This window comes from Lissotriton vulgaris, chromosome 5 (assembly GCF_964263255.1).
Source record: "Lissotriton vulgaris chromosome 5, aLisVul1.2, whole genome shotgun sequence".
Taxonomy (NCBI): Eukaryota; Metazoa; Chordata; class Amphibia; order Caudata; family Salamandridae; genus Lissotriton; species Lissotriton vulgaris.
The window spans coordinates 226764738-226908916 of NC_141693.1; positions in this window are offsets into that span (position 1 = coordinate 226764738).

A 144179-nucleotide genomic window follows, 5' to 3' on the forward strand; every position below is an offset into this window, starting at 1 on the left:
CAAGTTTCGCGCCTGTGTTGGTCATAAGGATCCAAGGCGCTTCATCAGGACAAAAAACATAAAAACATATAATGGATGAACTACCCCACAGTTTGAGCAGTGCCTGTTTGTGCTACCTATTGTGTGTCAGTTGTGTTGTTCCAGGTCTGATCTGTGGGGAGAAAGAAAGCATAATAGTCGAAATGTTAAAGGCACTTTAAGAGCGGTTGTTGTTCTAACAGTGAAATCCAATGGTTGAAAGACTTTCCTATAGTACTCCAATCATGCGTACTATTAAATCCAGTGGAAGTATAAAAACAAAATTATGCACAAGTGAATTAAAACATGATTAGCAGTAAGACTCAGAATGATGGTCATTGTATGGAATCCACGGGAGTGAGTAGGCATAGTGCAGTCCATAGAAGACACTGATGCTGTGGTCTGGAGCTTTCAATCTAAATGTATCTCGTTGGAAAGGCATCAGAGAAATCTAAAGCAATATATCAATGCTGATTCAGGTATTACCATCTGTATAGTTTTTGTAGAGTCTAGCTGAGTGGGATATATCATATACAAGCTTCAGACATGAGCTCCAAAAAATGTTTCCAGATGGTATATGTTACTCGTATTTAGTATAAAATCCTGGTTGTTTAGATATCCATGGTCAACGCCATATCATATCTTACCCCATGTGGGGATTCTCGATGGAATGATGTAACGGTATTGTTGTTGCATGAGGCATACATTGTAATCGTACAGTGCAACGTTGCAGTGTGGGCAAACATGGACATATATACATGAACATACAAACACAAACTAGTGTCCCCTCAATATATGCATGATAATAACTGTGGAGGCTGTTGGTGAATGATATAGCTATGTACAACCTTCATCAAAGGAATGTTTTGCCATCTGTACTCACCTTGTGACTAATTCTGAGTGCATCTAGTCTTGTTAAAAACAGTTATAGGGATGCTTTTAGCCTTTATGCAAAACTTTTGTATGTAATAAACTGGGGAAATGTTGTTTAAATATATCTCTAGGTTCTTACCTGTGATTAAATGATATAGCTATGTCAAGTTATCACCATGGTTGTGTGCCCAAACACACAGTGTTCACAAACAATATCAGCTATTAATCATAGTGCAAAAAGGATGGTACCAAAAAGGCGTTCGGAGTATTGAGCTTAACTAAAGTTCGGCGGACTCCGGCATTATCGGGTGACGCAGAGGTGCGGAGTGATACACGTGCTACCTGAAAGTAGTCATATTGTTTACAAAACGTCAGTGATTATGTCTGACAGAGGAGCAAGTTAGTCGTAGTAGAGGCTTACTTGATCTGTACTCACGGTTTCGGTTTGCGGCCAGATCGACAACATCTACCCTCCTCCGAGTCCCCAGTAGAATTAATACAGCGGGAGATGTGGTTAGTTTTAGACTCATTCCGACCATGGAGAGACTAGAGAACTGACCTGTCAAATTGACAGTACAGCGCATGTCTAGCGGCCATCTTAGAGTGGAAGGGGTTGTTTGCGGTGATGTGTACCGTGAAGAAGACAAAGAGAAAAAGAGAGAAAGAACATCCTTATCATAAAGACTGCTGCGAAATTCTCATGGGCCCCTTAGCAAATCGGCTAAGAGCATACTGACATAACTTATACAAATGTTAAAATCCTGGAGTCAATTCATCCTTATCCCTGCTAAAATAAACAGAGAAAGGATCTAAACATAGTTTGATGTATTGTAGTAGAGGCTTAATGAGTTGGTACAACTAGTACAAGAGTTGGCACAGAAAGTCTTTCAGCCGGGTTTCCCCTATATATAGGTCATGGCTATGATGAACTATAGGTCCTATAAAGGGAATTTATTGGGCATGGTCGATCCCAGGTGGTGGAAGGGTGGGACTGTTACAGATCTATGAGTGTTATTGAATATATGTACCAAACTGAGTAGTGAGGTGGCTAATACTGTACCCCAGAGCGTCATGAGGGAGCAGATGACATTGAGTGAGTGTGTTTGTATCTCAGTCCAGGGGAATTCTACATTGAGCCCATTTGTATTGGTCTGGAGGAGGAACACCTACCGTTCTTCACGTCTGGGCTCCAGGACGGATCCGACTCCAACACAGTCCACCTGGGATCGGCTGTGGAGTGATTAGCCTCTTTAAAGTAGTTGCCCATTTTTGTAGATTTTCTGCCACATCTGATGGTACTCCTATGTTCCCCCATTCTTATCTTGACTGGTCTTGTGGTCATGCCAACATAGTACAAAGTGCATGGACAAGTGATCAGATAGATGCAGTTTTTTGTGTTGCAATGTTGCCTGTGTGTCCATCTACAGCTGCCCAGCTGTAGGACATTTGAGTGGCTGGTGCAGTTACATGCAGTATAACTCCCACTTGGACGATGTCCTGTGACTGATGGGAGGTTCCAGAGGGTGCCATGAATGTTCTGTTTTTTTGGCAAAGATAAAGCAGGAATCTGCAAGATTGCAAAGGGTAGCAATTAGGAACTTTGATAAACTTTTCCTGCTAAATATAAGGTTTGAACACCCCAGAATAAATTGCCAACACACCTTCATACGTTAAACTTGAGAGTTCTGTGCCTTTCCACGCACGCTCTGCCTGTCTCAGTGTGCCTTTATAATGCAGGTGTTTTGCAGGGCTGAACTAGCCATAGGACTCCATTATAACTACAAACCAACATTCACAGAGCTGAAGTCCCTTTTGAGCCACCTTACACAAGTCTCAGATGTTTTTTTCTATAAATTCCAAAGGATGACTTCATAATGTCATTGGTAGAAATGTGGTTGTCTATGACTCTGGTTGATTTCGCAATTTAAAAAAAGAGAAACTAGATGGATGGATGTAACAGGAAAAACTACAGCTTTGAAACTCTTTGACCTTGCAAATGTGGGGTGAGTCTCTTAAGGTATTTTAAAGGTCACGGTGTGCAAGAGGCCTGAGGAACAGGAAGGGCTACATATTGAACAAAGAAGTGAGGTTGCCAAGATAGCAGTGGAGAGAGTGATATTGCAATTGCTGACAAAGCATGTGTACCTGTAGGTGCAAAGGGACATTAGTGGCCATCAGATTTAGGACACACCCCATTTCAACATGGCTGGCTTAAAACATCTGTCCAATCTGAAGACCAGTAGAAAGCATGTTTCAATAGTTTGGTTTTCAGGAGTTTGCAGACGTGTGTAGTTTGATTCTAAGCTCAGATTTGAGCCGACGACATTCCTCATTCAGTCGAAATACTGCAATCATATTAGATGTATAAATGAGCATGCGCCGAACATTGGGGCATAATATCAAGGGATTTATCTCTGCTTTTTTGGCTTTAAAAGCCAAGAAAGCGGAGATAACATTATCTCCCTACAAGCAACTGGGTGTTAACACGCAAATTTGCATGTTAGCACCCTTTTTCTCTACGCTTCCCCTTGCATCTCTAATGAGATGCAAAGGGGGCGTTCCAGAGAATAATAATAGGAGAAATGTTGTTAAGCGACATTTCTCCTATTATCAGGGATATTGCTAACCCTGTTAGTGATAAAAAAAGCAGCGCTAACCGCGGGTAGCGCTGCTGTTTTTACACCTGGTATTTTCCTGACTTAGCCATGATATCCAATGGAAGGTGGATATCATGGCTAAGTTTGTGAGCCCCTATCATCAAGCTAACGCCAAACTTCGAGAGATTATCATTGGTTTTCCAGCGATAATCTCTCATTTGGCAGTTAGCGCGAGGATTTTTATCACTTCTGAGATAAGCGTTGCCAATAGCACGCTATCTCAGTGATTAAAATCCACGCTACCCGGCGATAATTATCCTAGCGCTAAGTGCGCTAAGCGATAATTATCGCTGGGGCTTGATAATATGGCCCATTGTTCCTAGTAACCAAGTAAAAGGTTGTCAGTTTCTCGGTGCACAGTGAACAGAACCGTGATCTTAGCAAGCATCAACCGGTAGCCAGTGTAGGGATTACATTGGTGTTCCTGCGTGATCTGGCTTTTGATATTTGGAACACATTCTGACAGGTTGGTTTGTAAACTCTGTAACATATCAGTGAGTTTCATTAGGACACTGGTACAGATAACATTGTATTAGTCTAGGTGTCATATTGTTTGGGCGTTGGCCATTTCTACCAATGCTCTTTCAAGCATTCGCAGGATTTTCTGTAGCATGGAGATGCGTACGTTTTTACAATTTTTTATTTTAATATCTTTTATTCATTATACAGTATCAGCAAAGAACATTTCCTACATATCATGCATTGCAGGATCACTGAATAATCTCCAACCCTGAAAACAAATTTGTATCTGTTTGATCCTACACCCCCTTGCAGCTCAGGCATGGCGACGCACACACTTGCGTCTTATCTACAGATATAGGTGTGACCTTTCAGCTTTGCAGTATTCAATTTATCATCTTCATGTCCCAACCATTCCCTCCCCAGGCAGAATTTGGCTGATACTTTATACTGGATCTGCTATACTTCCCTCGCATACCTTCCCCCTTTATTCATGTCTCCCAGGATACACGTCTAACCCTGCCCCACTCACACTTAACTCCAAGAGCATCTGCCTCCACGGCAGACGGTCATCCTTCAGCCAATCATCTCGTCTGACGTTTTTCATCTGAACCTCTTCAGCCATTGCCCATTCAGACCTGTCTCGTTACCATTCATTATATCTAGGTGGGTGTTCATTAATGCATTTGATGGTTATCTCACGTTTATCTAGCACCATCCCCAACATTAGGAATTTAAGGCTAAGTTTTTTTTGGCAAGGGCAGAAAGGCTTCTCAACAGTACCTCTGTAGGTGTACCCTCTATCGCCCAATCAGTGGCCTGTTGTAAGCACTGGAGGACCTCTCTCCAATAGGTGATGACCTCCGTACAGCGCGATACCATATTTAAGAAGTCAGTGTCTAGCACTCTACAGCAAGGGCACCAATCCGATCTCGTAGGGAAAATGGTGTGAAGAGTTTTAGGAGTGAGGTAAAGTTGGTGTACGTAATCATACTGTATTAGTTTAAAGTGGGCATTAGAGTTCACCACACGAGTTCCCTCATGAATATTGCCCCATGGGCTCATCAGGGAAACTAGGCCACAGTTCACGTGCCATGGACAACATTTGAGTATAATGTAAATATTGTCCTGCACTAAGCGTATAGGAATCTATTGCATGATCCTGGGTGATAAAGTGGCCACCCAAGTATACATCTCCCAACACTTCTAAACCCCCTTCCCTCCATTTTTGCATCGACATAGTGGTTTCAATGTCCAGGAATGGTTAAAGCGTTCATATTGGCATGTTATCTGCGTATGACTAACTTTACCACTCACTCCCATATATGGCTCATTTACCTAACCAGGTAGGGGCACGTATGCGGTACACCCACCCCACACTTGAGGAACTCTGGAAGAGTGCATAGGCCATCAGGGTCATCAGGCAGCCTTCACTCTCAGTTATCTTCTTCGTCAAATGAGTTGAGCGCATGTTGGAGGTGGGCTGCAAGATAGTATAATTCCACTAGGGAGTTCAATGCCCCCGCTCCCACGTTTGTGAAATATGTGCAGTCCTATTCTCTTCCATTTCGTGGACCACAGCAAGTCAACGAGCAGACAGTCCATTTCCATTAAGTATCTTTTAGGGATCTTGAAGAGTGCTTTCTGTATGGTGTAGAGACAGTGAGGTAGCACTATAATTGTTACCATGGCCACTTTTCCCATCAATGTTAAGGGGAGATCTCTCCAGAACAGTACTGACACACGTAATCCAGTAATCACCATACCAATGTTCATATATAGGAATCTTTGCTTCTTAGTGGCAATCCTGACTCCCAGATAGGGTATCCCCTCGGGACTCCACAGCAGCGCCTGCTTCGGGAGCAGTACGGGGTCCATCGCTGGTAGAGCCCCAAACGGAAAGAGCTGGGGTTTCAGAGCATTTACAGAAAGTCCAGACACCGCCGCAAATTCTCACAGTGATGTCAGTAGCACCAGCAGTGCTTCAGATGGTCACGCGGGTAAACCAGAGCATCATCAGAGTAACATTAAATTGTGTGCATGGTGCCTCCAACCGCAATCCTACAGGGCACGAGCCTGCATCGCAGCAGCTCCAGCAGTAGCTCCACTGCCGCAAGTTTTTGCACTTTACTGTCGTATTGATTGCGGAAGCAAATAACAGCTTAGAGTTCAATACAACTCTTGGGGCCAGATGTAGGATTTATAATTCCGGTCGGTAACGGCCGAAATTACCGAATTTCGGCCGTTACCGACCGGAATTAGGCTACTGAGATGTAGGTGCCCAAATTGCTAATTCGGTAATTTACCGATTCAGTATTTTAAGGAATCGGTAAATTACCGATTCCTTAAAATACCGAATCGGTAAATTACCAAATTAGCAATGTAGGGAGCACTCAAATGCGTGCTTTCCCCTTTTTGGGATTCGTTATTTACCACCAACTATAAGTTGGTCATTCATATGCCCGCTGAGTAGACTGTCAGGAGCCACGGAAAGCCCCTCTGCTTCCTACCGAGCGCGAAATGAATAATGAGGTTGCGAGGGCACGTGAGCGAATTCCATATTGTCAGGGAAAATGAACTGAGAAAGCAGTGTGTGTGCGTACACTCTTGTTGCTGGAACATATACATCCATAGTATCGCGCACACAACGTCCATGCACTGTCACATTTAACCAGTGCGCGCGCACCCACAGGCACACTTCACATTTATCATATCCAAGCCTGGGCTTGGAAACACTCCTGTTTATATATAAACAGCCGCTCGAGTGCAACCAGCATGCAGAGTGGCGTAACCAGAAAACTGTCCTCTCCAGCAAACACGCTCCCTGGTGTGGAAGTAAGAAAACAGCTGCTAATTTGGGGACGTGGTCCCCTCTTACCCTGGACCCCGGTGCCATTGCACTATTGATGGGTACTCTTTTGTACATGCCCACTACATGCACAGACATATTCCCAACACAGGCACGCAAAAACCTCGAAGATACCTAGCACTTCTTCTGACGAACGTGTCTTGAGAACACACGTGACAGGCCTATCTTCGGGGACATCGAGGAGCGCTAAAGAGAGATGTGGGCATTATGACCCAAATAGCGCCTGAAGTGGGTGTTGTAGGTCGCTGCTGCGCCCCATAAATCATTGATGGAGTTCAGATGGAGAAGTGACAATGAAGAGGCGAACCTTCAGTACAGACTGTCGGCAACTTCGTCTGACTAAGTGCTGCTGCCCATGGTAATAGGAGAGCCGTGTTGATTATTCGTTTCTCACTGCATGCTTAGGGTGTGGCGTAGCGGCCAAGGCAGCTGACTTCAGAGCACAGGGTTCACGGTTCGATCTCCGGCGGCAGCTTAGCTCAGCATGACTCTGGGCAATAGCTCACTTAATTTCCACAATGGCCCTCAGTGCCTTGAGACCCGTAAGGGTGAGTAGTTCACGCTTTACAAATATGGATTACTTTTTTTAGGGTATTTTGTACTTTTAACTAGTGCTTTTGGGGTACACGTGAAAGGAGAATGCCACGGCTTTACACAAGTTGTCTAACACACAGGAAAATAAAGAGGCGTTGTTTAGGAAGTGCACATATTTGATATGTATATATCATCTGCACAGGAAGAGCAATCAAGGCACTTAGGTCAGGTGACGTCGAAGGCCAGCACTCCATCTTTGCAAATTGTATCTGCACCACTGGTACCCTTCCCCAAGCAATTCCAAGGTGTTCTACTGTGACTAGCTGCAATACCCTCGGCCCTGACAACACCCACACACAATAATATTTACCAGTCAGCCTTGCCTGGATAATAACTGACACATGGGACTATAAAAGTTCTGCCTTGCAAAGTGCTGCTGGAGGGTTTTGGTTTTTAGAGAGGGGCTTATCTTTTCCAGGTCCTCCTCGGCATCTTTCCGCTTTCCAGAGACACACCTATAAAAAGTGCAGCTGGTGCAGCAGCACCGGGGCCCAAGGGTCCAGCTACACATCAATTATAGCTTCTCTTAATACCAAACCAGGGGATAGGAGGGTGTTCGTTGCTTGCATATACACAGCTTGTCTCTTTGTTAGTTACTGGCGCTTTCCTTGTGCCTGTAGGCAGCAGTAGGTAGGGTTTGTGGTTGGGGATGGGACGAGGTCACTGCGGGGAGGGGGCACCCGTGCATCAGCTGTTGCCTGACCAGGCTGCTTGCTTATTCTGTGACTGCAGGCAATGCAAGCTGCAGTGAGAGTGGTGCTTTCTCCAGGACGCCGCCTGTAACAGGGATTCTTCCTTATGATTGCCGCGGTTGCCCACCTTGCTTGCGTATTCGCATTGGGCTAACGTTTTGGGTTAAATGCACACTTTGTCCCTAAATGAGCTGATCATCGCCAGAGGTGATGCTGGGGTGTATCAACCCCCCTCCCCTCTCCTGTCCAGTACCGGCAGCCTCCCTACACCTACAGCTATTTAGTTACCATCCGATGAGTCACCTGTGCCAATCTCAGCATCAGCACGAGTCCTCTTGGCGCGGCGCAGCCCCCGGCACTTCCAGCTACGTCCGGGGATCCTCTCAAAGAGACGTAAATAAAATACTCGCTCACCATGACGCCTGACGCCATGACATAGACTTTTCTTTTTCTGCCGCCCCACTTGGAAGGCCTCGGCCTACTTTCCTTTGGTTTGCTATCTTTATGGGGTTTGGCCCCATAAAGATAACAAAGCTTTTACGGCAGAAGGAAGTCAGGGCAGTCCATTCAAGTGGGACGAACAAAAAAGAGAAAAGTGTACGTCATGAACACCTCTTTCCCAATGACTGGCCACTGTTTAGCATAAACGGTGACGCCGGCCAATGGGAAAGAGGGGGCGGGGCTTAAAGTCCTCTAGTGAATCTCCCTCTAAATCACTAAATCTCGCCAGCGAGACTGCGCATTTGCGCAGTTCTAGGCTTCGACCTAAAAATAATAATATTGTAGTGACCATAGGGGGTAGGTGAGCAATAGCCGAGCATATGGGGAGGGGTTGGAGGAAGCAATGGGGATTGAGTCTGGCTAAGCAAGTGACGTAGGAGCCCCAAAACAGCTTTCCATACTCCATGCTCTGCAGCAAATGGTAGCTGCTGGACTCAACAAAGAAAGTAAAATTAAATGAGGGCATCTATTTCAAGGGTTATGAGCAACAGAGGAGTGGGTGAATGGGAAGCGATAAGGGTGGGTATTTGAAGGAGAGAGCAAGAAAACACATGCACTCTCGTGAACTGCTTAATGAAAAAGAAAAGAATAGTTCCCTTAATGCGATCAATGAAAGTATAGAAGTCAGCCACTCAAAAGGACTTTAAAGAGGGGCAGGGACAAAAATCAGAAGAGGAGAGCAAGTCATTGGATAGGAAGCAAGCAAATGAGAGTGACAATAATGCTAACCAATAGTAAGCAAAGGGTGCGCTCTAAGCCCAGCCTCTGTCCCGCCCTTGTGAGGGACGGATATTGTGTATGAGGTCTTTTGTAACTAGACAGCTCTAAAAATCACTAAAATTTGCCAGACACTGTTACATAAACTAACCATAAATTGTGCACCAATCATGAGTGCTTATGGCCTTACATGTTACATTAGTAACACCATTTTAAATTACATCATTGATGACATCACTGATGACGTCCCAAATTCCATCATTGATGACAATTATTTAAGTAGATTAATATTCACTATCTGGCTTATGTTACTGTTAAAACTAATGATGTCATTTAAGACTTGGTAGGTCGTCAAGTAGAGGCATATATTAGAGGCAGAGGTTCCCTTACAGTACTGGGCTCGACACCACTGCACCTGCTGCACAACTCAAAGCCACAGAAATGCAGGGCTCAGAAAAGGGAAGCCGATTAAGGTTCACAATGTGGAAATCTGACGGTCTGAGTTTACGCAGCGGAGGAGGCGTGACGCTTGAATATTTAACGAGGTCGCTAATCCATAACAAGACGCGGGCTGCACAATAACACTCTGAGAATGCTGTGCTTTGCCTCCTGCCCCCAGTGACGAGCAAGGAGGCCCAACTTTAAGCGATTACCATTACGTTTCCCAGCCCTGCATACGTCAGTAAAACTGCATCGTTGTTTTTACTTTACTGCACGAAACAATAGCTGCGTTCATGTTTGCACGCTTAGGGAATGTTCTCGGGCGGCTGATATTTGACGCACATTTTTTTCTTTCTTTGTTTCCAGTGGTGGATTACAAGGCTCCTGAGGCAGCTGAAGTTCCACTGCATGTTTCCTGGTGAGCTCAAATGGATTGTCCCAGAGCGTGCACTAGAAGTGATGTTTATGGCGTGCATTCTGTTAGCAGCTTGGGGCCTCATTTATGAGAAATGACGCATCGCTGTGTGAAAGCAGCGATGCATCCCTTCTCAGTGCGCACTTCTTGCGAAATTTCTGATGCGTCATATTTAATGTATGACGCATCATGTCGCAAGGAGTTACAGATACATCAGTATTTCTGACGTATCTGTAAGCGCAAAAGTGACGCATTGCTGGAGTGTGTCACAAAAGTGACGCAACTCCAACAATGCGTCCTTTCACATGGGGCAAGCCCCATGGGAAAGGGCCTGCGTCAGTCTCACGCCTGCTGTGAGGCAGGAGCAAGATTTTGACGCAACGGCGTCCTAAAAGTGACGCAGTGAAATCTCATAGATGTCACTGCATCACTTATATGACCCTTCCTTGCGTCAATACGCCCCCTTGCATACATTGGGCATCATTTATGAGGCTGTGCGTCACTTTTACGCCGGCGGTGCGTCACTTTTTGTGACGCACCGGGGGCCTCATTTATGAGGCCATGCGTCACTTTTACGCCGCCGGTGCGTCACTTTTTGTGACGCACCAGCGGCGTGAAAAATGTGCCTTGTTGCACCATATTTACAAAGTGACGCATCTAGTTAGATGCGTCACTTTGTAAACCCCTGCGCCACAATATACTTGCGCCAGGTATAATGAATGCAAGGGGGGGTATTGACGCAATGAAGGGTCGTAGAAGTGACTCAGTGAAATCTATGAGATTTCACTGCGTCACTTTTAGGACGCCGTTGCGTCAAAATCTTGCGCCTGCCTCACAGCAGGCGTAAGACTGATGCAGGCCCTTTCACATGGAGCTTGCCCCATGTCAAAGAACGCATTGCTGGAGTTGCATCACTTTTGTGACACACTCCAGCAATGCGTCACTTTTGCACTTACAGATACGTCAGAAATACTGGCGTTTCTGTAACTCCTTGCGACATGATGCGTCATACATTAAATATGACGCATCAGGAATGTCGCAAAGAGAGCGCACTGAGAAGTGACGCATCACTGCTTTCACGCAGCGATGTGTCATTTCTCATAAATTAGGCCCATTATACCTGGTGCAGGTATAATGTGGCGCAGGGGTTTACAAAGTGACGCATCTACATAGATGCGTCACTTTGTAAATATGGCGCAACAAGGCACATTTTTTAAGCCACTGGTGCGTCACAAAAAGTGACACACCGGTGGCGTAAAAGTGAAGCACAGCCTCATAAATGAGGCCCTTTGAGTCTTGTGCAGACATTATGCAGCATGTGACACGGAGGCCCAGCTTTACAAAGGTGTTTCAAAACGCATCGCAGCAACCAAAGTTGCTGCAACGCATTGTGTGAGAGGGAGAAAACAGGAAAGCACCATGGTGCATATTTACAGCCCGTGTGCTGCCGAAGCTTCGCTTTTTGTGACGTTCCGATGGTGCACAGGGCTTAACCATATCTACAAGGCCACGTAAAGCCACCCTGCATGGCTTTTCATGATCTTGTAGATTTGGAGTAAGGGAAAGCAGCGCAAGTCTCTACCTTGCCTTCCTCTATCTCAAAGAGGCATCCATGGGTGTTGCTGTGGGTGTTCCCTTGCAACACCTATGGACTTTCAAACTGCCCCAGATTTACAATGTATTGTAAACCTGGGGCAGCACCAAAACTTTGCGTCTCTCTACAGCAGGTGTAACAAGGAGAAATGTCACATTTCTCCTTGTTTATTTCCTCTTTTCACATGTGCTGCATTCCGCAGCACACATGGAAGGAGGAAAACACCTCTTGTGATTGTTTTCGTGCAGAAAGGTGTCTCTTCCTGCACAAAAACAATCCTGCCAACAACACAGACACCCTTGCACCATGGTGAAAGGGTGCCTGCGTTGGTGCCCGGCTGCAAATTGTTCGGCAGAAAGGACAGAAACGTTGTAAATACGACGCATTCCTGCCCTTTAGAAGTGGGGTAGGGCAGCCCAGGAAAATGACTTGCAGTGCTGCCCTATGCCAATCCTTTGTAAATATGTCCCGGTGTCTGCCAAAAAAAGGCACTATCCTGCTCTCACCCTGGCGCTGGCGCGCAACCAGGTTGCCTAGCGCCACACAGTAACCTTTGCAGCATAGTGCAAAGGTGTCTAAAACAGGTCTATCATATGTTTTGTACTGGAAGGGTACCCTACAAAATACTATACTTAGTCTAATTTTAAAAGTTTCCTACTTTGTATGTGTACAGTACGGTTCAGAAGAAACTACTTTAGGCAATTTTCCAGTGCAAAAGGAGTTTTTCACTGGAAAGTAAATCCAAAACGAGCACTTATTTGTTTACAAATGAAGCGCTGGTTAAAAGGAGGTAGGGATCACCATTTAGTGGGTTGTAGTGTGTCATTTCATCTCCAACTGGAGGAGTGCCTGAAGGGTCCTGTTAATTCTCCCCTGTCACCCTCCCTTAATCCCACCCATATTTATTACTCCCTAAAGGTACTGTTAACTTCACTAATAGTTCCCTACTACCTAGGTGGCGCAGAATTGTGTGGCAATCCCAAATGCCTGTTTGCCTCTGTATCCACATCAGTTTCCCTCCATAAGACCAGTGTTGACGTGTCCACACATCAATGTAGATGGAGCAGTGTGTGTGTATCTGCATATGTGCATACATAAATGTATGTATGGCTAGGCTCTCTCTTGACATGTGACACTTAAGGGCATAATTGTCTTTCCTATTGTCTTAATGTTCACAGGAATCATCTTGCAGGTTGCAGAGTTAGACTTTATGAGGGGATTTGCTAAAGGGTTCTCATTGCTGATGTCTTTCATGTCAACCCACTTTCCTTCACTCTTCTGAACTATCAATTCAGTGTGATAATGAATCTTGGGGTTCCCAACCATCATATGCGAACGCTACTGAAAACTAGCCTCCGGGCCAAGATTGGTTAACCTATGGTCCTAAAATTGATTGTTACATGATCACCATTACTAGCGAGTACTAAAGATAACCAGCTGAGCATTAATAAAGCAGAATGTGGGAAACCACTTCCAATCCAGGATTAGGTAGTCCTGAGCAGATCTTTTACTCCACTTAACCTCATCGATGCTGCAGATATTCTTCTCCGGTGCTGGGCCATAATAGAACTGGGTGTGGTCATGACGAGCTCAGCTCGTCATGAGCACATGAGCACCGTACCTCATGACGAGCTCAGCTCGTCATGAGCATCGAAGGGGTTAATCACAAACATCCACGAGAATGAAATACAGAAAACCCAACCTCAACCATTCAGAAGCTGAGCATACTCATTCTAGCAAAGACTGGTCTTCCATTCAAATGTTTATTATCAAGTGGTCTACCCACCCTTTTGTCAGAGGCTTTAGGGTAAGGTCCACACTGGAGTAAGTCTAGCAAAAATGTTCAACCCATCCCCTTGCAAGGCGATGACTTGAACAGGGCTATAGGAGCTTTAATGGTTGGATCATGGCAAATTATTCATCTCAGAAAGCAGACCACTGCTTAGAGGACTTTATAAAAAATGTGGCAGAAGAAAATAATGGAATTTGTAGCGCTTTCAGCAAGAGCATGAACCCCACCTTTATCATACCTAAACAAGTTACCATCATCCACTGCTCCCATGCACACCTGCACAATACACAACTTCACAGGTGCTCAAGCATCCAATCCACATGTAGCATCCTGATAACTACAGCAACGCGTATGCGTTCCATTCAACATCACTCGCAGCCAACGCACTGCACCTCATTCTCATTTCTCCTACTCCACAGTGTGTCACAACAGAGACATTGCAGACACCATAACCACACATTATTTGGAGGTAATCTTCATTATATATATATGGATCAGCCCATGTGCACACACATTTTAAAAGTGCCTACCAGACCAGGCTATAGCATACCCCCATCCGTTCCTATGCACGCATATAGGACCGGCCATTCAGTGTGTATTTACAATTCTAACTCCACATACGCTTTGATACTGAAGTAAGTTTTAAAGCAGAGTGATGCAAATATAGTTGGACTTGACATACTTGCTTTGAGGAAATATAATTTTTGATCGAGTAGTGTTCCCCAGCGAGTACCCCACCGTCTCCATGTACTAGCTTGCAGTGCATGTGATTTCCCTCCTGTGTCTGCTACGAAGACGCAAATACATTTGCGTCCATCTTTAACATGTCCTCTTTCAGATCCGCCATGAACGGAATGTATATTCAGTTCCTATGTATGCTGTGCCACCGTCTTTTTGTGGTACACTTTTCACGTTTTTCAGCTCTGGCGAAGTAGGCCCAGATCATGCCATCGAGCTTTTTCGAGCCTTTCTCCTGCTTCCTGACTCCGAGGGCCTCAGCCCAAGCTACCTCTGTGCCAGTGGCCCCCACCTTACTCCTTGCGCGGCTCCGGCGCATAGCCTAACCTCTGCCTGCCAAGACTGTATTCAACCTTCGAATTATCTGCTCCACTCCTCGAAAACACATTCCTGTCTCGTAGCTCAAGTAAACATCCTTCCAGCTGCAGGAGCAGAGGGCCCGGTTCTTCTGTCTCCGTGCAAGTAATTCATAGACTCCGTTGCCATGGTAGGCCCATGCCCCCTCACCCCGCATGCCGACACGTAGTTGCATATACACGCAGACAGTATAGAGTAGTCTCCGCCCGAGAGACCTTTTCCCTTCCAGATACTACAGTTCCTTAAACATATGATATCAGACATGATTTGGGATTAGGTTGATCTGACATCTCAGACTTATGTCTACACTTGTAGTGCTAAGTGTCAAGTCCCCTTCACCCTCCAGTAACACGTCAGATTCACGTCAATCTGCTGCGCGCGCATCTCTGCCATGAATTTCTGCTGACATTGCAAGATTCTCTTATGTATCCACCCATTTTGTGACCTCATGATTAATGACGTTTCTAGTACACGCCTTCATGCACGCCCATTGTACCGCCTTTTTGATGACGTTTCCATGTTTTATCTCTTCTTTTCCAGCTGTTACGCCTACTACATGCTCATACATTGTAATGCATTGACTATATATATGTACTTCTGTAAACAATATGTTGTCTGTCTGCCCTTCCTGAACCTGTGTGGTGATGGAATGGTTATGCCACCTTGGCTCGAGCCAATAACCCAATTCCTTTTACAGGAATAAAACCCTTTTGAGTTAACCTCAATATCCCGGATTTTGCCTCTTATTTTTCTGAGTTATTCTTATTGATTATTGATAACAAATTAAGTATAGGTAATCGATTTTACCACAGTTCTGGCGCCCGAATAGGGACCCCTCCCCCACCCCACGCGCCGGAGGTGCGTTGCAGGCCTAGCCCCCTGCCACAGCCGGACGGACAACTACGCGTACCCGCAGGATTTCCTGTATCTCCCTCAGGCCAACGGAGGTGACTGAGGCTGCGATCGACACCCAGACGAGGCGGTGAGGAGTGCGGAGGATCCCGACCTGAGCCTAGCTGAGAGAGCAAGATCCGAGGTATACAGAGGCCCACCAGATTCCGAAGTTCCGAAGTATCTACGTCGCGAGTCGAGTCCGAATCCAGTCCGAGCCCAGTCCAGTCCAGAGTTTCCGAGGCCTTCTGTTTCCGTGCTTCCTGGTGAGTACCGTTGCTAGGGACGCATCCTGACGTGCGCATTAGTTTGTGCCGGTCAAGTCGGGTTCGGGTACACGAGCCTGTTCTGCACTGTTTAGCAGTGTATCTGTACTGTATAAGCAGTATATCTAGTTTGCACCCGCACAAGGTGTATCTGTGCCGTTTAGCGGTACATCCTGTTACATGTCATTGTACTCAATTAATGTGGTTCGTTCTCGAAATGTTCTAATGTGTCATTCAAATGTTGTGGTATGAGTGAATGTCCGATCTTCATTATTGTGCTTATATGTGTTTTATGTGTAGTGTGTTCATATCTAAGTAAGAATCAAGTAGCCAGATTTCAGAATGCCGTTGTTTTCCAAACTAAGACAAATAAAAACCCGTAAAGGGGTTCTAGAAGAAGCTGTTCCCGTTCCACCTAGGGACACTCCAGGGTACTTTATGTACCATAAGCACGGCCTAGATGCTGTTTTATTTCTCGACTTATGGGTGGATTACACTAAAGAACTGTCAGAGAATCAGAGATGGCCCGCTGCTGGGACATGGGATGCGGATTGCATCATGAGAGTAGAAGAAGCATTATGGAAAAAGAAAGCCAGACAGTCACAGAAAGATGCCATCGAGTTATGGCGTAAAGAGTCGCATAGACGCACAGAAAAAGCACACAGATTAGAAGAAAAGAGTAAGGAGGAGTCTGACAAGGCCCGAGAAGACGCATTAGTTGAGGAAGGTATCAGAGTAAAATTAGAACAAGTAGACAGACAGCGAAATACACTTATGAATGGCATGTTCCCCATCCTGTCAAAAGGCCTGCCAAAGGCCTCTCCAGAAGTACCGAAGGACCTACCACCCCCATTGCTCCCGACTAAAACGCACCAGAGGACAGCAAAGGACGTTTTCCTTTCTTCCTACTTAGATGATGTTGCTCCCACCTATGTTAATACCCCATTGCCTGCGCCCTTGCCTGCGCCAGTGCCTGCGCCAAATGGTCAGAATCCTTATGCTCTTCCTCCCCGACAAGCTACTCCTCCCCGGAATCTTCCTCCTGATCTACCTCCCCCTACTTCCCTTGATACAGATCTGACTAACCCTTTCGGAGCCGGTGCCTCAGGAGGCGCGTCCGGAGGGGCAGGTTACCAGACTCCACCACCAAACCATCGCCTGAGTCTTAGAGAAATAGCGCAACAGCGTACACCTAGAACAGATATTACATTTTATGGAGATCGCCTTACAGATTGTAGATATGATCCTGTACCTGGTAAAAAGAGTGACGTGGACATGTTACTTGCATCAGTACGTTTACGACGAGTCACGAACTTCCTGATGTCACTGCCTGAAATGACAGATCACTTAGATCGGATATATAAGTTTGTGCAGACAGGAGTAGGGCCTGAAAGCATTAAGGAGGCCATGGCCCATCAGAAAGTGGATACTAAAGCCAAGTTATTACGGTTTCTTATAAACTGTTTAATTCGAGAAGCAGATAGGCCGGGTACGAACCCGGAAGATTTGAAAGCACTCCACAAATGGGGCCGACATATAGCCGATGGACAGCATGACAAAGAAGCCTGTATAGATAACATGTACCGAAGAATCAGAACTTCAATAACTAAGATGCACGAGAAAAGACAGCCCGTACCGGAAGTAGATTCCGACAAACATGAATCCACAGAGGAGGAGCCAGAGGAAGAACCAGAGACACCAGCACAAGCACAGTTGCCAGTCAGAGAAATGGTAGCGTATGTAGGTAAAGGAAGACCGTTTAATAATTCGATGCGCCCAGTGCGCCCAGAATGTAAAAGAATATATCAGGAAGCCATGTGTAATCCTAAAACACCCGAACACCTATTCCAAGCCACCGACCGAGTACTTCAAGGGCGCATGGGGTATCATGCACTTGACTCTATGGATGAACAAGAATTAGCCAGGTCAGCCGTGCAATGGGCTGACAACTCTGAGAAATATGGTGATGATGTGTTAGCGCATACGTTCCTGAACTTGACACCGAGTGAGCAGCGTTTAGCTGGTATGTACATGATACAGCATCTGCTTTTATTATATAAAAGTCAACGTTCTGATCCAGGTCCCCTGCGCGATATACTAATAGAACTGGTCACGAACAGATGGAAAGGTCTAAGTACTGACCTGATTAAAGTAATTCTAGAACACCGCCACAAGTATGGTACATTCTTATGTCCACAGATTAACGCAGCACCCGTTATGGAACGAAAAACCATGTATTATATGGATAGACAGAATCCGTTACGAGAAGTGCACCCCGTACAGAATGCAGACCACACGCTTAGACGCGTATTCGTGTATACACCTGTTTAATGGGCGATTACACTTATCCAGACCTTATGAAAATACTGAAAGTACTACTACCTCCAGGCATATACGAGAAACTCAAAGAAAAAGAGTGGGAGGTGGGAGACGCAAAGATTGATTGGGCTGCATTACAAGATGAAGAGAATACCCGAGTGCCAGGCCTAGGGCTTGGAGATAAAGTTAAAGCGTTACCAGGATTATTAGTACAAGTGTTGCCACGTTTATTGAGTACGAAAAAGGAAGATTGGGGTGCTATTTCAGCATGCAAACAGAAACCTGATGAAGACACTAGTGATTTCTATACACGATTCGAGAAATGTTTTGGTATTAATAGCGGTCTGAAAGCAAGTAGCGAGTCATATCCACATCTTTTTGTTACGAAATTAGTCGAGAATTCCTTACCCCAGGTCAAGAATAGAGTACTGAAAGTAGAAAGTACTTGGCAAGCTAATACTCCTTCACAAATGTTACAAATGTTACAGTATCACCAGAATAGACTTAGAGAAGAACAAGAACATGAACAAAGACGTATGAAGGATACAAAAATGAAAATGTTAGTTGCTCAGTCAGCTCCCGCCGATGGTCAGAAAAAGGGTGCGAATCAATCTAGTAATTCATCAGTTCCTGTAAAGGGTGTATGTAATTATTGCAAACAGCCAGGTCATTATATAAACGATTGTGCAGTTCTGAAACACAATATCGCCACGGGTAAGACTAAAGAGAGACCGCGTCCTCCTAGACAAGATCAGACCTCACAACAAGTACCCCAGAATATACAACATATTGCACCCATGCCAGCATCTACACAGACCGTAGCGATACCCCAACAACAACCCGTTACTGCAACACAAACCACGACACAGCAAATGTATCAGTATGCACAGAACGACTACCCTGATTACCAGCGATACACATGAAACAGCCTAGAGAGTGAATTCCGCTTGCCCCTTATTGAAGTTCCTGTAGATCAGAATGGTCCTTATGTACATAGTCAAGTTTTAGGGAAAGACAGAAAGTTTCTCATTGACACAGGGGCAAGCAGAACCACGATAAGCCACAATGAAGTACCAGGGGCACCCCTCTCAGGCTCACAGAACGTGTCCCTTGGGTTTTCAGGAAAACCCATTATTAATGAAGTATCACAACCCCTCCCTCTTGCAGTAGGTCCTCTGACACGGACTACAGATTTATTGCTCACGAAATCATGTCCAGAAAATCTATTAGGCATAAAAACACTGAAAGCTCTAGGAGCCATTATTTGTTGTTCTCCCGAGGGAGTACGATTGTTTTTGCGAGATTTCAAAGGCCATTATGTATTGAGAGATATGGATCCCCGACTACAGAACGTCCCTGCCCACCTGTGGGCGCAGGGCCCCACTGATGTAGGTTGCATGCACATTACCCCGTATCGAGTCACACTTAAAGCAGGGGTGGTATTACCACGAATTCGACAATACAAGTTACCTCCAGATGCTGTAGTGGCTTTACTGAGAATCATTGACGAGCTAATCGCACAAGGAGTGGTTGTGGAAACCGACTCTAATGTGTGTAATTCTCCTATCATTCCTGTTCTCAAACGTACTGACCAAAATTCCCCACCTGTTTATCGATTGGTTATTGATCTGCGCGAACTGAACAAATGCATTGTACCACAGTACCCTGTGGTCCCAGATATCTCTTCGTTACTGACAGCCATTGATTCCGAAGCAGCGTTCTTTACTGTAATCGATCTCAAGAATGCTTTCTTCAGTGTCCCCATTGATCCGGAAAGCCAATATTTGTTCGGATTCAGTTTAAATGGACGATCTTTCAAATTTGCCCGTGCACCTCAAGGATTCACAGAAAGCCCCAGCATCTATAGTCAAGCATTGAAAAAGCAACTTGATTGTATCCACATGCCAGTTCACACTGCCCTGCTTCAATATGTCGATGATCTGCTGATCACCGCTCGAAGCGAGCCCGAATGTGAGAGTGCATCACTGATTGTTTTGAACTTCCTGGCCGACAAGGGACACAAGGTGTCTCCTTCGAAGCTACAATTCTGTGTTCAGCAAGTTGTGTACCTGGGTCACTTGCTGTCCAAAGTGGGGAGACAGCTCACACCTGATCGCATTCAGTTAATTGCAAACATGTCACCACCCAGAACGCAAAAGGAAGTGCGGGCCTTTATAGGCCTCACCTCATACTGTAGACAATGGATTCCCCAATATGCGTTTCTAGCGAAACCACTCATTCAGTTAACGACACAGGAGGCAGCGACTTCGTCTGTCCTCCCTTGGACTCAGGAACATACACAAGCTTTTGAAGACTTAAAGAAAGCCTTATGTCAAGCACCTGTCTTAGCAACACCATGTTACAGTAAGCCTTTTACACTTTTTGTCACAGAACGTGAGGGTACTGCCTTGTCAGTCCTCACTCAGGAACAAGCAGGTTCACACAAGCCTTGTGCTTACTTTTCTAGCACATTAGACCCAGTAGCCCAGGCCCTTCCGGCATGTTTGAAATCAGTTGCAGCAACAGCTTTAGCAATCAGACAGAGTGATGCTATTGTGTTAGGGCATCCATTGACAGTACAGGTTCCACATTCTGTGGAAGTTCTTTTAAATCGAACTCAGACCCAACACCTGACTATAGCAAGATTGACAGGTTACGAACTGACATTGTTTCAACCACACATCGAAATCAGACGCTGCAGCACATTAAATCCTGCCACGTTATTGCCAGTAAATGGAGTAGATCCATTAGCACATGATTGTATTGAAGTTATTACTATCACAACAAAACCCAGACAAGACTTGACAGATGTTCCGTTACCAGATCCAGACCTGACACTTTATGTGGATGGTTCATGTATGAGAACAAAGACAGGTGAATTAGTGGCAGCCTATGCTGTCACGACAGATACTGAAGTTATTGAAACCAATTGTATTGACACTTTGTCAGCCCAAGCCGCAGAGCTTATTGCTCTGACACAAGCATGTATTCAAGCAAGAAATAAGAAAGTCAACATATATACTGATTCACGTTATGCATTCGGAGTCGTTCACGACTTTGGAGTCCTTTGGCGAGAGAGAGGTTACTTAACTTCTCACGGTGCCAACATCCAGCATGGTCCCCTCATTCAAGCTCTGTTAGACGCCATACATCTACCTACTGCAATCTCTATCATGAAATGTAAGGCACATACCAAGGTTACTGATGTCATTTCCCAGGGTAACGACCTGGCAGACCGAACAGCAAAGCAAACTGCTCAGAATCGAACTCATGTAACTGACCAGACACAAATAGCGGTACCACCACACTGCATGTCAGTTAGGGATCCCGCACATGATGTAATTGACATACAATCACATGCAACACCAGATGAAATTAAGGAATGGACTAAACTAGGAGGGGTCCAAACAGACCAGGGATGGATGACGAAGGGAAGATCTACATGGTTTCTCCCTGATTCTATGGTACAAGTCATCATTAACACAATACATAGTCCCGCACACCTCGGAGAGAAGGCAATGCTAGACAGTATTCAACACATATGGTCCAATAAAAACTTACGGGCAGCAGCCAAACAGAAAGTGCGTACTTGCATGATTTGTGGTCAGTTCAATCCAGGTAAAAGCATCCCCGTAGAGCAAGGTGGATTTCAGCCTCCCGACCACCCTTTTGAAGTCCTCCAGATGGATTATATCCAGATGGAACGGTGTCGAGGATTCAAGTATGTCCTCGTAGTCGTGTGTGCTCTTTCCCGATGGATAGAGGCTTACCCAGTTCCCGATTACACTGCTCCGACCACTGCCAAACAGTTGGTTCGTGAATACTTCCCGCGGTATGGTTTGCCCCGTATCGTGTACTCAGATAATGGTCAGCCATTCTCATCCGAACTTGTGAAACATATTACACTTCTGTTAGGTTATCAGTGGAAGTTCCATTGTGTCCGGCATCCCGAGGCAGCAGGTCTCGTGGAGCGCCATAATCAGACACTGAAAATCCGACTTTCCAAGATCTGTAGAGATAAAGGTATAGACTGGATAGTTGCCTTGCCGGTCGCCCTCTTCTATATGAGGATGGTGGCCCATTCCCGTTCTGGGCTATCCCCGTATGAAGTGGTCTTTGGTAGGCCACCGAATATGTGGGGGACGCCTATTCCACGTAAAATAACTGATGTTGATTGTCTTATGCTGACAGATTACCTTGCCTCCTTGATGTCTGCACTACAATCTTGTCGTTCACAGGTAGCTGCAGCCTTTCCCGACAACACCGAGACGAAGCCCCATGAGGTGGTTCCTGGCGATTACGTCTACGTTAGGAATTTTGATCGGAAGAGCCCACTGGAGCCCCGCTGGCAATCGCCGAAGTTGGTTCTGCTCACGACGAGGACAGCTGTTAAGATAGAGGGCAGGAAGGGATGGCTGCATTCCAGTCATATTAAAAAATTCTTTGGACTTCCTTCGGACTTGGACACTAAGCCCTGCCCTCCTCCACAAACTGATACGAAACTCCCTTTGGTCGAGAAAACTGCTTCAGAAAATTACAGACAAAAGTTACGATCTAGCAAGTCAGACAGTTTAATTGTTTAAGTCCTCCCCTAGGTGAATCGGTTAAATTAGTTTCTGACATGTATCCCCTAGATCGAGATAGAGAGAGAGATAGACAAAGACAACATAAGAAAAAGGCGTATTGCAAATCACTTCGTAGTCGCTGTATAGTGACACTACTTGTTATGTTTTTTCTATGTTTGCTGGTTATCACTGCCAGTATTCTACTACATATATACTATCCGATATTCAAGCGTGCACAATCTGCTTATAATGCTACTGCTGAACATTCTTTTAGTGAATTACCCCCACACGAGTTATCCTATAGGCTTGCGCTGCGCAACAACACTTTCATTAGTATGTTACATCACTCCCATCAGGTTACCAATGCTACAAACTGTTGGATATGTGGTCGACTCCCTCCCTACCAAGAAAACAAGGGAGTTCTTCCCCTTTTTCCGTACCCGTTCACTCACAATGGTACATGTGGCGCATGGTTTAAAATGCTCAATGCCCTAGTTTCTGATGCTGCTATTTACGAAGGTAACTGGGTTTGGGGAAACCTGAACTCAGCCTTGCTTAAAGTATGTTACCCTGACAAGGAGGGACTCCCCGTTAGTACTGGAACCGATCTAGAAAATGAAGTATATGGATTAGATAATTACACAGTTACATTCATGATCTTATCTGTCGAATCCGAAGCTGCTCCTGTTCTACCTGCTATGGCAGTTTTGCCAGTTACTGGTGAACTATGTGTTCGCAAGAATGGTTCTGTACACTTAGGTCATAGTAAATGTACTACTGTAGTCGAATTCAGTGATCATGGTAGATCCACGTTTAGGGCTTTACGTCATTCCTATTTTGTTTGCGGCCATACTGCATATGTCCGTTTGCCTCTAGATTGGGATGGTACCTGTTACATTGCATTCCTTCTGCCACCTGTTTTCCTAGCCCCTCCTGACTATCATAGAAACACTAACCTGATCAAGCATCGTTATCAACGAGATCTCCCACTTGTCGATTATACTGAAACCACATGGGAACAATATACAGATTTCAATAAAGGTTTTTTCCCCTACTTAGGTACTGTTTCCAATAGTAAGCTAATCCGTAGACTAACCAGAACCCTCGAAGCAGTGGTGCTTGAGACCACTTCAGCCTTAGGTAACTTAACGGAGGAGCAGTCCGCTATGCGGGTTGTTGTTCTTCAGAATCGTCTTGTTATTGACGTCATCTTGGCAGATAGGGGTGGAGCTTGTAAGGTCATCGGGTCAAGCTGCTGTGTTTTCATCCCAAATAATGCGCCAACCGTGTACAAAGCTATTACTCGTCTCCATAAAATTGCAAGTTTAATTCATCAGACTCCAGGCACCTGGACTTGGTCCGGTTGGTTCTGGACAACGCTATCGGCCTGGGGGTGGAAGATCCTATCCCTCCTAGGTGTTGGCTTTCTCGTAGTACTCAGTTGTTGCCTGTGTCTCCAATGTGGACCGGCGATTTGCGGCCTGTGTGCCACTTCATGTATTCCACGTCCAAGTTCCCACTCAAAACACGAGAAGCAAGAAGAGCAATTGATGTTAAGTGAACAGATTGATCAATTGATGAGAATTGATGTATCATGAAGGGTCCGTGGGGAACAAGGAGGGAATGAGGAAATATAATTTTTGATCGAGTAGTGTTCCCCAGCGAGTACCCCACCGTCTCCATGTACTAGCTTGCAGTGCATGTGATTTCCCTCCTGTGTCTGCTACGAAGACGCAAATACATTTGCGTCCATCTTTAACATGTCCTCTTTCAGATCCGCCATGAACGGAATGTATATTCAGTTCCTATGTATGCTGTGCCACCGTCTTTTTGTGGTACACTTTTCACGTTTTTCAGCTCTGGCGAAGTAGGCCCAGATCATGCCATCGAGCTTTTTCGAGCCTTTCTCCTGCTTCCTGACTCCGAGGGCCTCAGCCCAAGCTACCTCTGTGCCAGTGGCCCCCACCTTACTCCTTGCGCGGCTCCGGCGCATAGCCTAACCTCTGCCTGCCAAGACTGTATTCAACCTTCGAATTATCTGCTCCACTCCTCGAAAACACATTCCTGTCTCGTAGCTCAAGTAAACATCCTTCCAGCTGCAGGAGCAGAGGGCCCGGTTCTTCTGTCTCCGTGCAAGTAATTCATAGACTCCGTTGCCATGGTAGGCCCATGCCCCCTCACCCCGCATGCCGACACGTAGTTGCATATACACGCAGACAGTATAGAGTAGTCTCCGCCCGAGAGACCTTTTCCCTTCCAGATACTACAGTTCCTTAAACATATGATATCAGACATGATTTGGGATTAGGTTGATCTGACATCTCAGACTTATGTCTACACTTGTAGTGCTAAGTGTCAAGTCCCCTTCACCCTCCAGTAACACGTCAGATTCACGTCAATCTGCTGCGCGCGCATCTCTGCCATGAATTTCTGCTGACATTGCAAGATTCTCTTATGTATCCACCCATTTTGTGACCTCATGATTAATGACGTTTCTAGTACACGCCTTCATGCACGCCCATTGTACCGCCTTTTTGATGACGTTTCCATGTTTTATCTCTTCTTTTCCAGCTGTTACGCCTACTACATGCTCATACATTGTAATGCATTGACTATATATATGTACTTCTGTAAACAATATGTTGTCTGTCTGCCCTTCCTGAACCTGTGTGGTGATGGAATGGTTATGCCACCTTGGCTCGAGCCAATAACCCAATTCCTTTTACAGGAATAAAACCCTTTTGAGTTAACCTCAATATCCCGGATTTTGCCTCTTATTTTTCTGAGTTATTCTTATTGATTATTGATAACAAATTAAGTATAGGTAATCGATTTTACCACAGCTTAACCCCTCCGCTGCGGCGGCAATTCTGCCGCAGCGCTAAGGGGTAGGGGGGCCGCTCGGCTCTCTCCTGCTGGTGATGGAACCGCTCCGTCATCAGCCTCGGTAGCGCTGTGCTTATGACGGAGCGGTTCTGTCATGGCCCTGCCCGGTCAATAGAACGCGCCACGCAGGCGCGAAATCAGCGCCGCGCAGGCGCGGCGAGCGGACCATGACGGAACCTCTCCGTCATCAGCACAGCGCTACCGAGGCTGATGACAGAGCGGTTCCGTCATCAGGGCGGAACAGGTTAAAAGTACCTAAAAATGCTACAGAGATGGGTCCTCATAAGTCACTGGAACTCAGAGAGATGGGTATGGCTAGTTCTGTCAGGCTATACCAAAACTACAAGGACCGATCCAGTCCTCATAGTGTTGGTTAAACACATGAGCACACCAACCACCCCCAAACACACACACATGTGCGATTAGTGGAGGTCATGTGGTCATCCACTGGTCATTCGGGCCATGTCCTTTTCATATAACTGACTAGTTTTATTTTTATGCATCTTCTTACCAGCTGCTTCCACTTCTAGCCTCCCCGTTAACCAACTTTCGTCTAATCAGTTGATCTCCGGATTTCAGAAAACGTTCATCATGGAATTCATAGAATTCAAGTGCACATCATTGGAGAACCGGGCCTTATGGGCCGGGCGGCGCAGGGCACGCCTAAATCCCCGGATTCACCTGCCTTGTAACTAACAGAGACACGAGACACTCCATTGAGCGTGGAAGCCAGGTTTATTAGCTGCAGCTAAGCACAGTTGTCCCAGAAGTTACACATAGGGTGGGTTCTAAGGAGACTGCCACTTCAATCCGTGGCGCACAGTCTTTTATAGGAAACACATTTGCAATATCCCACTCTTTGCACATACAAAACAAACCAATGAGAAAAGTTGAAAAACAAGCTATCAGGTGTCTCAAATACACCCCTTTCTCAGACCCCGTGTGTTACCCCTCCCGACAAATTAATCGGTGATGGTGTCCACAATCCCCTCTTGCAGGTGGCAGGACGTACCTGTCTCAAAGGATGGTTGTGTAATAGGAGCATACAAGGAGAGAATAGCGAAGGCAGGTCGTGGAGAAGTGTGGCTCAGTGGTTAGAGGCGGCAGACCCGGAGGCTGAGAGTGGCCGTGGACCAGGGTTCGATTCCCGACGCGGCAGGGTCTCGGGCTCAAAATTCCACGGACTCGTTAATTCTCGCGCCGGTGCCTACTCAACTCACGGGGTCACACTCTGCGACTCTGGGCAATAGCTTGCTTAATCTCCACTACGGCCCCTCGCGGCGGGATGCCTGGCTTTCACCTTGTGGATACCCTGCCGGGGGTATCTCACAGGGGAATACCAGGACGGGTTCCCTAAGCAAGCGCCCTGAGACCTTCGGGTGATTTGTGCGCTATACAAGTCAAATTACATTACATTACATTACATTAGGTCGGATAAGATAGTATAAGGAAAGAATAGGAGAGGGCAAATAGTCAGCCGAAACAGGGATCAATCGAACCAGACATGGATTAACGAACTCAGCCAGACCCTGACATCGGGTTTCATGAACAAGGACAATGGAGTTACTTTTTGACTGAAAGGACACCTAGCAGCTGGAAAAGGAAAAGCACATTGTTCGCAGTGCTGCCTGAGTGAGGGCAACACAAAATGGCGACAGGACGCAAAATGGTGGCTAGATACGGGACGAATTCTGAAATCGTAGAACCTCAGACCCTCCTTTTGCCATTGCTCAGGCAATACACCAGGGACTCAAGTCAATCTGAGTCGATGTCAATGGCCATGAAGTCATCGAGCTGTTGCTGTAGCATCATTCTAATGTTCTCGGTTTTCTGTGACGCAGGCTTCGGAACACACATAGTGACACAAAGACCACATATTGCAGGTCCACACTGCACACAAAGGCAACAAGAGAAGATGATGGCCAAGATCATTCCAAAGAAAGTTAGTATCTTCCATCCCCATGTGGACAGTAGTCCCCATAACCATCCCATCACAGACCAATCTCCAGTGTCCTATAGACTCGGAGATGGTATGTAACTCAGAGATGGCTTAGTATACTGTAGGGGCATTATCAGGAATGTAAACACAGCAACTAGACCCGATCAATTTACAGACTCCACCACGATCTGCAAGGATAATATCTAAAACTATCCTATTTTGTAAAGTCATAAGACAATTCGCCTGAAGCTCGGCTGTCACATTACTCAAGGCTCCAGACGTTTAATTTATGGTAGCCTCAACAACACGAGCTACATGCCTGATGTCTCTGCTATTGGCCATTGGGCCCCAGAAAGGAAGCAACCCTTTAATGAAGTCAGCTGCCTCCTGTCCAGCTGTGTCTTTCTGATCAAAGACTCCCCTACCATGTCTTTTCTTATAATGGCCTGAAGGAGCAGTACATGTTGGGGGAACAAGAAAAGCCACATAACATGTTCCTGAAAAATAAGTAGGAAACCATGTATAGGCTCTATTGTTACAGATAAAATATGTGCCTTGTGAAGGCACTAACGGTGAGGGAATCTGAGGTGTATAGACATAAGTATGAGAACAAACACTCTTCTCCTGTGGATTCTTAACATTCTGGCCATTAATTTGTAAGCAGAAATTACCTCGATGAGGTACAGTCCAGATTGGCGGAGAGCTCCTTAGTTTAGCCTTTTCTGTGAGGCTAGTAACATATCGGGTTATGTTCCATCCATCATACGTTCTCTTCGCATCTATAGGAATCTTACTAATCTGAGCAATCTTAGCCATAGTCACTATTCCCTTAATCAAAGTACTATGACTAAAGTCTGCTCCACCACCATATGGACAACCAGGAGGATGTCGTAGCTGATTTTGATAAAGGTTAGAGAACATAGCCAAATAAGCCCAGGCGGAACCTTCATAGGAGAATGGAAAAACGAAATACGGCATGCCTCTCTCTGTATTATGAGGCATGAGCCCACAAACCCAACAATCAGTAGTATTCATCACTAGCTGGTGTTGATGCAATAACTGAATAAACAAATTGTTGAAGTATTCGGTCCTCCTAATTTGTTCGTGTTCTGAAAGTGTATACAACCGATGTGGGGAGGCAGTAGTAGAAAAAGATAAAAAAGACAGATGTAGGGACAGGTGATGGCTGCAGAACATAAACAATCCAACTTCCACACGCTAATAAAGTACATAAACATATCAGAATACATAGGGTTATTCCACATGGACTAACCATTAATTTCTTAAGTCTTTCTTTCATATTTACAGTCTGATTATTAATTTCCACTTTAATATCCATTACTCTAAAAGCGTTGCTCACGATAATCTTCCTAGATCACTTATCTATGATTGTTAGCCGTCCTATGACACTGCAAGTCCTGCAGACCCTAGGTCGCTACTCAGGGCACAGCTTAAGACACCTACCGTGACCCTGCAACTTGATGGATAGTGGAAGAAAACACATTAAGATGTCTTTCAAAACAAAAAAGGTATAATCAGAAAAATCATAAAAAGGAAAAAGTTCAATTATCTTTGGTAATCCTTGATCGTAAATTATATTGAGTCTTATTAGGGATCGTCTGGTCCTTATACAAGGCTTCTGGATCCACCGTGTTCAAACGCAGATGTGTTGGGACGGCCTCCTGTAACACGTCATCGTCTTCTTTCTCAGATTTCCTGTGGTCCTGGCGTCCACTACTAAACGGTACAAATCTAGGCACTTTTCACTTTCGTTATCACCTATGCCTTCACGAATCCACTGGTCAAAAGGCAAAGGCAAAGGTACCCTCTTACAGTGCACGCCATGGACTCAGATCTTTTTCCCAACAACCTTCACTGCCGTCCGTGTAGTCAGCAGCACTTGTCGCGGTGGGCCCCAACGAGGTTTGAAATTCTTTTTGCGCTGTAAGTTTTTCACGCAGACCCAGTCGCCAGGTTGGATGGAATGATCTGGGTCTGCGGAGGCCTCTGGCAAAGCGTTTTGAACCTGTTGATGAAGAACACGTAATTTAGTGGTGAGGTCATGCAAGTAGTCAATCAGCATTGGGTATGGGATATCAGAATACTTTTTAGGTCGAGGGACTCCCCAGACATTTGCTGGGCGCCCAAAAACGACCTCATACGGACTCAGACCTAAACGGGAATGCACAGTAGTTCTCGTAGACAGAAGTGCTAATGGTAGGGCATCAGGCCAGGCGAGACCTGTGCTCGCCTGAATCTTTGCCAATTTGAGCTTGAGAGTACCATTATAACACTCTACCAATCCTGCTGACTGAGGGTGGTTTGCTGCATGGAATTTCTGTTTAATACCAAGACCTGCACATACTTTCTGCATAATCTGGCCTACAAATTCACTCCCATTGTCAGACCAGACAATGCGCGGCAAACAAAACCTCAGGAAAACTCCTTCAAAAGAACTTTGGCAGTGGATAAGGCAGTATTGTCCTTTAGGGGGTAGGCCTCTATCCATCTGGAAAAGGCACAAACCACCACCAGAACATACTTGAGGTTATTACAACGATCCATATGAATGTAATCTGCTCTTGGAAATGGGTAGGTTTGGCCTATCAGGAGGGAGCATTACATGCTCCCCTGTGCAATTAGAGTGGGTTAAGTGAGGGTCAGAACAGGGCTGCGCTTGCATCCAAAATTGACAGCAATTTTACCAGCCTGATTTTCCAGCTGGTAAAATCAGGTTCAGTATTTCTGCATCTAACAAATCTTGATGTGGGATAGAGCAACACTTATAATTTGCCAGAGTCGTTTCCTGCCCGGGATACTGATCCGTCCAACTCATAATCAGGAACAAAATAGCATTGTGTCTGCTCAAACTGACTCTGACTCTCTAAATAAAGTTGTTTTTAATGGGACTTTTATTGGAGTTTGGCATCATCCTACTTTCACCTCTGTTGTGAAGCACTTTTGATAAGGGGTACACGTTTAACTTTACAGCACCCGTTGTTGTAATGGCAGATTTGGTGCATTTTTTCATCCACCTGGGCTCTTCACCACGAGTAGCATAAAGAATGTTCTGTTTGGGTTTACCTAAACAAAACTCTTCCCTGAGACTACTTCCATGAAGGATCTCCATCAGATTATTTGCAGTTCATTCAAGTTTTTAGGCTTAACTCCTATTCACTGCCTCTCTCTCAAGCTTATTCTCTCTCCTCTCAGCTATTACTTCCACTACCACACTTCACAGTGGTATTCTTTTAGCCTTCAAAAACATCTAGTATTCTAAGAAAAATATCTCTCTCTGCCATAAACTCACACACACATAATCATACTGTACTCACTGTGTTTTCTGTGAGCACCTTCCTTCCATATTTGACTTAGAGCTAGTGTTTCCTGAGTTCTCCACAATGAGGACTTGTTTGTACATACCAAGAATATTGATAACATTTTGACATAGAGTCAAATTAGTCGTGCAGATAATTCTCCCAATAAGTAATGTGTGAGGATTGCAGGGGGGCAAGATGGGGTCCGTGCTGGACGCGTGAGTTTGCTGCTCCTGCTGGACCTCGCAGGGTTGAAGGAATTGCGGTGAAAAATTGGAAGTGAGCGAGCATAAGATACATGCTATACGCCATACAGAGCCGTCAAGTTTTGGGAAACAGTGAAAATTAAGTTCTCCTATGATTACTGTTCGAGTTGTAACTGCTTGGATTCGGCTTGCTGGATGTTGGGCGTCTTACCGGCAGCACCTGATTCGGCTACTGACGAGACACACCTGGGAAGCGCGCTGCCTGCGATTAGAGCAAGGCAGTTCAGAGAACAGCGGTGAGCTGAGCGGAGATCGGAGCAGCCGGCGGACAGACATGGGGCCGAAAGGAAGGAGAGCCCGGGGGCAGGGGGCCACGGAGAATCAAAATGGAGCGGAGACGGCGATAATTACACCTGTATCAAAAGCAGCATCGATGTCAGCTAAAGTTGCGCCTCCCCCCCCCACCCCCCCCTCCCACAGTGAGTAATAATATTGAAGTGGAAGAAGTGGCTTTATCAAATAGGGAGGGGGAGGCTGCTGGCGCGCATAAAAAGATTCCGGACATGTTTTCAAAAAACAAGGATGCAGGGAAGCAGAAGTTAAAACTGTTGAAAGTGGTTGGGGGCTCAGGAGCTGAAGTTGTTCAAGTGACGGTGCCTGTTCAAATAGCTCCCGTCTTAATCACCGTCTCCACCCCCGGTACGGGACAACTCAAAAAGAGAAAAGAGCTGAATATTGCTGTGAATTTAAACAGTGTTGCTAGTTCATCTTTAAATGTGCCTAATAACTCTCTTCACGGTGATGATAATTTTCCTAATACCTCCTCTATGCAGAGTGATGTTGACATGAATGCAGATACAGTGATATTTTCCCTCTCAGAGCATTCTATGTCCTCCTCCGAGGATTTAGCTGAATTATATGCTACACGCATGAGTATGGAGGATGGCGGTGTAGAGGAAGAAAGTGGGCACAGTAGCCTGAATGAAATCATGGAGAAAGATGGGACAGATCTTAGTACAGTTCGTAAACTTCGAGTGAATATGAGTGGCAAAGAGAGAGAAGAGACTTTGAATGCTGATGTGGGCCACATTGACTTGGATTTGGATTCGGAAATGGAGGATATTTCATTAGGATTGATTTATCAAACTATGATGCAGCACAGGGAGGAAACGCGTGAGGATAGCTTGAGGGTACAGAATTCCTGTAAAAAATTACAAAACTCCGTGAGAAGGCTGATAAATTCACATACTGAATTTTTGACTAGAGCTACGGAAGCCGAATCACGCATTTCCTCATTAGACGATGAGGTGGCGCAGCAACGAAAGACTATAGAAAAGTACATGGCGACTAAGGAGGATGTCAACTGGAAGCTTGTGGACATTGAGAATAGATCTCGGAGGAACAATTTGAGATTTTTGCAGATTGAGGAGGGGAAAGAAGGGTCTGACACACGTGGTTTTATAGTTTCGTTCTTGAAAGCTGCAGGGGCAGAGGCTGAGAAATGGGACTGGGATCGAGAGGTGGAAAGGGCCCATAGATTCCCTTTCAGAGCTAATACATGAGATCAGAAACCACGAGCTATAATAGTGGCTTTTAATAGCTTCCAAGCTCGCGAGGCATTATTTCTGAATGCACGTCCTGATAAGAAATGTAAGGCTCTAGGCTGTGAATTTTTTGTAAGACCTGATCTTTGCAAACAATCTGTTGAGACTAGATGGCAGCTAAGACAGCTTATAACTCAATTTCAAGGAAAAGGTGCGCAGGCATATTTAATGTTTTGTGCAAAGCTTAAAGTTATTCATAAGGATCGCACTAGATTTTTCATGACTGAGATTGCTGCCAAAGAATTTTTGATGTCATTATAATTCAGAATTGATTTGTCAAAGGTTTAATTTTCTGCTTGCTCAGGAGTTTTCATCCAAAATAGTGGAATTTTGTGTTATTAATAATGTGAAAACTCTGCTGGGGGACAGCAGGGGGTTATTGGGGCAAACCTACATCACAGGACCATAAGTCCTAAAGCCTCCATGAAGGGAGAAGTCTGGGGTGGGCAAGGGTGGGCGAGATGGAAGAGGGAGGTTGGGTGGTGAAAGGGGTCACGGGGGGTGTAAAAGAGGGTAAAAAAAAGAGTTCAAGGCAAATACATGAAAAAAAAGTAGTAAAAAGGATATTTGAAAAGAAGGGTTCAGTATTACTTATTTTTGTCTTTGCTTATAGTTTAGCTAAGGCTGAATATTTTGATTTAAAATGGGGGAAAAGGTTTAAGAATTTGTTCATTGAATGTATGTGGATTGAATAATTTAACGAAAAGACATAAAATAGCTGCAGAATTAAAATATATCCAACCTGATGTTGTATGTATTCAGGAAACGCACATTCCGTGGTTAAAAAGAGAGGTGCTAAAAGACTTAGGATTTGTATTAGTTGCTGCCTCTAGACAGACCAGTATGATAAGGGGAGTAGCCATTTTAGTTAAAGATAATTCTATAATTGTAGGACGGAAATCTGTGGCCAAAAATGGCCGTTGGGCTTTTCTAGAATGTAAAAGTGGGAGTAGACAATTAACGCTGGTTAATGTTTATGGAGCTAATCTGGATGACCCAGCCCCGCTGGTTGAAATTAATTTGGAGCTAGTTAATTTTCCACGGCCGATAGTGATATGTGGGAATATGAACATAAATTTGTCCAACAATGCTTTACTGGAGGGGCATGAAAATTATAAAGGCCGTAAACCGAAAGTGTATAAAGCTCTTGTTAATTTATTACAAGATCAAGGTCTAGTTGATGTTTGGGGAATGCTTTGGGAGGGGGATAATGGATTTACTTTTTATTCACATCCCCATAAAAAATTAGTTAGATTAGATTATTTTTTTGTCCCAGAATATTTGTTGGAAGGAATTAATATTAGAACTTATCCTAGAATCACTTCTGATCACTCCCCCATAGTGATTGATATACAGAGTTCAGTAAAGAGGACAGCACCACCTAATTTTTCTTATGACCGGAAACTAGGTCTGAATGAAGAATTTACAATTCATATGCATAGTTGGATTCAATCTTTTTTTATTAATAATCGCGACACGGCTAATACTGGTATAGTCTGGGATACTTTTAAAGCGGGTTTTCGGGGAGAGTGTATTAGCTTCTCCTCTTGGCAACAAAAAAGATTAAAAAAAGAACTCGATTTATTATATGAGCTCCTGGTCAAGGCAGAGACTTTGCTAACCAGGGAAGTAGCACAGGGTAAAACAGAGCTTTCTGAGGTCGAAAATGAGGTGGCTAAGGCCAGAACTAACATTCTTGGCTTCTGGGACATGGAAATTGCTGGGAGATTTTTAACATCTAAAATGTTAAGTTATGAATTTGGGGAAAAAATTGGCAAAACCCTGGCAGTAAGATTACGAATGAAGCAGACAGCTCGGTATATTAACACAATGATAGATGCGCAGGGTAAATCACATTCAGACCCAGAACGTATTCTTGGAATATTTCAAAGCTGTTACGCAGGACTTTATTCTAGGGATGATAGTTTAGATTTAAATATGCAATGGCACGATAGAATGCTGGCTGGTTTGAAAGTCTTAGAACCTCTAATGCCGGAAGAACTGGATTTACCAATAACTATGTTAGAATTAGAGATAGCAGTGAAGAGTCTTGCAGTTGGTAAAGCTGCTGGACCTGATAGAATACCAGTTGAAGTTTACAAATTGTTTTTTAACATCTTAAAGGACGAACTGCTTCATGTAATTTTGGTAGCACAACAGGGGAATCCACCTATTAGCTGGTCTGATGCAACCATTGCGGTCTTTTGTAAAAAAGATAAACCTGTGGACAATGTTGGATCTTATCATCCCATATCGTTATTGAATGTGGATAATAAGATCTATTCAAAGATTTTGGCTAATCGATTATCCAAAGTAGTAACATTTTTAGCTTCACAATATCAACATGGGTTTATCCCTAAAAGAGGAACTGTGGATCATATCAATAAAGTAATTACGTTGTTTGATATGGCAGCTGTAAACAAACGGAAGTTAGCGCTTTTTCTGTTAGACGCAGAAAAAGCGTTTGACCGGGTGTGTTGGGAGTATTTGTGGATATTAATGGCTAAAATGGGTTTCGGACAGAAATATATTATTTCCATTAAATCCTTATATGTTAAACCTATGGCTAAAATTTCAGCCCTGGGAGCGCTCTTTGATTCTTTTAACATTACTAGAGGGACTCGCCAGGGCTGCCCATGCTCTCCGTTATTATTTGCGTTATACATTAATCCGTTTATAGAACTATTGAGTCAGAACCCCTTAATTCCTCCTTTTAGAGTATCTGATTTTTGTTTTTCAGTATTCGCTTAAGCGGATGATATAGCGGTGGTTACCGATAGACCAGATACCGCTAGTTTAGAGATTGAGAGGTTGGCGCAAGAATTCGGAACCATAACTGGTTACAAACTTAATGCATCAAATACTCAGATCTTATGCTCAGAAGCCATAACTTGGGAGGATGAGAGAGTGGTGCGAGAGGTCACTTATCTTGGTATACGGATTAAGACAAATATGTCTGATTTGGTTGATGTAAATTGGAATAGCGTATATGACAAAATTAAGGTTTCTCTTGAGAGATGGGATCGTTAATCTTGACTATTGTTGGACGGACCAATGTTATAAAAATGAATGTTTTACCTAAAGTGCTCTATCTGTTCCGTTCAATACCCCTGGAATTTTCAAAATCTAAGTTACTGGCTTTACAATCATTATGCGGAAAATGTATTTGGAGTCCTGGGAAACCTAGACGGGCCATGAAATTTTTGACGTTACCGGTTGAAAGGGGAGGGTTGGGAGTACCTGATTTTTTTCTTTATTATATAGTTTGTTTTTTATTAAGAATGAGAGTGTTGACAACAGGGGAATCGACGGAATCCATGTACAACCACCCATCTATATTTGAGATTTTGTTGGGACCACAAGTGAGACAAAGTTCTTTTATTGAAATAGATGGTAGTTACTACAAGCGGACTCGATTCAAAGTATTGATAGGAGCCCATAAGACTTGGAAATGGCTGATTCGTACTATTCGTATTGGGAAGTTGGCGTATTACACTCCCTTTGCTACGCTAAGATTACTGCCCACTATATTTTTGGATTGAGTGGCTTTGAAATGGCAAAAAAAGGGGGTGACATGTTTGGGGGATTTCTTTTTGGCGGATGGCAAGTGGAAATCATTTGTGGAATTGAGTGAACAGTTCAGCTTACCAAGAAGCTATTTTTTTAAATTTTTACAAATCAGGGATTTTCTTACAAGACAAAAACTAAGTTTACAAAAGCATCAAGTTGTTGAGGGAATAGATCGCCAGGTGAAGATTGGTACTATGTATAGACTGCTTGTGGAGGAGAAACCCGACGATTTGGAGAGAATAAGGGCAAAATGGGCTGATACGCTAGCGGACACTGAGCTTGATGTGGAAGATTTGATCTTACTCTCCAAAGAAGTCCTAATGTCAGTCAATTTAAAGGTGCAGTTTTTTAAAACCTTGTTTGATTTATATTACACACCACAACGAATGTCTAAATGGGGAGCTGGGTTTGATGGAAAATGTTTTCGGTGTAAAGCCGATCACGCAGATAGCCTACATATTTTCTTTTCTTGTCCCAGATTAAGGGGGTTTATACAAGATATTGAAAAATTTATGTCTTTAGTGCTCAATGTTCGAGTGGCGATCACTCCCTCCATGTTGATGCTGGGGAAGACCCATAATGATAATCGTGTTGATTCACCACTATTTCAGCAATGGCGAGCACGATTGTATAAATGATATAAATTGGAGTGGGGTCTTTGTTCAGTTTCTGGGTCTAGGAAAAGGAAAAAAATTGGAATGAAAATCTGGGGGGCTTTTTCAGATTATTATGAAGATTGAAAATGTCATTTAATTCCATGGAGACTAATATCTTTTATGTAAGTTTTGTATATAATGGATAACATGGTGTTTTTCTGTTTTCTGCTTTGTATGGAGTAGTGTGGCTCAAGTGGTTGGAGCGGCAGACCCTGATGCAGAGGTCTGTCCTGGACCAGGGTTCAATTCCCCTCCACGGCGGGTCTTGGGCTCAAATTTCCCCAGACCTGACAATTCTCACCTCGGTGCCTATTCCAATCATGGAGTCCCACTCTGTAACTCTGGGCAATAGCTTGCTTAATCTCCACATCGGCCTCTCGCAGCGGGTTGCCTGGCTTTCACCTTGGGATGCCCAGTAATGGGCTATCTCGCAGGGGAATACCAGGACGGGTTCCCTAAGCAAGCGCTGGGACGCTTTCGGGCAGCCATGCGCTCTACAAATCAAATTTCATTTCATTCATTCATTTGACGTATGAATTAAGTCATTTCCTATTTGTATTTTCGCTGTATCTATGATCTAAGATGTATTTATGCTGTGAACCAATAAAAAAAAATAAGTAATGTGTTCTGTGTAAGGTAAATACATGCAAACTTTTTGTCATATGTCAACATCTATACTGTGTTTTCCTAAGTTAGGGTTTCTCACCAAACAACAGCATGTCTGTTTCAGTCCATTTTAATGCTGATCAATGGCACACATTACCTGCTGCTGATTCTTTTTTTTACATCTATCCCCCATTCTGTTCAAGAGATAGTATCGCTACTCAGGAACGTATGAACATTCTCTCTGTGAACTCAACATTCGTAGTGCACAGAAGCTCAGAGACTTGTGACCCAGTGATACATCCGAAGCCTCTTCAAGATGGAAGGCATCGATCTTGTTCGGAATACACTTGTGTCAGCAGATTAGGTGATGCGTGTGGACATAAAAGATGTTTAATACTTAATCCTAGTTTTGGAGGACCATCAGAGGTCTTCCCTGTGGTCTGTCTTCGGACCCTTGCTGTTTACCAAGATCCTATGCACAATTGAGTGTCACCTCCTTGCACAAAACTTTCAGCTCATAAGGATCAAAGGAGAATATGGTAGCACTCAACCAAAGTGGCACAGAGAGTTTCATAGACACATGCCTTTTGTAAGCTCCATGGCATTGGGTTTGATGAAGCCCTAGCATCTTTAATTTCCTTCTCCTAGATATCTCTCATTCGAATTTGCTAATATCCCAATTTTATCTCTTCAGGGAAGGCCTTTATGAAAGTATGGCTCGATAACATCTCTGTCTTTTAGTATTTATACAATGGCCTCCCAAATTAGAGAACTCGGCTAATAACTCAAGTGCATCAGCAATAATTATATATTTTGCTTTTAAAAATAGAACCACATAATTCATGCATAGCTTTGATTTACCCATCCCTTTTAATGGAAAGTCCATTTTTGTTAATCTGCTAAAGAAACATTCCCACTGTACGAGGTTGAAAGCCTTTTCAGTGTCAAGTAGAATTATTGCAGCAGGAATCTTCTGCATTTGAAGCCGGTCGATAGCTTCTATCAGGTAGTAGTCTACATTTGTGGCTATGTGGATCTTAGGAATAGAAACATTCTAGTTTGGGTGTATTTGAGTGTGTGACATTACTGAAATTCTGCTAGCTGTCTCAGCCAGGGTGGCAGTTGCTGCTGGCTGAAGAGAGAGGGACACTGCAACGTCTATGTGCTGATAGAAAATATATCTCCTCTGCTAAATTCCAGTCTACGGGTGTTTGGTGACGCAACTCTAGCAATGCGTCCTTTCACATGGGGCAAGCCTCATGTGAAAGGGTCTGCGTCAGTCTTACGCCTGCTGTGAGGCAGGCGCAAGATTTTGACGCAACAGCCTCCTAGAAGTGGCGCAGTGAAATCTTATAGATTTCACTGCATCACTTCTACAAGGCCCCTCCTGCATACATTATACCTGACGCAGGTATAATGTACCGCAGGGGTGACGCATCACTTTGTAAATAGTGCGCAACAGGAAGTATGTAATTTACCACGCCGATGCGTCACAAACAGTGATGCATCAGAAGCGCAAAACTGACGCAAGGCCTCATAAATGTTCTACGGAGGAGCACGATGCACCACAACTCGTTAAGTTATAAGAGAACCCCCATCCTTCAACAATTAGATACAGCATAACAATCTCATACTGTATGCAAATGTGAAGAGTAAAACAGAATGTGCATGATATGTGTAGAAATAAAAGATAAATAAGTATATACTTGTGAACACAAAAGATAAGGCAAAAGCCAATAACAATAAACAAGGTAAAACATGAAAGTTAAGAAGATACAATACGTCCCCGGAAAAGTGGGACACAGAAAAAAAAGTTTGCAACAAGTAATGACATGAACAACAGAAAGTGGACTACCTCACCACAAAATTTAGCAAATGGTGAGGGCATCCCCTAACCGGTATGGGTCTGTGATACCGTTGTGTGACCTCAGGATGCTGTACTTCTTAATTACCATCACTGAAACTCTGAGAATTACTCAAATTATCTCCACTTGGACCTACTGCCCTCATACCTCCACACGTAAGAGGACTATTCAACAGTTGGTGATCATGCACCAACATGTAGCCTGAACATGCATCTCTTTCAACATTCCTCCTGGGTGGCTTGTATTTCGAGCAGAACTTCGCCACCCCGCGCAAATTCCACTTTTCCCTATTGACTAGCATAACATGCCACTGGGGAACATCTTTAACTTGAAAAGGGCCTCGGAACTTGCTCAAACATTTCAGCCAATGACCCGATCTTACTTTGACGCAGTCCCCTTCCTGAATGGTTGAAGGGCGCTTGATCCGCACAGGAGCTGGAGTTGGTACACACCGTTTCATCCGCACAGGAGCAGGAGTTGTTACACACCCATCTCTGACACTCACTCCTTTACCTTCCAACAACTCTCTTACCCATGAGGGTACAAACTTGGTAGAAGGTTTTCTCCCCCCCCGTAGGAACAATAGGGACCACACCAGTAGCAGCATTCTCCGTGGTGCAATAAGCCCACACCAACTCCCCCAGGGTTTCCTCGATATCCAAGTTGCTTGCAAGAGCTAGATCAATCGTCCCTTTAACCATGCGGTTGGCCTCTCCACAATACCGTTGGATTGTGGATTATAGAGCGCAGTGTAGGAGTGGTTTATACCACAACTCCATAAAAATTCACTAATTTCACTGGAAGTTAATTGTATGCCATTGTCCATAATCAGCACAGTGGGATAACCTTCCTCTCTAAATATGCTGCGCAACACTTTTATGGTGACTCTGGTAGTAATTTCAGGTAAAAGGTGCACAATCAACCATCTAGAATGAACATCCATGAGAACCATCCCAAATCTCTTGTTGAGATGGACTCTAAAAATAGGTCCAATAAAATTGAGCCACACGCTATGCCACACCTCTGCTGGGTCATAAATGGAACTTGGAACTGATTGTGCCCCCACCTTCAACCTTTTTTCACACTCACTGCATTCAATGCACCTTTCAAACCACTCAACCACCTCACCGTCTATTCCCGGTCACCAAAACTCACTTCTCAATCTTCTTTTAGTTACAATCTGCCCCAGGTGTCCTTCATGGGCTATGTCAAACAGCCTCTTATGAATGCCAAATGGAGGGACAATCTTATCCACCCGCATAACAGCAACGGTAGACAATTCATCTATAACAGCATTAAAAGGTCTCACATTGTGTGGTAAGGTTCTCTCCCTTCATCCTCCTTTGAGGATGAGGTTGAATACAACTTTCAAAACCTCATCTTGCTGCACTGCGTCCATCCATTCTTCATTGCTAACCACATCACTGCTCCACTAAACCACATTTTCCACACTTACAATGGCCCCCTCCCTTGAACTCTTGGTCAACTCAATTTTATCCACTTTTTCCCAATCCAGGAACAATTGTGAAAAGAAACTGCTTGTACATTGAAATAACCAGAGAATAATTCTACCTGAAAGTTGTACTTCTGCAAGCGGGATGCCAGGTGAGCTAGTTTCGCTGACCCCTTTGCTTTCAACAGAGGTTTGTCATCAGTGCAGAGAAGAATCTTCCACACCCACATATACGTCCTAAAGTTTTCCACAACACAGGTGGTGGCTAAGGTCTATTTCTCTATGACAGAATACTGATGTTCAATGGCTGTCAAAGTACGTGAAGCGAACACTACAGTTCTTTCTGAAGAACCAACATTCTGAGACAACACAGCACCAATGCCTGTATCTACTGTGACGAAGGTGGTGACATTGACATTGAAAGGCACAACAATGCCTACATTGCAAATCTCTTCCCTGATAACCTCAAAACAACTTTGCTGCTCTAGCCCCCATGTACAGTTTGCCCCCTTTCTCAGGAGTATCTTTAAAGGTTCAGTTTTCCTTGAAAAATTCTTTACAAACTTTGAGTAATGCTGAATTAACCCTAGAATTGAACACAATTGGTCCTTGTTACCAGCGACTGGAGATAGTCTTATGAAGGCAAGTAAATCTTTTTTGCTTTCACCCCTTCCGAAGAAATGGTGTGCCCCAAATATTCTACCTCCATAATTAGAAAAGCACATTTCTGCCTGCGTAGCTTCAACCCAGACTGTAACAATGCCAAATTGTGGTTGCTCATGCTATCACCAAATACCAAGATAACGTCCTGGAAATAGATGACATTTTGTATGCTTTTAAACACCTCTGACACCATCCTCTGAGAAACGCTAGTAGCCTAGGATAACCCAAATGGCATGCGGCTAAATTGAAAAGTACCGTCCATGGCGATAAAGTCTGTTAGATGTTTGGCGGAATCATATAAACATATTTGTTGATAAGCATGGCGAAGATCCAATTTGGAGAAGAACTTCCCACCTTGCAGCAATAAAAAAAGCCTATTGATAGTAGGTAGGGGAAAGGTATCTGGAATGATTTTCGGATTTAGGCTTTTCAAGTCAACACAGAAACGCAAATATCCGTCTGCCTTCTCAGTGATGACCACAGGAGAAACCCAAGCAAACTTTCGACAGCTTCAATGACTCCATTAGATAACAAGTCCTCCAACATTTTCGTCACCTCATTCCTCGCCATGATGGGAACTTTTCTGAGCTAGTGCTGAACAGGTATAGCTCCTGGCCGGAGTTTTATTTTGTGAACATATCCATCTAAGTTTCCAAGCTCATTCCTGAACACCTCCTTAGCTCCCTCTAGGATGTCTTCTATTAAGAGTTCGTGTACCACCATTACCTGTTCAACAGCATGGGGGTCAATTTTGATATGGAGATCATACTGGTGGTACCAACCTAAGATTGGGGGCCCTGATTCAGCTACGTAAACTTGGCCCTTAACTGACCTGTTTTTGAAGGAAATATCCTTTAGCATGTAGCCCACCATGTCTATCTGCTCTCCTTGATACCCACCCATATTTATGTCCTTGGGCAGCAACTTCACATTTGGCCATTCCTGTTGATAAACTCTCTTGGGCACTATGGTGTACAATGACCCAGAATCAATCATCAGGCCAACCTTCTTGTCTTTTATGACGAATTCTGCTTTGGGCCTGTTTCTCCGTCAGTCCACTAAATTCGACCCACTAGCCACTAACACTTCTTCTTTGTTCACCTCATCCCCTTGAATAGGCCCTATCCAAAGCATTCTGTCAGGCCTGGCTGTGTACTCACCACAAGGCACCTCATCAGACAACATAGCCACTTTACTGTTGTTGGCTTCCCTACACATCCTAGCAAAATGACCTTAAAAGCCACACTTTTGGCACTCCTTACCAATAGGCCAGCAATTTTTTAAATCAGATGGATGTGTGGTAGGTAATTCTGCACTTGACACACATCCTACTACCAAAATTGTTTCGATAATTCCTGTTGCCAGAAAAGTCTCTCCCCCGTTAATATTGGATTTAGTGGACTCAGCCACATCTCCATCACCTGGGTGTGGTAGATACAGCTGTCACATCAACGGTCTTACATCCATGTTACTACAATATAAGTTGCAGAAAAAACAAGAAACCTCACCCGAAAAAAGACACTTCCCCTTTAACTCAGGAAGCTTCACTCCTCCGAGCCTGCCAGAAAAATCACCTGGCTCCTTTAAATCACAGAGGTCCTCAGACATGGGCATGTCTTCATGGCTCCATTAAGACACAAAGCCCCTCCAACATAGGCGTGTCTCACCTCAACTCCTCTGGATGCCTTCGAGACAGATGTGTGTCGCAGGAACTCTGCCTTCCTTCGCTGTTGGTGACACTGATCTTCACACTCCTTCGACCAGGTCGCGTGCCGCAGCAACTCTGCCTTGCACACCTGACGAGGTGCTGTATGGCTTCCGCTGCTGCTCATGTAAACTGCCTGTAATGTGTTAATAAAGTATATAATCATTTGCAACCTGGAAACTAGCTGAACAGCGCCCGCTTGGGGACCATTCCCACTTGATACGGGCCTAAATTATGCTGCCTTGTACTTGGTACAGCACTGTACCACTTTGAAACCCTGCACCTAAGGTAGGTGTCCCCAGCAAGTCCCCACAGAGGCTTAATGTTCAAGAAGCAATGTTTTCAGTACCTTAACGGCTGTGTCACATGAAGGCTCTACACTGCACTCTATGTGCTACGCTGTCTTAGCTGAAGATCGTCCCCAAAAATATGTTGTGACCAAACACGCGTAAACTGGAATTCAACAGAGGAGGTTTATCTATACTACTATTATAAAGCAAGAACTTTGAACCTTTGATGCGGGTAAACTCGGGAACCACAGCGCCAATCCACACACCCGATACGTCATTTTAATCGTCAGGGTGTGCAGATAGACATAGGCTATATAAACTATAAAAATATGCATTATTTAAAAAATGTACCTTAAAAAAAAAGTAGTCCCTTCGAAGTAGCGTCGGCCTTAACCTGCGTGCTGACATCAGGTGCGCGGGGAGGAGTGGCGTCCAGGAGCGCAAGGAGAAGCGGCGGACATGGCACAGCGGTGGAACGGTGACCAGCGGCGGACAGGCGGTGAGGACCGGCGGACAGGCGGGAGGAGCGGTGACGAGCGGCAAGGAGCGGCAGAGCGGTGAACTGAGGAGCGCGGGGAGGAGCGGCAGCTGAGGTAAGGCTCCGGGGGACCCATGGACAATGTCGTGGCAGGCGGGGGTCGGGGGTCGGGGCAGGTGGGGGTGGGGCAGGCGGGGGATGGGGCGGACAGGGGCCCAGGCTGCTGGACAATGTCGGGGCAGGCGGGGGTCGGGGCGGGTGGGGTCCCGGGCTGCTTGACAATGTCGGGGCGGGTGGGGGGCGGGGAAGCCTGATTACTCCCGGACAAGGTCGGGACGGGCTGCTAGTTTTCTATCAGCACGTAGACGTTGGTGTGTCCCTCTCTCCTCAGCCAGCATCAACTGCCACCCTGGCTGAGTCCGAAGGAACCCTGCTTAGCAACAGAACCTTCATTCACTGAGGTTTTACAGAGGAGCACAACCCACCACAACAAGTGAAGTCATAATATTAATAATAATACCAGCATTTATAAAGTACGCAGCTACCTCAGGCGAGGTGTCCCAACGCTGGGGGCCGTCAGGAATTTTAAGGGAGCTATTGCCCAGAGTCACATGGTACTTGGCTAACCTGCCACTGGCGATTGAACCATGAGCCCTGTGTTCTGGAGTCACCGCCCAGGCAGCTCCACCACACTTCCTTTCAATTTACAGACACAAGAAAACAGTGTTATTAACTCTCAATCTCCCAATTGCTTTCTTTGTGATTAATCATGATATTCTGTTGGAAAAACTAGATGAGTGACTGGCCATGCCTGCATCTGACCCAGAGTAGATGTGTATATGTATTTCTAGTAAATGATTGTCCTCAAGCATGCGGTTGTGTGGTATATCACAGGGATCTGGTCATTCTAGTGTACTACACAAACTCTTGTTGCTCCCTCCCCAAATGCATCTCAAATATCAGTACCAGACAAGCTCGAAATGAACAAAAAACAACACTCAGGAACACTTGTAATTGTTAAACAGGCTCTGTACTAACATGAACCTCAAGGGCCAGATGTAGGTAATCCCAGATTACTAATTCTTAGGGCCAGATGTAGGTAGCCCTTTACCGATCGGAATCGGCCAAAAATACCGATTTTCGTCCGTTTCCGATCGGTAAAGGGCTATGGAGATGTAGGGGCATATATTCGGTAATTTTACCGAATCGTTATTATTACCGAATCGGTAAATTTACCGATTCGGTAATATTTACCGATTCAGTAAAATTACCGAAAATGCAATGTGGATAGCCAATATTCCATTGGCACATGGCTTTCAGAATCGGTATTTTACCATGGAATACAAATCCATGGTAAAATACCGATTCCTGTGTACATGCACATCTGTGCATGTACACATGTGCCATGTGACAGACAGACGTGCCCTTAGGGCATGTCTGTGTGCCACATTGCACACATGCCCGTTTTGGGGGTGCTAGAGGGTGTCAAAGTGACACCCCCTGCACCCTTGACAAATTCGGTATTTACCGATTCGGTAAATACCGAATCGGTATTTGAATTGAATCCTATGGGCTTCAAGGCCCATAGGATTCAATAGCAAATACCGATTCGGTATTTACCGAATCGGTAAATACCGAATTCTTAAGGAATCTGTAACTAATCCAGATGTTGGTACCTACATCACATTTACCAATTTTGAAATACCGAATCGGTAAAATTCGGTATTTCAAAATCGGTAAATGTGATTTACCTACATCTGGCCCCTAAATACAGAATCATACTGATTCGGTATTTAAGAACAGGCAAATAATTTTACCGGAAAAATTACCGAATCGGTAAGTTTTGGTAATTACCGAATCAGTATTTACCGACTTGTTTATTGCCATTCATTCCTATGGGCCAGAGTTAAGATTTTCTTTCACACTGATGGTGAGGACAACAATGGAGAGCCCAATAGGGACCCGTCTCAGCACCTGCTTTTTAGAACTGCTGGTGCTGAGGACAGGCAGGACACGGCGTACTTAAAGCCCCGGGAACGTGATTAAGGGCGTGGCTTAACTAGAGTTAAACTAAAATCTTTGATTAGCAGAGCGCCACAGACTGCTATTTTGCTGCTTCTGTCATTGCATTCAGTGATACAACGACTAACATTACACATACAAGAAGCTAGGACTATTAGATGTGTCAATGGTTGTTAGTTGCATAAGATACACAAGCAACACTGTAATCCAACTTTTCCAGGGTGACTCACATATCACTGACTCGGCCTCAAGTCTACAGGACCTTTAGATACATGGTCAGCCAGGAAGCATCCCGTCTTTCCTGTTGACCAGCCGCCTCTGGTCTCACAACGGAGGGACCAGGCGCCGTGAGTAAGTATTGCTTAGGGCACCTATGCGGGAAGCATCAACACACATCCCACTAACATGTACCTACATTGGCTACTTTTCTATAGTGCAAATCTAGCTACAAGGTAATGTAGTGCTGCACAGGAGCAGAGCTTAATTTGTATTAACAAAAAAGACACGTGCAGGTGGCCAACATTTTTCTTAGGAGGCACGCTGCCCAGTTCCACCCCTGGCATGCAATGTTAATTTATAGGTGCTTCTATATATTGTAACTAATTCTGTACTGTGATTATGGATGACTACATTGCACTTTATACATTCAGTCACCTAAAACAATCAGCCACATTGCCATGTGGGTCAGAATATATGAAGTTTCTCTTGAATGGTGAATGTTGAGTGCCGTGTAGCCCTAGCACCATTTGGTGTCCACCATATCAGCTTCTTCTGAATATTTGGGGAATGTGTTGATATTTGTACTCAGACCCTGGAAGATAGGGGCAGCCTGTGAGCCGATTCAACCCTAGGCCTCTCTCATTAGGTGGGACCAGACTCCAGGCAACTTTTAGAATCTCTTCCTGAACTGTCGCCTGCGAGGGGGCTGCATTCTGCTTGCATTACAGGTACATGGCTGGATACCTCCCCACCACCACAGAAAATGATGTGGGGTATTGTAGGGGATGAGGGCCATTGGGGTCCTTACTTGGTTTTAATCATGGAATTCAGCCCATCGCCAGTTTGTATTTCGAAACAGGCAAGCAGGACTCCGGCAATTGTCTGTGGGGACCCGCAATGGATCGAACAATTCGCCCGCTCTACATGTCCTTTGGGGCCCACCAGGTGGGGAGGGGGGAAGCACGACCACAGACAAAATTAAAGGTGTGACAAAGGCCGCTTTATTGGAAGCAGGTGCATCATAAAACTTATCCAAACCGTGGCCTGTGCCGAACAAAACTAAACCTCACTAAATAGAACCATACCTGACAACCCCCCACCCCCACCCCTAAATGGTTCCCTGCAAATAGCAACATAAACATAACATCCCCCTGCAACATGCCTCACTACCTAACTAATCATAACTTGACGTCTGTATTTCCCACCCCCTGCCAAACTCACCAGGCCTCCTACAGTTACCCCCCTTTAGCTTAGGAAAAGCGCCACTCGAAAGTCGTCTACCGGCTTTCGACCCCCCCATAGGAATCCTGAACCCTTGGATACCGTAGGACCCCCAGTGCTACATCCAGTGCCTCCTTCAATTGGACAATGTACAGCTCCATCCCATACCTAGACAGGTGAACCCTGTCCACCCTGAAAAAATATACCGCCCCATACCGCAGCTCAGGATGCACCATCCTACCTACCCCTTCCCTGGCACAGAACTCCTTCATTTCCCTGTTGATTTTATGCCTTGTCCTGTCTATTGCCCCAGGCCGCTCCGCCCCCGCCATATCCTCCTGGGAATGAACTCAGACCAAATGACGTGACTCCCCACCCAGCTCCTCCTAATCTCCAACAAATCCCTCTTCTTTTGTTTCACCAGAGCCAAACCTTTGCACAGCACTAGATAATTCTCACCTAAATGTATGACCACAACATCCAGACAAACCCCCCTGACCACATTATTCAGGACCGGCATCAACTTGTGCCAACGCATTCCCCCTTTTCCCGCCAATGACATCTAAACAGTCGATCATCCAGTTCCAAATTAATTTTCCGATGCTTGTCCCACTCAGCCCGTTCCGCTGTCTTGACAAAGGAATGCCCCACAATGTAAATGTCGAACACCGCCGAAGTCGGCCCAGCCACAGCACCTGCAAAGACACACATGTAAGAGGGCGAAACAACTGCCATCTCAATGCGCCCCTTCTACCCCCGCATACTGACGTAAGTCTTGTAGCAATCGAACTTTCACCTTCCCAACCGCTTGATCTCCTCCTTCCCCATCCCCTCCGAGCCGCTTCCGTTGCCGCCCGATCCGAAATGAATGCGTCCCGAACGCCTTCGGTTCCTCACCCTTGTACGAGCAGGGCGTGCCGCACGACCCACAACACTTGCGCCGCCGTCACCCTACCGTCGTCCCCCCGAAGACCTCCCCCTCCACTGCAATCCGCCCTGCCACCAATCGCTGCCCCCACTCCGCAGGACACACCACTCTCCAAGCTCCCCGGCCCTAGCACTACCCACGTCCCCTCCCCTCGCTGATCTGTCTTAGAACGTCGCAAACGCACCGCCACCTCCCGGGCCTGCACCTCCACATCCCCCCCACAGAACCCCCGTACCCCCTTTTGGGCCCACCAACTCCGAAACACGGAAAGCTCCAAAATACAACCATGACATGAGAGTGGAATACAAAACCATCTCCCTGCCATCCCGACAAACTGCCGGCAACATCGACAACAGGCACCCCAGCACATCCTGCGAGATGGGGCTCCGCTGGCGCACCGTTGCCCCCCTTTCTCTCGCCCACCCCTCCAGCAAACGCGCCCCCAACTCACCCGCCGACGTCGGATACCCCCACCACAGCTTCCCCATGAACGCCACCGCCGACAACTTCCCCGCGATCGTCACCCGCGACAAACCCTTGTCCAGCAATGTCAACATGAAACGCACCGCCTGCTCCTCCCACTGCCGCCGGTCCCCTTGCTTTACCGCACCAGTCTGTCGAAAGTCCTCCCATGCCTACACGTACGCTTTCCAAGTGGACGCCGCCACCGACGCCCTCACCAGTTGTAAGACCCGGCGTCTCCCACCGACCAAAGCTCCATCGGAACCGGCGTCTTGATGTCCTCCGCCTCTGTGGCTAGCCCATGGAACCTCTGCTACTGTGAACGAGATAAAGCATCCGCAATGTCATTGTCCACCCCAGGGACGTGTCGGGCCTGAAACAAGATGTCATGTTCCAGGCAGCGCAGCACGAACACTCTCATCAGCTCCAACACTTGCGGGTCCCTGGCCGACTGCTTGTTGACCACCTGCACCACAGATATATTTTCTACCCTGAACAGTACCCCTTGTGAGACAGCTCCCGCGCCCAAACCGACACCACCACCACCAACGGAAACAATTCCAGGAACGCAATACAGCGGCCCCCCGCCTGCCACTGCTCTGCACACCACCGGCCTGGGCCGCCCAATACAATCCGAAACCTCCGACTCCCGCCGCATCTGAGTACATCGTTATGTCCCATGTCCAGTCCTCCGGCGGCGCCATGGGCACGCCATTGACACGGTCCAAAAATGCCCTCCACATCCCCAAATCCTCCTTCGTGCCCGCCGTCAAGCGCAAGTGATGTTGAGGCAGAGTCAAACCCGACCACGCTAAACCCAGGCGCCGGCAGAACGTACGCCCCGCCTGCACCACTCGCCATGCAAAATTCAGGTGACCCAACAATACTTGCACCTGCCGCACCGTCACCTTCCGCTTGTCCAACATCTCTCAGACCAGCGCCAGCATCGCCAACCTCTTGTCTCCGGTAGGCGCGCTTCCATGGCTGCCGAGTCGAGCTCTATGCCGAGAAAGGACAGCACCATACTAGGACCGTGCGTCTTCTCTGGCGCCAGGGGAACACCAAAGTGGCCCATTAGGTCCGTAAAACCGTCCAGCTGCCGCTGGCAATCTGTCGAACCGGGCCGCCCAACCAGAAAGAAGTCATCCAGATAGTGAGTCACCATCTCAGAGCCTGTGTGCCAGGAAAAAGCCCACTGCAGAAAGGAACTGAAATGCTCAAACAATGCACAAGAGATAGAGCACTCCATGGGTAGCGCCTTGTCAACAAAAATGCTCCCATCGAACTGAATCCCCAACAACGGGTGGTCGTCTGGGTGCACCGGAAGAAACCGAAAAGCCAACTTAATGTCACACTTCGCCATCATGGCGCCCTTCTCGACAGCCGCCACGATACTTCGAGCCACGTCCACCAATGAGTATGACACCGACGCCAGCTCTTCCGAGATGAAGTAATTCACTGACTCCCCCTCCGGCCATGACAAGTGCTGTATCAACCGAAACTGCCCCGGCTCCTTCTTGGGCACCACCCCAATCGGGGAGATAATAAGATTCAACAAAGATAGCTTCGCAAAGGGGCCCACCATGCGGCCCTCCTTCATCTCTTTCAACAATTTCTCCCGCACAATTCCCTTGTGTGCATTGACCGACTTCAAATTGTCCGCCCATTGTGCAATCCGTGGACCCTCGTAACACAGCCGAAAACCCTCCTGGAAGCCCTGTAGCAAAACACCGGCATCGTCCACCCGCGGATACGCTTCCAAGAAGGGTGGCAACCGAATAAAGCCTAATCGGTGTACGAGCCTTTTCCGATCGCGCCCGCTCCTCCTCTCCCCACTCCCCGCCCCCCGCTGAGCATCCCTGCCGCAGCGGGCTTCTGTCGTAGGGGTCCTCCGACTCCCCAGCATCGCACCACTGGATGCCTCTTCCCACACTTGGAACACTTGTGCCGAAAACGGCACACCTGCCTACTGCACGCGCCCTTATTGAAATCCCAGCAGGCCCCCACCTGTGTCTGACCGGTACTGTCCACTTGCCCCACCCCCCCCACGGGTGGGTTTGAAGAAAAGGGGGTATGTGTGAGAGGCAGACCGTTGGCCGTGTAGATGGTGCGGCCGAACTTCGCCCTGCATTTTGAATTTGAATTTAAAAACATTTGTATAGCTCGCTTCTACCACGCGGTTTCTTGGCGCTTTTGGATTGCGAGGAGACAACAGGAGCGGAGGGGATCTAGGCATTGTAGGCTCGGGAGAAGAGCAGAGTTTTAAGACCTTTCCAGAACTCGATGTAAGAAGAAGTTGTGCGGAGTTCCGTCGGAAGGGAGTTCCAGAACGTAGGAGCGAGAACTGCAAACTTTGTTCCGCCCGCCTTTTTCTTTCTGAAACGGGGGGTGGTTAGCAGTGCCTGGTGGTGGAGCGAAGCTCTCTGCCCGGAGTATAGGGTTTGATGGCGGAGCAAATGAACTCCGGGGCGGTGCTCATTTTTGCCTGAAAGGTGGTACAGCCGAGTTTGAACAAGGCTCGCTCTTTCACCGGCAGCCAGTGCAGTGCCTGCAGTAAGGGAGTAGCACAATGGAATTTGGGCAGGCCGTGGATCAGGCGGGCGGCCTGGTTCTGCACTAGCTGCAGACGGTGAATGGCGTAGGCTGGGGCCCCATTGTAAGTGATGTTACCATAGTCAAGGCGCGAGAGCACCATAGCCATCACTATGATCTTTAGGGCAGGTAGAGAGAAAAAGCGAGAGATCTTCCTGATGGTTCTGAGGGAAAAAAAGCAGGAGGAGACAACCGAACTGACCTGTGAGTGAACGGAAAGTGAAGAATTGAGGAAGATACCAAGGGTTTTAACCTTTGGGATGGGAAGCGGGGGAGCACCAAGTGAAGGGGGCCAGTGGGAAGGGGACCAGGGACTGCAACCACCTCCGGTCAGGACTAACTCCGTCTTGTCCGGGTTGAGTTTGAGGTGATTGCAGTTCATCCAATCCTGGATGAACAGCATGACGGATTGGACGTTCTGGGAAGATGAGGAAGAGTGGGAAAAGTTAAAGATTAGCTGGAGGTCATCGGCGTAATTGAACACCGTGACCTCAAGCTGCTGTAACATAAAAATAAGAGGGTAGATGTATAAATTAAACAAAAGAGGGGAAAGTGAGGAACCTTGGGGGACTCCGCATACGACCTTACGAGAGGCAGCAGTGAAACCAGCTAGGTGGACCGCCTGAGCCCTATCACTCAGGAAGGACTCAAGCCAGGCGAAGGCCAGGCCCTCTATGCCCGCCGCCTTGACACGGGTGAGGAGGATGGAATGGTCCACCGTGTCAAAAGTGGCGGACAGGTCTAAAAGAATGAGGGCCTGCGGGAGGTTGGTGTCAATGCCCTCGCGTAGGCTGTCCATCACTGAGGTCACCACCTTCTCCGTGGAGTGGAGGGGGCGAAAGCCCGCCTGCCGGGGGGAGAGGCAGTGATTAGTTTCCACGTAGGTGCTCAGGGTGCTGGTTACATGGGTTTCTAGAACCTTGCCCAGGTAAGGCAGAAGGGAGATGGGACAGTAATTAGAAGGGGATGAAGGGTCGGCACCGGGCTTTTTTAAGATGGGCATAACAGCCGCAAATTTATGAGCAGTGGGGACCACTCCATTGCTGAGTGAGTCATTCAGAAGTGTGAGGGGAGGAGTAGGGCAGTTTAGGAAGATTTCTCTCAGGATGTGAGCAGGGGCAAAGTCTAGGGGAGAGCCTGACTTTACCTTTTGGAGCAGGGGGAGGAGCGTGGCCTTAGTCAGGGGGGGGATGGAGGTGAGTTTGGAAGTGATAGCGGGAGGGGAAGGGTTGGTGAATGCGGGGGAAGGGAGGGAGATGTTGGCCTTGATCTTTGCGACCTTGTCAACGAAGAAATCGTTGAGCGAGTCGCAAAGCGGTTGGGAGGGGGGGGTCGAGGCCGTGGCTCTATTAGATGAGGCAAGCTCATGTACTGTGGCAAAGATTTCCTTGGTTTGGGATTCTGCTGCCAGTATCCTGTTAGAATAGAACAAGGTCTTGGCATCGAGGATGCCTTGCTTGTATGTCTTGAGCACGGAGAGGTAAGTGGTGTTTTTTGGCGGGGCAGTATTCTTTCCTCCATGCGCGCTCTGCTCTGCATGCGGCCAGTTTCTTCTCCTTGAGGTCAGGGGTGATCCAGCGGTTGGCAGCATGGGCTCGCTTGACCGCGATCCGCCTCAAGGGGGCAAAAACGTCGCCTGCCTGGGTCAGCCAGCCATCAATAGTGGCCAGTTGGACCGGGGCGGCGAGGCCGGAAAGGTCGGGGCAGGAATTGGCTAGGGATGAACAGAGGGATGGCATGTCTGCCTTACCCCATTTTCTAACCCAGGTGTTCTTGGGAAGAGGAGGTTTGGCCGCTGGGGCTAAGGCAAAGGAGAAGGAGATTAAAAAATGATCAGACCAGGAGCAGGGGGAGATGATAGGGGGAGTAGTGGGAATATTCAAGGTCCAAACTTGGTCAAGCGAGTGGCCGTGCACGTGGGTAGGGCTGTGGACATGGGGGGTGAAATTGAGACTGGTCATAAGGTCCGTGAATTCTTTGGATAGGGGGCTTTCGGCAGGGTCATTGGGCCAAAAGTTGAGGTCGCCCAGGACCAACACTGACGAGTTGTTGACGACCAGTGTTGCGAGAATGTCCTGGAGGCTGGAAACAAAAGTGGGAGTGGGGTGGGGTGGACGATAGATAAGGACAGCAGTTAGGGGGGCCGAGTGAGAACTGGCGCGAATTATCAAGCAGTCGACTTCGGAAATGGGGGGAAAGGGAAGAATCTGAAAGTGGAAATCAGTATGAGCTATCAAGGCCACTCCACCGCCTCTTCTGCCCTCCAGTCGATCCGCTCGGATGATGGAGTGTGAGGGGGGAGTGCGGCTAGGACATTGGGTAAGGAGTCGGCCTTAAACCAGGTCTCTGTTAGGAACAAGAGGTCCGGTTTGTGGGTGTCAAGGTAGTCGAATAGCTCATACTGATGGCTGACTGCTGATCTGGTGTTAAGAAGCGCAGCTGTGGTGTTGAAAGTCGGCGTGTGGGGGGCAGGTGGAGGGGAGAGAGTGGGGGAAACAGTGCAGGGCAGGGGGGACGAACTTGGTATGGCGATAGGAGGAATGGGCGGTGGTCTCGAGAGAAGATGTAGGTTGTGCAGCAAATCGAACACATACGAGTTGATGGTACCTGGGATCCAGTGAGAAAGAAGATCAAGGGAAGAGTACGTCAGCGGTGGGACATAGGGAGGTGCCCCTTGCCCCGGCCTGCCGCGGACGTCTGTTGATACAAGTCGGAGTCCAGCTTGCCCCACTTCGCGTCCGGGTCTGACGCCATCCTCGCCCTGAACTCCTCATCGTAATGTGACCAGGGGAAACCGCCGTACGTCACCTGCGCCCTCCGGACAACATCCATGTACTTGAACAATGCAATGGACCTGTCCGCATACTTCTCGCAGTATACGCTCGCGTATATTAAGAATGCCGCCGACCAATTATCAATCGTCAGCGGCACCTCAGGGCGCCTTGCTAGCTCCTGCTCCTCTTCCTTAGACCCTTCCTTGGAAGTCAACTCCCTGTGCAGGAGCTTCAGAATCTCCACATATTCCCCCTTCCATATCTTTTCCTTCGTGGCCAACGACAAGTGTGCCCCTATTGGCTTAGTAACCCCCATGTAAGGTAGCTTACGCACTGGGACCAGGCAACTCTCCTTCGCCCCGGAGGCTGTCTCGACCGTCTTCACCGTTTCTGCCGCCGCACCACTGCTGGCCTCGCCCCCGTACTCCCAGCCTCTACCCCCTCCAGTGCTCCCGCCCCGGCCCACCCCCTTGTCCGTCACATAGCGTCCCTTCACCAGCCGCACCAAGTGTCCCCCCCCTGTATCCCTACCCACTGACACCTGCGCGCTGCGCGACTTGCCCAAACCACACCCAACCTTACCTGGCGTCAAGGTCGGCGTCCGGACTGGATCCCGCTGCCTAACCAGTGGAGCTGAGGGGGCCGTCACTCTGGGCGTGTCCTGTTGTGGGTGTACCTGCAATATACTTACAACAACATTACTCCTTCCCCCTCTCCCCCTCCCGAATCTCCCCCTCCTCCTCAGACTCCACTTCACCGCCCACTTGCACGTCTTGCATCCCGCTACCGCCCTCCAGTGACTCCAGCCTGCTCAACCCCGCCCTCTCCTGACACACTCTCATCAATGTACTCAGATCCACACTTTCCCTCCGACCTTCACCAGCCTGAGACTCTAAAAACTGATCTCCATTGTCGAAACTCACTTCCCGACCCCCGGCGACCGTCTGGACCCTTCGGGGTGGGGCTGGCGGTGACCCTGCTTTCCGCCGTCCAACACGCTCCCATGATTGGTCCCTCAGTGGAGCATGACCACCCATACTAGGCTGAGCCGACCCATCCCCTTGGTGGATTGGAGCCGCATGCTGCTCACCCGAGCTCCTCGCTCACAGCTCCTGCCAAGGAAAAAAGGTGGAGTCCAGCATGCCGGGGAAAAAACGGCCTCCCTCTCCCCCCTCCTCGCCCCACGCCCCCCAACCCCTCAGCGCGCCCACCCCAGCCCGCAGAGTGTCCCCCGCTACTCGCCGGCCGCTCAAACCACCACTCCGACCGATGCTGACCCCTCCTCCCTCCCCCACCTCACTCAACACCACGCTCCACTCCACCACAAGCCCCACCCCCCACACCCCCACCCTGCCCCTCCAGGACCCCCCACGCACACCCCTCTCCATACTCCACCCACCACCCGCACCCTCCGCCCCCCCAGATGCAACCGCCCTCTCCCCGCCCCCTCTACCCCCGTGCCCCCGCCAGCGCCAGCGACCTGCTTGGCCCCACCACACTCTCCCCCCGGACGACGAACCCCAGTCCAGTTCGCTCTCCTCGCCCCATTTTCCCCCGTCCACTTCCCCCTCCTTGTCAGATTCCTCTATCAATAATGGGGACCCCACCCCCCCATCACCCCTCCCCCCTAGGCTGTCCACCATTCACCCCCCTCTTTCCCCCGCTCAATGAACCCTCACACCCCATCCCCCTGCTCCCCCTCCTGAGGTACCTGTCCCACCCCTTCCACAGCGCCCAGTCTCCCCCCTCCTCTCCCCGCCCCCCACCCCGCCCACAAACTCCAAAGCCGGCCTGCCTCCAGTTCCCCCCCTCCTGAGCCCTCCTCGTCTTCTTTGGGCCTTGTTTCTTTCATTGCGCCATCCGACCCCTTTGCCCGCCCTCCGCCTCCCTCCCACCCCTCCCTCCTACAACACGAGCCCTCCGCGGTCGAGACCGCAGGGGCTCACAGGCAAGCACAGCTGCCACGGCACCGTTCGCAGCGCGCCGCGGCGGCCTCACCTGAACGTCGGGCCGCAGGAGATCCATGCGACCCGCCTCGCCCAGCAACCTGACAGCCTCCAGCCCCCGGGGATCCGACACCGCTGCCATGCCACCTGCAGACGCCGACCAGCACCGCTCCAAAATGCACACGCAAAGCTCCACGCTCAGCCAGAATGAGTATGATGTCTGCGTGGAATGTTGGAATGCTTGATGTCAGAGAGAGTAGAATGTGAGTTTGCTTGGTTGTGTGTGGAGAATGACAGTTGATGAGAGTGGGCTGAGCAACAACCATCTAGCTCCTGGTGGACCCTCTAATTGATCTTCTTAAGTACAACTAAATCTTCTATGGAACTTATGATGAACTACAAATAAACTTCCAACTTGGATATATCACCCGGCTACCTCTGGTTATATCTTTATTTACCCACAAAATTTAGCGACGATTTGAAACAAACTTTGCGTGTTTTGACTACAAGAAAACCGAAGGTGAGGAAACCTACATCATTTTGAACTATATTCATACAAGTGACTAATAGATAGTAAGCAATTTTAAAGTTAAAAGAAATACAAGGAAAAGAACGCCCTCTCGAGTCCCACCAGTGTCGTGCACCATCTGGACAGCCTGCCTAGGGCGCTTCGCTTTTCTTTTAATTGTGGAACTACGTTTTAAAAGGAAAGGAAACTACAGCGTTATATGTTTTCAAGTTTCTGCCTATGTACTTGGTTTGCGCTGAGCACTTATGATGAAAAGTGTTTAAAAGCGGCTTCTACATGTACATGTGCTGTTGAACAGTGACTGCAAAGACATTATTTAATATGCAAGGAAACGGCTTGCCTACACAAGTAAATGTTTTGTCACCTGTTTGATGTGATGCCTTTTAGTTGAGGATTGGAGCACCCATAGACACGTACTGATGTGTGTTTATAGAAAACAGGCTTCGGTTTGAAACTTTATTTGTGTCTCTGGGATATCCGTGCCTGCTGGACTGTTTACAATATGAAAGAGAGCGCAACATACAGCAGCGGCACTACATGTATGAGAACAGAGCAGTGTTAACATGTATTCCGATGTTGGCAGTTGTGAACTGAGCGCTAATGTGAACTGAACGCTAATGATGGGCACACCTTACTTTTATTTTTAAATTTAGATGGTGCACGACAGCGCTTACTTTTAAAGTTTAACGAGTGTGCAGGCATTTAAAGTTTAACGGGTGTGCAAACTTTTCAAAAACTGTACACGCGCTACTCACTTCGCAGTCCTGCTTTGGAGCCTTCTGTGACGTCTTCTTCTTCTTCTTCCTAAAGACGTTTGCAAGCGGTGGCGTGACAAGAACCACCCGGTGCAATGTCTGCTGCATGCCGCTATTTCCCAGTGCGTATCTTTCAATGAGTTGAAGCCTTGGGAGATCGGTGTTTCGACAAGCCGCATTTTTGCAGTTGAAGTTCTCAGGGTAAGTCTAACGTACATTATAAACTTTATTGGTGAACTCTGGCTCAGTTTGTCTCACTCTAGGGCTTATTCACAGAACTAACTTAAGACAAAATCCTAAACTTACTACTTTTGGTATTCGCAGAAGTTAGGATTTTGTCTTAAGACAGACTTAAGACAGACTTAAGACAGAATCCTTACTTAAGTCTGTCTTAAGTCTGTCTTAAGACAAAATCCTAACTTCTGTGAATACCAAAAGTAGTAAGTTTAGGATTTTGTCTTAAGTTAGTTCTATGAATCGGGCCCAAAGACTCTGGCCCAAACAAATAACTGGATTACTCACTCTTCGACACGCTTGAACTTTCTCTCAGCTGTGAAGTTCTCGGGTGAGAAATCGCTCACCGGTGTTTAAGTTTAACTATCTGTCTTATTTGCCACTGCTGAGACATTAACATCCTGCCAGAGGGTGCATCTTTTTCTTTCTTTATTTAGGTTTTTAAATGATTTATTGATCGGCGTGGGAAGTGCTTGACATTTTCGGGTGAGAGAGTTCGCTCACCGGTGTTTTAAATTAAAGAAAAGTGTTGTCTTACATAGATTGTAATAAGTAACTGTTTAGTTTTACCATTTAATATACTTCTAATAATTTATACAGTAATTTAAACAATATTGTGACATGTTGGCTTTGGCAAGTTTTAGGAGGTGCACTATAGTTTTATTGCAGATATAATTTTGCTCGTGCTATATGTGGGTGTTTTGGCTTATATGATATGTGCTACATTTTCTAACCTAGACACTGGTGTGGCACTAGCTTTATTCTTTTCCTGTGGTGTAGTTTTGCATGTCAGCTGGTCTCTTTGCATTTCTTCAATTCTTCGGTGTGGGTGGTGCGCACACCTTTTCACTGTTTCTAATCTACACAGGCTGTTCTGCTGTGCTCCCGTTTCTACGCGTAAAGTGTAGTGGGTCATGTTTCAATGCATTTTTGCTTTCATGGGGTGGTGTTTCTACCCTATACTTTTATGGTGCATTTATTGATGTTATTATGCCATAATTATTAAAAAGCACGCAGGTATTAGGACACGTTAGCATTTTTATTAAGAAGCGCGCAGGTATTAAGATGCGTTAGCATTATTATTAAGAAACGCGCAGGTATTACGACGGGTTAGTATATTATTAATATTTAAGGTGCATTTATTGACGCTACTATGCGAAAGGTTATGCAATTATTCTTGGGTCATGTACCGATACTTTTATGCTTTTATGCGGTGGGGTTTCGACCGTATACATTTATTGATGTGTTCATGTGAAGGTGATGCACTTATTATTGGGTCATGTATTTACCCTATACATTTGTGATGCTGTTTTGACTTGGGTTTTGCACTTATCCTTGGGTCATGTATTTACCCGGTGCTAGTGCAATATTTTTCTTTGCTTCTTTGTTTTCACTCTTTCAGTTCTGCGTTATTTCACACTTGTTAAACAACATTGTTTTCTTTACATTCACTTGTTTGTTTTCTCCAAGGTTAAGTCAAAGCCATTTGATTTGCTAATGGTATTGTATAGCAAAGCAAATGACCGTAACTTAATAAAAGGCGAGACCTATTGAATTGTTAATGCTTGTTTTAATAAATCTTTTTCTTTTGCCTCTCAGATGCCAATTGAGGTCACTCGGCTAGCCAAAAACACATTCAACTTCATTAAAAAAAAGTTAATGTTTTTCATGGTGTGCAAAAAATGCTGAGAACTATTATAGCATGGTTAGCGAGTTCTTAACATCCTAACACCCTCAAGCTATCGCTAGGCTCTATGCTATGTTTTAGCATAAGCACTAAATAGGAAGCGTGTGATATGAATTTCTTAAGATGTGTCGCCCAGCATACCTGCTTTTATTAGGAATGTAACAACTCTATTACAGCTTTGCACGGAATGATAACCAGTGCTAGGGTTAGGGCCACTTTTCGGCAGTGCCCTGGCTATGGCACTCTGGCTGGATACTGCTGCTAAACTGTGTGACCTCTGGCTTGATAGTTCTAGTGCAAAGACCCTCCAACCTATAGTCAGGTACCTATGTTTCTATAGTGTCTCATTACCATCTTATCTTTAGTTTATGAAAGAAGGCTGCACTTTTAGACACGAAAGCATCAAAAAGACTAAACAACATGGTGATAAATGCATCTTGATTCACATATTGATTACATACTCACAAACTAAAAACAATAAAACCATGTCAGCTACCACGCTGTGCGTCTATGACATTATGGCAGGATCCATAACTGGAAACAATAAATTATCTCAGCTGCAGACTTGATGCCAATATTTCCACTAATGTCAAGAACTTCACTCTTTCTAAATAGAGATAAATGTCTTTGAAAGCTGGTAGAGGATAAAAATACAGAAGCTATAAAAGGGAAACTGTCACACTGTTCACGACAGCAGTACTTGCATTATATGATATCTGCTCTTGTACTTATGGAGAACTTTGTTGTACTCTAGTGTTCAAGGCAACATGATAGAAATTTGGCTTGCAGTTTCATTAATTGAGAAAACGAAGGGAAACCATTTTGCTTCAATTAATTGCCTTTTGTGATTTACTGACTGTTGCTTTGGAAATTATATATTTGCAATAAATATGTAAATATTTGAGTTGAATTAAAGCTCATCAGGGACTTTGAAAGTCTACTGGATGTGGAGACTCAAATACCCCTCTCCTCCAAATTCAAAATTCATGTTTCATAAGCTCCTTTGATAGGGGTGAAGCACCAGGTTTCCAGCAGCGGAGCCTCAGCTGTACCCTCCATCAGACATCCTCCGCAGGTGGTGAGGGCGTGTACCACTGTTGCCCCTGGGCCAGACCTACAATTGCACTGTAAACTGAACATTAAGCCTACTGTTTTAGTACCTAGACACTCAGGGTACAGATGTGAGGAAGCCAAGACCTCTCAGTGAAGAAGCATGGAGGCTTGAAACCCAGAGTTCAACAGTTACCAAATAGCTTGCACTAATCATTGTCCAATCCATTGTTTATTTTTAATAAAAGAGAAATACTTTATTATACTAAAACAAAATATCATACAAAGGAAAATGCACGTTGACACAAAAGAAAAATAGTCAGTGGATAATACCACTGCTAGATATGGTAATGAGAGTTGCCCGTAAACCAAAAAGGCCAACGCCCCTGTTCCAAGCAAATAACACCTCCTAAATAGTAGCTCACAAACCTGAGAAACATTTAAAACAAACACCATAGCACCATATTAAGGGTCTCGGTAGTTCAAGTTTTGAAGAGGTTAAAAAATTGGAGCAACCACTTAAAGGTCAAAAGTTGAGGCCCTGACGTCCCCAGCATTTCCACATGCCAAGACCAGCACCTAATTCTGGAAAGATCTCAGCAGGCTAAGGGTCTATCCACAATAGACTTGTCAATAAGATGAAGTCAATAGTAATATGATCAAAAGTCTACTGCCCAGATGCATCAACCTTTTTAGGAAGTGCAAACGGTGCGATTCGCATAAATCGGCCTTTTGCACTTCCTAAATTGGTTACTGGGATGCATCAAGCATTTTTTGGAAATCGCTTGTTTTGCGAGTTCCAAAAAATGCGATTGCTGTTAAGGAATCGCACATTTGCGATTCCTTAACAGCAATGCATCATCCCCAAAACATTTGCGATTTCCAAAATTGCAAATGCAAATTACCACGAAGTTGAACTTCGTGGTAATTTGCAAAAATGTTTAAAAACGCATGAAAATGCATTTTTTAAACGTGTACGTTACAGGCACACATGTCCTTAGGACATGTGTGTATGTAACTCACATGTAAAAGTGCATTTCATGAATGCAGGGGGGGGTCCTTTGGACCCCCCTCTCCACCCTTGAAAGGCTTTGATGCATTCCGAATTGAAATTGCGAATTCGCAATTCCCATTCATTCCTATGGGCATTTCAGCCCATAGGAATGAATGGGAATATCGGATTCGCTATTTGGAACTCGCAATTTTATTGGAATTCGGTAAAAATTGCGATTTTTACCGAATTCCAATAAAATTGCGAATTTAATGATGCATTGCCATTTGCGAATCCTTAATTGCGATTCCTTATTTTTCGCAATTAAGGAATCGCAAATGACAACGTTGATGCATCTAGGGGTACAAGCCTTAGGCAATCCATTGAAAAGGCGACAGGTAACAGTCAGGGGGGCCCTGCAGCCAAGCCAAGGGGGGTGGCTCTGCCCTGCCTCTTCCTGGTGCTGACAGGTTGCTGCGCTTGTCCCGCGAGAGACGAAAAGCGCTGGTGATTTCTGGGGCTTTGAGTCACTTGCAATGCAATGCCGCTCCCAAAAATCCACGGAGGCGGCTCGTGCCACTGGTGATGAAACACATTTTTCTAGGCATGACTATTCAGTCTGCAATCACTTCTCCGGTCAGCTGGTGATTTCTGGGGCTTTGAGTCCCTGCAGCAGCTCTCATAACAATGCAGCCCCAAAGAACAACAGAGGTGTCCTTTATTCACTTTCAAGGACATGTATTTTTCTTACCCTATATGAACCAGATTTCCAGTCTACTTGATCATTGTCCTTATTAAACATTTTCAAAGCGTATGTTTAGGTGACATTCACCTTATAACATGAGAGGTAGATGCAATACATACCTACATAATATTGAAAATCAACAGGAGTACGACAACAACCATCAATACAAGCTCAAGAATATTTAAATCCTCATCTCCTAAAATACTTTTCAACCAAGACTGAATGCTTTCAAAGAAAGTTGCATTATCATAGGTTTTTAAACCCCTTCACACTTTCTCTAATATGGCCAATCTGTTCATGAATGCCTATGTAAAAGTCTGGGATAGAGAGTAACATTTTAACCATACAATTGAACATACCCATCCTTGGCAGCCAGGACAACATTGGAGGCCATTCTATTCAGTAGTATCAGAATGCTAAGTGCCCAACTAGAAATTAAGCCTAAAGCAATAGTAGTGGCTACCCCAAAATGTTCTGGCAACTTGGCATATTTAATTTAGGAGCACTCCCATTCCATAGTTAGGAAACATGACTACTAATAAAAATGTGTACAGCTTTTTTAGCTACAGAAATTGATCAGCTCGGGCACATGAACAGGCTTCATTCCATCTAAAAAAAATACATATTAAAACAAGAACATAAACATAAGAAAATACTGAGATGTGAATTTAATCAATTTGAATGTGGACAAAGGGGCCCATGGAGGTGTATGGTCACCAATGATAGTTTTGACACCTTCTCCAATGTCGTGGGCTAGACAATTTGCAGAGAAATGACAAAACTGTTAGGAAAATGGAAGGAAATAAGGGGACACAGCAGTGAGTGCTTGTTCCATGTATCATGCCATGACTTCTTATGTGATCAATGCAAGGTTACATTTGAGAAAGGCAAGTTAGGGGCAACAACTCTCAATTGTGTGCCCCTACACACTACATCCAAATACCTTTTACAGTCCTGTATCAACTAGTGGATCTGAAGAGGCACCACCATATCCCTTAAGGGATGATTGTTCACAGGTACTATGCTGGACTGCAAGTTGTTCCACCTAAGCGAAGGCAATCAAACAGCGGGGATACCAAAGGAGCTGAAATGAGACAAAGACAATGATCATTAGGATGCCCTCATTGTCCAATGTGAGCCTATGTTCTAACTAGTCCACATGCTACCATACTGCCAGACTTCCATTGTGAACTAATCTCTACTGATAATTAGTGGTGGGCAAACTTGCGTAATTTGATGAAGTATTGTTACTCGAAATTGGGAAACAACCTTTACAAGGCAACCATTACATCACACTACATTTACAACGCAGGCATTACATCGCAACATCCTTTACAGTCAGTGCTTTAAATGGGCCGGTACTCACCGGTACTGAGTACCGTCACCTTTTCATTTTCTCCCCTTGAGCACCGGCACTTTTTCAAGAACGAAGAGAGAACCGGTACTCATGGAGCCTTGACTTTAACCCAGGCAGCGCTCCTTTCATCCCTCAAGTGATACCTTGGCAGCACTTTTAACAAGCACTGCGCGGAATAAATCATAGGAGCTCTTGTCACCAGGACACAGCGTGAGCTGCTATGAAAGTTCAGGGGTGTGTCTGTAGAGTGATTAGCGCTTCCATTGATCTTTCACAGTGGGCCTGAGAGGGGTCTGTAAAATCAAATAGGTGGGGTGGGACGCACAGTTCAGGACAAAACAAAAGAATCTTTGCTAAGCTTTAACCATCGCCACGCATATGAATTGCCTACTTGCATGGGTGGATAAGAATGGATCTTGTTACCAAACTCGCTTATCCCTATTTTATCAACCTTGGACAGACTGTAAGTCCAATGAAAAATGTGGAGATTGGCACCTGGTTCCCCAGTACAGACGTCAGCTCAGGCCTTAACTCAGATTTGCAAATGTTCCAGGAGAGACTCGTGTACTGGACAGATTGCTCAGTGGGCTGTAGGGCACTTGTTCGATTTAAGGCAGGCTGAAGCAGCATGTCATCCTTAGGCGGTCGATTACATGAATGTGTTTTAGTTAGATTATCAAAACATCCGTTATGCAATGACTTCATTAGTATTCAGACTTTGAGGCTTGATACATAAACTGTCCTCATTTCTTTGGAAAGCTTCACATTATGAACTTTATTTCAAACCGTTTGGAAGTGCAAGTGGTTCCCTTTAAAAAGTACTACTTTGATGTACAGAATACAAAATTGAAGCAAATGGGAAATATTTGCTGAAGTGGACTATGTGGATGCTGTTTTCTGAAAGGATGGTTTATCAAAAGTCATAGTAAATGACAGTGGAGGCAACTTACAGCTGAAACCTTCTAACAGTGCAGAAGTGGGTAAATCTGCCTACCACCCTGAAGGAAATTGGAGTGTGCAACGGTTTAACAGCGAAGATAAATGGGTTATTGAGTTGGCATAAAAACAAATAAACTAAATTGGGTCCCAGAATGAGGCAAGATGGCCGCGGACGGGTTGTGCTGAATGTTTGCACCAGACCTCTCTCCCGTCGACACCGAGATGCTGTGGTTTTTATAACATGCTAACGACCCCCGATGGCCCCATGGTTGCATGATCGACTATCAACCTACGCTTCGGAGCACCCTGTCAGCACGGTGCTTAAAAGTAGATTGTTTGCGGAACTCCTGTGGATAAAAGTAAAACTCTGTAACTTTATGAGTTCCTTTGGACCCAAGAGAGTACAATATCAGCAGCCATCCAAGATGCCCTCGCGCCCTGCTAAAGTCGACAAGGGGAAGCAAGCGGATGCGGTAAAAAATGCCTAAACGGAAGAGATAGTGCTGTCAGGGGGGCCTGCGAAGAACCCAGGGACAATAAGGAAAACGGTGGCCCGCAGCTAAAGAAGAAGACGGAGCCACGGGGGAAGTCCAGTACGATTACCGGTACTGATCGGAACAGCCCCGCGGAGACACAAACTAAGATGCCGGGGAAACTTGCTGATAAAAGTGAAAAAAGCAAGGTTAGGGAAACCCCCCTCAGGCAGCCTATCTTGTCGGAGGTTTTCACTGTACGACCCGCAGGACTAGCAGTCGGAATCCCAAGCAAACTCGACGAAAGCAGCGGTGGAGGTCTCTGTGATGGTGGAGGCGTCCTCGAGGACGCTGCAGAATCGCTGGATGCTAACTCTACTGTCGCTAGGCAACAGCTCAGTCAGAGCACCATCAGCTACGCAAGCAGTGTCTCTGGGGCCCAGGATGCAGAACGGATTCAGCAGGAGAGCGACTCGGTCTTGGTCACTGTATCGGGATCAGGAAACACGATGGTGGATCAGGGGGAAAACGCATCCAAAGGTGAGATGGGAAGTGCGGACATGATGGGTGCTATCATGTTGTTGGAAGCGGAGCTGCTCGCTTAAAAAAGTCCCAAGGCCACATGGGGGAGCTCGGTTAGCCTTGCAAACAAAGAAAGGAGTACTGATGGGGGCTCTAGAGACCAGGAAGTATTAAAAAAAGGCGATGCGGGCTCTGTTGAAGTAGAGCACTTTTTTCCCTAAACGAAGATTTGGATTCAGTACAGCCTAGCGAGGAAACTTCAGAGGAAGAGGAGGATGCTGAGGTGGATTCATTGTCAGGTTCTAGCTCTTCAGCTACCGATGCAGGCAATGACACTACCCAGAAAAAAAGACAGTTAAAATTGAATAGACAGCTGGCGGGGTCTCCGGGGGGGCACGGAGAAGCGGTTACTCTGGGATTACTCAGCAACCTCCCAGACATACCAGGAAGAGGATTTGGCTGGGTCTTCAAAGCATAGTGCTTCGTTTGAGATTTTGTTTAATATGTTAAAGCAAATGCAAGCTGAGGCTAGGTCAGTGAGCCGGAAAGCAAGGCAGGATTCTAAGAAAATACAATTGTCATTGAGGAAGACGAATAAGCTCTATGATGATCTTTTTGGTAGAGTCACGGAGGTGGAGGAGCGAACGGGCAAGCTTGAAGATGATCTTGGTAACTGGCAGACCTTTAAGTCGACGCAGGAAAAGATGTCAGAAGACCTTCAGTGGAAAATGGAGGATTTTGAAAATCGGCAAAGACGTACCAAAGTCAGACTTTTGGGTGTGGCCGAAGGATTGGAAGGGCAGGATATCAGGCGCTATGTAACTTACTTAAGGGAGCGTTCCCGGAGTCCCAGTGGCAGTGGGACAGAGAGATCCAGAGGGCGCATAGGTTCCCCTTCACTCAGAGGAAGGTGCACGGTGCAGAAGGAGGGGGTCAGGCGTCCTTTCCCAGAGATATTCTAGTCTACGTAGGGAAATTTTTGTTACAGCAAGAAATTATCGAAAAAGCTAGGCCTGACAGTAAGAGATCTTTTGAGGGCACCACTTTCTTTGCTAGGCCGGACTTCTGTCACGTGACGGTCAAAAGAAGGTGGAGGTTGACGCAGATAATCTCACAATTTCAGGCTCTGGGATCAGAGGCCTATTTATTGTTCCCTGCCAAGTTGAAAGTAATCACAAAAGGGATAGTTAGAATATTTTTATCAGAGATTAAAGCACAATTCTTCATGGAAGAGCTGAAAAAATAGGATGTATGAAGAATTCATTTGAATTGCTGGGTTGGTAGCGCAATAGCAATACCAAGAGTCATGTAGGTCTCATAAGGAACAAGGGGTTTTGTGGGTTTTTGAGGGGGGTACTAGTTAGAGGGTGATGATGGGAGAGGGGTGCGACTGACGCAACCCAAAAACGGTCACGTTTAGGTCATTCTTGACCGATTTGCCTGTAGTGGGGGGGGGTTAGCTCTGCCAACTTTACAATCTTGGGCGACCTCAACACTCATCTGATTGACCCGACCGAGTCCAGTGCCAGAGAACTTATATCAAGCCTACATGCCCTTGATCTACATCAACATGTCCTTGGGCCCACGCACCAAAGAGGTCATCTTCTAGATCCCATCTTTAGTAACTGCCCCAACCTTCACGTCAATAACCCTTCCCCCTTGCCCTGGTCTGATCACTTTCTTATTCCATTCATCTGGACTCTTCCCATCACCCCCCCCCCAAACCCCGATGACTCAACAGTCAATCTACTGGCAAAAAATCCCCCTACCGGAATGGCAGGACTCCTTACAGGGCACAAAACCCACTAACTCGTCTATCCCTACCCAGGGCAACGAGGATTACAACAGATGGATTACCAACTCCTTAGATCTAGTACTCCCACTAAAAACTATCCATCCTAAGCGAGGCAACCCAACAGCCCCGTGGTACACAAATGATCTGCGGGAGGCCAAACGTGCTTGCAAACGACTCGAGAGAAAATGGCGCCTCGACTACCACTCAGCAGACAAAAGCAGCTACAGAGCAGCTATTAAAAATTATAAAGCAGAGATCCAACGAGCGCAGGCCAAATATTACTAACAAAAGATAGATAAGGCAGCGTCTAAACCCAAGGAGATCTACCGGATAGCCAAATCCCTCCTGCAACTTCCCGAGACCTCTAAGGCTCACAACAATACCCAGACCCACTGTGAAGAAATAGCAGAGTTCTTTCACCATAAAATAGAAGTCATCAATTCCTCTTTCCTCCACTCTGCTACCCCGCCTAGAGACTCCACCGATACAGACCCCACAACAGTCCCACTCAACGTTCTCAATAGTTTCCCGGTACTAGACCAAACCAACCTAGAAAAATTCATGAGACTGGTCAAATCTGGATCACCAGTTGATCCAGCTCCTCCCAGGGTCCTCACCCAGACAATCAGCCAGATATTACCCACCATCCTAGACCTGCTCAATTCCTCTCTCCATACTGGCATCGTCCCGCCCCTATGGAAAAGAGCTATGGTCAAAGCCTTATTAAAAAAAAACAGCCTCGATCAATCCAACCCATCCAACTACCAACCCATCTCCCTCCTACCTTGGCTCAGCAAACTTCTTGAGAAGCATGTCAACTCTGTTTTGACCGACTTCCTACAATCCAATAACATACTGGACCCCACCCAGACTGGCTTTAGGTCTCGTCACGGAATGGAGACTGCCCTGATTGCAGTGACGGAGGAGGCAAGAAGGATCTTGGATGGTGGCGGGTCAACGGCCATCGTCCTTCTCGACCTGAGTGCCTCCTTCGACACTGTAAATCATAACATCCTACTCCATCGCCTTGGTATGATAGGAGTGTCAGGAACAGCACTCACCTGGATGAGATCTTTCCTCACAGATAGATCCTTCCAAGTCTTCGAGAAGGAGTCCACCTCCTCTAGTAAACCTCTTAATTTTGGAGTACCTTAGGGCTCCTACCCTTTTTAATGTTAACCTCAGACCTCTAGCTGATGTCATCCGCCCCTTCGAGGTGAAAATTGTCACCTATGCGGACAACACACAGCTGGTGGTAGCGCTGGACCCCCCCTCAATGTCGGGCTCTTATTTAAAACTCAACGGGGACAAAACAGAGGTAATGCTCCTTGGAAATAACATCACGAAATCCATTGATACCATCTGGCCCCTCTGTTTAGGCAGCCCCCCGCAACCCAAGGAGCAAATTAAGAGTCTCGGCATCTGGCTTGACCAAAATCTTACCTTCAATCACCAAGCAACCAAACTTGCTGCTACCTGCTTCGGGTTGATGAGACTGCTCCGAAAGATTCTCCCTCTCCTTCCGTTCCACTCAAGACGGATCATGGTCCAAGGACTAATTCTTTCGCGTCTCGACTGCGGCAACGCCCTATATCTTGGCGCCCCACAGTCCACACTCACCAAACTGCAAACCATTCAAAACTGCGCGGCAAGAATCCTGCTGGACATCCCTCGTCGAACCTCAGTCAAAGCCAGATCGAAGGACCTCCACTGGCTCCCTGTGAGAGCCAGAATAGAATTCAAAAGCATGTGCGTTGCACATCGCTCTTACTGGGGAACAGGCCCCGCCATCAATCGCCCCTTGGTGAAAGCCTATCTTCCTACTCGCCCCCTCAGATCCGCGACCTCCCACTTCACCTCTGTACCACGCATAAGAAGAGCCAGATGGGGAGGCCGCTCACTCTCCTATAACCTGGCCAAGACTTGGAACTCTCTCCCCCTCTCAATCAGATCAGAATCCAATCTGCTCACTTTCCGAAAACTTCTAAAAACCTGGCTTTTCAATAAAACTTCGACCTAAATCTTCCCTCTGCTCCCCAAATCCTACCCCTTCTGCTCAACTCATCTCTTTTCCTCTACAGCGCAGGGACGCCCCTGGGTAGCCACGCGTTATACACATTTTCTTTCCATTCCATTCCATGGGGATAGTAAGGGGGGAAGGGTAAAGGAGGGGGTAGGGGTTTTAAACACGGTCAAAACTTTTGGTCTTCATGATTTGATAACACACATTTTTACTGGGTGTGGGGTACAGTACAGGCAGTACAGACAGCGTATAAAGAACGTAGGATGCTGTTTCCACCTTTTTTCTGTTGTAGGATGGTCGATGAGCTGGGATTTGTTTGACGTCTTTGAATGCCTTGTAAGATTGCTTCAATTAATGTATACGGTCTTAATGATTCTAATAAGAGATTGAAAGTAGCAGGATTGCTGAGATCTCTTCAATTAGACCTGGTATGTCTCCAGGAGACTCATATTGAAGCAACACAGGTATATCTTTTGGATCAGTTGGGGTTTGCAGTATTAGCAGCCAGTAAACAAGGAACCAGGACCAGAGGGGTGGCAATATTGGGGAGAAGCAGGGATGTAGTGGTTCGTAAAAAAAAGGAGGATCAATGGGGTAGGTGGGTCATAGTGGAAATATGTTTTAAAGGGGTAAGGTTTACCTTGGTTACAATATATGGATCCACCGATGATGATCCTGATGTCTGCCAGTTCATGGATACAGAACTTGCTCAGTGGCCAGAGCCTATTATATGTTGCGGGGACTTCAACATCCATGATCCAAAGAGTTCATTTGCAGAATCGGGGGGGGGGGGAGATACACAGGAAGAAAGAAGAAGTCATATAGAGCCCTGGCTAGTATGGTGCAGCACAATTCTTTAGTTGACCCTTGGGTGACGTTACATCCCTTTTTGGATGGTAGCACTTTCTTTTCAGCCCCACATAAAATTTTGGTCAGGCTGGATTATTTCTTAATCTCTAATTCTTTAATTTCTTGTGCACAGGTGGGAAAACAACCCAGGATTATCTCGGATCATAGTCCCCTGGTGTTAACATTTAATATGCCTCTGGTCCAGATAAGGAACACGCATTGGACTTTTGAACGTATCCTATTAAAGGATGTTGCTTATCAGAAACATATGGAAGTTTGGATAACATTTTTCTGGGATAATAATAGAGGCACGGCATCCCCAGGGGCGGTTTGGGACTGTTTCAAAGCTGGGGTAAGGGGGGAGACGATGAGCTATCTGTTGGCAAGACGGAAAAGGGAAAGAACTAAAATGGAACAAATTTGTCAAAAGCTAATTGTAGAAGAAGAAAATCTAGCTACAGCTATAAGACACAATGTCTTACTGGAGCCCTTCTTGCTTAAAATTATAGCTCTTAAAGGGGATGCTATAGAAGTTATTACCAGGAAAGCAGCCGAGAACTATCTGGCTAAAAAGCAGGATGCGTATGAGTTGAGTGAGAGAGTTGGTCATATCCTGGCAGTCCGAACTAGGCAGTGTACAGCTGCGGCTGATATTAAGGAGATTGTGGATCCACAGGGAGATTCTGTTCTAGATCCGGACTCGATAAGAGAAGTTTTCAGGAATTTCCATGCTGAGTTATACTCCCTGGGTGATGTAAGGGGCCTAGCAGAGATAGATAGCTATCTTAGCGATATCCTTGCCCCCTCCTTGTCTACAGAGGAAAGGGAGTTATTAGATGCTCCACTGCAGTTGGAAGAATTTATTGGGGCTTTGGGTAGCCTGCCCTCAGGGAAGGCAGCTGGGCCAGACCAAATCCCGGTCGAATTTTATAAAGTTTTTCAAAGTGTACTGTTGGTTGACATGTTTGATATTATGTTACACACACAACGGGGTGGTCTACCTCCAGAGTTTTTGGGGCGGGCGGATATTATAGTTATTGCAAAAAAAGGGAAGCCTCCAACATTCCCTGGCTCATACAGACCTATTACCCTGATGAATTCAGATGTTAAAATCTATTCTAAAATGCTGGCAAAAAGGCTTGCAGGGAGTATCGAGCATCTGGTAAGCCCATCACAACAAGGCTTTATACCTGGCAAGGGCACTACTCAGCATGTCAGAATGGTGGTTACTATGTTTGACGCTGCAGGTGTCCTGGGCGATCCTATCGCGACACTTTTTTTAGACGCTGAAAAGGCCTTTGATGGGGTCGCCTGAGAATACCTTTGGGCGGTCTTGAGGTGGAGCGGTATAGGTAAAGGCTTTATAACAGCTATACAAGCCCTGTATAAAGATCCAACTGCGAAGATCAGAGTGAATAAAGGGGACTCAGATGCAGTTAAAATTCAAAGGGGGGGCGTGGCTAGCAGCCAAGCATGGCGGCAGCCTAAAGGAAGAGCTCCGTAGATCGGGCGGCCTCTCCTAATATCCGTGTATCCATCCGTGCAGAAAAGATGCTCTAACGGAGGGACCCGAAGCCTATGACCGAGCGGAACCTAGGGCAGCAATTTTGAACATTGTCCGACACCGGAGGCAAGACTTATGCCGAGGCGGTTCTGAGGCCTACACCGCAGCGAAGAGCCGGGACCTATCCCATTTGATAATCCGAGCGGAAGTAAAGGCGACCCGGGAGAAAACCACCGGAAACGATTGACCACCATAATTCAAGCAGGCAGACACCCAACCGGCACCTGAAACGAATGGTCTGAGTGGCCTGGAAGGGCATCGGCGAATGTAGGGAAAAAAAGTAAGCACCGCCGTAGCGAAAGACAGCTGGACTGCGGGCATGTGAAATCGAATGCACAGTGGAACAAAGGCTCGGGCCGCCATCTTAACACGTCGCGGCCAACCCAACAAGAAGCAGCGCTGAATAGCGTTCTCGGACGACGGTGAGCAGACATCAGGAGATTGTAACTACGGCCAAGAAATAACTGCCACCAACTAGCATGGGGATGGACCCGGGAACTGCGTAGTTTGAAAACCTGCCGGGACCCGCGGAATACGGATAGCATTGGCCTAGTACTCAAACCTGATCGGAAGTAAGGAGCGGCAGAGACCGGACACAGGAGAGGTCCTACGGGCTCTGAAGACCAAGAAAAACAGCCCGAGATAAGGCCCCTGAGTTTGGAGTAATTAAGAGATCCTTACACCTTGGCCGTGGAAAGGACTTGCCACAAAATCTGCGACGCACGAGGTTGCAAATAGGCAGCGCGTGATACAAGAGAGGACCCTACAGCTCCACCTTCGACCACTGTTGGAAATTGAGCCCCATATCTTCTGAGACAATGAAAAAGGCTTGAGGTCCTGCTAACGTTGGCACAAGAAAGGACTACGTGCCCAAGAACGCTGACCAATTGAAAAAGGGGATATAAAACTGAGACTGCTTAGTGCAAAAGATCGAGGACTGCGACGACAAAGGCCCCCATCGGGCAAGAGTTCAATGATACCAACAACACAAAGTTTAAGTGAAGCACTACAGAGGCGGAAAAACCAGCGGGTGCACATTAACCGAAATTGAAACTGGGAGAGTGAAGCTTCCCGTGAGATAAGAGAGACGGGCAGTGACCCCACACATATCTCCATTCAAGTGCCCGCACGGGGGAAATTTGACAAGAAACCTGTGGCGCAAAAACAGCAAGAATGGCTGGTAAGAACTCGAGAGGAGGCACTACACAAACCCGTATCGATAGATATGCCAGTGGAGGGAGTTCCTCCTCCCCAGGGGACGGCTAGACCCTAGCCGGCAAAACTGCGGACGGGGCGAGCACACAGAAGACGACACTGGAAGACATTATGCGGGCACTGACACAGGTGCAGGCCACAGTGGGCTCAATTTCTATGGAAATCACTCTGATTAGGGCGGACTTTCACAAAATGTCTGAGAAGGTGAACTCAATGGAGGTGGTTACAAAGTCACTAGTGGAAGATGTATCGGGGCTCCAAACGGCGATGGAACTGATGTCCGTAGAGAACAAGACATTACGTGAGAAACTGGATGATCAGGAAGGGCGCTCAAGAAGAAACAACATAAGAATCCTTGGCGTACCGGAATCTGAGGGCACCAGAGCGACAGACCTATATGTGGAGGAATTGATTAAACAAGAGCTCCAGCCTAAAGGACTATCCACCTTCTTTTCGGTGGAAAGAGCACACCGAGTACCGGGGGGCAGGCCCAAACCGGGTGCGACACCGCGACCTATAAGGTTTAACTTTCGGGACAGAGATGCTATTTTACAGGCGGCAAGAGTGTCCCCTCCTGTCAAGATCCACAACTCCACACTGGCCTTCTTTCCGGACTACACAGCGGAGGTCGCGCGCCGAAGGCGGACGTTCTTGGAGGTAAAGAGAGAAGGGGGGAACGCAAGAGATTTCGTACTCAATGATTTTTCCGGCCAGACTAAGGGTGATAGCAGAAAACAAGACTTGGTTCTTTGACACTCCCAAAATAGCACAAGACTGGCTGGAGGGCTGGAGACCGACCAATCAGCCCCGTCGCTCAAACAGGACGCATAAGAACAAAAATACGGGAGCTCCTTCAGACTCGCAGACATCTCGGAGAACGGAAGAGGATCTCTCGCCGGACAGAGATACTATGGTCGACGATGCCAACAAGGAACATTAGCTGCCCGGTGACCACAAATGACTCAAACATTACTTTGTGAACTGCCTGACGGTCTGCTGCAGGACACTGGGCCGAGGGCATCCGAGGAGAGTAAGAGGGGCCGCCGGCTCCGGAGAATCCTCACCCCCATGAGTAAGTATTTGGTGTGGGGAATGGGTTAAGCCCTCTGCTAAGTTGAGGGGGCGGGCGGTTCTATGTCCGTATAGCAGGGGGGCAGGGAGGGGGGGAGTTCAGGGTAAGGGTGTTTTTAATTGTTTGATTTAGTTGACTCTTAAGCATAATATATGTCCAGACAATATAAACACGCAGATGGGTACACCAATGCATACGGAAAAACATGTCCGTCCTTATAGGCAAGAAATGGCACAAGAAATACAGACTGCTACCCTAGATGAGAGTCCTCACTCGGGGCCGGTGACTCCACTACAGTTGATGTCCTGAAATGTGCGGGGACTGGGAGACAAGATGAAGAGGGGGTTGGTTTTGCAGGGTATCAAAGGAATAAATCATGATCTGATCCTTCTTCAGGAAACGCACCTAGTGGGCACGGCCAGTAAGGCACTAGACAGGCTAGGCTACCGTATGATAGTGCATTCAGACTTTATTGGAGTGAGTGAGGGAACGAGGCAGAAACGCGATTCAGGCGAAATCCAGAACATATCCAGTTCTTGGGAATACCGGCGACATTCTATGCCCGTTCAAGGAACGTTTTAAAACACTAAGAGATATACGAAAAAACTGTGAAATAGCTTGACAACACGAAAGGAAGACACCCCAAGAGAAGGAGCTCCTAAGTCAGGAGAGAGGAAATATCCACAGTAAAGCTTGCAGAATCAAAGTGTAACGCAAAGCAGATCCTATACTGGAACGTCTCCTACATTAATTGGGGATACGGTGTAACTAACCGCTTCTTGAAACCCCAGCAAGAGAAGTTCTGAGGAAGGTGCCACAGAATCAATTGTACTGCACCGAAACGCGTCAACGCATTGTTTTTTGACAGAAAGAATCCAGTCAGGGCCTGGTAAACTTTGGATGGATATCCAACTTTTTCACTAATGTTTACATGAGTTAAAGTGGTTTAGGCCGTTGGATCTAGGAACTTTCAGTGGCAGAGATATCTGGGAGCCACAGTGATACGAGGGGTTTTGTCATTATATGTAGTTTCGTTTTTCATCCATCAATTGCCAATATGTTTTAGATATGTCTCTATTAATTGTGTATTTTATTATTGTGTTTGTGTAACATTGTTCTCATTTGTGTATGATCCTTTCAAGGTATATTCCTTGGATTTTAAACTGTATTGTAATGATTTGTATGAATTTCCCTTGCTTTTTTATTGCTTAAACATTGGTTTTTAATAAAATTAGATTGTTAACGATTCTATTTCTTTGTGGAAACCTTTTTATATTTCTTAATACATATTGCACTGTATGACCTTCTTCCCTGACAAGACAGGTCTGAAGGCAGTGGTAAACTAGTAGACTTCAGGGATTCCCCCTTTGACTTACATTCAGACTTTACTTCAGGGTCCCGTGGGACGGGCATTTTAATGAGAAAGGCATCCCAATTTATACTACAGTCCACCATAACTGATGAACACGGCCGCTTCGCAGCAGCTTGTGGACAATGGGAAGGGAAACCACTTAACATAGTGTCAGTATATATTCCACCGGCACTACATACGACTGCCCTTCCTGAACTGGGGAAATTCCTGTTAGAACTCCCGGAGGGCGACCTTGTGGTAGGGGGAGACTTTAATGCAGTGGCACACAACACACAGGATAGATTTCTGGTCCGGACGCAAACTCCTGGCCCGTCCCGCTTCGGTGAATTCATGGAGGCACAGGGACTGCTGGACATCTGGCGACATCTTAACCCCGAGGGCCAACAATACACCTACTATTCTGCAACCCATAACAGCCTATCCCGTATTGACTATTTCCTTACACTGGGCAACGGCCACCTTACTATAAGTGACATGAAGATTAGGCCCAGGGGTATTTCAGATCACTCTCCTCTAACACTGAGCTTGACGTGCTCGGAAAGAGCCCGCAAGAGAGTCTATCCAATCTACCCAGGGTATCCTAAGGTACTGCACATCCAGAAAGAATTGAAAAAGACGACCCGTTATTACTTTACAGAAAATACAGCTTCGGTAACATCCCCCACGGCCCTATGGGAGGCCTATAAAACAGTGTTAAGAGGACTGGCAATTACGACAATAGCGGGACACAGGCGCATGCAAAAAAGGGAACTGCTGGACTTAGAGTTAAAACTCGAAGCAGCAAACGCGGCCCATATGGCAAGCCCAACGGAGGATACACTTCACGCACTTCATCTCTGCCAGCAACAACACGACGACCACCTTAGACGATGGACAGTTGAGAACATAGCTGCGACAGCACACAGAGTGTATGATATAGGGACAAAGCCAGTAAACTCCTGGCCTGGCTAGATAAAAAGAAGGAAGGTTGCAGAAACATATTACAATTGAGAGACTCAGAGGGGGTGCTACGCTCGCGCCCCTCGGAAATAATAGAAATCCTAGCAGACCACTTCCAAGGAGTGTACACCCCGGAAGTGGAAGTCACGGCAGAGGCAGGCAATGTTGGCGCTCCAGACTGTGCGAACTCCGACTCTGCCACAGGAAGCAGTAGACGAGTTAGAGGCAGACCTATCGGTAGAGGAGATACAGATGGCAATCAATGCGCTCCATACAGGTAAGGCGTTGGGCCCCAACGGGATCCCGATTGAATGGTTTCACACAATGGCAGACACACTGAGCGGACCCTTGCTAGCCATGCTAGAGGACAGTCAAGTGAAGGGAACCTTGCCCCTGGATCAACGGACGGCAATCATTGTGGCCATTCCGAAACCGGATAATTCACCTGCTGAGTGTACATCATACGGTCCGATCTCTCTTCTTAACGCCGAAGCTAAAATTTTGGCGAAAATACTAGCTATCAGGATGATGCCCCACCTCTCACACCTGATTCATCTGGATCAATCGGGATTTATGCCCCATAGAAGCACGGCGTTGAACCTTCGACGTGTGCAAGGAGCACTGGCACGAGCCCCCTTACTGACAGGACTAGCAGCCATATTATCGTTAGATGCCAGAATGGCGTTTGACATGGTGGAATGGCAGTACCTCTTCGCAGTATTAGCACATATGGGTTTCGGCCCTAAGTTTGTTTCCTGGATAAGACTTCTATACACGAATCCTGTTGCACATGTAGCGGCAAATGGCCACATCTCCCGAGAGATACCATTGGCTAGGGGGACGTGACATGGTTGCCCACTCCCCCCCCCCTATTGTTCGCCTTGGTCCTAGAACCACTAGCCACTGTCATTAGGACTAACCCGTTATTAAGAGGAGTGCATTGGGGGGACAATTGGGAAGATAAGATCTCCCTCTTTGCTGATGACATGTTAATTTATCTGTCTGACCCAGAGACTGGCATCCCGGTGTTGCTGGCAATATGTAATACACACGGAATAAACTCTGGCTATACGATCAACTGGACAAAATCGATCATCTATGAATTGAAGGGTCCTTCACCGGACCTTCCCGGTGACTGCCCATTAACGATTGCAGACACCTCGTTTAAATATCTGGGAGTCCACGTCACCCGAGACGCAGCGGTATTTTACGAACAGAACTTAATACCGCCACTCTCCCATCTGAAAGCAGATGTGAGACATTGGAAAGCCCTCCCACTTACGCTGCTGGAGCGAGCGGCGCTGTTTAAAATGATGGCGTTACCACGTCTCCTATATATATTAGAGAATACACCAATTTTAGTACAACCCTCATATTTCCAGAAAGTGACGACGGTAGTGACAGGTCTGCTATGGGGAGAGCGCCCGGCTCGGGTAGCGCATATAAAACTCAATCGAGGTTGGTATGACGGTGGAATAGCCCTGCCGAATATACAATTGTATTATTGGGCGTCGTAACTCAAGGTGATAAATCAATGGATCCACGCCTCACAAGATGACCCGGCCTATCTAGCAGACAGAGCGCAGTTAGTGACGCACAGCCTGTTGGCCCCGCTGTATAACAGCTGTATGACGAAACTAGTGGGCCCGACCAAACACACTGTGACAATATGGCATAGGGCACAGACGAGACTCAAATGGGGAGGTGTTATAACAAAATGTACACCTTTGTGGGACACTAAACAGCTAGGATGCCTGAGACATAGTAAGGGATTTACTCAATGGGACAACATAGGAATCGCCAAGGTAGGAGACTTATGGACAAATAATGGAATGGTCCCCTTCTCGCACCTACAACAGCAGTATGTTCTAGGTCCCAATGAAACCTACTGATATATACAGATACGACATGCATTGATGACAGCCATTGAGCCAGAATCGAAGGTCCCGGAATCTTCCCCGTTGGAGGACCGTTTGCTTACTGACTTTATGCAAACGGGCGCCACGTCCCTCACATACCGAAAACTATTGAATAATCTGCCGGACCCTCTGGTTAGACTAAGGGAGAAGTGAGAGGATGAGCTGGGTGATATGGATGAGACAGATTCGAACGCCGCACTGGCATCCCCGCGGGAAGCAGGCGTGTCGGCCCGATTCTGGTTGGTGCAATTTAAGATATTGCACAGGGTATATTACACCAGAACTACCCTACACAAACTACGCATGGCTGATCACCCAAACTGCCTACGGGGCTGTGGAGGAGAGGGGACATTACCTCACACACTTTGGGACTGCCCGATTATCACTGAATATTGGCGACAAATTATGCGCACCATTTCCCAAACTCTAAAGATATCACTCACACCGACCCGCGAGTGTGCTTATTGAATGTGTGGGGGAAGAATGATCTGACACGTCAGGGACAGCAATGGGTAATAGTGGGGGTTATGGTAGCCAAACGAGATATAGCGCAGAAATGGGGAGTGGCAGACACACCGACTTTAGCTCAGTGGTGCAGGACTATAGATAGGCTGATGGTAGTTGAGCGAGCAGTATACAAAACAAGAGCCAACCCTCGCAAATGGAATAAGATATGGCAACCCTGGAACAGTTATCGGGGGTTCCTGTGCGAACCTCTTCCTGAAGAAGACATTGATAGTTCCGGGGACGAGGACGAGACAGATGAATGATCCACTTGAGATTGCCGGAAGGGGTTGGGAAGGGGTCTGGGATACAAATGGGCTTGATCGATTGTAGAACTTAGGGACAAGACGGGACAGAATAGACGTCCGGAGAAACGCACTAGCGTGAGATATTGAATACACATTGATATCGTTACAAATTGCGATTTAATCCTATTGAGTCCAAAGTTGTGTTCAGATAAAAAATAAAAAGTTAGACGATTCAAATTATTTATCAATCACCGAAATGCCTTACGTAAATTGTCAATAAATTGCTGCCGGACCGGAAGGTTGTCGGCTGAAGAGCTGTGTAACAATGAAGTTGAACTATTATGTGTATGACAACTGGCCTCCGGGCGTAAAAAGATTGTAATGTACATTTGGCAACTACTAATAAAGTCTTACAATAAAAAAAAATTAAAAAATTCAAAGGGGGACGAGGCAAAGGTGCCCGTCATCCCCACTACTGTTTGCATTATATCTTGAGCCGTTGCTACGAAGATTAGAACGAAATGAAGGGATTCCACCAAGGATACTGAATGGCTGCATAGTTAAATCTCTAGCTTATGCTGACGATGTGGCTATACTGACCCCTGATCCAGACACAGCTGTCATGGGGGTTGAAGCGGAGGCTCATTTGTTTGGACAAGTATCGGGTTATAGTTTAAATAAGTCTAAGACTCAGATAGTTAGGAATGGTTACACTAGGAGTATCGATACCAGGGTGGTTAGTTCAGCTACAAATCTGGGGATATTAATTTCCACGAACTTGGATACTGTTATCGAGATCAATATGGCTCCATTACTGGCTAAAGTTAAAAAAGATTTAGAAAGATTGAATAACCTACATCTTTCTCTGGTAGGGTGCACTAATGTTGTGAAAATGGTGATCTTACCAAAGCTTCTTTATTTATTCAGATCGATTCCCCTTTTCTTTGAAGACAATTGGTTTAACACGCTTGAAGGTATTTTAAATAGGTTCATATGGGCTCATGGAAGAACGCGGAGGGCCTATAGATTCATGTCTCTACCAAGAGAAAGAGGGGGCTGGGGGGCTCCAGATTTTAGATTGTATTATCTTGCGGCAGCTCTACAATATATGCAGGGATTGATTGGAGGGGGCAGTATTTTACAGAAAATAACAACTATGTCCACGGAACTATATGCAGTAGTGTTAGGGCAGGAGGCAGAAAATTGTTTCTTATACCATACTGAGTTAGGATACTTTAGAAGGAAACCGTTTAAGACTCTTAGTGCGGCCCTTAAAATATGGAATGCCTTTTTGAAAAAGGCGGGTCTGGGTAGATACAACAGATATATTAAATTATATAATAATAAAACCTTTCCCCCAGAAATATTTTCTGATTCAGTAATGGCTGCCTGGGAGGATAAAGGAATCACGCAGATTGGTGATCTAAGGAACTCTGAGGGAGTGGTACAGTTTGGAGACCTTGTAAATAGATATAACGTAGACAGAAAGGATTTTTTAAAGTATTTACAGGTCAGGAGTTTTCTGAGTAATAAACAGGGGGGCCCAGCAGGGTACAATTGTAATGATTTTATGAAGAGTATAACTACTGGTGGAGAGCCTAGGATTAGGACAATATATGCGTTCTTAGTAAGAGGCAAACCGGATGATATGGATAAACATAGCAGTAAGTGGGCAGAGAAATTAGGGGTAAAACCTGAAACTTTCCAGGAGTCATTGGATTTGGGCCGCACTATTCTGTGTTCAGCCCCCCTGCAATCCCAGCATTATAAAACCTTACATTCACTCTATCATACGCCAGTTAGGATTGCTAAATGGGGGGGCACTGAGGGGACTACTTGCCCTAGATGTAATTCTCCTGAAGCAGATATTGTTCACATTTTTGCTACCTGTCCACAACTACACACTTTAATTAAAGATATAGAGGGCTTTTTGGATAGGTCATTAGGGATACAGATAATTCTAACTCCCATTTGGATTCTGCTGGGAATTGGACCAGACGGAAGCAATATCACACAGAATGAATTTATGTTTATGGCAATGGCAGTTTATAGACTAACTCTAGCCGGGGCCTGGCTTGATAAAACTCCCCCGCTTATGCAAATTTAGTTGGCGAATCTAATAGCTGCATATAATTTGGAGAAGCCAATATATGTTAGGAAGGGTAGGGTAGGGAGAGGTCGGGGTGTAAGAATATGGGAGCCTTTAGCTCGTTGGAGGGATGGGATAGGGTAATAGGAGAGTTTGATTGTTTCTTGGATTTTGTTTAACTTTGTTCTTTTTTTTCTCTCTGGTTTAAAATTGTGGGGTGTCAGAATAATCAAATTTACAACATAGTGGTAATAATCCAGGACTTGTTTAAAGCTGGAAAATGCATGTACTGTATTGATATAAGAATGTTTGTGGTGTAAACAAACTATTGTATGTATAATGTGCGTGATTAAAAGTATAATAAAAAACAGATAAAAAAAAACTGAATTTGGGAATAAGAAGTAAAACAAGCATTGGCAAAGCCAATAGGTCTTGTAATGGAACAGTTCTAAAGAAGTTTTATGAAGCAGCCAGAAGCAAAAATGGAAGGAATGGTAGTGGGTGGGGTAGAAGAAACTGGATGGGGAGAGGTGGAGGGGAGAAGAAACAAGATGGATGAGGGTGGGGAAGGTTATGTGGCCAGTGTTCACGGTGTCATATCGTTAAAAAAAACTATTGGACAGATATATCCCACATTCTAACAATGCATGCAGATTTTGGCACGGTCAAAAAGCTAACCCCGCCCCTTGTTCTGCCTTAGCACTGCCCGTGTGGCCAGCCTAAACTCCGCCCACTGCTCCATTTGGTGAGTACCTGCACTTAATTTTTAGAGCACGGTTTGCAATGCATGTTACTACAACGCATCCATTACATTGCATGTCACTACAATACATGACACTACATCGCATGTCACTACAACGCAGGCATTATATATCCGCTTCAATCTGTGGGGAGCACTGTGGTCCCTGACAGCAAGAACACGGGGGCAGACAACGCGGCCAGGAAGCAAGCCTGAAACGGACTGGGAGTCCCAGGAGCCCTCTGGTCACACACACCTGCTCCGGTGACTGCGTCTGGGCTGAGCACCGCCCACCTCCCTCCGATGCTACTTAGCCCATAACCACAACCGCTGCACGGGAGCACCCCAGGCGAAGCCCGGGACAAGGGCGGGACCGTCTGTGGCCGTCCAGGGCCGGAGGGGGCCAGGCCGGGCCCCCTTCTAACATTTGCTTCAAGGAAAGGTATGTCCCCCATCAATTAATTTGTCAAGCAATCATGGGAAAAAAGAGACCCGAGGGTTATAAACCCAATGGAGGGGGAGGGGCGACTATTTGTTGAAAGTATCTAGCATGCTCAATGAGAAAATTGAAAGAACCGAAAGGAGGCTTTCCTTGGATCCAGGCCGCTCTGTTAACGCCATGGTACACAACATCCCAGAGGGCACTGACTCCCAGCCATTGACTCCATCCCCAGGTCTACCACGGGACTTGATAGACTCGGTTGAACCACCCAGTATGGCTACGAGTTGTTACAACCAACCCCAAAATGTATCCCCCTTAGGTTGCACTGAAGATGCCCCATCCAGTTTTTCCCCCCTGCCCGCTCCACCCATGAGACGATGTACTAGGGCTGGTGGGCTGGTACCACCTAGCAAGGCTAAACAACAGAAGGGGGTAAGGATTCCAAAAGCAAAGTCTAAATCATCCAGACAGTCACCTCCAAACATCCAGCCATCACTGGAGAATTTATCTAGTTCACTCTGGGTAATTCTTAAAGAGACTTTACTCTGGCTCCCATCATGTCCAGGTTAACCTCTATTGAAGACAGGGTGATTGCTTTGGAGCAGAATAGTGGTTCGATACCCCAGCCTAACGCCTCTTCTGCAAGATCAATACCAGTACCCCAGGAGCATGTTGGGCAGTCAACCATTGCAAAGGGGCAGGTCCTTTTGATGCCCCTAACTCAGTCTATATTTGATCTCCCTCTTGTTGCTGAGGGTTTAACCCCCAAGGACCTAGTCCTTGAAACAGCTGCCCCAAAACACTTTAGAGAGCCCATAAATCCTGAGAAAGGGGCCCCTCTTGTTACCCTTGCGACTTGCCCGACTGTCCCTATAGCCATACACAAACCCTCAATCGAGATAGAGGCATTCCAGTTTATTCCAGAGGCCCTTCCATTAGTACTTGTCTTGGCTAATGCTCCTCCTCTGGGTCCTGGTCAAGTGTAAACTGCAGCCACATTAATTGACAAAGCACTGTATTGGCTGACCAATAACATGAAGATATCCGAAAGGGGCGGCCAGCAACTAGCCAGGGAAATTATAATGGCTAGAAGGGTGACATGGTTGGGTAATCACAAGAAAAGATTTGAGGGTGATTGTATAGCTATGAACGTCTCCAGTCCCTAAGTGCTGACTAATGTGCTGGCAAATATACTCCCCCACCAACTAAGGGATTCTGCAATAATACCACTAACCCTAGAATTTTTTTATGATACATATTGGTATGCAAAGAGCTCCAGCAGGTCTAGGCCAAAACGCACGCACGCATACCTGCCATTTGGGAGGGTGACCCCATCCCTGTTGGAAGGGATTAGTCTGAGGAACCGATTTGGGGCCCTCACCGATATGGAGGAAGGTGATTGACTACAGGGTGTCTCTAATAATTTCTTGAGAAACATTCCATTGAATGGCCGAGTGAATGACCATCGGGTGCAGGGTAATGCGGTTGTCTGTCAAGATCCCGTGACACGTGCATGCCCTTTTGTAAGATTGCTGGCCAATGCTGGGACCACTCATGACACTAACTCCCCCTTAGTAACATGTTTGAATTCCACCAGAGAGGGTGGACTTTGTACAACGAATAATATTCCGCGAAACTCTCAATCCCTAAAGTCTAATACTGTTGAACATACACTAGAGAGGGAGGATGACATTCTGGGTGGAATAGAGAGTCCCTTAAATATGAGAATAACCCTGCAAAAAAAGGAAGGCTTGTCCCTGCTTTCAAGGAATCTTGCGGGAATTGGTAATAAGGTATTGTCTCCTGAATGGTGTAGTTTTATAGATCAGCACGACATTCACCTTTTTCAGGAGTCTTGGTCAGTAGCCCCAGTTTTTCGTGTGGGATTTCTTAATTTTTATGTCCCCGCAACAAAAAAATCAAAAGGACGGCCTGCAGGCAGCCTGGTGATCTGGGTTCGCTAGAGCTTACGATGCAAGGTGCAACAAATTGGGTCCCCAGTTAATGATATCATGATGGTTAGACTTGAATGGACCCATAGGGTGGCCATTTTTAATGTCTATGCCAGGGGGTTAATAGGGGCGCTCTTCTGAGGTAATAGCCGCTCTTGACACCCAGCTTGAGGCTCTCCCGGAGCAGATTGGTACGATAGTGGGTGGAGACTTTAATACCACCTATGAACCACTTGGTTAAGAGGACCAGAATCTTAGATGGGGTATCTCAAAACTCGAAGTGCCTGCTATAAAAAGATGGACAGCTGCAGCCATTCAATTAAAAGCTATGTGCTTAGAAAGAGGCCTTAGAGCAGCAAGCGGGAGAACCCCCTCAGACCTGCAGGGAGCGAACACATTTGATAATGGACGGAACAGCAGCCACATTGATTATCTCCTGGTGGACATAAGACTATGGCATTGTCTAATAGACATGGTCATTAAATCCCGGCTGGAAAGTGACACCAACCCTCTCTGTTCGATATTCCAAGCCCAAAAGGGGGACAGAGTTGAGCCTCCAAGGGGAGGTATAATTACACTAGACATTGTTGCTTCAAATAATATGCGCCATGTCAAATGGAATAAACTTATTGAGAACCCTGCAAAATTGGACGCGCTCAAAGCTGAGGTCGTGACCGAATTGGCACAACCTAATCCCCAAATTAGTAGCCCGGATTTTCCCCAAATTATGTTACACCACACACCCAACTCTTTTCTAGGCTTAAACCCTTTTCTATGAAGGTTCTAAACCCGGAAAATAGAGGCACAAAGTTGCAGGGGCGTAACACAGGCCCCAGCAGCCCATGCAGTGCGGGGGGGGCTCCTAGCTCCAAGGGCCCCCCTGTGCACTGAACTCTGGCCGGAAGAGCTCCTGATTGAGCCCAGAGGGGGCCCCCTAAGTACCATGCAGGGAGGCCCCCTCACTTTTCGTTACGCCAGTGATTGGTCGATTAGTACAAAAACAAAGTCCAGACTTGGGTAGAAGAACACAACATTTTATCCCCATTCAAAGCCGGCTTTCGTCCCTGCACTAGTTCTTTAGACCAAGTCTTCTATTTTATTGCACTCTATTGGAGGAACGTGATCTTGACTAAAGGGTCACTTTATGCAGTGTTTGTTGACTTGAAATCGGCTTTCGATTTAGTCCCCCGCTGTAAACTCTGGAAATTTCTTGCTGAATTGGGAATGTCCCCTGAGCTACGGACCTTGCTCGTCCACCTACATAAGAGCAATTTTGCTAGAATCAGATGGGGGGCACAGGGTTAGGTTACCGACTCATTCCCTGTCGAGGGTGGTGTTCAGCAGGGTTGTGTCTTGGCCCCCACCCTGTTTTCCTTATATATAAACAGAATAGTTGACCATCTTTGTTGTTCCCCCACCAATGCCCCTGTTATAGCTGGGGTTCATGTACCTGTCCTTATGTTCGCGGACGATACGTTGATTGTCTCAAGGACTCCAAGCGGGCAGCAGAAGGCTGTTAAGGCGTTTGGGGATTTTTACCAACTGCGTGGACTTGAGATCAAGACAACAAAAACCAAGATCATGTCCCTCAATCAGCACAAACCCTTTAAAGGTAGAATCTTTTTGAACGACACACTCTTAGAGCAGGTGGAGACTTTCACCTACCTAGGGAATTCTACTCCAGAGTAACATGCGTTGGAAACGCCACACGGATATGGCCACTTTAAAATTCCACCAGCTTGCAGGTGCCCTATCCTCTAAACACAAATCCTCTCTCACAAAGCCAATTACACCAGCTTTGGAGATATACAACATGAAAGTGTTAAGTGCTACCCTGTATGGATCAGAGCTATGGGGTTTTACCAACTTGAGTCAACTAGCAAAAGCGGAGAATACATTTTTACGTAGCTTAGTCGGTGTTCCCCAAAGCACCCCTACTGTTCCGCTTTTACCTGATTTAGGTAGGAAAAATGTTGTAGATATAGCAAGGTTACGGCCACTATTGTACTGGAGGCGAATCTGGACCACCCCCAAACTCACACACTATGTCCAGGCTCTGAAGGACGTGATCTCGGTAGATCGCTTCCACAAAATCCAGTGGCTCAAAGAGCTTAGGTCTCTTTTAATAAAGTTAGATCTAAGCCTCTTATCGGATGAACCGGACTCATCAGCCTTCCCCTCAAAAAAACAATTGAAAGTAATATACTGGGAAATGGCCTTGACATCATCCCATAGAGCCAGTATGAACACCAACTTAACTGGCCGCTTTTTAACTTACAAATCACGGCCTTTTTGTGAAGCATATTGGGATATTATTGAGAGCCCTTTAGACCGTAAACTGTTTTTTCAGTTTAGGGTAGGAACCCTACCAGTCAAAGCTTTTACCTATAAATGGGCGCCACCTCTATATGAAAAATGTCATAACTGTTTAGACATGGCTGAGACTATAGCCCACCTATTCTTTGTATTCCCCCTTTATGCTGGCCCACAACGCAAATGGCTGAGACCCACTTGCTCAAATCTGGGCACCCAGAGGCACATAGAAGCCCTAAGGATATTAGAGTCAGATTGTTCGCCCGCATAGGTGTTGCGTAGCCAAATTTGTAAGGTGGGCCTGGATTACACGTACACGTACTTTACTGCCACCCGCTGCTAGCTATCACAATGTATGATGTCATTAATGCTGTTCCTATCATATGAATTAATTTTTATTGGATTGTTTATGAATTTTAACCTGTTTTTTAATCAACAGTAATAATTGGAATTTAATATTTTCTTATTTTGTTTATGGTCATGTACTATTTATTGTGTCTTGTGATGGATGTTTTGTGCGTGCTTTTATGACTCACTGTTGAATAAAGCTTTGAAATTGAATTGCATATCATTACATGCATACCATTGCATCACATAATACTCCTATACTATTCAACACTTACCCTACTGTTGCACCCCCTGGAGTTAGAATAGTAATGTTTACCCCTACACTATCCAACATTTACCCTACTGTTACACCCCATGGAGTTAGAATAGTAATTTTTACCCCTACACTATCCAACACTTACCATACTGTTGCACCTCCTGGAGTTAGAATAGTAATTTTTACCCCTACACTATCCAACACTTATCTTAAATGCAATGTAATGGTATGTATTGTAAAGGTATAATGCGATGTAATGGAATGCGTTGTAAGTGTAGTTTTAAAAAAAATCGTTGTCGTGGTATGCAATGGTAATGTATGCGTTGTAAAATATGTTGCGATGTAAAAACTGCATTGTAAAGGCATGCATTGTAAATGTATGCATTGTAACGTCATACATTCCTCATAATTGCAGCAAAACCACACAAGAATAAGCAGAATTAAGTGAGAAGCGTAACCCTGCATTTGGTGCTATTTGTTTTAGTGTAAAAGGAATCCTCATGGACAAAAATCGCAAGAGGATGAATTTTGCTCCAAGAGTGCTAAATGCAACAGAACAGGAACAGCAGCAGCCACTCTCTCTCTATTCCTGTGGTCATTGGTAGGCACTCTTGCCCAAAATGAGTCAAATGACATAAATGAGCGTAATTGTGTAACGCCCGGTAACTTTGTGCCAGAAGAATAATGTTAAATTACTCTGATTACTCCAGCTTTATTTAAATATGGCCAGGCCTAATGACAATCTGAATCCTCAGCAGCAAAATCAGAGAAATGGTGATAAACCCTTCTGAACAAAAAACGGACGCAAATATAATTGAATAGAGTCAGTCAGAAGGAACCACTGAGGATTGCTTCACCAGATCAGGATTAAATAGGATAAACTATGAGGTGCTTTATGGGGTAGAAGGAGGAAAGGAATAGTATCCAAGGGACTCTCCTAATGGAAGAAGGAGAGTAAAGGGGAACTCAAACAAGGTCAGTGCAAAAGTCTAAATATCTGAACAGTCAAGGCAGGAAACTTGGAGCAGGTCTGGTGAAACAGGAGTAGTTTAGCAATTGTCTCTCACACAACGGAATTTGCTGCAATACTTCTCTGGCTGTGCCTATCTATAGGTCTTTCCCTGTTTGCTAATTTCTGTCAGGTGCATTGGCTGATTGTGTGAGTGAGTGTGGGGCCCCACCAGATGGACTTGCAATATAAAGGCAGTGCTTCCTTGCCACCTGCTTCCGGCTCCCTGCATGGGGTCTGGACTAACTTGCGCCTCTATTTGCATGGATTCCCACCCTGTACAGTGGCCAGAGTCTCTAGGGTACTCGTATGTGCTGCTGCTGCAGTCTCCCAAAGCCTCCTCTTCCTGGGATAAGGCTATGTTAGTGAGCATTGGCTCCCTACAAAAAAGGGGAGGGTCTGATGGTAGTACAAATCCAACAATGTTCAATCCTAACAGTGGTTCTGACTTAGGTCAAAAGGAGAAGCTAGAGCCCACTATTTATGGGCATAAAAAGGTGCTCCAAGACCTGAGCAAGGTTTCCACTTGCTGCATGACACTAATTTTATTTAATTTACAAGCTAAAAATTAAAAAAACAAGTGGTGTTGTCTCCTATATTATCTTCTAGTTATGGTCTGCACCATTTGGTTTTTGTTGTTTTGAGTACAAACTACATAGGGCCTGTTTATGAGTTTATAAATTTGATGAACCGCCTGGTCTATGATTAGTTAGGAAGGCAGTCATGTTTCTGACAGCCCACCCCCTTTGGCTCTGCCACTGGAAACATTACGCTGATGGATATGAGGCCATTGGTGCAAGTAAGTCAGATCACCCTCACTATTTAGGGATCAATTCCGATGTTGTTCGGAAGTGCTCCAAATCGGATTGGTGTTTGCCGAATCCGATCCAGAGCCCTTGTTCCTGACTGATTTGTTCCCAGTTCAGAATGACCAAGTACAAAGCCTGGAAACCATTGAGGCAAACCGGATACGTTCCGAAAAGCATTGGGACAGGACAAGCCTTACCGAAGCCAGTTCGTCCAGCTCTATGGACTTGGTTTCCGAACAAGCGAGAGTGATGACCGATTCGGACAGCTTTTCCGATTTGGTTTTGCCATGAACAAAACGGCTTCCAGAATCGGACTTTGGTGGCCCGTAGCAGGCCCCCTTCACCCAGGGCCCTCTGAATCGGGCCAGTGTGGGTACCCATGGTTGCCCTCCTCCCAACCATGCACAGTGTGGCAGGCACTATGGGGTGCCCACCACAGGGTGCATAATTTTCCCCAGCTACCCCTTTCTTCAAGGGGAGACTGTGTTCAGTACGAGAACATAGGCCCCATTGAAGTCAGTCGGAGTCTGACCGAATCGTATCCGGATACATACGGATGCATCGTACTAGTTCAGTCGGACTCCCCCGATCCGAGTTGTATGGAAAGCATTCCGAGTCCGATTCGGTGGGTATGCTTTCCGAAAGATATCAGAATTGGGCCCTTAGATAGATGGTCTGGCAGTCCTAAACAGAAAAAATACTAATGAACCCACATAGCCTGCAAGAAAGCTCCCAGAGTCTTAGGGCCATCACTATGTTGCTTTTGAAAAACAAAACTCCTTGGTGATCACAGCATGAAAAATTGCAGCTGTTCACAAAACTCATCCACTTCAAATTGGCCACTGGTTGGTCTTCATAAAATATGGATTGTTATCTACCATAAATTTCCTCTTCATGAAATAATTGTACTTTCATGAGATTAACTTAATGACTTTTAAGCCAATGATTCCCTTGAAACATCAAAATAAACCAATATCATGAGATCTCTAATTCTCTTGAACTGTGAGGAAAAAAGCTGGAAGCACCTAGATGTATTGACCTGTTCAAGAGCATAGCAACATTAAACACTTGTGTCTACTATTTATAGCAAATGTACTTTATACTAGCATTTGATATTGCAGACACAAGTGACCATATGAATGGGCATCTCGAGTTATTGTTAACAATAAATGTGAAGGCTGGATCTTCTTACCCTTCCCTCGTTCATAGATGCATAAGACTCATCATCAGTAGCCCTTATGAAATGTGAGGTAAGGGCAAGGCTCCAGTTCTGCTATGATTTTTCATCTTCAAAATATGCTAAATAATTTTGGATGGGAGGGCGCGGTTGAAGAACTGAAGGATCTGAAAAAATGTGGCTATTGCAGAAGTTGAAATTTAAGCTCAAGCCTGTGGTTACAACCAGAAGCACAGCGGAACGAACACATCATCAGTCTGTCTAAAATGGCCAGTTCACAATGTGCGCTAAAGAGACTGCCAAAGATGCAATTTCCACTCTGCAGCCTTCATTAACTCATGCAGTTGTCGATGGATCTATGTTTATCTTATGAATATGAGCTGATAGGCCAAGCAGTGCATAAAGAGAAAAGAAGCACATTCAGGGATCATATGTCATGATGATGCACACTTTTGAAACCCCTTGAGCATGAGGCAGCCTGTATGGAGCCTGTGAACTAAGTGCTGTTTGACATTCTAATGACTTACTCTGCGGATTTTATGTTGGCACTTGATTTTAAAATGAATTTTATTAAATCCTACAGTATGGTGTATGGCCACAAATTGACTAAAACTAGAAACTTTGCTGTTGGGGGCAAGAACATTGATAAACTGAATAACTTTACCCATTTAGGGAACCTATTTAATGATACAATGAATTGGGGACCACTCATTACAGCAAGGGTGCAACACACAAATAGGCTTGTAAAGGAGCTATTTCGCTTTGCCTGCAGGCTAGGTCACAAGCCGGTGACAGAGCTAGTTACCCTTTATAAAGCTAAATGTTTGTCTGTGGTAACCTATGGGGCAGGGGTGTGGGACCACCACAAAAGCCATCACTTACAGGTTTTGGAAAATAAGTTTATAAAAAGGCTATTGATTACCCCAATTAGCACCCCCACAATCCGTTGTCATCGAGAGCTGGCATTGAAATTTTTAAAGAACCGTATAGTTATTGCCCCTTTGCTTCAATGGGCAAAAATGTGTCTGTCCGAGGAAAATAACACTTCAAGGGGTGTGATTAAAGATTGCATTAATCTGGATAGTGCAATATCAATCCGTTGGCTCCGATTTGCGAGAGATAAATTTCATGAGGTAGGCCTGGGGCATTCCTACGATAATCCTAATAGTATCCACACAAACACGAAAGCCATCATCAAAGAGGCGCATTATTCGAGAGCAAACATGCACCATACACAATCTGGGGTGATGGGTCTCTCATGTTTGTTCTCCACCCAACAGCAATTTTATCTAACTTTCCCCATCAATGCACAGACACAATTTCTTTTAAATAGACTTCGTTTATGCACTCTGCACTTTTTATTGGCATTCCCAAGACAATCAGGGCTGGGCCGACAAAGTCATGCTCTGCCCTTGTGCCAATTTGGTTGCTCAGAGCACTTTGCCATTTATTTTATCCTGTCGCCTTTATAACGGACCAAAGGGAATTGTTTTAGCTCCACTTCTAAGAGAGATCCGGCCTTGCACATACATTGAAGGTTTTAATTTTCTGTATTATTTGGTCACCCCTGCTATCTGTACTGTGGTTTCTAACTTTATTAAAGTTGCAATGGCCAGCAGAAAGTGGTATGAGCTATAGAAGTCGAACAGGAACGTTGTAATCCTTTAATATTCAACTTGAATACCCCCTGAAATTTTTAGATCATTAATATATCTTGCTATGCTAGGTCTTTTGTATTATGGATTACATTTTTCAACTGCCTGAATCCTATGAACTTTTCTCTTTATTAATTTTAACTACGCTACATTACAAATATATTATGAAGTTTTAAATGTTATGTTTGTTTGTTAAACATTTATGGTTCTTGGAGCCGAATAAAGAAAATGGAAGAAATGAAGCAAAATATTAACTATATGAAACCTCACACAAGTTTAGTAAATATAGCAATTATTCTAAGACAAGAATGCTAGACAGGCTAATGAAGGCATTATATAGGTATCTGAACGATCCTATAGAACACAAGTTCATGGGGAGAAAGACAACTATATATCACTAATATCATCATGACCTAAGACCAGTGTAATACTGGAATCATATAATTTAATGCAGTGGTGTCACAACACCAAGCAAGGGGGGGCGGCGGCAAACAAAAGCAACCAAAATATCTCTGTTTAAAAGTTAAAGGAAGGACCTCATGTGATGTGACTATGCGAAGAAAAGATTGTACTTACCAAGAAAATCGCATTGTGGTCCTATAATCTAAATAAAGATTGAAGTGAAACACATTAACTGCTATTTTTACCAAACGTGTTTGATATTTTTGTTTGAGGTTTCATGTTGTTAATATTTTGCTTTCTTTTCTCCATTTTCTTTTACTTTTGTCACTCTTTTTTCTTCTCTTTCTCTTGCAACTTTCGTTCTGTCTACCTCTGTTCTCACCCAAATATTATGCTTTTTCCTGGTGTCATATGACTTATAATCTCCATTCCTATTCACTTTGTACATAAGCCGCACTTATCTACATATGACTCTTTTCTACCTAATCCTATCTCTGTCATAAATTTAAAGACTATGGTGTATTGTTAATTTCAGCCTTGACAAAAGCCCCTGGTCAGCTGGCCAAACTGGTGAAACACGTGTCGACTGTTCTTTGGTTGATTGTGTTGTTGGAATGAACAATTAAAATGGCACATTTTGCTTTAAAAGCACACAAGAACTTTGAATCTTGGAAATTATTATCCTTTTCACTGTAATTGATGAACAGGCACAGACTTTTCTCTTGATTTCAACAATCCTCAATGGCTCATGGGTGTAGCGATTCGTATGGCTCATGCCAATCACAACAGCGGGTCCTGTTCACATTAGCGTGAATCCTAGAACTATCCGCCCATTTGCAAACAAACCTAAAAACAAGTTGTCTAGGATTCTCCCACACTATTTAGACCCTGAAATATATCTGAATCTATTTAAATTTATATAGCCTAGAGCTCTGGACCTATGGCAAACTGCAGAGATCAGAGAGAGCACCATAACCGTTGAATGAAAGAAATGTTTACCACTTTGGGAGCCTCTTCCAAACAAAATAAACGTAATCCTCAATCTGTGAAATCTGCCTTTCAAGCTCTAGAGAAAACCCTTAAAAAGGAAACATCCAAATAGTGGGAAGCAGCCAGCCTTATGAAATACTTAGAAGCGGACAGAATACAAAGAGGACTTTGTATTTTAATACTCCCTCCAGTTGAGACCACTAAGCCAGACCGAATCGCAAAATGGGAAGAAAATTTGAGGGAAGCATTTAATAACAAGATTCAGCATCTAATAGATGTTGCAGATGAAGAACATAATAAACACAAAACGGAAGTGGATGATCTAACTAAGAAAGTTGAGAATGCAAATGGGGAGACATCACAACTAAAAACTATGAGATACTAAATAGAATAATGGATGAGTATGAGGAGGACCTGATTCAACGTAAGAACAGGAAATTTCAATGTGACCAAATAGATTATAAACCTGGGAGGGTCTACACATTTGCAAAATGCTATGACAATATTATAAAGGGAATGGCAACTCTCCAATCCCCGCAATTACAGGATACAGTCACAAGTTCAGAAGCAGAATCACCAGGAAACAGAATTCTAGCCTCAACAACCAAAGTGGACTTGATTTTTGTAGAGGAAGTCCTAAGACATCGCCATGGATTGCGGAAATAATCCATTCAAGATACCAGAGTCCAAAATGAAAGCACACCAAGTACCTCAACATCAAAACCAACCGGAGGAGTGACGACCAGAGCAAGGAGGAAAGAGGAAACCAAACCAAAGAATCAAACAACCTAATGGTCAATATCTCTGGCCAACAAAATACTACACCCCAAGAAAATATTTTGAATATGGGACTATCCTTTTGCCCAACAGCTTTTTGGGACCTTATAAAAACAATGATAAACCTTTCAAATTCACGTTCAAACGCAATCTAACCACCTTTTTCCACAACAAACCACCTATTTTGAAAGAAAGAAGAGCACCAATTACTAGTCCGATAACAGTTCAAGACTTGGAAAACATTATATTGATAACAACCTTAGCGTATGAGTCAGATGATCAATCCCCATCCCCACTTGCATTGGCGCAAGAATTTGGAATTGATACCACCTATCCTGTTGAGAATAGCATCAATTCGAAATCAATCTTCTGGCCCCAACTGCCAACTAGGAACACCATTGACTTATTCTATACAGCTGTTTCAAAAGGCTTAGCTTTGGAATACCAGAAATAGCAAAAAAAGAAACGATTCCTACCAAAAAATCTTGAAGCCCATGAATTGACTTCTCTAAAAGAACTAAAAAATCTTCCTAAAATTGTGATCAAGGAATCTGACAAAGGAGGTACCATGGTGTTATTACACACTCCTGACTATGTTGCAGAGGCACATAGACAACTTAGTGACACAGCATGTTATACAGAATTGGATTCCAATCCCACCAAAACAATACTTCAATACATAAAAAAGAAACTAGACATGTGGTATGGAAACAATCTACTATCTCTGGAGGAACTAAATGATCTTTACATAGAACATCCTACTATGGCAACTCTATATCTTATGTCCAAAATACATAGGATGACACTAAACCACCTGGGGGACCCATTATCATAGGTATGAATTCCATTTGCTCCAAGGTAAGGGAATACATTGACCACCAACTCCAGCTCTTCATGAAGGACCTTCCCTTCTATATACGGGACACTAAAGACATCCTAATAAAACTGAATAACATCCTGCAGGATATCGAATGCATACTCACTACCATAAATGCGGTAAGTCTTTACACCTCGATTCGGCATGAAGATGGAAGGGAAGCAGTACAGAAGACACTAGCTACCAAACAAGTACGTTTTTTGGAATCAAACCAGATGATCCTGGAAATGCTATATTTCTGCCTTACGAGCAATGTTTCCTCATTCAACTTGAAGTACTATTTACAACTACAGGGTAGTGCAATGGGAGCAACATTTGCACCACCATTTGCATGCATCTTCATGAGGTATGTAGAAAAATATTGGTTGTGGGATGAAACCTTTTCAGAATATACCCCCCATATATATTACTGGGGCGACATATTGACGACATCCTGTGTATCTGGCAGGGCCCACAGACCACTCTTAATGAGTTTCCACAACAAATCAACATACACAGATGGAACATCCAGACAATATCTAATACCTCTTCATCAGAAATTTATTTTTTTAGACATTATCATTCATGTACAGGATAACAGACTACAAACGAAGGCCTTCCATAAATCCACGTCAGCCAACTCAATTCATAGGGCAGACAGTTGCCATCCATCCAAAACAATTCAAAATATCCCTAAGGGTGAGTTTGAATGAATGCTAAGGAATTGTAGTTACATGAATATCTATAAAGAAAAGGCAAAAATCCTAACGGACAGATTGGTACAACTTGGATATCCCATAGGACACTGTTATGGCAGAGTTTTTGGCTTTATTTAGCAGTGATATAGATCATTAGTCTTGCTCGCATCTAGTATAGGTATTCTTAGCCTGTGTTGGCCCTTTTAAGCCCTTTTTTCCAGACCTAGAAGAGGATAGCTGCTTAATATGCCTTTATTCTTGACTTTAACCTGTCTATTGCCTATTGGCTTTGACATATTAGACACATTGGTATGGTTTATGTAGGTATTCTGACAGAGCTAAGGAGCATTTCACCCCTTTTCAGGCCTACAGGCCTAGAGCTAGAGGGACTCCATCTTGATGAAGCTGAGAGGCTTTTCAGGGCAAAGGCAAAGTTTATAGTTAAGGCTGTTGTTCGCTTGGAGAGAACCGGTTCAGGCTGGCCCTTATCGAAGGAATGTATTTTTCTCCACTCCGAAGACACAACTTCAGGCTGGCCAGCTGGGAACGTGTCCTTGGTTCGGGGAGGTACAAGAATTTGGTGGGCGGCAGGTTACTGGCCGTAGCTTTCCATGAAAGGACAAGCTTCCATATTAGCGAGCTACAGGAAAGGAGGAGTGCTCAGTTCAGTTCAGTTCAGTTTTGGAGGTCAGTCCAGCGTGGTGTGCAGTTCAGCGTGGTGCTCAGAACAGCTTGGAGCACAGAACTGCTGGGAGCTCAGAACAGCTTGGAGCTCAGAACAGCTTGCAGAGAGAGAGAGGATGTCTGCTTAAGCTGCAGAATAGAGTGCAGTTCTTGAATGGAGAAAGAAGGCAGACGATTTCTGAAGATGAGGAGAGAGAAAGCAGTGCAGAGAGCATCAAAGAAGGCTGTCAGCTGGAGCAACTGAACCAGAGGCGTAGTGATGTGGTGAAGGAGGGAGAGACAGAGAGAGCCCTAATCCCACCAGAGGCAGAGAGAGAGCCCTAATCCCACCAGAGGCAGAGAGAGAAATCTTCCTTCTAATAGGTGAGGTAGTCTGAATTAGTTACACTTACAATTTATGTCTAATCTTTTCCCTTTCAGCGGAGTGTTCCTGTTATGTTTAATCCTTCTCTTTCAAGCGGTGTGTTCTACCTATAGTCTTTGTCAGATCTGTGTAAATGTTTATATTGTTGTAATAAAATAACCCCCAGTTTATAACAAACTGGTGTGTACTTCCTATTCTTGTTCACTGAAGGTAAATATATCTCCTAGGTAGTTGCTACGTGAATGGATGAGTAATCCCAATCAGGTAAGTGGTGATCACATAAAGAGGGAGTGAGTGGACCTTTGATGCCAAGAGCAGGGAGTACACTATATAATCTGGAACTATATTCAAAGTTATTATTGTAGTTTCATCCCGAGTAGACAACTGAGATATTATCCCAATAATTGTTCATAGGAATGTGGTCGTCGTTGATATGCGGCGTTAGTGACAGCACTGGGTGGGAGACCAGTGTTAATACCCACTGGATTGTGGCTTGAGTAAGTGAGGGCGTTAGGAGGTCGAACTAACGTGTAGTTTCGCAGGATTGCGAACAGTTTGGAAAAGGGAGCATTGGGTTCTGCAGGCCCGTGTGTAGACACACCGGATTGTGTGTCAGATCTGCCCTAGGGTAGAACGGTCTGGGTCGGGGTGGCCGCGAGACCAACTGATGTAAATAAGTGTGGTGTAGGGTATGGATATCCCTAGTAATCAGTGAGTATTCTTAGTATCCCTATAGATTTAGTGGTGTTCTTAATAATATGAGCTTGTATATTGCGAGTTCCCCATCCTCAGGTAGGTACCAGGTGCCTGGATAGAGGAGTCCTGAGGAGGGAAGGTGAGTACGTTCTGGCTGGGTTGGAGGGGCCCCTGGGGGCTGATCCCACCTACTCAGAAAATCCAGCCATTACATCTGGCGTAGTCGTCATCTTACGAAGCCTGTGTGCCTGGCCATGTGCTTAGAGAGTTTCCCATGTGTTCTGAGGGAGTGTCCTGAACGCTGGTTCCATCTGGCGTAATGTTGCAGTTTATGTAGCCTGTTAGATCTATGGGCTTGAACAGTTGCAGCGTGAGGAGATTGCATTACATCATGGCATTTGGTTTATTCAGGGTGGAAGGAATGGTTTTCATCTTGGTGTTTAAACTGTCAGAGTTGAAGGATGGCATTACATGAGGAAGCCAGTTACATCTATGTGATGGTTCAATTGTATAAATGCGTGTAAAAAATGCTTTTAAATTGCCCATTAAATTGCTTGCTGCATCTGCTTATGCTGTGCAATGTGAAATGTGTTTATTGTTCTATGATTTGTGGAGTTCTTTGAATATAGCTCCTTGTAAATATGACTTGTGAATAGCGCCATATTAATGTGGCTTGTGAGGTGCATGTTCTCGTGTTGATCTATTGTGTTCCTTGTGCATTGCGCCTTGGATACGTTGTTTGTGAAAAGCTTGTCTTGTAAATATGGCTTGTGAATAGCGCCATATTATTGTGGCTTGTGAGGTGCATGTTCTCATGTTGATCTGCTGTGTTCCTTGTGCATTGCGCCTTGGAAATGTTGTTTGTGAAAGGCTTGTCTTGTAAATATGGCTTGTGAATAGCGCCATGTGGTCATGGCTTGGACAGGGCATGTTATCATTACGTTTGGCAGGAGGGAGCTGGATCTCTCTCGGGTGCTTGGGGATAACGTTTTTGAAAATATGTGTACGTGTCATCTGTAAACGTGAAGAAATGTGCTAATGATTTTCCCATGTATAAATGGACGTTGGGAAATGATTCTGCTTGAGCTGCCAAAGGGTTAATATCTTGAGTTGAGATGGCAGTCTTTATTTTTTACATGCTGTCAACATGCATGGTTATCTGACCTGACTATAAAAGTCAGTGGATTATTTGATGGTTTGATTTTGACTTTTTTTTTTGATTCCTTGGTCTGCCTATGTGCTTTGTCAGTTTCTTGACGGAAAGGTAACATCTTGTGTTTTGCGAAGGGTTTTGTTCATTTCACATTCCTTTTGAAATGCGTCTACAAATTTTTGTGTGGGTTTGCCTTGGAACTGATGTGGTTATAAATCAACCAGTCTGATTACGGGGAAAGCTGTGTTCTTTTAAAATGAGTGAAATGTTAAAAAGATGGCCCGTTAGAGTGCACGCTACGGAGCTGTTTTCATTAATTATTTCTGTGAGGGGTTTCCATCTAGACAGGAATGTGCTGGTTTGAGAATAATAAATCTTGCCCGACTGTGCATGGTGACATGTGCTTTTAATTAGTGAAAGGCAATCATGTGCCTTTGAAAGAAAAAATGTTAAAATGTAACATTATTATTTTCCCAAATGTAAATTAAAATGTATGCTTTTATAAATGTGTCAGCAAAACATTAAATTAAATCCAATGTTGAAATGTATCTGCATTTTATGTTGTTTTGCAAATTATTTCTCTTTTACAATGGACCATGTTAATTCGTTTTTTCTCAAATGCAGAATGTATAATCTTGTGTGCCAAAGGTAGTTGCCCCTTTCTAAATAAGTGCCCATATTTTAAGTGTCTTGCCTTTAGCTGAATTAGTTGGACTAAAGTCTTTTTAAAAACTGGAGCTTTTTTAATTGGCAGTACACTGTAACAGAATTGGTTTTTTTTAAATTCTAGCTTCCGTTAGTTAGAAAATAAGGCATGAGAAATTTGTTTTTCGACCTTGGCAGACCAGCTGGTTTGTGCAGACGAGTTTTTTTTTTCCTTCATTCTGCAAGTTTCGATCACGTCCCAGTTCGTTATGATTGGCTACAATCCAATTTTCTTCCGCGGATGGCTTGTTTATGTAAGGGAGGGGCTGGTTTAGAGAGGCTCATCATATTGCAGTGTTTAAAGTAGCTTCCCACTGTAGCATGGCTCCTGCTCTGAAGGGAGGGGCTGGCTTGGGGAGGATTAGGGTATGTTAGGCCCTGCTAATATTATTAAAAGTTAAATTCTGAATGTTTTTAATTAATTAGGATATTTTCTTTTCAATAATGAAAGGCACCCGGGGTGCTTTTTAAATGGAAAGTTTTATTTTACAAGAATAATGATACTTGTTCTCTTGTTTCTAGGATTGCTGAAGTTGTGGTTGTGCGTGGGTCCCTCCCCCCTTCCACTTTTTTTTTTTGTTTTAGCTTTTTACTTTCATGTTTTTATTTTAGTTTATTATTTTTGGATGATGGAAGAAGACCAGACCAGACCAGACCGGGTGATGGATGGCCGCATTGGAGGAAGTGTCCGGATACCGAGGATGCAGGGTGGTGGCCTACACTGAAGACTTTTGGACTAAGTTATTTAATTCCTTGGCCTGCAATTTTTTCTTGACATCACCACGAGCAGGCCCCACTTTTAAAAAACAAAAAACTAAAACATGTTTTATTTGTAACAGTATTATAAAAGATTTGGATGCATAATCCCTTGGACAAGCAGGCCCCACTTTTTAAAGCAAAAAAACATGTCACCTATTATAGTTTTTCTGTTTTCTTCAAAACAGTTTTTGCCAATGAAGGACTTTTTTGAATGGTGGTGCGCACATGTGTTCCACCGTGTGTTTTAAAATGTTTTTTGTTGTTCTAAGCTTGATGTTACACCAGCTATCTTGTAGACATGGGGTTTTTTTTACTGTTCTTACATTTTCACCTTGATTGATCAAAGGGTGGTTACCTTAAAATTTGGATTGTTCTGGGTGGTGTGTCTTTTAGTATGATTATGTATTAATGTTTGCCCAGACCTTGAAACAGTACTTCTCTGATTTCACTTTAAATTGACAAATGTCAGCAGGTAGGCCTCATTTAGGCCTATTGTTATTTTCACCCACAAACAAGTCCCTACACCAATAGTTTCATGAGTCATCATTAGCTTAAGTTGCCTATAGTAGGTAAGGATCATTTAGGCCCTTTCTTGTTTTCTCATTAGGAGTTGAAACACATTTAGTTCTTAAGTTGACAATAGTAGGTAGGCCTCATTTAGCCTCAAGTTGTCCGAAGTAGGCCCCATTTAGGCCCCTTGCTGTTTTCATTCAACACATAAGTCCCTACATCACTAGATTTCACCAGTTATCATTAGAAGTTGAGGCACACTTAGTTTGAGGATGCTTTGGTTAGTTTCTGTTGTTATCAGATATGTTTCAGCATTCAAGTCAAGGGTGCTTTGATTTGTTTTTAGGTTTCTATTCCCTACAATTGAGTTTTAGGTGGAATTTTCTTAAGTTGTCATTCTTTTTAGGGAGTTTTTTAGGTTTTGATTTGTTGATAGATTGTGTTGATGTTTGTTTATCTAGATGTTATTGTTTGTAAGATGTTCGCAAGATAAGGATCTAAGGGTGGATGGCAGAGTTTTTTGGGCTTTATTTAGCAGTGATATAGATCTTAATCTTGCTCACATCTAGGATAGGTATTTTTAGCCTATGTTGGATAGATTATGTTGATGTTTGTTTAGATGGTTGTTGTTGTTTACTGATGCTCGCAAGATAAGGATCTAGGGGTGCAATGTTATGGCAGAGTTTTTGGCTTTATTTAGCAGTGATATAGATCATTAGTCTTGCTCGCATCTAGTATAGGTATTCTTAGCCTGTGTTGGCCCTTTTAAGCCCTTTTTTCCAGACCTAGAAGAGGATAGCTGCTTAATATGCCTTTATTCTTGACTTTAACCTGTCTATTGCCTATTGGCTTTGACATATTAGACACATTGGTATGGTTTATGTAGGTATTCTGACAGAGCTAAAGAGCATTTCAACCCTTTTCAGGCCTACAGGCCGAGAGCTAGAGGGACTCCATCTTGATGAAGCTGAGAGGCTTTTCAGGGCAAAGGCAAAGTTTATAGTTAAGGCTGTTGTTCGCTTGGAGAGAACCGGTTCAGGCTGGCCCTTATCGAAGGAATGTATTTTTCTCCACTCCGAAGACACAACTTCAGGCTGGCCAGCTGGGAACGTGTCCTTGGTACGGGGAGGTACAAGAATTTGGTGGGCGGCAGGTTACTGGCCGTAGCTTTCCATGAAAGGACAAGCTTCCATATTAGCGAGCAACAGGAAAGGAGGAGTGCTCAGTTCAGTTCAGTTCAGTTTTGGAGGTCAGTCCAGCGTGGTGTGCAGTTCAGCGTGGTGCTCAGAACAGCTTGGAGCACAGAACTGCTGGGAGCTCAGAACAGCTTGGAGCTCAGAACAGCTTGCAGAGAGAGAGAGGATGTCTGCTGAAGCTGCAGAATAGAGTGCAGTTCTTGAATGGAGAAAGAAGGCAGACGATTGCTGAAGATGAGGAGAGAGAAAGCAGTGCAGAGAGCATCAAAGAAGGCTGTCAGCTGGAGCAACTGAACCAGAGGCGTGGTGATGTGGTGAAGGAGGGAGAGACAGAGAGAGCCCTAATCCCACCAGAGGCAGAGAGAGAGCCCTAATCCCACCAGAGGCAGAGAGAGAAATCTTCCTTCTAATAGGTGAGGTAGTCTGAATTAGTTACACTTACAATTTATGTCTAATCTTTTCCCTTTCAGCGGAGTGTTCCTGTTATGTTTAATCCTTCTCTTTCAAGCGGTGTGTTCTACCTATAGTCTTTGTCAGATCTGTGTAAATGTTTATATTGTTGTAATAAAATAACCCCCAGTTTATAACAAACTGGTGTGTATTTCCTATTCTTGTTCACTGAAGGTAAATATATCTCCTAGGTAGTTGCTACGTGAATGGATGAGTAATCCCAATCAGGTAAGTGGTGATCACATAAAGAGGGAGTGAGTGGACCTTTGATGCCAAGAGCAGGGAGTACACTATATAATCTGGAACTATATTCAAAGTTATTATTGTAGTTTCATCCCGAGTAGACAACTGAGATATTATCCCAATAATTGTTCATAGGAATGTGGTCGTCGTTGATATGCGGCGTTAGTGACAGCACTGGGTGGGAGACCAGTGTTAATACCCACTGGATTGTGGCTTGAGTAAGTGAGGGCGTTAGGAGGTCGAACTAACGTGTAGTTTCACAGGATTGCGAACAGTTTGGAAAAGGGAGCATTGGGTTCTGCAGGCCCGTGTGTAGACACACCGGATTGTGTGTCAGATCTGCCCTAGGGTAGAACGGTCTGGGTCGGGGTGGCCGCGAGACCAACTGATGTAAATAAGTGTGGTGTAGGGTATGGATATCCCTAGTAATCAGTGAGCATTCTTAGTATCCCTATAGATTTAGTGGTGTTCTTAATAATATGAGCTTGTATATTGCGAGTTCCCCATCCTCAGGTAGGTACCAGGTGCCTGGATAGAGGAGTCCTGAGGAGGGAAGGTGAGTACGTTCTGGCTGGGTTGGAGGGGCCCCTGGGGGCTGATCCCACCTACTCAGAAAATCCAGCCATTACAGACACCTAGAGAAGACAGCTGATGACTGTGAGAAAATATGACGTAATAATCTCTACAACCGAAAGACCCAACTAAGAAGGAGAAACAAAACAAAATTAGGTTTATGACTGAATTTCACAATGGTCACTACCATATTCGGAAAACTTTAAGAAAACATTGGTACCTTCTACCAACATTTCACTAATGGATCAGATGGAAAACATTCCCCAAATGGGTTTTAGGAGAGCCAAAAATCTAAAACAAATCTTGTGTAACTCAGAGTATATTGACAGACAAAAAGAACCAAAAACAGTTTTTTGGACCAAACCATGTGGCTTCCACATCTGCCACAACTGTAGTGTGTGCAAATTGGGTATCAACACACAGCTCCAATTTACTTTCAATTCACAAATCACTATTAAAACCAGGGACTGGATTAACTGTAATTCAATTTACGTAATCTGCATCATCATTTGCCCATGCAATAAAGTGTATGTGGGAAGCACTATCCGCCCGCTCAAGACCAGGATTTTGGAACATTATCGGAATATCAATAAAACTGAAGTAGGACCGCCTCTGACAAAACACTACCAAGAATACCATCCGCACAAAATGAACTTAAAGTTCTTTGGACTTAAACTCGTGAAACCTTTTGCCAGAGGGGGTAACTGCGAATTTCACATGAGGAGGAAGGAAAGTGAATACATCATACGCATGAACACTGTGACAAACGGACTTAAAAAAGACACAGAAATGTACTACTGGCTTTACTGAGATTGTTAACTTTTGACACCTAAGGGCATACATAACATCTTGTGTTTAACAAGTGAACTATGATAGATTCTCTCTTGCTCCATTTCTCTTAACACAATTTCCGGGGACAGTGATCTACCCTCTCAGGACTATTATTAACATTCTTATGGCTTACTGACATGTGACAATTATTGGAATTCACCTTGACCTGTCACTATATTCTCTCTATTCCTGGTACTTTTCTTGTCTAGTGGTTCTTTAATTTTACACTATTATGGGTTTGATTCTGACACACGTCGATCTGGGTTCTAATTACCCCGATCCCTTACTGTTCTTATATAGGTTGCCCCATTATTTCTTTCAATAACTCTAGATACCTTGGAGACTAGCTAAGTACGAACAGACCTTTTTGAAGTTGAATGAGTACATTAGTTGAATGAGTCCCATTAGTAATGTTTTCATTGGAATTCTATTTTCTTTTGTCACTTCCAAGTAGACTATGAGGTTCCCTTACTCCTATGCTAGCTTTTTTTTGCTTTGAGATCAAGATTTTTGCCATTAAGTATATTATTCTGTTCTTGTACTTCCTTATTTTCTTTATTTTTAGTTGTTTTCATTCATAACATAAGCTTGGTTTGACATGGGACCGAATGTTTGACCATAGAAGTAACTCTTCTATGTATCCTCTTTCCTTTTTGACGTATATTTGACAACATCTCTCATTTTTGTTTCTCCCCCTCTTTTCCAATATTTTTATTTCCCAATTAGACTCATTCTACATCTTTAATTGTGGCTGTTCCCACTTCTTTTACACTTTCAATCTTACCAAACTCCTAAATTATGTAATGTCAGGGCTCATCCCATATAGTTTCCACACCCAGTTACTCTTCTATGTCCCTTCCGATGTCACAACATCGATGACCCCAGGCACTGACTCATGTCGGGTTAGAGTATACTTAACCAGCGTGGTATGCATGTTGGAACTTTAATGTTTCCGGGACTGCAGACACCACCTCTTTACTGATTTCCTTGGTAAATACCTGTTAGACTCTTTAGACTCTTATCTAGCCTGCACTATCCCCATATTATGGGTTTCATGTATGTAAGGTAATGGACATCAACCTTTATTGGCCGAGCTGGGTGATTGGCCTCATTTAGATCTCATAGGGCAGTCTACGTTTGGCATTTCTTTTCTTTTATTCATTTTATTTTAGCTGCCTTAGACTATTAGCAGCCTTGTCTCTGAGGCTTTATTGCGGTATTGGAAAAGGGACCCTCCACTGGAAGGTAAAAGGTGTCACCTGCCTATGAATAGAACAGAGAGCAAAGTGTCTCTCAATAACTAAAGGTAAATCTTTTGTCTGGGGAGCAGAGTCAGAAATGCAACAAACAGCTAAGAATGTGCCTATCTACACACACTCCAAAGTAGAAGATACAAAAAAGTTTTATTTTATTCAAGATGAGACAATTTCAAAACATTTAATATAATGTTTAATTTTTTCTATATATACATACATTTTAGTGCAAAAAATTAACATAATAACATAAATGTATTCTGTTCAATTGAATCCATATGAAAACAAATGGTAATGTGGCTCCCCCAAAATGGATAAATTGCAGCAAAACAATTAAAACATCCTCATACCAGTTGCAGCATAACACAATCTTAACAGTCAAGCATACCGTAATCACATCCACATTACTGTCTCACTAACACAGTCACACAGAATTGCATAAGTATAAAGAAAGGAAACTTGAATGAAGAAAACAGTGTTATAGTGCTCAGTTTTACAAGCTGAATCAAAGAAGAGCAACTAAGTGAGACAATTGGGATCCAGAAGATAGTTGGAATATAAAAATCCAACCACTATTGCTCAGAGTTGTCATATACAGTGCATAGTCAGTTTAGAGACATTAATTATGCATTGTTACTGAAATGGATGAAATGAGGTACATTGGAACCCTTTGTTCTTTATAATTCTTTTACATGAACCACTGTGTTGTTCCTGTCAAGCATGGTGCTTTATTGCGTATCACAAGCTATTTTGCGGTCTATAACTTAGTACATTATTACACCTTAGCAGCATTTTTTTATATATATATTTTATGCGTCAGGAGTTTGACACTTCTTTACTCCTCTTGCCTGGACACTGCACGTTGCCACTAGAGTTCTCTACCTTTTGTTATTTTGACCAACTGGAGCTTTGATATGTTTTATTTCACTAATTGTGAAGTTTCGACACGCAAGTCTATTGATAGGCCTCGCGATTGGTATAATTCCTAACATTAGCAAGTTATTAACATGCTGACTGCGGATTCCTTATACTTTGTTTCGCGTCTAGCTTTATTTCGATTATAGGACCAGACGAGTTTTGCTTGGTAAGTACAATCACTACTCTTGGGGGATGAACTCTAGGGGTGAGGGTGCCGGTAAACTCTGCCCCAACGGCAGTTGCCAGAGTTTTTGCCAAACTCCACTTTCGGATCAGAGTGCGGAGTAGCAAAACTCTGCAAAAAGTGAAGCAGAGTTTACCGCCCACACCTATTAGAGATTCACACACCTACCCACAGATCCACTCAGACATTCATATACCCACTTATAGCTCCACTCATACACCCACTGATATACTCATGCTCTCTCTGACACACTAAGTGTCAAAGGTTAGTAGGTATAGTTAGGAAATGCAATTTGAAAAACCTTACAAATTCACTTAAAAATACATAGTTAGGACATAGAATAAAAAAAAAATAGAAATTCACCAAAAAAAATAAAGGTTATAGGGATGTTATAGTTAGAAAATATAATTCAAAACCTTAGAAAGTCTATGAAAAAAACAAAGGTTAAAGGGATGTTATAATTAGGCTCAGATTTTACTTGTACAAAACCAGTGAAATTCAGCAGTTGCAGTTACCAGAGCTACCTACTACTTATGGCCCTGCAATGCACTGCTTATGACCTCACATATTACATCACTCATGACATGGTCAGTGACATCACTCATGACATCACTGACAGCATCTCAAATGACATCACTAAAGGCATCCCTGATAACATCATCCTCAGTACCACTCAATCAATCAATCAATCAGGACATTTAGAGAGTGCGCTACTCACCCGCAAGGGTCTCAAGGCGCTGGGGTTGGGGGGGGGGGGGGAGTTGGTTGTGCTGCTACTGCTACTGCTCGAAGAATCAAGTCTTGAGTTGCTTCCTGAAGGAGAGGTGGTCTTGGGTCAGTCGTAGGTGGGTGGGGAGGGAGTTCCACGTATTGGCAGCCAGGTAGGAGAAGGATCTTCCTCCGGTGGTGGTTCTGCGAATCCGTGGGATGGTGGCGAGGGCGAGGCTGGCAGAGTGGAGTTGACGGTGGGTGTGTAGAACGTGAGGCGGTTGTTGAGGTATTCGGGGCCAGTGTCGTGGAGAGCTTTGTGAGTGTGGGTGAGGAGCCTGAACGTGATCCTTTTGCTGACGGGGAGCCAGTGCAGGTCTCTCAGGTGGGAAGAGATGTGGCTGTGTCGGGGTATGTCCAGGATGAATCGTGCAGAAGCGTTCTGTATGCGTTGGAGTCTTTTCTGTAGTTTGGCTGTGGTTCCGGCGTAGAGGGCGTTCCCGTATTCCAGTCAGCTGGTGACAAGGGCCTGGGTGACCGTCTTTCTGGTGTTGGTGGGGATCCACCGGAAGACCTTTCAGAGCATGCTGAGGGTGTTGAAACATGATGATGAGACGGCGGTGACTTGCTTGGTCAACGTGAGGGAGGAGTCCAAGATGAAGCCTAGGTTGCGTGCATGGTCCGTGGGCTTGGGGGCGATGCCCAGTGCAGGAGGCCACCAGGAGTCGTCCCAGGCAGATGGGGATGGTCCCAGGATGAGGACGTCCGTCTTGTCTGAGTTCAGTTTCAGCCGGCTGAGCTTCATCCATTCTGCGACGTCTTTCCTTCCTTACTGGGGGCTGGCTCTGGTGGTGGCGGGATCGTTGGTGAGGGAGAGGATCATCTGGGTGTGGTCGGCGTAGGAGATGATGTTTAGGTTGTGTTGGCGTGCGATGGCTGCGAGGGGGGTCATGTAGATGTTGAAGAGGGTGGGGCTGAGCGAGGAGCCTTGAGGTACGCCGCAGATGATCTTGGTGGCCGCGGAGCGGAAGGGAGGAAGGCGGACTCGCTGAGTTCTGTCAGAGAGGAAGGAGGTGATCCATTCCAGGGCCATTCCTTGGATCCCGGCGTGGTGGAGACGGCTTGTTAGGGTGCGGTGGCAGACTGTGCCGAATGCAGCTGATAGGTCGAGGAGGATGAGGGCAGCAATTTCCCTGTTGTCGAGCAGGGCCCTGATGTCGTTGGTGGCTGCGATGAAGGCGGTCTCGTTGCTGTGGTTTGCTCGGAATCCGGACTGCGAAGGGTCGAGGGATCCGTTAGTCTCGAAGAAGGAGGTTAGCTGTTTGTTGACTGTCTTCTCAATGACTTTAGCGGGGAACGGGAGGAGCGAGATGGGGCGGAAGTTCTTGCGGTCCGTGGGGTCTGCAGTAGGTTTCTTCAGGAGGGCGCTGATCTCCTCATGTTTCCAGCTCTCCGGAAAGGTGGCGGATGCGAAGGAGTTGTTAATGATGTTCCGGAGTTGGGGTGCGATGATGGTGTCAGCTTTGTTGAAGATGTGGTGAGGACAGGGGTTGGCAGGGGAGCCGGAGTGAATGGTGTTCATCACGAGGGTGGTGTCTTCAGTGCTGACAGGGGTCCAGGCATAGAGGATGGTGGTTGGGGTGTTGGTTTGGTGGAAGGGTGCGTGGGGTGGGCGCTGAAGCTGTTGTGTATGTTGGCGATCTTGTGGTGGAAGAAGGAGGCAAGTGCGTTGCAGAGGTTTTGTGAGGGCTTGATGTCGTTGTTGCAGGAGCTGGGGTTGGAGAGCTCTTTAACGATGTTGAAGAGTTCCTTGCTGTTGTGGGTGTTGTTGTCCAGTCGTTCTCTGAATGCAGTCTTTTGGTGGTGCAGATCAGCTGGTGGTGTTTGCGGATGGCGTTCTTGAGGGCTGTCATGTTTTCTGTTGACTGGGCATGGCGCCAGGCTTTCTCGAGGGTACGGCAGGATTTTTTGGAGTCTTTGAGGTCGTTGGTGAACTACAAGGTTTTCTTGCTGCCAGGTCTGCTGGGAGGATTCAGCAGTGCAAGAGTATTGGCACAGTTCGTGAGCCACTGTGTGAGGTTACGGGCTGCTTCGTTGGAGTTCGTGGTGTTGGTGGGGGGTTTTGGCTCAGGGCAGTGGTGAGCTGGTCGGTGGTGATCTTGCTCCAGCATCTTCGGGGAGCCTGTTGCGGGTGGTGGTGGGTCATAGTTTTCCTGAAGCTGAAGTGGACGCAGCTACGGTCCGTCCAGTGTAAACCGGTGGAGTGGCTGAAGGTGATGTGGTTGCTGGAAGAGATGACTGGGTCAAGCGTGTGGCCGGCGTAGTGGGTGGGGGTGTTCACTAGTTGCTTGAGTCCGAGGTTGGCTAGGTTGTCCAGCAGGGTGGTGGTGTTGTTGTCGTTGTTGTTTTCCAGGTGGAAGTTGAGGTCTCCCAGGAGGATGTAGTCTGAGGAGGTGAGGGTGTGCGGGCTGATAAAGTCTGCGATGGCTTCGCTGAACTGTTGGCGTGGGCCCGGGGGTCTGTAGATGAGAGTGCCTCTGAGGGTGGTCTTGGGGTCGGTGTGTATCTGGAAGTGAAGGTGCTCGGCTGCGGTGAGGGTGTCATTGGAGTTGGTCGTGATGTGGATGGTGTTTCTGTGGACGATGGCGATGCCTCCTCCGGTTTGGTTGATGCGGTACCTCCGGGTGATCTTGTAGCCGTCCGGGATGGCTATGGCGATGTCGGGGGCTGAGGAGGCGTTCATCTAGGTTTTTGTGAGGAAGGCGACATCTGGTGATGTTGTGTCGAGGAGGTTCCAGAGTTCGACGGCGTGTCTGTGGACGGAGCTGGTGTTGAGCAGGATGCACTTGAGGTGATTGTTGCTGGTGCCTGGCCTTGCTGGTGTGGTGCAGGTCTGGAGACTGTTGAATTTGCAGACTTGGCAAGTGAAGGTCCGTGGGTGCGTTTCGGGTGGCTCAGTGTGTGGAGGGTGGCGGCGTCGTAGTTTAGACGGGTGGACTGGTGTCGTTGAGGTCCAGGGTTCCTGGTGCTGGGCGCGGTCCAGGCACACACTTGCAAAAAACAAGGGCTCCCTGTATACGCTAATGGAACATACACCCCTAGGTCAGGGAAAATGCACAAGGGAAATAACAACCTAGGCGGAAGTTTTGAAGTTGCCTACACAGTGGTCACAGGACAAAAACAAGTGAGAGGCAGTTTCCAATGAAAATTATACTATTTTTGTATATACTAAAAAACTTTTATTATTAAACAAGACAAGATAAAAATGCATAAATTTCAACAACAAATAAAATTACAATCAGAGAAATAAGTCACAGTAAAAAACACATAAAAATTTCTTCTACGTAACACGGAAGGATAATGTGTCAAGTTGTATCTCATGTGTCAGGTTGTATGTCAACGCGTTTCGGCGGCCAGCGCCTTTATCAAGACAGAAGACAACTCTCTAAAAATGAAAAAATATGTTTTAGTATAACATTTAAACAAATATATAACAGGTCCAGGCACAGACAGGCACAGAGAGGCGCAGACGGGCTTGCCTTTGGCGCGCAATCGGCACACCCGCTGTGCGTAGTCGCTGTGCGTACGCGTGGACTCCACCATAAATGGCGAAGTGGGAGGGAGGAGCAGCTGGGAGGCGGGAGCGGGTAGGCGAATGGGAGGGGGTACAGAAGAGAAGTGGGTGGGGCTGCAGGGGGGCAGCGGCAGGGAGCGAGGGGTAAAGAGCGGGAAAAAACTGAGGCGAGGGGGCGAAGAAACCAAGACAATAATGGGCAGCAATACAGGCACAGAGAAAACACACAATACTCAGCTGCAGGGGCAGCGACGAGACATGGGCAAAAAGCAGGCACAGGAACACAACCAGAAGCTCAGCTGCGGGGCACAGCACCTCAAACACCTACTTATACACCCATACAGCCACTCACACATCCACTCATACACCTGTACAGTCACTCAGTCACCCACTCACACATAGATAAACTTACACAGCAACTCACATAAATTGTGTAAAAAAAGAAGTCACTCATTAGTAGTACAGAAAGTACACTAATTTAACTTTTTGTGGTACATTATAAAACAATTTAATACACAAAAACATTTAAAAACACTCACAATCACTGGATGATTTCATCAGTGATGCCATTCGAGATGTCACCAGTGATGTCACTGACCATGTCATGTCTGATGTAATATGTGAGGTCATAAGCAGTGCATTGCAGGAGCTTAAGTTATACATAGCTTAGTTTACTATAACTGATGAATTTTACTGGTTTTGTACAAGTGAAATCTGAGCCTAAGTATAATGTCCCTGTTACTTTAGGTTTTTTCAGTGAATTTCCAAGTTTTTTTAAATTCTATTTCCTAACTATAACGTCCCTGTAACCTTTGGTTTTTAAGGTGAATTTCTATGTTTCTTTAAATAGTGTGCACATTTACAGAGTGGTGGAGAAAGGAAGCGGGACCTTTGACCAACTCTGTAATAATGTTGTGTGGGACTTACTGGAGGTGACAGGAGGGGTTCTTGGCCCCCAAGGACCCTCAGTATCCAAGAGGACTTCTTCCCCCAACCAGTAGTGTGCCAGGAGGTGCATTTGCAGAGTTGGGTCCAAAGGCTGTGGGGCCTCCAATGACCTCTTAGCAATCTCACTGTGTGGGACTTACTGGAGGTAATAGGAGGGGTCTTGGCCCCCAATAACCCTCCGCATCCAAGGTGACTTCATCCCCCAACCAGTAGTGTTCCAGGAGGTGCATTTGCAGAGTGGAGGACAAAGGGGAGGGGCCTCCAATGATCTCTCAGCAATCCGCTCTGTCTGAAGGGTTGTTAGTGACTCAGGAAAATTGGCGCTCTGCTATGTAAATGTATGCTTATTATTGTTGCAATTATAGTTTATGTACGGCGCTGCCAGGTAAGGGGGTATTCCCTAAAACCCCTAAATGTGTGTAGGGAAGAACCCCACACAATGTTATATAAAAACAAGCCCTGGGCACAAGCGAAGTTGTGTTTTAACAAGGTACCAGTCAATAAAAATAGATTCTGAAAGAAATGTCAATGTTCCTCTCCAGTGAATGGATTCTTGATTTTTATTATTCAAAAAAACCAAATGAAAACTAGCCAACACGTGTTTCGTCGCCAATGGAAGTAATCCTGCGACTTCCTTAGCGCTATAGGTAACTGTGCGAGTCTTTGTGTAAACGCTCTGCCGGTGATAATTCCAACCCGGCTGGTAAAGTTGTACATCACAAAGAAAAAGTAAAGGGTGTAACGAGTACAATTATATCCTAGTGAAGGTGATCTAGTAAATAAATTATGACTTAGGCCTCGAGCTCCTAGCAGGACGTCAGGCAGTTCAAGTTCCAAGTGTGGATCTACAGCGGGTACGCTGAGGAGACTCAAGGCAGGAATGCTGAACGATCAGGCACTAAGAGACGTGCCGCGAGCATAGGATGCACAGAGGATAGTCTATACCCAGGAGGCACCTCGAGCACTGCTGCCGCAAGACATTACACTGTAACCGCTGAAAGAAACACAGACTTTCCACCGTGCATCCTACGCTCGCGGCACGTCTGTAAGTGCGTGATCGTCCAGCGTTACTGCTGTTAGCCACCTCAACGCACTGGGACCCCCATCCCCAATGGCTTGGCCTTTTTACACATTATATTGCTGGTTGGGGAGGGGGCCACACGGTCCCCTTTCACAGGCCATTTTTGGTCCCGGGGACTCCATCCCTAGGGCCCGAGAATGCCTCCTGAGTGCCCCCTGAGCACACTTGTCTCCACTGTGACCGTGAGAGGAGCCTGAATGTCCCCGCAGTCCCTGCCAGATTCACACCTCCTGTGGGAGCCAGCATTGCTTTCAGACACAGTGTGCTGCTAAACATGCAGCTCTGCGTGTCTGAACACAATTCATCAGTTTCCCTAGTTCATTGGATAGTGAGCAGAGAAACAGACAAAAGCTCCGCTTCCAGCAAGTGAAATCATTTTGTCAGCTCTCGCTTGCTGGAAGTGGAGCATTTGCTTTGACTTGGTGGATGCAGTAAAGCGCCTGCCAAGCTACAGCAAACAGCTATGTCCCGGGAGTCAGTTAGCACTGGAGGGTGGAGGTCTGCAGGGCCATCTATGGCTCCAGGAGGAGGACCCTCCTCCTTTTATTTGTTGTAGGGCCTGCCCGGGGGGGGGGAGTGATGGTCCCCAGGGTCGAGAACGACCCTAGAGGGGGGAGCCACATGGCCTCCCTCTCATTAAAAAAAAGATTTTGTCCCAAGTAATGTGGTGGTCCCCAGGGCCCGGAGGGTCCCTGAGGCCCCCCTATTACAAATAAAATAGCCCCAGGGAGGTGGTGGTCCCCAGGGCACAGGAGGTCCACAAGGCCCCCCTGATTTATTTTTTGAATGTGGCTCCAGGGAGGTGGTGGTCTTATGGGCCCTAGTTGTCTGGGAGGCCCCCTTTAACAATGATCATGCCTGGGGAGGTGGTTGTCTCCAAGGCATTTATAAACCCCAGGAGGGGGGGGGGGCATGCTTCCAGCCTCCTTTATTTTGCAAATGCCCCATGGACCTGGCCCACCGAGGGCTGAATATTAAAGAAGCACGGGAGCCTGTGCTTCTTTTTTAAAAACAAATTTTGGTGGGAGTCACAGATCCAACTCTGCTCCCACTGAAAACTAAACCCCAAAAAGCCTTTTTGACACTGCAGGATCCTTGAGAGACCTCCCACAACAGGCTTAGGGAATCAGGATAATCCAACCCTGTCCCTTTCTGTTTTTTTTTATCTTTTTTGGTAGGACTAGGCTCAAGCTGAGTCCCAAGATGCCAATCAGATCCCAGCACGAGATGGGATGGTTTGTGGAGCTTTTGCATACCTATATATTCAAATTTGGATTTTTCTTATTAATTCAAAAACTACTGCCAATTTATGCCAATTTACGAAAAAAAAGTGGCTTTCTAAACCAACAGCTATTATTCTACCAAATTTGGTGTAATTCCATACAGCAGTTCGGGGTGTAGTCGTGTGTTTGAAATCTCTATGGGAATTAACATGGGGAAAACGTGTTTTGGGTATCCTCTTTTTTCTCAGCCCTCACTAGGCAGATCACTATGAAACTTTGAAGACAGCAGCTGGAGTGGCTGTCATATTAGTTTTGAACATTTTGTGAGGATTCGTCAAGCGACGTCAAAGTTATTGCCAAATGAAAAAACGCTCTTCCTATGGAAACTATATCCTAACTATAACTACCTACTGTTGACTGTCAGTAGGTATGTATATATATTTTACACCGTGGCAGTCGCCATTGTGAATCATAGTTAGGCCAGAGAGTTTAGATAGGAAATGTGTTTTTTGTTTCACTACTAACCGTGGCACCAGAAGAATCTGCACAGAACTTTGCAAAAAGAACATTCATCCACCTCGGCTCCTTCATGCAAGGTTTTGGGCTGATTATAAAGTGGGGTTCAAAACTGTTTACTTCTCAGGTTAATTTTCATAGGAAGCATTGCTCTCTAATACAGAAAATGCAGCTGAACACAATTACACCACATTTTTTATATGGTTCGAATTTTACTCACCATGCTTTTGGAGATTTGGTGTAAAGCAGGTCAGCCTGTGCATTTGAAAAGGAGAGATATGTGAGCATCAATGAGTTAAAATGTTAGGTCTGTCTAGACAGTTGTTCCTGCAGGAGCCCTATGGAACCAACAATTCACACAAATAGTTCCTTCTTATTAGCCAGCTGAGCTTTTTCTCCAAACAGCTATTTTGGTACTGTGGGACTTGTCTTTGCGCTGTGCTACCAAGAAATCTGATGGCTGGTTACAACTCAGATGGAAATGTTGGGGACCCCCATCCAGGACCTGGAGAATCGATTCCTGTGTCCTACAAAAACTACGTAAAATAGGTCATAAAGGGGCAGGGTATGGACACCCTGACCCCCCAGGAATATGTAGAGAGGACCCAGAAAGCCCCCCATCAGGCCAAAATGACTAAAAAAAAGTTGCAGGGTGCTGGTACCGTAGTACTCCCGCTAGAGGCTGTGAAGCCCACCCATTAGGAAACACGTTACTCCCGCAGGAATAGCCCCACATGTGCCCACCCCATGATCCTACAGCACTCTGCAAGATTCCACTGAGTATCCTCCACAGCTCTGTGTTACCAGCTTGAATACTCCAGTACCATAAAAAATGTAAGAGAAAAGAAAATGTACGTTTGGCACCAGTGGGGGTTGGGCACAGGGCCCAGCCAGAGGTCAGGCCCTGCAGGCAGTCCCTTGCTGCTCACTGCCGTAGGCTGATGCTGTTTGAAATGTCATCATTGATATAATCAATGATGTCATGTAACATGTCATGAGTGATGTAATATGTGATCTCGTAAGAAGTGCATGCATGATAGGGGCACAAGTTACAGTTAGTTGCGTTAACTGAAACTGGTGAATTTCAGTGGTTAGTTCTTTTAAAACAGCATGTTTTACTGACATTTTCACCCAACTATAACATCTCTTTGATCGCTGTTTTTCAGTGAAAACATAAATATATATATACATAATATATATGCATATGTATATTTACATTATATATATATATATATATATATATATATATATCTATATGTGTATTTATATATATATATATATCCATACCAGTCTCTCTCACCAACGTGAAGAAGAAAGTGTGAACATATATATATATATATATAATTTTTTGCTAAAAACAAAACAATTCACCACAGCAAAGCATGGCTAACTATAACTTGCACCCCTCACATTTTACATCACTCATGACATGCTCTATGACATTATTTATGACATCTCAAATGACATAATTCATGACATTGTCCAATGAGTGTCTTAGTTTGTTGTATAGCTGACATAGTGGTGAGTAACTATTACTTCTCTACCTAATTTTGTACAGCCTGTGAGCAGATAATGGGTGTAAGTGTTTACAAAACGCATGTCAATGTATCATAGTTGTGTAGAGGTATGAATATGTTATAAATCTTTGTACTGAAGAGCAACTCTGTCTGCAGCCGACAGTTGACAACTTGTGTTCAGTATGTTCCACACAAGTCTTTTGGTTCCACAGAAAAAGTTTCCAACAGTGCAAAGATTCTATGTACCTTATACTAAGTATTGTAAGCAGATTTTAATTATTAGACAGAATCATCTACAAAACAGAGAAGGCTGTGTGCACCTAGTACTGACTTATGTGTCTGTGCATTATGTGCTTCAGGAGATGGGCTATCTGTAAAGTTTTCACCACAGTATGAAGGCTGAAGGTTGTATGATCTTTAACACCTTCAGACCTTGGTGATTTTGAGTGAATAGTCTCTATTTGGGCAAGTTTTGCATTGAGAGTACATTTTTCTTAGTAGACCCTTTTTTAACATATTTTATTGGATTTTTTAATGAAAACAATCATAAATGGCAACATTAGTACATTGTAGTAGATACTTTTTAATACTCTGTGGTTTATTTCTCATGTGTTTCACTGTCTGCAAACAGTGAGATACAGAGTAAACTCTCTCCATAGAGTAAACATTGTTGACAGTACCCACTTTTCTAGTCATATCAACTTAATTTCTCAAAGAAGGTTTGGTCACTGTGAAGGGTTTGATACAGATAAAGCCTGTCCGTAGTAGTTCATTAGTTATGTAGCAGAAGTTGAGTGTCTGGAAGAACCTTGTTTTTACTGAACAGTTGGACATAGATTAAACACCTTGTGCAGTAGACGTTACCCATCTATCTGGTGTATATAGTCAAAATGAACTAGGATACCCATGAAGTGTATAGTTTAGGATCACTGTTGCACATAACGCAAGCTTAGTTCACCTAAGGGGTTGTATATATAATGGCAATAATGATGCTTCATAATATTATGATCTAACTTGCACTTACTTTCAGACCTCTAATTCCATTATCGTTTATAGAGTGATGTGTGGAAAAGAAGCTTGGATAATGTCGTCAATGATGTCATCAGTAATGTCATCAATGATGTCATTAGTGAAGTCATATCATAAATGATGTCATAGAACATGTCATGAGTGTCACAAGCAGTACATGGCAAGGGCACAAGTTATAGTTAGCTATGCTAAATATAAATGGTGAATTTCTGTGTTATTTCGACCAAAACATTAATGTGGTCACTCAACTATTCACCTAACTATAACATTACGTTAACCTTTGTCTTTTTCAGTGAATTTCTAGGTTTTTCAACATGAAGTAATATTTTATTGCCATATGTAAAATCAACCCCACTGCCCTGCAAAGCTGTAGGGTTGGCCACAGGGCCTTGCCCGAGGCCAACCCTATGCAGGCAGGCAACTCCACAGTCTGCACAGTCTTCCACATCAAGTGGTTGGCAACAGGACCTGGCCTGCAGCCTGGCTCTATTTGCCAGCTCACCTGGAGGCAGCCAACAACCCTGCAGGCAGCCAACCTTACGCCACGCGCAGCCTCTGTCCTTGCCTGGCAGTCAGGCCCTGCATCCAACTCCCTGCAGGTAGCATATCCCACACTGCACAGAGCCTTTGGCGGTGCGCAGTTATGGTTGGCCACAGGGCTTGGCCTGCCACCAGGCCCTGTGGCCAAACCCTCAGGCTGTAAACCCCATGCTGTACACAGCCTTTGGCATGTGCAGCATGGGGTTGGTCTTCAGGCCCAGGTGACCCTATCCCCAGGTGCCAGAGCATATATTAAGAGGAGCTGGACATGCAGCCTGTTCCCAAAAAGTCCCTAGGAACCCCATCTAGGGGCCTAATGCACTTAAAAAGGGGAAAGGGTGCCAAGCAGTGTCTTCTGCCTCAGCCTTTTTTTATGGTCCATCCGTGGGCCAAAATTTAAGGGTACGCAGTGTGCAGCCTCCTATCCGCGAGCCTCAATAGACCCTGGCGAACCGATCCCCTGAGGCCAGATTCACTAAAAACGGGGAGGGGGACCCGCTGCCCCACTACTCAAGCCTTCTTGGACCCCGGAGTACTCATCTATTATGGCCAAAATTTTAGGGGGGGTCGTGGAGCAGTCCTACCCAAGCCTTAATAGGAATCCGGGGACTGCAGGGCCAAATACAACCAGTATAATACAAAGAGGGATGTGGGGCTACGTGGCCTCACTCCTCAAGTCCTAATAGGCCCTGGGGATCTCCTCCCCCAGTGCCTACATTATAAAAAGGTGAGTGCAATGGTGCCCACCCAACGCACCCACCAAGCAGACAATATAGATATACATAAATAGAAATGCACCTGTCCCTTGGTCACTGCCTTCTGATCAATGACAATGCTCCAGTACCAAAGGGAAAGCTGTTTGGCACACATAACCATGCAGCGACAGTGCCTGTGTGTAATCCTGGACATATTGTTTCAGCATCCACCAGTAGAAGGATCAGTTGACAGGGTCAGACTGATTAGCATATGGCCATGTCTGAACTGGGGTGGCTGAGTGAGCTAAAGAATGGTGATGGATTAAACCCAGATCAGTTGACTGGGGGTGAGTGTTTGATTTGCTCAAACGCTCCGTCCATCATCCCCTTTTGTGTCGCTATGTTCGCCCTAAGTTGGCAGGGTATGCTCAGACGTGAGTCCCTTGCTCACTTGGCCACTGGATTCAAGATAGCCTGGCTGATGAGGATTATGAATCCGAAACTGGTCCCAGGATGCTTATTTCCAGTCCAGGGAAGACATGGCTTGGCAGTACGGGCTGGACTGTACCCATGAGGCACAGGGTCAGACTGATTTGCATATGGCCATGTCTGAACTGGGGTGGCTGAGTGAGCTAAAGAATGGTGATGGATTAAACCCAGATCAGTTGACTGGGGGTGAGTGTTTGATTTGCTCAAACGCTCCGTCCATCATCTCCTTTTGTATCGCTTTGTTCACCCTAAGTTGGCAGGTTATGCTCAGACGCGAGTCCCTTGCTCACTTGTCCACTGGATTCAAGATAGCCTGTCTCATGAGGATTATGAATCCGAAACCGGTCCCAGGATGCTTGTTTCCGGTCCAGGGAAGACATGGCCTGGCAGTTCGCGCTGGACTGTACCCATGAGGCACAGGGTCAGACTGATTTGCATATTGCCATGTCTGAACTGGGGTGGCTGAGTGAGCTAAAGAATGGTGATGGATTAAACCCAGATCAGTTGACTGGGGGTGAGTGTTTGATTTGCTCAAACGCTCAGTCCATCATCCCCTTTTGTATCGCGTGTCTGGCATCCTGGATATATTGTTTCAGCATCCACCAGTAGGAGGAACCTGGCCATTCAGGGTTCCTCCTCTTGCAACGGTGGTAGGCCCGGCTGTGCTATTGCTGAGAAAATCCATAGACAACCAACCAGACGATATTGATCCAGCACCAAAGACTGCGCCTCAGGTCAAAACCACTCTGAGGGTGGTGAGTATGCCAACAACTCAAGCAAAACCCAAAACAGTTCCAGCTGACACCGAGGTAGAGGACTGCTGTTGTGGGAGTCTGACATCGAGCCCTGAGCATGGCAGTTGAGGCAAGTCCACCAACGGGCCACCACCACCTTCTGACTTGGGTCAGCACTAAAAAGCCTTCAGAGGTTACTAAGCCTTCAACCAAGGTTGTTGGCCCCCCACCAGCCAGCTTTAATGCTGACGCCTTCCTTTTCTCTGAAGCCCTCGATGGCACCACACCACCTTCAGTGCCGAAAGACTCCTCCCACCGAAGCCTTCATCAGCCTTCAAGCCATCAATGGCATTAAAGTCTTCCTAGACACCAAAACCTACCACAGCACAAATCCACAATCTGCTCCAAAACCTCACAGAGGTCCCAGAGAAAGGTAAGGACATAAGTCTCCAACAATGCCCATGGAGGAGGATATGGAAATCTCAATCTTGGAGAGGTTACAAGAACAGTTAAACAGTAGGAAACAGCACTTCTTCATTCTCCCACTAAGGACCAGGATTTATCCTAAGTTGCCTCCACTATCAGAGCCTACATTATATCAAATATATATATATGTATAGATAGATATACTCTTTGTATCTATTACACAGCCTCAGAGTGCTGGGCTCTTTCCCCTATCTACGGAGGGAATAGTTTCCATCTCTATATATATATAAACCAAAGGTTACAGGGACGTTCTAGTTAGGAAAAATATTTTTTTTTAAAGTAGGAATTAACTATAAAAAACAAAGGTTACAGGGACGTTATAGATAGGCTCAGATTTTACTCGTACACAACTAGTGAAATTCAGAAGTATTAATTACCTGAGCTAAGCATAACATATGTACCCTGCAATGCACTGCTTATGACCTCTCATATTGCATCACTCATGACATGGTCAGTGATATCACTGAGTGAATAACTGTGTGGGTGTGTGACCAGATTTATGAGTCGCTGTACGGATCTGTAAGTGGGTGTGTGAGTGGCTGTATGAGTGTGTGATTAGTTTTCTAGGAGTGTGAGTGGATGTGTTGGCTGTATGGGTGTGTAATTGGTTATGTGGGTGTGTGAGTGGCTGTATGGGTCTGTGAGTGGTTGTGTTAGTGGTTTTGTGGATGTATGAATGGTGTATGAGTGATTGAATGGTGTGGGTAAGTGGTTGTGTGGGTCTGTGAGTTTATGTGCCTGAATTGGTGTGAGAGTGAGTGTCTGAGTGTCTGTGTCTGTAGTTGTGTGAGTAACTGGGCCAGAACACAACCTCACCTGCCCCTTATCCAACACGAGACTACAGGTATGAACAAAATGTCTACCCAATTTGAGTACTTTCTACTGCTTAATTTGTAAGTACTTCCTTGTTGGGTAATAACTAGCACACATTCTACACTACAGCTACATAATGGACCACAAGAAAATATCTCCAGTGCCTTTTGTACATGTAATTTCAGCAATGTGATTAATCCTCAAGCATCTTGATCCACAAATCTGTGATAATATGAATCCTCATCTAGAGAGCAGGATGAGACTACAAAGAGGGGAATCACAACCAAGCAAGGGTACTTCCTCCTAACTATATGAAGTTAAGTGCTTCTGCGACGATGTGCTCAAAATTCCTCTGCATCAAGAACGTGTCACCAAAATTTGTGGGCTTTTTGATAACCTGTTCATCAACAATCAGGAAGAGCTTTGCATCCTACTTATGAAAATGGAACAGGGTCAAACAGGTGGACCTTGGAGATGAGTTTGGGCATTTGCATACTCAGCATAATTAAATGGGAGACCTATGGACGACTCTGCTCTCAAGACAAGAAAGAAACTCCTCGTCACAGTCACTACAGATCAGGTTGTGCTCCAATATATCAATGATGGATTCACCCCCATTAATAATTTCTGATTGCTTTTCAACATGGAATACGAGAGGTATATATTAACTCTGCCTTTGCCAAGAATTTATGATCATCTGTGATTTACAGAAGTGGAGCTTAAACTTTGGCACCTGCTGTGTTTATATTTATAAATGCTTTCCGTTGAGGTTTAATTTCTGTGAAATGAGCATCTGGGACAAAATGAAACCTCATTTTTTCCAAGAAGAGTCCACAGTTTTGCCAAAAGTGTCTACCCAACTAAAATACTTTCTGCATGTTTATAAGTGAGTGCTACCTCGTTGGGTAAATGTAAACAGCTGCATAAAGGACAACAAGGTAATGTCTCCAGTGACTTGTGTGCATGTATTTTCAGCAATGTGATTGTTCCTGCAGTGTCTTCAGTCACAAATCTGTGATAACATGAACCCTCTTCAAGAGAAGGCGACGAGACTGCAAAGAGGGGAATCCCCACCAAACAAGTGTACTTCATCATAACTATATAAGCTAGATGCTTCTGTGTTTGGTGGAGATGGCCTAGTATTCCTCTGCATCAAGAACGCATCACAAAAATCGTTGGGAAACGCGCTCGGGGCCTTTTGATAAACTGTCCATCAATGTGGGAAAAGACGGAAAGACCTTTACCTTTAAGGAAAATGTTGTGGGACCAAACGAGTGGAGCTTGCAGATGATTTGAGGCATTTACATTATTAAAAGGGAGAACCATGGGCTCTGATGTTATGATGATACAAGGGGAAGGGGGCCATGTAGCTCCTTCTCTGGGCTAATTTCCCCTGGGCCTGGCCAAAAATTGATGGGGGAGAGGGGCTGTGAGGACCTCCTCCCTGGGTGATTTCAGTCCCATATACCGTTCTTTAAATGCTGGGTACCCTAGAACCCACCCAGGCCACCCACTCCCCAGCACTTGGGATCCCAGGGAAGCCTTAATGCCACAGAGAGTCTCGGCTAGCTCCCCACATCCAGCAGGAGCCGGTATTGTTCCTACATATGGTCAGAAATGCTAATCCCTGCATATAGGAGCAATCCTTCCCTCTGTTTTACTGCTCATTGGAAAACTCTGCTCTTAGCAAGAGGGAGCAGTTTTCCTGCTCCTGCCCGCTGGGAGTGGAATTGCTGTTTATGCTTACTTGCCAGGAGCTGCCAAAGCCCCCACCAAGCAAAAAGCAAACTGCTATCTCATGAGGATGGGCACCTCAGGAAAAGGGAGCCTGTCCTGGGGGGGGTGGCGGTCTCCAGGGCCATTAATTATTTATTTAATTATTATTTGGAAATTTATAGAGCGCGACTGCTACCCGCAAAGGAGTTGTCCCGGCGCTGAAGTAGTCAACTGACACAGGTACACAGGGATCTAGGAGGTGTTGAAGAACCACGTTTTTAAGGCTCGCCGGAAAGTCGATTCTGACTCAAACAGGTGGAAGGGGAGTGGGAAAGTGTTCCAGAGTTTTGCAGTCCTTACCGCAAATGCTCTGCCGCCTGTCCTTGCCTTGTGAAAGTGGGGAATGGTGAGGAGTTGCTGGCTGTTGGATCTTAAGACCACGTCATGATGGGAATGCTGGAGTCTGCCTCTCAAGTACGCCAAGCTCAGGCCTCTGGTGGTTCTGTACGTCAGGGTGAGTGCCTAGAATTCTATGCGCCTGATGACAGGCAGCCAGTGAAGGTTTCTTAGGTGGGGAGTGATGTAGTCATTGTGCACAGGGCCAACCCCTGGGAGGTGGCGATCCCTGGAGCAGAATCTGGCACGTGAGGGGGGGCTACATGGCACCCCGCCACCTTTTTAAAAGTGTTGTGCCCCAGGTAGGTCCCTGGGGCTGAAAGAGAAACAAGCGCCTGATACCACACCTATTTTTTGCCACAAATTTGCAAATCTGTCACAATTTTTGTTGCAGCTTATTTTTTTTGTAATGCTTTTTGGCCATGGTGGGCTCCCTGAGGCTCCAGACCATCAGGCCTAGAAGGGTTTGAGTATTCCTATTCTGCTCCCCTTCTCTTGTTTATTCAATGTTTTTCTTTTGGACTCAGCTGAGTCCAAGTCCCAAGATGGCTGGCAACACTTCCTGCTTGAAAGGTTGGCGATTCATCAGATCTTTGCACAAGATCGGCAACATTTCCAGAGGGTCTGCTCCTCTAGACATACAAATGTGGTTTTCCTTTAATATCTCCAAAACTACTGAACAGATTTACACCAAATAGCAAAAAGGGCTTTTCTGAACTAGCATTTTGCCAAATTTAGTGTAATTTTTGTCCATCCATTCAGGCTGTAGTCGTGTTCAAAATCCCTATGGGCACTTACATTGGGAAGAATGTATGATAGGACGTCCCTTTTTCTCATCCCACATTTGACGAATCACCCCAAAACGTTCAACACAGAAGCTGAATTGAGCATTGTACTAATTTTGAAAATGTGGTGAAGATTTGTCAAATATCGTCAAAGTTATTGGCAAAACAAAATACTCTTTTCCTATGGAAACTAGATCCTAACCTCCATCAACAGTATATTGCATTGGAAGTTTTGATAACATCACGGCTGTAAACATAAGCACTTATATTCATTTGTGATAGTAATATGGCTGGCTTCAGTCTTTAACCCGTTGACCGCAGCGCGAATTCCGCCACGGTGCAGGCATTTTAATCAGTGGGCGGGGTTTGGATGGCCCCCGGCCGTCCCTCGCACATGCCCACCGTCACGTGGGACGGCCAGGGGCCGTCCTCAGCATGGAACGGGTTAATAGCAGCGGCCTATATTCAGGCAGCATCAAGATACATTCTGGTCCTTCACCATAATACATGAAAGGAAACACCAGTAGAGGATGTCAACTGATATCTGTGCTTCACGACAACAAACAAGCATTTGCAATGCAATAGGTCTCGCATTAGGAAAGTTTGAGCTATTGGTATTGTAAATTACAAATTTTTTATTTATGTTTTGTTTTTGAAAATAGCGATATTAATAGCTTTGTCATTTACAATGCCAAAAGTTATAACTTTCGCAAATGTGACACCTAAAGCATTTGTAATGAAATATGTGTTGTATTTACGTGACTTACATGTATTGATATTACAAATAACAATGGCTTTTATTTTTTTTTATAATTAATACTCAAATACAAGTTATTGTAATCTATAATGGCAATAGCTTAAACTTTTGTAAATAACTTTTGTGAAGATTATGTTCAGTGTATTTTATTGTGAGGAAAATCCAAGAACAGAAGTGAAATATTAACACCTTTTTGTTACATTTGTAATAAAGATTGAAACATTGAGAGAATATATTTGAACCAGGTGTTGTTGAATGGTTGCACAGATTGATGCTGTGGGGGCTGATTGATGTTGTGATGGCGAACGAGTGATGCTGTGGCATTCAGTGATGCTGTGGCAGCACATAGTGATGTTGTGGTGCCCCGGAGTGATGCTGTGGTGGTGCTGAGTGATGTTGTATGTTATGCTATGTTTTGTTTTGCTATCCTATGTTTTGTTTTGCTATGCTATGCTATTTTTTGCTATCCTATGCTTTGATTTGTTATGCTATGCTATGCTGTGTTTTGTTACGCTATACTATGTTTTGTTATGCTATGCTATGTTTTGTTATGCTATGCTATGTTTTGCTATGCTATGCTTTGTTATGCTATGCTATGTTTTGTTATGCTATGCTATGCTTTGTTGTGTTTTATTATGCTATGCTTTTTTTGCTATGCTATGTTTTGTTATGCTATGCTATGGTTTGTTGTGTTTGGTATGCTATGTTTTGCTATGCTATTATATGTTTTGTTTTGCTATGCTATGTTTTGTTGTCTTTTGTTAAGCTTTGCTATGTTTTGTTGTGTTTTGCTATGTTTTGTTATGCTATGTGTTGTGTTTTGTTATGCTATGTTTTGTTATGTTATGCTAAGTTTTGTTATGCTATGTTTTGTTTTGCTATCCTATGCTTTGTTTTGTTATGCTATGCTATGTTTAGTTTTTCTATCCTATGCTTTGTTTTGTTATGCTATGCTATGTTTTGATGTGTTTTGTTATGCTATGCTATGTTTTGTTGATTTTTGCTATGCTATGCTTTGTTTTGCTATGCTATGTTTTGTTATGCTACGTTTTGTAATGCTATGCTATGCTTTGTTATGCTATGTTTTGTCATGCTATGCTATACTATGCTATGTTTTGTTGTGTTTTGTCATGATATGCTATGTTTGCTATGCTTTGCTATGCTATGTTTTGTTATGTATGCTATGTTTTGTTGTGTTGTGTTATGCTATGCTATGTTTTGTTGTGTTTTGTTATGCTAAGCAATGTTTTGTTGTGTTTTGCTATGTTTTGTTATGCTGTTTTGATATGCTATGCTTTGTTTTGTTATGTTATGCTATGTTTTGTTATGTTATGCTATGTTTTATTCTGCTATGTTTTGTTGTGTATTGTTATGCTATGCTATGTTTTGTTATACTGTGCTATGTTTTGTTTTGCTATGCTTTGTTATGTTATGCTATGCTTTGTTTTGTTATGCTATGTGTTGTTATGCTATGCTATGTTTTGTTGTGTTCTGTTATGCTATGCGTTGTTGTGTTTTGCTATGCTATGTTGTGTTTTGTTATGCTATGTTTTGTTTTGCTATCCTATGCTTTGTTATGTTATGCTATGCTATGTTTTGCTATCCTATGCTTTTTTTGTTATGCTATGCTAAACTGTGTTTTGTTATGAGGGTGAGGGGGTGTGAGGGTGATAGGGTGTGAGGGTGATGGGGTGTGAGGATGAGGGTGTGTGAGGGTGAGGGTGTGTGAGGGTGAGGGTGAGGGTGTGTGAGGGTGAAAGGGTTGTGAGGGTGTGTGAGGGTGTGAGGGTGAGTGAGGGTGTGAGGGTGAGGGGGTGTGAGGATGAGGGTGTGAGAGTGAGGGGGTGTGAGGGTGAGAGTGAGTGGGTGTGAGAGTGTGAGGGTGCGGGTGGGTGAGGGTGTGAGGGTGACTGACGGGGTGTGAGGGGGTGTGAGGGGGATGGTGTGTGAGGGTGAGGGGGGTGAGGGTGAGTGAGGGTGTGTGAGGGTGAGAGGGTTGTGAGAGTGAGGGGGTGTGAGGGTGTGAGGGTGAGTGAGGGTGTGTGAGGGTGAGGGTGTGTGAGGGTGAGGGTGTGTGAGGGTGTGAGGGTGAGGGTGTGTGAGGGTACGAGGGTGAGGGGTGTGAGGGCGTGTGAGGGAGAGGGGGAGTGAGGGTGAGGGAGGGTGAGGGAGTGTGAGGGTGAGGGGGCTGAGGGTGAGTGAGGTTGTGTGAGGGTGAGGGGGTGTGAGGGTGTGAGGGTGAGGGTACAAGGGTGAGGGGGTGTGAGTGTGAGGGGGTGTGAGGATGAGGGGGTATGAGGGTGAGGGTTGTGAGGGTGAGGGGGAGTGAGTGTGAGGGGGTGTGAGGGTGAGGGTGTGTGAGGGTGAGAGGGTGTGAGGGTGAGTGAGGGTGTGTGAGTGTGAGGGTGTGTGAGGGTGAGGGTGTGTAAGGGTGAGAGGGTGTGAGGCTGAGAGGTTGTGTGAGGGTGAGAGGGTGTGTGAAGGTGAGAGGGTGTGTGAGGGTGAGTGAGGGTGAGGGTGTGTGAGGGTAAGGGTGAGGGTGTGTGAGGGTGAAGGGTTATGAAGGTGAGAGGGTGTGAGAGTGAGGGGGTGTGAGGGTGGGGGTGTGTGTGAAGGTGTGAGGGTGAGGGGTGTGAGGGTTCGGGGGTGTAGGAGGGTTAGGGCGTGAGGGGATGTGAGGGTGAGGGGATGTGAGGGTGAGGGGGTGTGAGGGTGAGGGTGTGTGAGGATGTGTGAGGGTGTGTGAGGGTGGGGGTGTGTGAGGGTGAGGGTGTGTGAGAGTGAGGGTGTGTGAGGCTGTGAGGGTGAGTGAGGGTGAGAGGGTTGTGAGGGAGATGGGGTGAGGTTGTGAGGGTGAGTGAGGGTGACGGGGTGAGGGTGTGTGAGGGTGTAAGGGTGTGAGGGTGAGTGACGGTGTGTGAGGGTGGGTGAGGGTGAGGGTGTGAGGGTGAGTGAGGGTGTGTGAGGGTGAGAGGGTGTGTGAGGGTGAGGAGGTGTGCAGGTGTGAGGCTAATGGTCCGAAGTAAATGGTGGAAGGGCAGACATCATGAAACAGAGAGAAACACAAATGTTAAGATAACAGAGCTCGAAGGGGTTGTGAGAAGGTGGAAATGGTATTAAAGGAGAAAGGATGAAAAGTTAAGTAGGAAAGAGACCAGAAAGGAGACACAAAGCAGTGGAGTGTGTGGCGGAAACAGGGAAAAAGAGAAAAGAAGTGGTAGAGTGAGGGCGGTAGACTGAGGGCGGTAGAGTGGTAGAGTGATGGTGGTAGAGTGAGGGCGTGAGGGCGGTAGAGTGGTAGAGTGAGGGCGGTAGAGTGAGGGCAGTAGAGTGGTAGAGTGAGGATGGTGGAGTGAGGGCGGTAGAGTGGTAGAGTAAGGGCGGTAGAGTGAGGGGGCTAGAGTGGTAGAGTGAGGGCGGTAGAGTGGTAGAATGAGCGCGATAGAGTGAGGGCGCTAGAGTGGTAGAGTGAGGGCGGTAGAGTGAGGGCGTGAGGGCAGTAGAGTGGTAGAATGAGGGCAGTAGAGTGAGGGCATGAGGGAGGTAGAATGGTTGAGTTAGGGCGGTAGAGTGAGGGCGGTGGAGTGGTAGAGTGAGGGCGGTAGAGTGGTAGAGTGAGGGCGGTAGAGAGAGGGTGGTAGAGTGGTAGAGTGAGGGCGGAAGAGTGAGGGCGTGAGGGATGTAGAGTGGTAGAGTTAGGGCGGTAGAGTGAGGGCAGTGGAGTGGTAGAGTGAGGGCAGTAGAGTGAGGGCGTGAGGGATGTAGAGTGGTAGAGTTAGGGCGGTAGAGTGAGGGCAGTGGAGTGGTAGAGTGAGGGCGGTAAAGTAGTAGAGTGAGGGCGGTAGAGTGGTAGAGTGAGGGTGGTAGAGTGAGGGCAGTAGAGTGGTAGAGTGAGGGCAGTAGAGTGAGGGCGGTAGAGTGAGGGCGGTAGAGTGGTAGAGTGAGGGCGGTAGGGTGAGGGCGTAGAGTGGTAGACTGAGGGTGGTAGAGTGAGGGCGTGAGGGCAGTAGAGTGGTAGAGTGAGGGTGGTAGAGTGAGGGCGTGAGGGAGGTAGAGTGGTAGAGTTAGGGCGGTAGAGTGAGGGCGGTGGAGTGGTAGCGTGAGGGCGGTAGAGTGGTAGAGTGAGGGCGGTAGAGTGTGGGCAGTAGAGTGGTAGAGTGAGGGCGGTAGAGTGGTAGAGTGAGGGCAGTAGAGTGAGGGTGGTAGAGTGAGGGCGGTAAAGTGGTAGAGTGAGGGTGGTAGAGTGAGGGCGTGAGGGTGGTAGAGTGGAAGAGTGAGGGCGGTAGAGTGAGGGCGGTAGAGTGGTAGAGTGAGGGCGATAGAGTGTGGGCAGTAGAGTGGTAGAGTGAGGGTGGTAGAGTGAGGGCGGTAGAGTGGTAGAGTGAGGACAGTAGAGTGGTAGAGTGAGGGCGGTAGAGCGGTAGAGTGAGGGCGGTAGAGTGAGGGTGGTAAAGTGAGGGCGGTAGAGTGGTAGAGTGTGGGCCGGAAAGTGAGGGCGTGAGGGTGGTAGAGTGGAAGAGTGAGGGCAGTAGAGTGGTAGAGTGAGGGCGGTAGAGTGAGGGTGGTAGAGTGATAGATTGAGGGCGGTAGAGTGAGGGCGGTAGAGTGGTAAAGTGAGGGCAGTAGAGAGGGTGGTAGAGCGGTAGAGTGAGGGCGGTAGAGTGGTAGAGTGAGGGTGGTAGAGCGGTAGAGTGAGGGCGGTAGAGTGAGGGTGGTAAAATGAGGGCGGTAGAGTGGTAGAGTGAGGGCGGTAGAGTGAGGGTGTGAGGGTGGTAGAGTGGAAGAGTGAGGGCAGTAGAGTGGTAGAGGGAGGGCGGTAGAGTGAGGGTGGTAGAGTGATAGTGTGAGGGCGGTAGATAGAGGGCAGTAGAGTGGTAGAGTGAGGGCGGTAGAGAGGGCAGCAGAGCGGTAGAGTGAGGGCGATAGAGTGGTAGAGTGAGGGGGTAAAGTGAGGCGGTAGAGTGAGGGCGGTAGAGTGAGGGCAGTAGCGTGAGGGTGGTAGAGTGGTAGAGTGAGGGCAGTAGAGTGGTAGAGTGAGGGCGGTAGAGTGGTAGAGTGAGGGTGGTAGAGTGAGGGCGGTAGAGTGGTAGAGTGAGGGCGGTAGAGTGAGGACCTGAGGGAGGTAGAGTGGTAGAGTTAGGGCGGTAGAGTGAGGGCGGTGGAGTGGTAGAGTGAGGGCGATAGAGTGAGGGCGGTAGAGTAGTAGAGTGAGGGCGGTAGAGTGAGGGCAGTAGAGTGGTAGAGTGAGGGCAGTAGAGTGGTAGAGTGAGGGCGGTAGAGTGGTAGAGTGAGGGTGGTAGAGTGAGGGCGGTAGAGTGGTAGAGTGAGGGCGGTAGAGTGAGGGCAGTAGAGTGGTAGAGTGAGGGCGGTAGAGTGAGGGTGGTAGAGTGGTAGAGTGAGGGCAGTAGAGTGGTAGAGTGAGGGCAGTAGAGTGGTAGAGTGAGGGCGATAGAGTGAGGGCGGTAGAGTGGTAGAGTGAGGGCGGTAGAGTGGTAGAGTAAGGGCGGTAGAGTGGGAGAGTGAGGGTGGTAGAGTAGTAGAGTGAGGGCGGTAGAGTGAGGGTGGTAGAGTGGTAGATTGAGGGCGGTAGAATGAGGGCAGTAGAGTGGTAGAGTGAGGGCGGTAGAGTTAGGGCAGTAGAGTGGTAGAGTGGGGGTGGTAAAGTGAGGGTGGTAGAGTGATAGAGTGAGGGCGGTAGAGTGGTAGAGTGAGGGCGGTAGAGTGGGCGGTAGAGCGGTAGAGTGAGGGCAGTAGATTGAGGGAGGTAGAGTGAGGGGGTTAGAGTGGTAGAGTGAGGGCGGTAGAGTGATGGCGGTAGAGTGAGGGCGGTAGAGTAAGGGCAGTAGCATGAGGGCGGTAGAGTGGTAGAGTGCGGGCGGTAGAGTGAGGGCGGTAGAGTGGTAGAGTGAGGGCGGGACAGTGAGGGCAGCAGAGTGGTAGAGTGAGGGCGGTAGAGTGAGGGCGGTAGAGTGGTAGAGTGAGGACGGTAGAGTGGTAGAGTGAGGGCGGTAGAGCGGTAGAGTGAGGGCGGTAGAGTGCTAGATTGAGGGTGTTAGAGTGAGGGCAATAGAGTGCTACTGTTAAACTGTTAAATGTTGTAAGAAACCATGGAGAAGAAATCTAGAGTCGAAGTCTAACCACTGTCCTTCTCACAGAAATAGCATGTTTTATGTAATTTCCAACTCACGTAGATAGCAGGAACAGCAAAGCAAACTCTGGAGTGGAAATGCATGATCAGAGTTGAGCATCTATCAAGTGAGGAAGCAATTAAGTGAAGGTGAGAGGGAGGAAGGGAGAGAGAGAAAGGATGAGAGAACAAATAAGGGAGCATGAAGAGAGTAAGGAGTGACTAAGATGTTACATTACCTCACTAAGGCGGCCCAGTGAGGGTGAAATCAGCCTTCCATGAGTGTTTTCTAGCTCAGGGTGGGCATGGCCTGACAATTCTTGTTATGCTGTTTATACTGAAGCAGGACCAAAACAGATTTCCATATGTCTGCTGAGAACGTTTAATTAGAAAATAAAATTGTGTGTTTAACATGGACGGGACGCAAATGGCGTAGATGTATTGTATTTTCTTAACCGCATGCGCGCTAGCGAGTTTTCCCGCTGTGCGCTGAAATTTCAAAATAGAGCCTTACGTGACAAAGCCAGCTCGTCATGCGCGCAGCGCAGGTAACGCCCATGACGAGCTGGCTTTTTCACCAGCATCGAAGGGGTTCATGATGTTTTATACTTGCCAGAACAAGGCCTCAAGTGAGAGCAATAAAGCAACAAGATCTCGGCATTGCTTTGGCAGGGTAGCACATTCCTTTGAAGTCTGAAGCAGGGGGGCGGGGGAGCGCATTCCTTTGAAGTATGAAGCGGGCGGGCAGGGGAGCACATTCCTTTGACGTCTGATGCGAGGCCGATGGTGTTTGATGTTCACGCGCCTGGCTCACAGGAACTGTGTCTAATATGCAGCTTGGGGAGACTTTTTGGAAGCCTTACTAGAATCTCGCCGACAATGCTTACGCATTGCTTTAGCGAGACCTAAAAAGGGCATCTTATCTGTCCTTCCTTGTGAGGTATTATTTAAAGCTGCACCGAATCTGCTTCTAATAATTTTACATATTTTATCATTTCAAAACTTAAGGATTTTTGGTTCCTTAAATAGGTACAATTTTTATGTTAGTTATTATTATAATATAACTCTAAAGCGAGCTAAACATGCAAGTGCAATTAAAAGGAGGTCGTGTGTCAATCAGTATATTATCTACCAACCATGAAGCAAAATATTTAGTTTTCAGAAACTCAAGGCTTTTACACTAAAACATGGTAATGGCGGCTGTCACTTGAAATGGGGATTCCCTCACTTCAAAGGAAACATTATCTTCTTTCCAAAGACAATTTTCGGAATTCCAGGAATAAATAAAGAATGACAACTTAACGAGAACCCCACACGAGATTTTTACTACTTAGAGAAAACGAGTATGTTTGTCCAGCCAGCTCGTCTCCGAGGCAAATCCCTGTTCCTTGGGTAAGTGGTGGGCTTTTCGTGGAAATAAGTGAACTTCTAACAAAATATTCCAAGAATGGAAAATGTGCTTCCACCCGACATAGAGAGAGAAACATAAAGAAAAGATAAGTCATCTAATTGGGCCACATCGTGTCGCTCGCAACGTGGATTACGTGAAAGAGGCCTGCACTCAACACGTGGCTTAATCCAGATGTATGACTTTCCGAACGCATCCAATAAGCAGGGTAAAGATACAACTATGTATTCCTTTAATATCTAAAATAGAAAAGGTGTGTTGATCATTGGAGGTTACACGGCAAGAGACCACGATTCACATTCCATAAAGTACTTTTTTCTAATATCAGCCTTACTAAAACATTGCGGTAAAGTGAGTTTGTTTATGGAGACAATAAGTTCATTGCTACAATTTATATTCTGAGAAATAGATGCTCAAGTTGTGCTTGGGGTTCACCAAGTTCTAATTCTCAAGTACATCTTCATCCCAAGGTGGACAATCTGGCAATAAAGCCACACTACTTAGTTATCGCTTTTCCTAGTGCTCTAGCACTGCTCCCCGGAATATTACTTCTACGCAATCCTCCATTACTCTTTTGTGATCTCTTGAACCTTACTGAAGAATACCAATCACCACTGACAAGTGTTCACCCTGTATTGGAGACACCACCCATCTGCAGTCCAAATGAAGACATGAAAACTGTTTGGAGTTTGGCTGTTTTTCAAAAATAATACCTTTGGTTCTTTTATAGACAACTTCCTGGTGCAGCCCTAGCCCATACCCTTGGTTGGTTCTATACAAAATACATAATTTGATGTAACATAACATCACCTGTGATGTTTACTTGTTTCAAAATATATAAACTGCATAACCATACTCTACCCAAACAATGATTATCTTATCACACAGTGGTGACATCTATGTGTGGCTTCCAATTTTAGATGCATCTAAATGTTATCAATCAAATGGAACACACTTTTAGTAAGGGCTGGCTTCTTTTTGGGAACTAGCAGTTCCATTGCAGATTCACAGGAAGGAGGTGTGTTGAAGGCTGCCCTCTGGCACAGGAAATACACTATCCCTAGAAATGATGCACCTAGAATGGTAGAATGGGTGAAATATAACACATCCATTAGACCCGTTCTAGACAAAAGGGCAAGATGAGTCAACAGTTTGGTGCATGATTCGACAGACTGTCTCTCAGGGACTGATTGGGAATGTGCTAGGAGAGAGGAAGTGTTCACTTCATCCCACAACTGGCCGTTCTAAGGAGATAACGATTCAAAGACATGGTCAAGGCTGGACTTCTAGAATGTATCTACATTTAAAGATATTAGAACAAAGAAGTCACTGAAACTAGCTCAAAATATACATTAACCACTGTAGTATATTCATCATAAGGGCAGCACTTGCTTCAATCTGTGCTTTGTTTTCCATGATTCGTTTTGTTGTCAGTGAGGCACTGGGCACCTGATACACCCCCTCATTTAGAGATTCATGCACATTTTCCGCCAGGGCAGAGGAGGGATGTACTCCACAGTCCTGGCGGATTATTGACTGCCATATTTATAGATTTCCGCCTGTTAAGCAGAGGTATCTATGCCTTTAGAGGGGCCAATACCACGGTGGCTCCACTGAAGGCCCTGAAACTTTGCATTGCAGAAACCAAGTTCAATGCGCCCGGGCACCAAGCAACATTTTCTGTTTTTGAAAAACTAATTAAAAGTGGAAGTTTATTTTTCAAAACCGTAGTGTCCCGGACATGCTAAGAGTTTTCTCCCAACATGTGGGGGCCAATTCTGTGTTTTCCTGTTTGCGACCGAGTGGCTTTTCCTGACGGCTCAAGCATGTATCATTTTGTTAGTGAGTCAACCCTAGATAGGTTCGACTGTCTGGAGGACTTTTATTGACAGCCCAATAACAGTGAAGCTGGTTGAAGCTTTCCGTGGGCAGAAGCAACGGGGGTTTCGCCGGTGGAAATCTGGGGGTTTCTCTAACTTAAAGTAGAATGAGGAATCACGAATTAAAAACACCCATATGTGCCCTACGTCTGTGTGTTTAATAGGGCACCTGACATTCCACAGAGACATATACATCTGCAACGCAGATTAGTTTAAGCATTACATCTAGATTCAAAAAAGTGAAATTAGTCCTTCAAGGTCCTGAAAAGAGAAACACAGAAGAATAAGAACTGGCAGCTCTTTAAAAGAAGGAAATACAAGAATTTGTATATGAAAACACAAGACAAACTATGATACCCACAAATGCAGTAATTGTGAGGAACTATCAAACTGTGCTTTGCCCTAAACATGTTATGAAACCTCTTAAAGCAAATAAGACCGGAAAAATAGGTGTAAAGCAAAAGAATGTTTCAAATGAGCCATTCTAAAAGGGAACATTTGTTCCACTGAAAATATCAGAGTACTGTATCCAGAGAAACGCCCTGACCTAATGGTAATTAATGACCCATGTATAGAAGTATTGATGAAGGGAGCAGGTCAGGGGAGGACATTCACTAACTTAACCGTTTTGTTCTCTTTGTCTCTGAGAGGTCTCTGCTGCTCTCTATTACGTTTACATTCTAGATCGCTGGTGTTCTACCAGAGGTATGTTGATTGCTGTAGGCGGGCATAGGGGTACTAGGTAGTCGGGGTAATTGAATTCACCTCTATTAGATTAGTCTAGAGTTCTGGACACATTTTCTTTTCATTTTCTGCCTGAACACTTCTACCCTGTGGACTTTATGCAAACTATAAGTAGGAGATGCCTAAGTTAGACACACCAAAACTGCACGTTAAGTATTTTTGAAAACATGATAATGCCCTTTGGAGAACCCATCTCCTTGATTTCATTAAATCACCTTTGGCACAGGCAGCCCTGGGCAACAGAAAGACAAGAAATGGGATGGCTTTTGATTTTCTATAAATTCCAGAGGACCCTGTCTATTGTAGTAAATACCTCAAGTAGACCAGATAGAGGTTGAGAGGTTTATTGAGAGAGACAGCTTGAACAACCCTGTCTCTATCTCTTGACTTCTTCAAAGTAAATCCTAGAGACTGTACTATTGAACACATAGAGAATGTTACAGTAGGAATGTACAATAACAATTCTAACATGGAATACTACATCTATCACACTCCGTTCTTGGTAAAGCAACAAGGCAGCTCCACATTCACCTGTTACAGTATACCGCTATTCAATTTAACCAGGCACTGGTAGGTGTAGGTGGGTTCATTCCTACACACTGGAAACTGACACCAAGCAGTGGTAATGAGATTGCATTCAACGTGGACAGCAGATATTGTTATACCCCAGAGTCTGACAATCTGCCCTCTGCAAACATACACAAACCACCGTAGTTTTGCAATGGTGGTCCCGTGGAGGTTTGTGAGATGCCTACTATGTAATAGAGCCCCAAGAATCAGCATAAGCACTCCTCTACCTTCATGCTCCATTAAGAGTTCACTATGTGTTCAAAGATATCCTGTCACTGGACTTGTATGTACCAATCAAAGTGAATACCCCAATATACTGAGCTACTACCAGTTTTCAGTGCAGTCCAGGATTGAGATTCCTTACACCATAGGTGTCCTCCTTCACAGTATATCATGAACAACCAATGTGGAGATCCCTTTCCAAAGCCTTCCAGAGCTTAAAGCGGTACAAAAGGGGCTTGAGCCATTACTCTAGGGTTCTTTTGGGATGAGAATGTCCCGAGCATGGTATACAAGTGCGGTCATCTGCTATGAGTGCTCAACAATGTGTATCTGGAATCCTGATGTTTGATATGAATGATATGATTTGTTTGGCGTCACATTATTCCAGCATCTGTGCATAGGTATAGTATTGTCTTTGAGATGATTCGGTCCTAAAATGATCCAGTGACCTTAAAGATCATCCCAAGCGTGCCCTTATTTAGTAATAGTGGACTACTGCCCCAGTCATGGGTTTCTCACAAGGAAACTGTGTTTCTGAATCCATAGTGTGACCAGACCTTATTATGTGAGTCACTGTAGTGCAGGGCTCCTGCCCACTCATGTAAGTTCTGCTCTTATGTGTTTACCGGGTTTCTAACACTAACATCCTGAGTGTATGTTAAGCATGCTGATGTATGCACCCTACATTGGGGATAAAACGTGTGTGAGTGAGGTTCAGTAATGGAGGCCTGTGGGATCCTTTTTGGATTTCCCTAGTTTGGCTTTGTTCGAGATGAAGTTGTGGGTTATGTTCCCGTACAGTGGGACTGTATTGCTCACATTCCTGAAGCTGGAGAGGAGGGCGGGGCCTAGACAACGAAGTAAGGGGTTTGGAAACAGGATTATTTAGATATTCTATTACGCCTTTTCCTTAGCAGGAAGCTGCTGATTAGTGTTCATTTGTACCATTATTGTCAAGAACAGATTATTTTACTGAGACAGAAATCAGAACAATAGCAAGGAGAGGTCCTATTGTCTCAGGAACTGACTATTGCTGAAGAACAAAGAACAACTACATATGGTCTGAATTAGAAATGACATTGATGGAAAATAACTTGTAACTTTTAAAGACAATCCCAAACCTGCAATTTCAGAGACTAAACTGACAATATACATGAGTAATACACAAGATTTAACTCTGTATCATGCCAGCTCCAAGAGAAATGAACTGGTGTGAATGATGTGCATGCCTCACACTTCCATCTGTCAGGGGTGGTGCATGATAATAACCACTCTATAGTATTTAAAATGAACTGAGGAAGCAATTTAAATTTCTACCATCATGGCTTTATTAGTAAGAAGGACAAAAACAGGCAGGCACACAAGGCTGAGCATGAAGACTGCTGGGATGCTTCAGAATACTGATGCAGATGTTTGTCTGTATTTATCATATCTGTATTGTAAACAATGCTAATTACAAGATTTAAGGTGCACATGTTATAGACAAGTGCAAACAACACCATAAATAACACATCATGAAGGATAAAAACAAACCATATCAGCAAGTACCTAATGACAGAGTCTATACTAACTGTAGCTGATGAAGCAACGGAAAAGGTGCAAATACTTTCAAAGTGCATAACAAAACAATCATCAATCCAGCAATATACAAAACCCAAGCGTGTTTTGTAAAGCAACCCCCTTTCAAGGTGAAAACACTTGCAAAGTGCATGATAAAAACAAGCCCAGCAGAATGCAGAAACTAAGCCAGGTTGGTCAAACAATTCCCCCTTTGGTTTGTTCTTGAAGGTGCAAATATTTCAGAGTGACTGGTCAAACAATAACAAGCACAGCAGCATACAAAAATCAAACCAGTTTAATCAGACGATGACCCTTTGGTTTGTGCATGATGGTGCACATTTTTCACAGTGACTTTTTAAATAATATCAAGTACGGCAGGCAGCAGCATACAAAAATCAAACCAGTTTAGTCAACCAATGTCCCATTGGTTTGTGCATGAAGGTGCAAATATTTCAAGGTGGCTGGTTACACAATAACAAGCACAGCAGCATACAAAAATCAAACCAGTTTAGAAAACCAATGCCCCTTCGGTTTGTGCATGAAGTTGCAAATATTTCAAAGTGGCTTTTAACACATTAACAAGTACAGCAGGCAGCAGCCCATAAAAAGCCCTGTACTGTACTCCACCTAGGCACACACACATTTAGCCCAGAGTCACTACTCCTGCACAGCACTCCACATCTACCTGAAGTAGGTCAAGAGTGAGTCAAGCACACTGAACTTTCAAAAAAGTGAGTGAGCCTATAGGCCTCACTCCAATGACACAGAGTTAAAAGGACCTGTTCACTACTACTGATCCTTACACAGTATGCAGCCACCACCACCCTTGTGGTGCTTAACTCCTGGTGAAGGCGGTAGCCTTCCACCACTATGAGGATAGCACTTTGGGTGCCCCTCCTGTTCAAACAAGACCGCTTCCAGTGACACAGGACTATGTCATGACACACCCGCATGCTCACCTATGCCAAAAAAATCGACAATAGGTATCCAGACAACAGGGCAGAGGTATACATCTTTAAACATGCAGAGGACTTTTCCACCCCATATAGGTAAGTAGTTAGGGACATAGATAGATAGATAGATAGATAGATAGATAGATAGATAGATAGATAGATAGATAGATAGATAGATAGATAGATAGATAGATAGATAGATAGATAGATAGATAGATAGATAGATAGATAGATAGATAGATAGATAGATAGATAGATACCATATTCTTTAAGGTGGAAAAGGTAATTTGTACGCAATTATTAAGGCATTTCATGCCAGGATCAGGAACTTGATTGTAGGTTTCAAAAACCTCTCTTTGAAACCATAATAGTATAGGCAAATAGCTTGTTACTCTTCTCCTTGAGCCAGAAGGTGGGCACGGTACAATAAATTCAGGTAACACTTTTCTATGTCATCTCATCTTACTTTATTATCTATTTTGAGTTTCTTCCTGCTAAAAAAGACCCACTAATATTTCTCTTCAAGATTAAAATATTTTGCAATTTCTTTTGAATGCTAAAGTGGTATTTCTCACTATGGTTATGAATGCAGGAAATGCAGCAGTTGAGGGTCATCGGGTAGGCACTCAGGGGAAGCCAATTCAATATTTCACCAAAAATGGTGCAAAGAAAATGAATGGGCTTAAATCAAAGGAAACATTAAGCCCCCAATTACAAGTGGTTTGAACTGAGATAGCAGGATACCGGATAGCCAGAAAGAGCGATTCCAGATGGTACATCCAATTTAAATCCTGCTGTTCTGAACACTGGTCCCTAGAATGTGAATTAACACGTGAACTGGGAATTACCTGGTCCAAAATGGCATGTGGAGCCTCCCTTCTGTGGATAAATCTGCATTGATTCACCACCGCAATACCAAAGGGGATGATGGATGGAGCGTTTGAGCAAATCAAACACTCACCCAGAGTCAACTGATGTGGATTTATTCCATCACCATTCTTTAGCTCAGTCCACCACCCCAGTTCGGACACCGAAATATGCAAATCAGCCTGATCCTGTGCCTCATGGGAACAGTCCAGCCCGAACTGCCAAGCCATGTCTTCCCTGGACCGGAAACAAGCATCCTAGGACCGGTTTCTGATTCATAATCCTCATCAGCCAGGCTATCTTGAATCCAGTGGTTGAGTGAGCAAGGAACCCACGTCTAGGCATACCCTGATACATTCGACTAGATGTGGAAGCAATGTACTGGTGAGGGTGTAATTGCTTTTAGAATAAAATTAGTAAATGGGCCTTTTTGGCATTTGACCTTTTAGACGGCTAGGTCTTTTGGTGTTAATTCTAATCAATTGTAATCTAATTTTATATATTATGAAGGCTATTGTTTTGTCTATTTTAACACAAGGCGAAAAACGCTTATGCATGTTAACATCTTTTGCAGCCCTGACGAAATTCCCAAGGCACTAAAGGGAATGAAACGCGTTGGCTGTGCCTGTGTATTTTAAAAAGAGAAAATAAAGAATCCATTAAAGAAAGAACAGAAGACTCACAAAATCTATGAACTTTTTGATCTATTGACTTCACTGAGTGCACCTCTCAATTTTGCTTGAATCCAGTTGTCGAGTGAGCAAGGGACCCACGTCTGGGCATACCCTGCCAACTTAGGGCGAACTAAGCGATACCAAAGGAATGATGGACGGAGCATTTAAGCAAATCAAACACTCACCCCCAGTCAACTGATCTGGGTTTAATCCATCACCATTCTTTAGCTCACTCCACCACCCCAGTTCAGACATGGCCATATGCAAATCAGTCTGACCCTGTGCCTCATGGGAACAGTCCATCCCGAACTACCAAGACATGTCTTCCCTGGACCGGAAACAAGCATCCTGGGACCGGTTTCGGATTCTTAATCCTCACCAGCCAGGCTATCTTGAATCCAGTGGTCGAGTGAAAAGGGACCCACGATTCACCACCAGCTATTAGTATGTGATAAATGGTTGCAGAACCAGGTCAGCCTTTGTAGGGTGGGTAGGGTTTCAGGGGGTATTAGAGGCAATGGGTTTTGATGTCGTAGAAGAGGTCAAGTGGGGACCAGGGAAGGGGATGTTGGGGCTGAATTTCAACAGTAAGCCACAAGTTTTCCTGGTTTATTAATAAAATTCAGAAGTAAGCCAGGAGTACTGCAAGAACACATCATACCTACTCAAAGCAAACCTTTTGTGAATCAGGCCGTAAGTGAATTGAGCTCCATGAGTAAAGTCACAAAAGATTTGCTTGAAATGGGTGAGATTTACACATATAGTACTCTTATCTTACTCTTGCATAGTAGACATAAGGTAGACTGTTCAGAGCTTTTCCTGCCTTGCTCACAGAATTCAAGAGTAAGCCAGGTGTACCAACAAAATGTATCCATAGCAAAATCTTAGGATTTTGTGGCCTGCATCTTCTCCTCTGCAATTCCATTACACATAGAAAAGATCTGCAAAAGGTAAACTTGCAGACACATTTTTCATCTTGGCTAGCTCTGTTGAAAGTGAAAAAATATATTGCTATGCAGTAAAAATCATCACAATATGCAGAGAAAAACTTTGCGGTACTGAAATGGGAAACTGCAAGCTTCGCAAATGGAAAGAATTGGACACTCTGTAAAACTTTGCAAGTTCGAATTTAAATTCAAAGACCTTTATTCGGGTTCAAGTTTTTTAAAACCATAAAAGCTCTTCAATACAAACATGAATAAAAACTTTAAATTTAATAAAAATACTTTAAAAACAATGTGCTAAGACAAATATACTATACAGTATAAATTCCAGTAAGAGACACAGTTGAATTGTTCATTTAGTAAAATGAATTAATTGTATAAACAGGCTTAAAGTTTAACCTAAATTTGCTCTATGCCTCAGGCAAAATTTGAGAAAACAAGCGACCATTTTTGTACATGACTCTTCTTCCAAAATTTGAAGGGCTAAAAAAGCTGGACGACAAGTGCGTATGCCCATCTTTTTTAAATTGGGGTTATCCATGTTCTCCTTGGCTCAATGTTAAAATTTACAAAACAGCACGATATGTATCACAGACTGGGAGGAAACGTCATCTCAAGGGCACACCAAGAGGCTCTTGCTCCAGTCGTTGATATGGGGGAATTAGACCATTCTGTGGAGAATATTGAGCCTAAATCGGGTCAACAACAGTTTCTCAAAGTTGCTCAAGTTAAAGGTCAAGTAAGGCTGAATAGCAAAGGTAGACTGAGTGGTTAAAATATGCTGCACTGAGCTTTTTGTGACCTGTGTCATTAATCTGAGATCTTCCAAATGGGACATACAGATCTTTTTAGGGAGCTTCTTGATAATTCTGAGATGGTTTCTGGGAATAGGTAGTATTTTTCCAAGCCCAAATAATGAAAAAAGTTTTTTATATAGGCAAGCCAACTAATTTTGTGCCTATTTTCTAAAAGTAGACAGTCTCGGAGGAGGTTTCGAGTTAATTCGCCTTTCTCGGAGGTCCAAACCCGGTGCCACAGTAGAATGGGTTGGAGTTTGATGGTATCCGAGATGTATGCCATACCCAATTCTACGTGGCAACAGTAGAACAAGGAGCTCTTTGGTAGTGCTAGCAAATACCTCATAAAGCTGTTCTCAATTTTCTGAAGAGCTTCAACCCTCCGATGCCCCCACACCCCTGCTCCGTAACAGGCTACGCTAATGCATTTGGCTTGAAATATTTTAATCAATTCAGGAACTGGCCTTTTTCCCAACCTTTGCGCAAAAGTAATCAGGGCGTTTGTTGCCCTGAGAAACAGTAATTTTCTGGCCTTTATCGCCTGCTTCCATGCAGCCTTATTATCTATTAAAATCCCCAAGTATGGATAGGTGGGCGTTCTTTCTAGCTTTGTGCTGTCATTAAAGATATCCATTGTTTTCTTTGTGCCTGTGCCATAGTACATTACAAAGGTTTTCTTTATGTTAATTTTTAGATCTAACCCCTTCATAAATTTCTGATAGCTTGCTACGCTGTGCTGCAACTCCAAAGGGGTTCTAGCTATAATCACGGCGTCATCGGCGTAGAGAAGTGCCGGTACTGGTCGTGATCCAATGCGAGGCAGGTCTCTACTCCCCTTCAGCATTGCCGTCTCCAGCCTGTTAGTATAGAGGGTAAACAAGAAGGGGGCCAGGATACAACCCTGCCTGACCCCCCTCTCAACCCCGAATGATGCACTGAGTTCGCCATTAAGCCCAAACCTAACTCTAGCGGTTGCATTAGAGTAAAGTTCGCGGAGGAAATTAACTAAAGGCGATTCAACTCCCATTTCCAAAAGAATCGCCCAGAGTTTCAAATGACTTACACTGTCGAAAGCGGCTGTGAGGTCAACATATGCCATGTATATTTGGCCTCCTTTTGCAGCTACGTATTTACCCATCATTAAGGACTTGCTCAACCGTCCCCAGTCCCTCCCTGAAAACCATACTGTAAGTCGGAAACAATGTTACCGTTATCTGCTTAAAGTTGGAGTCTTTCTAAAAGGATTAGGCCCACAACCTTACCAGTGGAGTCAAGAAGTGAGATGGGGCGGTAACATGAGGGATTATTGAGGTCACCTTTTTTAAAAATTGGGACCACAATTGAGGCTGACCATGACTCAATTAGCCCAACTGCACAGACAGCTACAAATACTCTAAACAATATCGGGGACCATAATTCCATAGTGTGTTTAAAAAGGTCTACCGGGACCCCGTCCGGGCCTGGTGCCTTCCCTCTCTTACTTACTAGTAGGGCATGTTCAACTTTGCAAGTTAAAAGCAGCACACATCTGCACTCTAACCCTTAAACCGGTTGTGCATCAAATGTCCTCTTTTGGCTGACACTATTATCCAATTCATTCTTTTTTTGTATGGTTTGTAAAATAAATATTACACTCAGAACTGAGACAAATCAATGACATGAATGTCCCAGACGTACTTTCAATGCACAGAAAGTAATTTAACTTAAATAAAGGGTCAGTAAATCCAAAAAATAAATTAAAATGTAAATGATGGCCACAACAAACCACAAAACAACAAAACACTGCACGGTCAAGCATTCCCCAAAGAGTATACGCTCCCATATTCAGAAATTTGTATGCAATAAATCTTAAAGGACCTTTAGTATGCCTAATATAATCCAGCCCATTGGAAAACGATTGCATAATTTTCTGAGCAAAAGTGACCTGATCATTTCATGCTGTTGACAGTGGAGCCAAAATGACCCCAATAAATGAAGGCGGATTACCCAGACACTTAGGCAAACAACAGTGCATAATACACATCTGAACATTTCTATTGCATGCTCAGCCTTTGCCTTTGGTAACACGTAGATCAAGCCTGGATTTCCAACCAATATTTCCCGATACAGTTGATAAGTCTGAAAGGACAATCTTTGTGTGGAGGGTTAGTTAAGAGTTCAAATTGTTTTTTATTCAACCTGTAATATGGGATAGCTTTCAGTGTGCGCAAGGCGCCATGCTGAGCTGCATGCCGGACTGACATGATGCTTGCATTACGAATGAAGCACTAACATAGCTTTATATTTCTGCATTTTTTAAATGCGTATTGTGTCAAACTGTGTAACACAATCAAAAGTGATCACAATATATTAATATGAAAGGTAGAAATATATACAATAACATTGTTTTATTTGTGGTGTTTTTTGTCGTCCTTTTTTTTTTTTTAATATGCAATTTTATTTCCTCACAATTTTGTAAGTACACGATTTGTACGTTTACTTGCAAGGCAGTGGTAATATGTGCATTAGTACCAAATGTGAATTTCTGGCTATGTGGCCGCAGCGTAATGGAAACATTTTACTGAATAGCGGAAGGCTTTTTACCTGAGGAGAGATGGGCAGTTTACTCTGCGTGCATTACCTACCCTGCCCCACCCTGTAGACCAGTGGTTCTTAACCTTTTGACTCCCGAGGACCCCCACTGAATCACTAGAAGCTGGGGACCCCCAAGCAATTTGTAACATTTAAATAGTAATTCACAAAATATACACAAACAAGTACCAACCAAACAAATACTCAAATTACCTCTTTTTTGCACATGCAGAACATAAAGTTAATTTAATTAACTGGATATTTCTTTTAAGGTAGTACTTTATTTTGCGATAGCACAGCTTGGAAACAGTGGGCTGGGTTTTCCTCTTTCTATTACTTAGCTGTGGTGTTTGAAAATAAAGCACTATCTCAAAGATATCATGTTAAAGGAATTCACTTAACGTCCTGCAGGTGCACAAAACATTACAACACAATAAAATTACTTTGAAATAACACAGCATTAAAGCACAGTAACATAACAAACGTATGCACTCATATCCTAAAATCTGTCAAATCTGGTTCCCCTAGGGACCCCATCCCTATTAAAATTATAAAACAATTGGATGACCAGTCCCTGAATATCATTGCCAACCTCTTAAATTTGTCCCTCGACCTCGCCACTGTCCCGGCCTTATGGAAGCACGCCATGGTGACACCCCTCTTGAAAAAGCCAAATGCAAACCCAGAAACACTGGCCAATTATAGGCCTATATCTCTGCTTCCTGCTTTCTCTAAGTGCCTCGAGAGACACGTACACTCCACGCTAGCCGCTTTTGCAGAAGAAAACTCTTTACTCCACCCTTCGCAATCTGGTTTCAGGGCTGGGTTCTCGACGGAGACCGCCCTGTTAGGTGTCACTGAAAATATCCGACAACTCCTTGA